This window comes from Vitis riparia, chromosome 19 (assembly GCF_004353265.1).
Source record: "Vitis riparia cultivar Riparia Gloire de Montpellier isolate 1030 chromosome 19, EGFV_Vit.rip_1.0, whole genome shotgun sequence".
Taxonomy (NCBI): Eukaryota; Viridiplantae; Streptophyta; class Magnoliopsida; order Vitales; family Vitaceae; genus Vitis; species Vitis riparia.
The window spans coordinates 7847589-7968923 of record NC_048449.1 but is presented as its reverse complement, the minus strand read 5'-3'; the positions used below and the strand labels follow the sequence as shown (position 1 = coordinate 7968923).

General features: G+C 31.7%; 15 protein-coding genes across 20 annotated transcripts; 8 read left to right on the top strand and 7 right to left on the bottom strand.

Annotated features, from left to right (window-relative positions):
* The first annotated feature begins 6951 nt into the window (after positions 1–6951).
* LOC117909199 (fimbrin-1-like) lies at positions 6952–13418 on the top strand. Its single transcript, XM_034823127.1, has 15 exons — positions 6952–7182; positions 7321–7639; positions 7804–7974; positions 8058–8296; positions 8393–8564; positions 8652–8690; positions 8895–8963; positions 9099–9215; positions 9784–9995; positions 10322–10477; positions 10835–11034; positions 11764–11921; positions 12013–12109; positions 12309–12400; positions 12756–13418. The coding sequence occupies exons 2-15, from the start codon at positions 7553–7555 to the stop codon at positions 13077–13079; spliced, it is 2133 nt and encodes a 710-aa protein (XP_034679018.1). The 5' UTR covers positions 6952–7182; positions 7321–7552; the 3' UTR covers positions 13080–13418.
* Positions 13419–14874: 1456 nt separating this feature from the next.
* LOC117908711 (protein ENHANCED DOWNY MILDEW 2) lies at positions 14875–31191 on the top strand. Of its 2 annotated transcripts, none has more exons than XM_034822393.1 (19): positions 14875–15012; positions 15960–16400; positions 16486–16582; positions 18963–19013; positions 19137–19285; positions 20145–20241; positions 20379–20477; positions 21050–21297; positions 21429–21518; positions 21604–22134; positions 22288–22435; positions 22541–22642; positions 24586–24678; positions 26173–26214; positions 28329–28439; positions 29220–29291; positions 29395–29513; positions 29587–29650; positions 29752–31191. In XM_034822393.1, the coding sequence occupies exons 2-19, from the start codon at positions 15991–15993 to the stop codon at positions 30553–30555; spliced, it is 3327 nt and encodes a 1108-aa protein (XP_034678284.1). In that variant the 5' UTR covers positions 14875–15012; positions 15960–15990; the 3' UTR covers positions 30556–31191. The 2 variants fall into 2 exon arrangements, with proteins under 2 accessions (XP_034678284.1, XP_034678283.1); XM_034822392.1 differs by having other exon boundaries at positions 19134–19285.
* A 118-nt stretch (positions 31192–31309) lies between these two features.
* Positions 31310–32690, top strand: LOC117908712 (probable long-chain-alcohol O-fatty-acyltransferase 5). The gene has a single exon (XM_034822395.1). It carries the CDS (start codon positions 31357–31359, stop codon positions 32491–32493), a length of 1137 nt encoding a protein of 378 aa, XP_034678286.1. The 5' UTR covers positions 31310–31356; the 3' UTR covers positions 32494–32690.
* A 1284-nt stretch (positions 32691–33974) lies between these two features.
* LOC117908655 (long-chain-alcohol O-fatty-acyltransferase-like) lies at positions 33975–35188 on the top strand. The gene has a single exon (XM_034822320.1). The coding sequence runs from the start codon at positions 34050–34052 to the stop codon at positions 35100–35102; it is 1053 nt and encodes a 350-aa protein (XP_034678211.1). The 5' UTR covers positions 33975–34049; the 3' UTR covers positions 35103–35188.
* A 1720-nt stretch (positions 35189–36908) lies between these two features.
* On the top strand, positions 36909–38198 carry LOC117908747 (probable long-chain-alcohol O-fatty-acyltransferase 5). The gene has a single exon (XM_034822448.1). The coding sequence runs from the start codon at positions 37029–37031 to the stop codon at positions 38121–38123; it is 1095 nt and encodes a 364-aa protein (XP_034678339.1). The 5' UTR covers positions 36909–37028; the 3' UTR covers positions 38124–38198.
* Positions 38199–51685: 13487 nt separating this feature from the next.
* LOC117908703 (probable long-chain-alcohol O-fatty-acyltransferase 5) lies at positions 51686–53206 on the top strand. The gene has a single exon (XM_034822386.1). It carries the CDS (start codon positions 51716–51718, stop codon positions 52745–52747), a length of 1032 nt encoding a protein of 343 aa, XP_034678277.1. The 5' UTR covers positions 51686–51715; the 3' UTR covers positions 52748–53206.
* Positions 53207–56244: 3038 nt separating this feature from the next.
* LOC117908444 (cold and drought-regulated protein CORA-like) lies at positions 56245–57377 on the bottom strand. The gene is made up of 2 exons (XM_034822021.1): positions 57232–57377; positions 56245–56698 (listed from the first exon to the last, which is right to left on the bottom strand). Exons 1-2 carry the CDS (start codon positions 57332–57334, stop codon positions 56427–56429), a joined length of 375 nt encoding a protein of 124 aa, XP_034677912.1. The 5' UTR covers positions 57335–57377; the 3' UTR covers positions 56245–56426.
* Positions 57378–62028: 4651 nt separating this feature from the next.
* LOC117909444 (glycine-rich protein DC7.1-like) lies at positions 62029–62845 on the bottom strand. 2 transcript variants are annotated; one of them, XM_034823486.1, is made up of 2 exons: positions 62662–62845; positions 62029–62411 (listed from the first exon to the last, which is right to left on the bottom strand). In XM_034823486.1, exons 1-2 carry the CDS (start codon positions 62765–62767, stop codon positions 62230–62232), a joined length of 288 nt encoding a protein of 95 aa, XP_034679377.1. In that variant the 5' UTR covers positions 62768–62845; the 3' UTR covers positions 62029–62229. The 2 variants fall into 2 exon arrangements, with proteins under 2 accessions (XP_034679377.1, XP_034679378.1); XM_034823487.1 differs by having other exon boundaries at positions 62029–62408.
* A 1655-nt stretch (positions 62846–64500) lies between these two features.
* Positions 64501–65338, bottom strand: LOC117908536 (urease accessory protein UreE-like). Its single transcript, XM_034822174.1, has 2 exons — positions 65138–65338; positions 64501–65029 (listed from the first exon to the last, which is right to left on the bottom strand). Exons 1-2 carry the CDS (start codon positions 65253–65255, stop codon positions 64848–64850), a joined length of 300 nt encoding a protein of 99 aa, XP_034678065.1. The 5' UTR covers positions 65256–65338; the 3' UTR covers positions 64501–64847.
* A 7912-nt stretch (positions 65339–73250) lies between these two features.
* LOC117908713 (metal tolerance protein 1-like) lies at positions 73251–74014 on the bottom strand. Of its 2 annotated transcripts, none has more exons than XM_034822397.1 (2): positions 73818–74014; positions 73251–73711 (listed from the first exon to the last, which is right to left on the bottom strand). In XM_034822397.1, exons 1-2 carry the CDS (start codon positions 73921–73923, stop codon positions 73539–73541), a joined length of 279 nt encoding a protein of 92 aa, XP_034678288.1. In that variant the 5' UTR covers positions 73924–74014; the 3' UTR covers positions 73251–73538. The 2 variants fall into 2 exon arrangements, with proteins under 2 accessions (XP_034678288.1, XP_034678287.1); XM_034822396.1 differs by having other exon boundaries at positions 73267–73714; positions 73818–74012.
* Positions 74015–91255: 17241 nt separating this feature from the next.
* Positions 91256–91916, bottom strand: LOC117909648 (glycine-rich protein DC7.1-like). Its single transcript, XM_034823740.1, has 2 exons — positions 91754–91916; positions 91256–91640 (listed from the first exon to the last, which is right to left on the bottom strand). Exons 1-2 carry the CDS (start codon positions 91857–91859, stop codon positions 91468–91470), a joined length of 279 nt encoding a protein of 92 aa, XP_034679631.1. The 5' UTR covers positions 91860–91916; the 3' UTR covers positions 91256–91467.
* Positions 91917–97951: 6035 nt separating this feature from the next.
* Positions 97952–99946, top strand: LOC117908604 (V-type proton ATPase subunit e1). The gene is made up of 4 exons (XM_034822257.1): positions 97952–98034; positions 98192–98358; positions 99284–99331; positions 99637–99946. Exons 2-4 carry the CDS (start codon positions 98261–98263, stop codon positions 99701–99703), a joined length of 213 nt encoding a protein of 70 aa, XP_034678148.1. The 5' UTR covers positions 97952–98034; positions 98192–98260; the 3' UTR covers positions 99704–99946.
* Positions 99947–101313: 1367 nt separating this feature from the next.
* On the top strand, positions 101314–105817 carry LOC117908904 (cell division protein FtsZ homolog 1, chloroplastic). Its single transcript, XM_034822735.1, has 6 exons — positions 101314–101699; positions 102084–102183; positions 102417–102646; positions 104054–104221; positions 104778–105011; positions 105409–105817. The coding sequence occupies exons 1-6, from the start codon at positions 101433–101435 to the stop codon at positions 105676–105678; spliced, it is 1269 nt and encodes a 422-aa protein (XP_034678626.1). The 5' UTR covers positions 101314–101432; the 3' UTR covers positions 105679–105817.
* Positions 105818–105951: 134 nt separating this feature from the next.
* LOC117908903 (transcription initiation factor TFIID subunit 6-like) lies at positions 105952–113044 on the bottom strand. Of its 3 annotated transcripts, none has more exons than XM_034822732.1 (13): positions 112968–113044; positions 112587–112800; positions 111891–111977; positions 111109–111210; positions 110911–111019; positions 110428–110531; positions 110206–110343; positions 109998–110093; positions 109560–109684; positions 107714–107846; positions 107116–107241; positions 106908–107019; positions 105952–106433 (listed from the first exon to the last, which is right to left on the bottom strand). In XM_034822732.1, exons 2-13 carry the CDS (start codon positions 112710–112712, stop codon positions 106048–106050), a joined length of 1644 nt encoding a protein of 547 aa, XP_034678623.1. In that variant the 5' UTR covers positions 112713–112800; positions 112968–113044; the 3' UTR covers positions 105952–106047. The 3 variants fall into 3 exon arrangements, with proteins under 3 accessions (XP_034678623.1, XP_034678625.1, XP_034678622.1); XM_034822734.1 differs by having other exon boundaries at positions 112587–112792; positions 112968–113043; XM_034822731.1 differs by having other exon boundaries at positions 112587–112803; positions 112968–113039.
* A 2109-nt stretch (positions 113045–115153) lies between these two features.
* On the bottom strand, positions 115154–119765 carry LOC117908417 (syntaxin-52-like). Its single transcript, XM_034821997.1, has 6 exons — positions 119560–119765; positions 117499–117717; positions 116191–116396; positions 115983–116083; positions 115808–115852; positions 115154–115523 (listed from the first exon to the last, which is right to left on the bottom strand). The coding sequence occupies exons 2-6, from the start codon at positions 117711–117713 to the stop codon at positions 115392–115394; spliced, it is 699 nt and encodes a 232-aa protein (XP_034677888.1). The 5' UTR covers positions 117714–117717; positions 119560–119765; the 3' UTR covers positions 115154–115391.
* Positions 119766–121335: the final 1570 nt, after the last annotated feature.

Below are 121335 nucleotides of genomic sequence, written 5' to 3'. Positions count from 1 at the left end.
TGCCTCAGGCCCACACTTTGCATGGCCGCTTTCGGGCCTGCAATTCCAACCACCGCACCTTTTATTTATTTGTTTGTTCATTTATGTATTTTATTTATCATTCATTCGTATTTTGGTTTTTGAACATCATTTCCAAAATTTCAATTTTCGCATTTATTTATTTAATCATTATTATTTTCGTTATTATTATTATTATTATTCTATCTATTTATTTGTTTATTTTTTTTAAAAAAAAATCATCTTTAAATGATTCTTCAAAATTCCTATTTCCAAATTTAAAATCTCGATTTCCAAAATTCCAATTTTCACATTTATTTATTTAATAATGATTATTTTAGTTATTATTATTATTATTATTCCATATTTATTTATTTCTTTCTTTTAAAAATTCAAATCATTAAAGTTCGATTTTTCAAAATTCCGTCTTCCAAATTTAATTTCCAATCTCAAAATTCCACTATTCATGTTCATTTATTTAATTAATATTTTCGTTACTATTATTATTATTCCATTTATTTATTTATTTTAAAAGTTTCATCTTTAAACAATTTTTCAAATAAATTCCACATTCAATTGATTTCCAAAATTTCAATCCTTAAATTTAAATCCCAAGACTCCAATTTTCAAATAATTTTCAAAACTCCAATTTTCAAATAGATTTTAAAAATCAAGTTTTCTCTCGAATAGTTTTAATTCCACTCTGATTTTCAAATAATCTTTCGTTTTTTTTAATTTTTTTTTAAGTATAAATGAATCTTTCATAATTTCAAAATAATGAAATTTGTGATATTAATTCATGCAAAATAAATTGGGTTTTTGGTGGGGAGACCCAACATCAAATAAATTTCCAGCAAAATAAAAATGAATTTGAATGAAATGTCATGTGTGCTATTGGTGGTTCTTTATTTTGTTTGGTGACATGAGTGACATATTTTATGTTAATTACTATGCACTGACCCCATTTTTTGATAGCGCACAGTGGTTAGTTGCCTAGGTACGTACCCACTCGCACTCTAGTCATCCTTTATGCATGTTTTAATTTTCATATGTGCGATCATACTGATTATCATTGATCTTCTTATCAATTGTCATGATTGCTTCATTTTATTAGTAGAGACCTGACTTTAGGGACTTAGAGGGGTGATACGGTCTTTACCGTACCTTCTCGATAAATAACCTGACCCCCGAGCCCGATCCAGTTTCTCATGAACCACCTTTTTCAAAATAAGGAATCACACTTAGGGTTTTCTTTCTTATTTTGTTTACACTTTTTAAAAATAAAACAAAAATAAGTGGCGACTCCAAGTCATTTTCTAATAAATAAAATCATTTTTCAAATAAAATCGAGTTTTGTCATTGAGTGGAAATGCATTGAGCCGAAATGCGGGATCCACACATATATTGGTATAGCTTAGATCTACACAAGGAAGCAATTTCACTCCCCCAATGCGAATGTAATGTTAATCCTTAGAAGCAAATGCAAATCTCACTCCTTGATTATTAATATTAAAGTGAAAGTTGACATAACAAAATAAACGACACAATATCAGTAGAAGTGAATTAATATTGAGAATTGTTATGGGTGTGATAAGAAAGGGTGTTGGTACATACCTATCATATGTTCAAATATTTATTCAACTTTTACCATATATTATTAAAGGTTAAAATGAAATAGATGAAAATGAATTTATATAATAGTAGTATATTTGATCTGACTTTGATAGATATTGATTTCTTTGAATGTCTTAGTGAAAAAACTAACTATTTAATAAATGACGATTTTAAGTGGGCTAAATGTGCTTAAATGGGCCTAGGTGATTCTAAATGGACCAAATGTGCCTAAATAGGCCTGAATGATCTTAAATGGATCGGAGATTACTAAATAAATGGATTAGGGTGATCCTAAATGGGTTGGATGTGCCTAAATGGACCTAAGTGAGCTTAGGTGGACCTAGGGTGGTACCTAAGTGATCTAAGGGGATTAGAAAAATGTCTAAGTAACCTAGGGGAATCAGAAGGGTGCCTAAAAAAAAAGTGTACCTAGATATGCCAAAATAAGCTCTCTTAAAGGTGCATCGAAATGAGTTATCCTAAAAAAATAATAAAAAGGAAAATCCTAAATCTAACTTTGGGTGGCAAATGGTCACAATGAGGGGCTAGATAAATCCCCAACCGAAGTCTCCAAGATGGCTCAAAAAAAGTAATTTGTATGAGTAGTAATGAGCCACTAAGGATTGCTAAGGAGTATTGAAAGAACACCTAATAAGGCATGCGCTAAATAGACAAAATGGAAGGTTTACATTGGGATTTAGTACCTTTACCACCTAGTAAGAGTACAATTGGATTTCATTGGGTCTATAAAATCAAAACTAAGTTTTATGGTTTGATTAAGTGGTACAAAGCTCGATTAGATGCTAATGGATTATCTCAATAATATGGTATGGATTATGAGGATTTTTTATTTTTATTTTTGTTACAAAGATGACTACTATGCTATTCTTATTGCAATTGCCTTTGTTCATGAGTGGCATATATCTCATATGGATGTTAAAAATATCTTCTTAAATGGATATCTTCAAGAAGAAGTCTTTACATGGTGTCTCCTCCTAGTGTTTCTTATAACCATGGAAAAGTTTGTAGGTTCAAGAAAGTTTTATATGGTTTCAAACAAGTATCTTGTGCTTCATTTATGAAGTTCTATTATATACTTACTTTTCTTGGCTTTTGCCCTAAACATCATGATTCTGCACTCTTTCTAAAATGCACCACTACTAGTTGTATTCTACTTTCTATATATGTTTATGACATAGTTATTATAGGTGATGATGTTGATGAGATTTTGAAATCAAACTTGGCTTCTCGTTTTGAAATGAAGGATTTAAACTCTCTAATTACTTTTTAGGTATTAAGGTAGCTTGTTCTTTGAAATATTATCTTTTCCGACAATTTAAGTACGCAGTTAACATTCTTGATTATGCTGACTTAGTGATACTAAGACTGTTAATAATCCTCTTGAAGTTAATGTTTGTATTCTTCTTCTCATGGTATCCCTTTCCTAGACCCTACTTTATATCATATTGTTGGCAACTTGGTATATCTCACATTACATACCCGAACATTGCTTATATTGTTCACATTGTTATATAGCTTGTTACTTTTAATTCTTACAGTTCATTAGGTTATTGTTTTTCATATTTTGGGGTGTCTCTAAGGCACTTTATTTCAAAGTATTTTACTTTTGAATATTTCCTCTTTTATGTGCATATATTGATGTAAATTGGTCCAATGATCCTAAAATTGCAAGTCTACCACTAGATTTTATATATACATATTTTTAGGATTTTCTTATTTTTTGGAACAACAAGAAAAGATTATCATTTCTCGATCTTTCACAGAAGCTAAGTATTATGCTACAACATCTACCACATTGAAATAGTTTTGTCACACTAGTTACTTGTAGATATAGGCGTTTGGCTTTCTTGTCTTACTTCCATGTATTGTGACAATAAAAACATTATTTAGATTGCACATAACACTCTTACTTTGACTTTTGTTTCTTCTTCTCCGGATATTGAAGACTTATTTACCAAGTAGCACTCGCTTTTGTGTTTTCCATTTTCGCTTAACAAACTCTCGATGCTTCTTATAGTTGCATCATCTGTGAGAAAATATTAAGAGTTATTTATTTATTAGTCTTTTTCGAACTAAGGGTAAATTAATCTTTTATTATAAATCTATTTGAACTCTATTTTGTACATATTTTTTATCAAGCAACCACAATAAGAACCCTAAAATGTGAAAGGAAAATATTTTAATATTTTTCAAAAATAATTCAAAAAATATTTTGACCCAAGTTTTTAGAAATGTATTCACATATGTTTCTTAATTTTGATTTTTTTATTTATTTCTTATTGGAGAAATCTAAAAGACATTGCTTATTTTTGCCATAAGTGATCTGATTCCCTGCCAAAAACAGCCATGCTCCATGCTCTGGCAGTGTTATTGTGCAACTAATTTCATTATAAAATTGAATGAACTTATCAACTATGTCTTTTTCCAAGACTGTTCTTCTTTATGGTGCCTGCACTGGGTGGTGGTGGTGGTGGTTTCATTCATTGGTTTCACCTACATTTAAAGTTACATCAACTTAGAAAATATTTCTTGATATCCCTATTAATGATAATTATTTTAATTTATTTTAATTCAATTCTAAAAACATTCTAGATATTCATTCAGTCACCTCCTTTTGGTGAGATGATAAAATTTCTAGTGCATGTTTCTACTTACTTTCCATAAAATATTGTTAATATTTTTAGAAAATAATTTTAAATATAAAAAACATAAAAAAAAAAAAGAGTTGTTTGACAAAATTCAAAAACAAAATTTTATAAATCGAAAAATTAAGTTGATTTATCAAACACTCACATAGTCTAATTTTTTTTTTTCTTAAGAAGTGTTTGGTAAAGTTTAGCCCTTATCACTTAATAACTTAAATTGACTTTAAATTAAATTATACCTTAATTATTAACTTAAAATTATTACTTAATTTTTGTTTTAAGTATTAAGGTTGTTCGATAAAATTAACTTAAAATTTATTTTTAATCATCAAATTAACATATTTATCCTCATACATTACAATTAGGGGAAATAAGATTGAATAACAAAAGAGATCATAAAGGTAAGTAAAACAAATAAAAATATAGATTTAAGAATAAATTAATTATTTTATTTATTATTTATTACTTAAAATCATTTCTTATTTTAAATCATATTATTAAATTATTTTACTTAATAACTTAAATTAAATTATCAAGTCTCAATTTACCAAACACCACATGCTCTAAACATTTTTTTTTTTTTCTTGACCATAATAATGAGCTTCTATTCCTAAAAAGAATCCTTTCCTAATAAGCCATAGGAGAGAGAGAGAGAGAAACAAACAGACAAACTTTAGAGTGGATGCTGTCGTATGCTTCGAAGACCATGATACAAATCATCCAATGTGGAGGAATGAAAGTGGGAGTGGGCGGGCGGTGGGCCGGTTGGGCGGTGGTTGTGAGGCAGAGTGATGGGCAAATGACTTCTGAAATTGCATTTACAATTCGCAGAAGGTTTTAATACGAGAGTTGAACATTTGAATTCCAGGCCTGTATATATCTGCACGTTGTCATCATTTCACTTCTGCTGAGAGTACTTTTTAGGGGAAGAGTAAATTCCCATCATTAATTGATTCATCTTTTGCATTAAATATAAAAGCTTTAATTTTATTATTCACCCTTTAATGATACATAATTTCTTTGGCTAAATGGGGATAAAATTGGAAATGATTACCACAACGGTCATGGAATTGGTTTGTAGAAGGGGCAAAATTGGAATGAATATTCAATATTACTAGTTTTTTTTTCTAATATTCTAATTAAAGCATTTTTTATTATTTATCATTTCAAATTCTTCCTATTTTTTATGTTTAGAAAGAAAAAATAGTAATAAATGGTATATAAATTATTTGAATGCTTACCAAAAAAAGTATGAATTTACTTTATATTCTTAAAAATCATTTTTTTTAATTATAAAATCTAAGGTAATAAAAATTTTGATATCTCGATTTTTTTAAAGATTGTTTTCTAAACTTGTTTGCTCATGATTTAAAAATGATTTTATATTTTTACTGTTTTTAAAAATTTATAACATTATTTGATTCACGATTTTCTAAAAACTATTAAAAAAAAAAAAAAGAAGTGAAATGAGAACAATTTTTAAAAAACAAGTAGGAGTTGTTTTTATCGATTATTAAAACAAAAAATTTCTTAAATTTGTTTTTAAGTTAAAATAATAAAAAATAATTTTTAAAAACAAATTTTAGAAAATATGACCAAACGAATCTTAAAATATCATTTTTTTAATTTTTAAAAACAAAAATTAGTAATATATATAGTCTATTTAACCATGTTTTCTGAGGCTTGTTTTTAAAAATTATTTTTATTCTTTAACTTAAAAATATTTTTTTATAAACTTTTGTTTTTAAAAATTGATAAAAACAACTCTTTAAAAATTATTTTATATTTCATTTTATTTTTAAAAATTGTTTCCAAATAACCATAAGCAAACACTATTAGAAATTTATAAAAATAATTTTCTACTTTTAAAAATAAAAAACTATTTTTAAACCAAACGGTCAAACATGCTCTTAATATTTGGATATAAACAAAAAAAAAAGTATTTTAATATTATATATATATATATATATATATATATATATATATATATATATAAGATAAAAATATAAAATTTTTAGAAGAATTACCTATAAAGTTAAAAATAAAACACTCTTAATCTATGTCGGGTTTTAATTAGACATCATCTTAGTGTTGCTTCTTTAAAATGATAACTTCTCATTTTAATTTTAGTTTCTTATTGGAGTGAAAATTAAAAGGCGTATGGTTGCAAGGTTCGGATGAATTCATGAAAAATATTTTAAGGATAAATCCATGAAAATATTAAGATAAAAGCAATTCAACTTATTATTGAGGGAAGTCAAATCCGTTCCGCCAGAACATCAGGAGCTACAATTTCAAACCACATAATTGACACATCAAAGCTTAACAATTAAGAAAATGGCATGGAAACTTTTGGACTCCAACTAATATTATTATAATAATAATAATAAATGTTATTATTATTATTAAATGAACCAAATTTAATAATTTTGGACATGATTCAAACTTTCATTTGAGTCATACAATGGTGATATGGGATTCTTGGTGGGCCTATAAAGAGCTGCCACGTCATCATCGAATGACTGGTATGCAAAGATTGAGGTGTAAGCCCAAGATTTAGTGAGGTGGTGGGAAGGGGGAGCGAGTTCATGGATTTATTGTACTCTTGGGAGTAGGGGTGTGACAGTCAGATGGCTCCTAATGACAGTTCTATCGAGGCTGGCTGCTCTCTCTCTCTCATGGTCTTTGCGGTTCCGTAGGCCAAACCGTTTTCTCACTTTGCTCTTCGGCGAAGGCAAAATTGATCTCTTTCTCTCTCTATAATTCCATCTTTTTCTCTCTCTAAAATCTTTCTCTTTCTCTCTCTTTTCTCCCTCGCAATTTCCAGTACTGTTGAATATCTGAACAACAGTCAAATCTAGGAGCCAACCCAGTCCATTTCAAGGCAAATCTCCGATTTTTTGAGGTTCGTGCTCGTGGGTTTTCTTCGATTCCACGTCTTTTTATCCGGGTCTCTTTTGTTTTTTTGTGTCGTTGATGAAACACTGGCACATAATGTGTTTTTTCCTGCATTTTCTCACGTTTTCTTGCGTGTATCAATCAGGGATTAAGCGAAATTTTAGAGGGATTGGAGATTCGTGCAAGGGAGACAGTCGCTGTTAGTGTACTTGTCGTTTCTTCTCAGTGTGTGGATCTGAGTTTGAGGTTTTGATTATCTTGTATCGGTTTTTGACTCCTGCGTTTGGAGATTCTTGTTGGGTCTGGGTCGATTTTGCTTAGTTTGTGGAGGAAATTTAGGGGGTGATTGGGTTTCTCTCCACTTGACTGCGGCGAAGATGTCTAGCTTTGTGGGTGTTCTTGTTTCTGATCAATGGCTTCAAAGCCAGTTCACACAGGTGGAACTTCGAAGCCTGAAATCCAAGGTAACCATGCTTCATCCTTCCCTCATTTACTGAATTTTTTGAATTATGGTGTTTTTATCGAATTTTGTTATTAATTATGATTTGTGGTAGTTATGTGATGGATTTTGTGACTTCTCTAAGTTCTCTTAATGTGCGAATTGCTTTCTTTTCTTTGTGGGTTTTAGTTTATGGCGGTAAGGAATCAAAACGGCAAAGTTACAGTAGGAGATTTGCCAGCTCTAATGGTAAAATTGAAGGCATTCAGTGATATGTTTAAAGAGGAGGAGATTAGAGGAATCTTGGGTGAGTCAGGTGCAGACATGAATGATGAGGTCGATTTTGAAGCCTTTCTTAGGGTGAGCCACTATGACTCATTTTGCATTCGTATTAGGATTAGAGGAATAGTAGTACAATGCTGATCAATTGTGAGGAATGGCAGGCATATCTGAATTTGCAAGGTCGGGGAACAGAAAAATTGGGTGGTACGAATCACTCTTCATCATTCCTCAAGGCCACCACAACCACCCTTCTTCACACTATTATTGAATCAGAGAAGGCATCTTATGTGGCCCATATCAACAGCTATCTTGGGGATGACCCATTTCTGAAGCAATATCTTCCTTTAGATCCATCCACAAATGACCTGTTTGATCTTGTAAAAGATGGAGTTCTTTTATGGTACTTAAGCATGGTCTGCTTGATAATACTCTACTTTGTTATGTCAATGAATATGCTGTGGCTTATAAAGAACATATGTCTTGTGGCTTGATGCAGTAAGCTTATCAACGTTGCAGTGCCAGGGACAATAGATGAACGAGCTATTAACACCAAACGGGTACTAAATCCATGGGAGAGGAATGAAAACCATACCCTTTGCCTCAACTCTGCAAAGGCCATTGGCTGCACGGTGGTGAACATTGGGACACAGGACTTGATTGAAGGAAGAGTAAGTTGTGCTGATTTAGCTATCCATAGGATTATATTGATCTCTTTGGTGTCCCAGAGATTTTATTTTAGTCTGTTCATATTGCAGCCTCATCTACTACTTGGATTAATTTCTCAAATTATAAAGGTTGGTACCCAAACTTTGCCCATGTTTTCTTAGCTTTTTATGTTAAGGACTGAAATAGGACAGAATGAAGTATTCATATTTTGAATATAGAGAAATAGAGATGGGCATATAATGATTATATTCTATGTATAATGTGTTCAATTTTTTTGTACTCATGTTTACCATCAAAACATATTAACTTCTTACAAACTGTGCCAACTTCAGATCCAACTGTTAGCAGATCTTAATCTTAAGAAGACGCCTCAACTTGTGGAATTGGTGGATGATGGCAATGTAATGAAATGTCAATCCCTCAAGCTTTTGTCTTATATTTTTCTGAAATAAAATTGATTGCAAAATGCTAGTTTTTCAAGCTTGTTCTGATTAAGCAATAGAGAATACAACTTTACAGATTATCAAATGTTGCAGGATGTTGAGGAGCTTATGGGCTTAGCCCCTGAGAAGGTTTTATTGAAATGGATGAATTTCCACCTTAAGAAAGCTGGCTACAAGAAGCCCATTACAAATTTTTCTTCTGATTTGAAGGTATGGCTACTCCTATTGTTTTCCAGTAGCGACTTCTATCTATTTTTCCATTGGGATGGGGTGGAGAGTGGAGTAAAAGTTTCACCATATGATACCTAATCCTAGCTGAAATCATGTGTAAAGAGTTTGTAGTAAAGAAATATTTTTGAAGTTGAAATACCTTACATATCTAGAAGGTTTATGTAATTATGGGTAAAAGGTTTTAAAAGTTCATATTTGGTCTCCAGATCAGAATATGGCAATGAGAGTGGGAACTGCAGCATCCTTATAGCAAACATTCTCAGAGAATATAATCACCTTGCTACAGAATGTTACAAGTTCCCCTTGTGCCTCTTATCAATGGTTAACCTTTTTTATTAGTAACTACAACGATTATGAAATTGTTAAATCACAGCAGCATAATTGCTTTCCTGTGAAGTGCTATCTATTTACTTTAGTCATCAACCTGTTTTTTGTCCTTTATTTTGTTTTGTTTTGTGTTTTTTTTTTTTCACTTTTTGTTTTCTTTTGGAATGCTTCAAAATCTATTGCTTTCTCTTTATGATGCCATATGCTCATAAACATGCAGGATGGAGAGGCTTATGCTTACCTGCTTAATGTTCTTGCACCAGAACACTGCAGTCCAGCAACCTTGGACGCAAAGGATCCCACTCATAGGGCAAAGCTGGTACTTGATCATGCAGAGAGAATGGACTGCAAACGATACTTGAGTCCAAAGGACATTGTTGAAGGCTCACCAAATTTAAATCTTGCATTTGTTGCTCAAATATTCCATCAAAGGTGGGAAATGAATAGTGTCAGCTTATTGACATTTTGAGACTTCGTAGAAATCCCTTTTTGTTCTTCCTTTTCTATTTGGCTGGTAGTGTCATAGCAGCTACTGGAATTAGCTGTGAGCATATAGTATAAGTTAGTACAGAATCTTATTGATTAGCCTTCTTCCTTATCTGATTACAGAAATGACTGGCTTCCAGAAGTCAAGTATCTTATCTTTATTTGCTGTTTTGAAGTCTTGCTTGAGAATTTTAGAACACTAACTTGCCATTTTAGTGGTTTAATTATATGCATAACAGCATAAGATGAAAGAATGTTGATCTCTCTTGCAGGAGTGGGCTGTCTGCGGACTGTAAAAATATTTCCTTTGCAGAGATGATGACAGATGATGTGCTAATATCTAGAGAAGAAAGATGCTTTAGGCTGTGGATCAACAGTCTTGGAATTGTTACTTATGTCAATAATTTGTTTGAGGATGTGAGAAATGGGTGAGTGTTTCTGTTGGTAATCAATAGTATCCCTTGTGGTCAAATTCTTTGGATATTCTATGAAATTCCTAAGTAGTTTTAAAAAATATGCTGATTGATTGTTTATCCTGAATAATTCCATGACCTCTTAATGTCTTTCCATAACTTGAATAGCTTTTCCCCTACTCAAATGCATTCTGCAATTTTTTCCCCATATTTTTTCTTGTAAATTTGTCATTACCACAATTTCACACTTCCCAGTTATTTTCCAAATTGTGAAATAATTTTTGAATTGGAAAGCAGAAACAATTTTATGGAACTTGATATTTTGCAAGCTTTTCCCTAGCTTGCTTGATCCATAGTTTCTCATGTATGCAGATGGATACTCTTGGAAGTGCTTGACAAGGTTTCTCCAGGATCTGTTAACTGGAAGCGTGCATCAAAACCTCCCATTAAGATGCCATTCAGAAAAGTAGAGAACTGCAATCAAGTCATAGGGATAGGGAAGCAATTGAAATTTTCCCTTGTGAATGTAGCTGGAGAAGATATTGTACAGGGAAATAAGAAGCTCATACTTGGTAATGTGCTCCCTCTCAAGTTGTATCTGTGTCTAGAATCAAGGATTTTTTATCATGCATCTGGCATCATTCATCATTATGCTAGACAGTGTTATGCATTTATCAATTTGTCTCCATTTTAAAGATTCTACCTGATTAAATTTACTATTTATATAATCATCCTGTTACAAACATGTTATTAATGTCTCTTAATAAACTCTAACTTGATCCCTTGTGAATTGTTTTGATTAACTTTGAACTTCAAAGAGAAAATTGCTTTTGGATATTATTTTGATTGGTCCCTCAATGTTACATATGATGTACATACAACAATCTATACATACCTTTCTTGTTTATTAGGTCATGTGTAATGTAAGATAAAACAACCCTTATATGGAGACGCATTGCATAAAGTAAATAATAATGCATAACTAAATAATCTAAATATACAAGATGGAGGCTGAGACACACAGCATGGCAGTTCCATGTTAATAAATTTTCCTGTTCTGGGTTATTTTTTAGATGTTGATTTTTCACCATTTCATAAAATTTGTCAGTGGATATTGAAAATTATCGTGGTAACTGTGTCATTTTGAACTCCTGAAAAAGTGTTCTGTTACTTCAATACTTTGTCTTTTCTTTTCTTCACCTGACTCTGGCTGATATGGCTTCAGTCATTAGCTGAAAACTAGCAGACTTGTTGCAAAAAGAAGTGATCCAGAGAGCTCAACTTGTTTACATTTGTTTCAGCTTTCCTATGGCAGTTGATGAGATATAATATGCTCCAGCTCCTAAAGAACTTGAGATTCCACTCCCAAGGGAAAGAGATGACTGATGCTGATATCCTGAAATGGGCAAATAACAAAGTGAAGCGCACAGGCAGAACTTCTCAAATGGAGAGTTTCAAGGTTAAAAAATCTCATACATTTCTTCAATGAATCATGCTATCTTAAACCAGGCTTCATCAACCTCATTATGTTCTCTCAAACTACTTTTCAGGATAAGAACCTGTCCAATGGAATATTCTTCCTTGATCTTCTCAGTGCTGTGGAGCCAAGGGTTGTCAATTGGAACCTGGTTACTAAGGGTGAAAGTGGTATGGTTTTTTTCTTTCTTTCTATGGAATATTTTCTGAAAGTTCAAGCCTTCTTTTGGTTGGACAAGAAAACAGGGACTCCAACCGTCTTCATTGGATGAATTTAAATGCCTGTTGTGTTTCATTTATATGCAACAATATTATAATGAACCCATTTTTAGATTAAATGATTTCAGTTTTTCTGTTATTGAAATAATAGAGGAAGAGAAGAAGTTGAATGCTACTTACATAATCAGTGTTGCGAGGAAACTTGGGTGTTCTATTTTCTTGTTGCCTGAGGACATCATGGAGGTAAGGATGCATCTGTAATATGTTGATTTGTTTGTTTTTTTATTTACTTCTGTACAGATACAAAGATTTATTCTAAGTTGTTATCATTTTCTCTTTATCCTTGTGACTTCAACGAGTTGCTTCCATTCACAAGAATAAAATTGTTCGACTCTGTCCATAAAAATAAGGAATTTATTCGAATTTGGACACGATTTTATTATTTCTCTAGTTCTAAATTCAGATTCATGGAAATACACACCAGCAACTCCATCACTCAACTAACTCCAGGGATTCAATTTTCTTTCTGTATACATATGTGTACAAATTGGAAAAACACGACATCTTGATCTAATATGTTTTCTCATGTTTATAACAGGTAAATCAGAAGATGATCCTCACTCTAACAGCGAGTATCATGTACTGGAGTCTGCAGCAACCAGTTGAAGAGCTGGAGACATCTTCATCCCCTGCTGATGCAGCCACTACTGCCAGCACTACTAGCACTACTCCTGATGCATCCCCATCAGCATCTGTGAATGGCGAGGATGAAAGCTCCCTGAGTGGTGAAATCTCGAACTTGATCATTGATGATGCAGCTTCTGATACCACAGTTTCCTCACAGGTTGAAAACGAGGCTCCTGATACCACTACCACAGTTTCCTCTCATATTGTAAACGACAACACCCCTATAGGCGATTGAAGTTTGAATATAAAGTGCTTTTGTGTGAATGGTGCAACTACATTTTCAGCCAAGTGGGTTATATCCCAAAGTTTTCCACCTTACAAACCGAAACAAAACCACAGCGATTATAGAAAAGTATGCTCATTTTCGGATAATACATACATACATACCCTGTACAATCTGTTACTTTATTTTCCTCTCCCCTCCCTCCCCCTTTCACCCTCTTTTGTAGGTAGGCTCTGGAGTTTTGCATGTATTCTTTGCACAATAATTACATTGTTGATGTTGAATAATATGATTCTGCAGATGGAAATTTTGAATAATGGAAGGGAAGAAAGGCTGTTTTTTTTTTCTTCAGATGATGTCTGCTTAGTCCTTGAACTCTTAAACTCGAAAGGACATGATTTGTGGGAATAACATGCTTCTCTGCCCAGCTAAATGGTTGTTTTCTTTGTGATTTGAAGGTGGAGTAAGGGGGGAAGCTCAACCCATATGTGAATGAAGTTTATTCCTATATGCTTGGAATATAGATGAATGAGTTAGATTCATGAACTTGAGTTGGTTGGTTGGATTGAGTTCCATCTAAAAGTAAGTAATTAATTTTATACATATTTAACAAAAAATTAACTACTAGTTAAATGCACATTAAATCAATCTAATATCAACATTTAACTATGAATTGACTACAAATTTTTAAACCCAATTACGAAGCTACTAAAATGTAAAAATTATATTAAAATTAACTATTAATATAATGTTTATTGTACTAAATCTTTTATTGTTTTTATCACCACAAACTAGAAAAAGATAATAAAAAGTGTGAAAATTGAATTTGCTTTTAGTATGAACTAAGATACAACGGGTGCACATCTTATGATTATATATAAATAAATAAAATTATTATTATATTTTAAAATTATAAATTTTATTGTAACAACCTGTATCTAATTATATAGATATTGTTGACTCTAAACCTAAATGAGTTCTCACCACATTAAAATGCAAGGAACCCATACTTATATAATGCTCTTTTATACGATGTGAAATATCATAAACATTTTCTCATATAAAATACAACGTCCTTATTATGTTTCATAAGATTACGAGACATTAGGATAACACTTTCCCATATAAAATACAATGTCCTTATTATGTTTCATAAGATTACGAGACATCAGGATAGAGATCGGTTTTCATACCATTCATAACAACTTGCTTCAAATTATAAATATATATATATATATATATATATATATATATATATATATATATATATATATATATATATATATATAATCGTGAATGTTCGGGTCGGCTTATGCGCATCTCGACTAATCCCATGGGGCCCTGCAGTTAATGACCGGGTAAACCTCCAATGACTTGGTGACCATTGAGAAGCAAATCCAATACTAGACCAACTGAGATACTTCTTAGGATTACTTCAAATTATATAAATATTATTCCCTCTAAACCCAAATAAGTACTCACACACAAAGAAACTATATTTATATTATATCAAAACTTTTTTCGTCCAAGATTGGGATATCACATCTATAAATTAGAAAATATATATAACATTTTAGTATTTAATGCACCTAAATCCCTAAAACATCTTTTCCAAAATTCGCACATACCTTTTAGGACACTGTTATAGAATATTGATTTATTTTTTTTATGGAAAGTTTCTAAAAATAAAAAAAAGGGCCCAAAATGAAGAAGAAAAAGAAAGAAAAAAGAAAAAGAAAAGAAAAGGGAGTGTTTCCCAAATATATAAAACCGACTTAGGAACATAATTTATAAAAGGGAGTGTTTGCACAAAACTCTAGTGCTTGTATTCTGGTGACCGAATAGAAGGCGGTAAGGGGGAGGAGATCCTTCTGCCTCTTTTTTTTTCTCTTCTTAGGGCGCGGTGAGGAAGCGATTGCTGCTGGGTTGTTTGTATTCTGATAAGGTAAACCCTTTTCCGGCGATGAGTCGCTGTTTGGTTTCTGAGAAAAGGAGAGAATGTTGAGAGAGAACAATGGGTGTTTCTGCTGGGTTGCCGAGAAAATAGAGGAAAATAAGGGAAATTTATTTATTTTTTTAATCACATCTAAATTCCACCCAACCGAGCGTTTTACAATTGTTTGGCTTCGTCTGAGGAGAATTTTGGTACATGGGAAATCAATATAGCTTTAAAAAGAGGATTTTGAAGATTTCATTTGTTTTTGTTTGTTTTCCTGCGTTTTCTCAACAACCAAACGGAAGGAAAAATGGGATATTCGTCCAGAATAGCAATGAGGAGACTGGGATTTGTGAATCACGTTTTCTTTTTATTTTTGGGTGTGCTTTCTCATCAATCAAACGGGCTGTTACGCTGATACTCTCGGTCATTGAAACCCTAGAAAGTCAATGTGGCATCTAAATTTCTTATATATATATATATATATATATATATATATATATATATATATATATTATTTTTTTGCATGGTATGTGAAGTTGTAATTTGTGACTGCCTTGTAAGTACCAGAACCATAATCCTCTGTTTAGTTGCTGTGAAAATTGAGGTAGAATATGCTTGAAGTTGGAGCAAAGATTTCTGCTTTTTTGGGTCCCTAAATTTGAAAATTTTTAGGATTCAAAATATCAATTTCTTATATTCCATGATATTGAACAAATGGAAGAAAAACTATCAGCCTTCCAAAAATAATGACATATTAAGTGTCTTAGGATTTTATGAAATCAAGTTGTTTTAATTTTCTATTTCCGTTTGCCGATTTTCATATCATGGTTTCTTTTGACCAAAAAGACATTAAGGCAAATCTGGACCAATTTGATTTACGCTGAAAGATGGAATTGCATTCATTGTCTCTTCACTCTCATATTTTTTTATTCTCTGTCCATGTGTTCTGTTAGGCTGTGAGGTGAGCTTGTGAATTGAAGAGAAATGGCATCTTCAGATGATGAGGGTGAGACTCTGCCAGGGTCTGTCTCAAATTACCATTTTGTAGATGACAAAGGTGAACCCATATCATTTTCGGTTCTGCCTATTCAATGGAGCAAGGGTGACAACCTGGATAGCAAGAAGGAACCTATTTTCTTGGATGGTAATGCTGACAATGGGCTACAGAAGATTTATAAGCAGGTCATTGCATGGAAGTTTGATCTTTCCGATCTGAATCCTGAAATATCAGTGCTCTCCAAGGAAAATAACTGGATCAAGCTTCAAAAGCCAAGGAAGAGCTTTGAGGATATTATCAGGTCTATCTTGATAACTGTGTGGTGTCTTCATTCTATGAAGAAAAATCCTGAAACATCTGGGAAATCATTATGGGATCACTTGTCTAGAGTTTTCAGGTAATCATATTAGGTTTTCAATCCTTTCATCTTTCAGTTTATTTTTTGTAGGTGCAATTGTTGACATTTGTTGTGCACCTTTCAGCTTGTACGATGTCAGACCTTCTGAGAATGATTTGGTGGATCATACCACTTTAATCGGTGAAGCTGTTAAAAGGGATGAGGGCTTAGCAAAATCCAAGGTTTGTTCTTCATTATTGTTTAAAACATTGCAACAAGATATTATTGTTCATATTGTGCACATTAGATGATTAATTATGTTTTTTGATCTTTGTGTCTTTCTTTCATTGGCACTATTTTACCTACAAAATGGGTGACAATTGTGACTTGAAAAATGGTGTTTCACTTGTTTACTAGATGTCTAATTGCTTCTTTTATGTAGAACCATTTACAAGTATAAAAAAGTGACACAAAGGTGTCACTTTTTCTTCATGCCATTTTAGTAAATTTGATACTACTAGATTTATATATGTGCTGGTAGGTTTATTAGTGCCCAATCTATTTTGACCTGATTCAACATTGGCAAACATCTCATCTGTCTTGGCACAAGCAAATACATTGGTTATAATTAAAGTCGGTTCCAGATTTTGTTTTGGCTCATCTTGTTATTGGGATTTGGCAATTGTAATAAAAGATTTTCTCTGAAACTTTTTGTTATGAAAAAGGTTAAGTTGGAAGATCAAGGTCTTTGACAGGTGCATAGTTCCCTAAGGAACAAGGTGCAAAGATCTCTTGGGGCCTTAGGACAACCCAAGGCACACACTTGAGTGAAGTGAGGCACGGCCTAGTGTGCATGTGAGATTCTATAAAATACTTTTATATTTGGACATGCAAACATCTGTCTTACTCTTATGTATCACCAAATATGTTCAATTTAGAAGAAAAAGGGCCAAATTGACCGCACTGTTCCATGACCTTGAAAAAAAGAAAATAGATGTGGCGTGCCTATGCAACAAGGCGCCTACCTTGGTAGGCAAGGCACTAGAAGTGGTGAGTTTTAACAAGTATTTGGATGTGCAAGAAGAGTTTAAAAATTTAAGAATCTTTACAATCATAGTTGAAGGAGATGTTGCCAATAATGAGTCCTGAAAATTTATCTTTCGGTGCCATTTTTCTGAACCTTCTGATGACCAAGGAGGAAAATATCGGTAATCACGGATATATCGTTACTTCGATTTTATGGATATATCGGCGGATATTTTGGAAAAAAATATCGGTAGACTCAAAATTGTTAAAAACTCATGGAAATGTAAGGAAAACCTCATAATAATATAATTAGAAGTATAATAGACATTTTAAAGTTGTTTTATTGAAAAAATTGATATACATATGATATAATTTACGATATTAGATGTAATTATATTATGTCGATCTATAAGAAATGTTAATTTTGTAATTGTTCTCATTATAAAGTTACATAAAATACTTCATTTTATTAAATATCAATAATTTGTACACATTACATTGCAATGTCCCTTTAGTACCAAAATGAGGATCGATGTGGTTCAATGGGATTGATAGATGAAGGAACCCCGTCTTGCTGTTGGAGACAATATTGGTCCCAACTCAATAAGCCTCGATTATATTGGTTAAAAATTCTAACATGTTATGCATATATATATATACATTGATTATTAAATTACATCAAATATTATTCAATAATAATATTGTGATATTTGATTATAATATGTTTAATTTTAAAGTATATTTAATATTAAAATTATGATATATTTAATTTAATTGTATTAAATGATAATAAATGTATAATTTTTTAATATTTAATTAATAATATATTAATGATATTAAAAACTTATTGCTACTTAATTAAATGAAAATTTTTTATTTACTTATAAAATAATTATAATTAATTCGTAATTTAAAGGATTGTTTTAATATTTTGTGTATATGAACACTTTTAATATATATATGTATGGTGCCGGATTATAAACAAACTGCAATGTTGCCTGGATGGTCGCTAGGTGTCCTCCCCAACCTTTAGGTCGGGGGTTCAAGTCCTGTGAGAAGCGAAATGGAGGGATTTTGGGCATCAGCAGAACATTTTTAGCTGGTTTGACCCGTGTTGACCTCCGATATTTCTGTGGCAAATGTCGTGTCGACATGTACCGATACACTGAAATATTGGCGATATTTTGGCGAAATATCCCGATATTTTATTCCCTGCTGATGACTACAAACAGAGAACAGCTTTAAAACATTACCACAGTGGCTATTATGAAACCGTAGCACTCATGGGGATGTATCCATCAAGTTTTAAAAAGAAAAGATAACATAAAAGCCTTGGGCATTCTGTTTTGCATTTATTTGAATACAACTTGTCTGATTCAATGTAACATTCATTATGTGTGCTTCTTGCTGCACCTTGTTTTGTAGTTGTTTTTGCTTGGTTTACTTCGTGTTTGTTGTAAATAACAGTTACCTGCAAGTTGAGTTTCATTTGAAATACGGTTGTTCTTTGTTCAAGATCATATCTAGGAATTAGTGTATCAAGAATTTATATTTTCTTTTGCACTTTGTGATCTTGACAATTTATTTGTTGATCAGTTTTTGCTTACATTTCTTGAGGAGAAGCCCAGGAAGAGGAAATCTTTTGAGGTTTGACTCTCGTGCTTTTCTGTTTTTGCCCACTTGTCCTCTTAAAACTTTGATCTTTAACTTGATTATTCCTTTTTGTGCAAGTTTTTCTTTATTGAGCAAGTGCACTTGTTGGTTTAGCAGGATGTTCCAACTACATCTAAGCCTGGGTTTATAGTTGATTATATGGATGAAGATGGAATAAGTGAAACCGGAGAAGTTGGTTCTGATGAAGAGGAGGACCTGTTTGATTCTGTGTGTTCGATGTGTGATAATGGTGGTGATCTTTTGTGGTATGCATTATTTATTTATTACAGTTGTACTTACATTTTTTGATAAGATGTTCCTTTTGTACTTGAGAACTTCTATTACATCTCCATGACCTCATCTTGTATTGCATAAAATTTAGTGTCCTTGGAAGATTCCCTGGTAATTTAAGGTTTAATTCATCATCGTCATTATGGTTGTTTCTAGTCTGGTTGAGTTTGCTGTTTCTTTTATTGTTATTGTTGTTGTTATAACTATTGATGCATAGTGACAACATGTGCTGACATTGTCAGGCTCATTTTTATTTTATTTTTATATTTTTACTTTTTGGTATAAACTATTATAAAAGAGTTGAGTGATTCTTGGTTTTTGTCATCATCATGCAGCAGATGTAGCTCTGTTATATCTGCAGAATAAAATTGAATGCTATACAAGGCCCTAACATACTCCCTTGATGGAGAAAACAAATTTCATGTAAAAATGAAATATATAAACAAAATGTACACTCTCATTAGTTTGTTTGGAAGTATAAGGGTTGTTTGACTGGGGACATAATGATTAGATTCTTATATTCTGATGCACTAAAACCATTAGATCCATTTGTTTTTGTGTGTCCTTGTGGAAAATATTGTCTAATTTTCAAAAGATTTGTCATGAAATGCCTTAGTTCTACATGGCAGCTTTAATCTTCCAAGAAGGTTGTTTGCTTCCTACTTTTATATATTTGTCTAATCTTTCTCCCTCCAAGTAATATGGTGCACCGCTTTTATATCTTTTAAACTATTACCTAGCTTTAGACAGATCTTATCATGGTTTTGTATTTGATTAACTGAGCATCATTTTGATAACTACATTTTAAAATCTATGTTATTGTTTATGATGCAGCTGCGAAGGGAGATGTATGAGGTCATTTCATGCAACTAAAGAAGCTGGAGAGGAATCACTCTGTGCTACACTTGGAATGTCTGTGGCTCAAGTAGAAGTATGCTATTTTTTTCATATTTATTATTATTACTTTCTGGTGTGCACGTGGATATGTGCTCCTGGGGCATTTTTTGATTTTGAGTTTTTCTTCTTGTTTCTTTTTTCGTACTTTCATTTTATTTTACTACATGGCAGGCCATGCAGAATTTTTATTGTAAAAACTGTAAATACAAGCAGCACCAGTGTTTCTCTTGTGGGAAGCTTGGCTCTTCTGACAAATCTTCAGGCGCTGAGGTATAAAGCTGCTATAAAACATTGAATGGATGGAATTTTGGTTTGTTGATTTTATATTATTTTTCTGTTTGATGACTTAATTAGAACATTGACAGCTGAGGTTTTTGTAGCTCCCTGTGATTCTGTCAGATTTACAAAGTATTTTTGGGATAACTTAGCTATAAAAGCTTCAAATAATTTTTTTGCCTTTCTTTTGGTGTGTTCCAAACTTTGAACACACCCTTTGCCCCCTCAGACGCTAGTCATTACTTGGTATTTCAGTTAAAAGATTACCACTTCCATAAATCCTCTGCATTAATTTTTAACACATCTGATGTCCTATTATGTTTGCCATCACAAGTTTTTTATTTTCTTCACATAGTTGCATCGGAATTGACCCGTTTGTCTCTTGTATCGGATTATTGTAGTCGTAATTGATTACTGCGGTTAGAATATAGGTTAACTGATTGGGAATTAGTTTGCCATTTCAAAGATTCCCAAGGATTGTTTCTTCCAGTTTTTCTCCATGAATATACTATCTATGTGGATCTTAACTTCAGTGGCTCATATTTTCTTCACCAATTGCTTTTTAGGTCTTTCTCTGTGCTAATGCAACCTGTGGACGATTTTATCATCCACAATGCGTTGCAAAACTGCTTCACCGGGAGGATGAAGCTGCAGCAGAAGAGCTTCAGAAAAATATTTATGCAGGGGAATTATTTGCTTGCCCTATTCATAGATGCCATGTCTGTAAACAAGGAGAAGATAAAAAGGATCTGGAGTTGCAGTTTGCTATATGTAGACGTTGTCCCAAGTCATATCATAGGAAATGCCTGCCTAGGTACTGCCTGATTGTTTCTATGATTCATATTTTATCTTTCAATATTGTTATAAAATATTATGATTTTTTTTACTTAATTAGTAGTGTATGGGTAATGTATGGATGGTTGATGCTCAAGTTATTTTTATCAGGAAAATTTCTTTTGAAGACTTGGATGAAGAAGGAATCATACAGAGGGCTTGGGATGGCCTATTGCCCAACCGTATTTTAATATATTGCTTGTGAGCATTTAATGTGATAAGCTTTTTTTCTTCTCTATATTTTCTATAGCAACTCGTGACATTTATCATCAATTACTTTGACCAGAAAACATGAGATTGATGAACTACTTGGGACCCCTATAAGAGATCACATAAAATTCCCTAATGATGAAGAAAAAATGGAAAAACGAAGATCGGAGTTGTTCTCAAGCAGAAAGGACTTGGACAAGGTTGTGTCAAAGAAGAGAAGTCTGGTCTCAGAAGACTCCCCACGTGAAAGAATGGCTGTCAAGGCAACGAAACGGGTTGAGAAGTCGTCTTCTACTGTGAAAGATGGTGATTCTACCAAAAAAAGTGAGAAAAGATCATCTGGACCAGATCCTTCAAAGAGACTCAAAGTAACCGGTTTCTCCAAAAAATCATTGGATGACAATGTAAAATCCATTTCAAAGAAAGTGGATAAGTCATCCATGGCTGATGAAAACAAGACATCCTTGGGAGAACAGTTATATGCCCTAATCAAGAATAGGTCTGAGCCTAGGAAGGAGGATACACCTAATAGTGAACTGGAACAAAAGGTTGTCACAAAGATAACGAGCAGTTCATTGCCTTCATTAGATCGGGATTCAGAGAATAGGTTATACACTTCTCTTTGCATTACTAGATAATTGCATCATTATTTTCTAAAATTTCATCAGATTTATACTAATTGCATTCGGTTGGGATTGGAATTTTTTTGGTACATAATTCGAATCATCTCATATTCTGGAAGTGACATCCTGTAATGCAGAATATTGGCCATAATTAAGGAGTCCAAGTCTTTAATAACTTTGGAAGATGTCATGAAAAAGCACAAAGTGCCATCTACCCATGCATACTCGTCAAAAAATACAGTTGACAGGACTATTACACAGGGAAAGGTGGAGGGCTCTATTGAGGTATGTCTTGATAGTTTTGAAGTGTAAATCAAAGCTTTGAACCATGGTGTCATTTTACTGAAAAAGAATTTTCTCTTGATGCTTTTACTTTATCTTTTATTGCAGGCTCTTCGAGCAGCTTTAAAGAAGCTAGAAGGAGGGGGCAGTATTGAAGATGCAAAAGCTGTTTGTGAGCCAGAGGTTTTGAACCAGATAGTTAAGTGGAAGGTGGTTGCCAGCTCTGGATCCTATTTTTTGTTACTAGCTGTATTTAAAATTTATTTATTATCCCATTTCAGCATGCTGTTCTTTGCCTTTGGTACAAGAGCTTAGTAATATTGGGCTTCCACTCCACCTGTCACCTCGATAGGATTTTTATTTTATTTTATTTGAATCTAGGAGAAATTTTTTCCTTTGACGATGCTATAATTGGAAAATAAGGATATTTACCATCTTTAGTGTATAAAATCATTGTTTTAAAAACCGAACCAAACTAGTTGGTCCAACCATCAGCCTGTGGTCCTTTAGGTTCATTTTACCTTTTCAGCCTGACTTGATTGAAATTGGTGTTGAACTGGCTGACTCAGCCTGGTTTTCCATCCAAATCTGGCTCCTTTTCATTTTTATGGAATGCATGCAGGAGGTTGGGCTTGATATATGGATTTTCATTTCCAATTACTCCTACAAATTTTTATTTTCCTCAATGACCATTGTGCCAACATTACTGTTTGATATATACATGGTCAAGACCAATATACAACTTTTGAAAATTAAAATACTCTTATTGTTTTGTAAGATGATAAATGTAAAAATAATATAATGATGGTAGAATAACGAAATATATGATTGTTGAAGTAGAGTTAAATAATAAAATTTTATTTCATTTTTAGATAGATTTTCTTAACATTTAAATGTTGTAATTATATATTTATGATGTCATGTTGACATTGCGGTTCAACTGCAGTTGAACCATTGGTCTGACCAATAAACTGTGACCAAGTGACTTCTCCAGTTCAGTGATTCTTCCGTTTTGAAAGCATTGTATAATAGTCGATGTAAAGCACATTTTTCTCCCGAAACAGCAAAAAAAGAACTGCTTTGGATTTTTCATCCTTTTCGTGATTTTGAGTCAGTGATAAAAGTTGATGTAGTGCACATTTTTGTGTATCTTGCATGATGATAGTTGACGTAGCACACATCTTTGTGCACTTGCATGTGCATGGTGGCTCATCTCATCCCTTCTAGCTTTCTTGTCAAATTCTATATGCTTATAAAAAGTGTTTTAAAGGAATTTTTTTTTTATGATGCTATGATTTTAATTAAGGACAGGAATTAGGTGGAATTTTGACTGGCCAACTTAAAGCTAGTGGACTTCACATTACTCAAGGACCAGGTGCCATTAAAACACTAGTTTAGGCATTGCTGATGATAATTGCCTTAGGTCTCTTTCTACATGGGGTTCATCCAGTGGTGTTTGTGCATTGCTAAACATACCCTTCAATTCATGTGTAGGGCTTGAATCTACTGTTCATGTGTAGGGCTTGTGAGATGTTCCCTTCTGTGTGTCTAAGAAAAAGGATGGAATAATCATTTTAGCTTATTCAATGATTAGAGCCTAAACGATAATTAAAAGTTGCAAGCAACAAAATCAGAGAAAAAGAAAAAGAAAAAATGGAAAAAAAGAAAGAAGAGGAGAGCAGAAAAAGAAAAAGAGGTAAGAATTGGCTTCTTAAGTTGAAGTTGGGCATGTCATTTTCAGAAACCTAGGTTGGCTCTGTAATTTGGTTGTTGAGGTTACTTGAATAAGGAAAAGAGATGTTTTTGTATCCACTTTCTTCTTTTGGGTCTATATACAACAAGTTCATGTGTCACAGTTTTCTGCTTTCATTTCCATGTAGCTCCTGTTGTTATGTCTGTTGCTTCCTTTTCCTTTTTATTGTTTTAACTCTCAAGTATTTTGGAGATGGTTATTTTATTGGGAGTAAACGCTAAACTAACAAGACAGGCTTAACTCATGACCTTGTAATATGAGGTCTCTTGGAAGCCCCTCAATACCATTTGGGTTGCAATGCCCATGGTGATTTGCATCTATTTTCTTGACTTATGATATTTGATATGTGAAAACAACTTTGTAATCTTGTGTCATGAGCTTGTTATTCGTATTTCTGCAGAACAAGCTTAAAGTTTATCTTGCACCTTTTCTCCATGGCATGCGGTATACTTCTTTTGGTCGCCACTTCACAAAAGTGGACAAGCTTAAAGAGGTAAACAGTGTCTCTTTATGGTCATGGAAGCTTCCACTTGTTGACTAGCTTTATCATTTTCTGCATTTTCTTATACTATTTTTATCCTAACATCTGTAGTGAGAAAAACAATATTTTTTATTAATATATTTAATTTATAGTGATTTCATTTTTCCTGTAATCTTCTTCCTTTAAAATACATATTGTTAGTTCAACTCATTTTTATGCCCAATCAACACTGTATCTTGTTGGAATTTCATGCATCACCCAAGGCACCTGTTTATTTTCTCAAAAGTGATTTTTCTACACAGAGGACTTGGTAGTTAGGATATGCAGTTAGCAAATGCAGTGAATTGCTTCACATTGTCCTACCTCACCTCCACTCAATGGAGGGTGAATTATACTTATCTGCTCAGGTTTTGATACACAGAGCTACCTACACTTGTGTTCCTAAAATTACAGTAACCTTCCTCAGGTTATTTTATCAACTGCAGTGATGGAAAACCATGTCAGGTGAAAGCAACAATCGTTTATCACTTTCACTTTTCTGATATGAAGCAAAAAGGGTTCTTCTTAAGTACATTCGTGTCCAATACTACCTTATTAAAATGTTCCTTCCCCATGCGATGATGGAGGCTCCCTGGCTATCATTTGATGTGGCGGTATGCTATTTGTCATTGTAGCCTATGGAGTTAGTGTGGAGGAGCTATCAGCAGTCAGCACAACCTCTTATTCTGTCATATAATGTTTCAAATGCTCGTGGGCATTGGTCATTCAAATAATAACATCCAGATTAAGATTTGCTGCATCTAAAAACTCTCCATTTATGCGCCTTGCAAGTTTAAAAGCTTAGCTTAAGAACTAATTAGTAATGCTATTGTTCTGGTAAAAAAATTGAAGTGAAATCTAACGATGACAGCTATTTTTTTTTTTTTTTTTGATCAGAAATGATGTAAGCTATTTCAATTTCTTATTTTTTTTCCTCCACTAAACATTCCATTCGAACTTTTGTTTGAAAAAGTTGGTAGGAATTTGTAATTTGCTGGTTACCACTGAGTTGTGGCTCAGTTTGTAACTGGAGGCTCCCAAGTAACCTCATGTTAGAGGTTGGGAATTCGGGCCCATTGGAGTTGTCTTTTTCTATGGAACTGTAGTATAATCTGATCAGTTTTGAAAAGAATTAGTTCAATTTTGTGTGAGATAAGTATAATTTTCAATTCTCAAATTAATAGTTTCTAATGGTTAGAACTGGAGACTTCTGATAATACTTGTGTTCTTAACTTTCAAGGTTGCTTCTGTGAGCATTTTGGTACTTTGATCTTTGACTAGTGACTTTGATTCAACAAGAGCTCATATTTGAATAGAGAATCTTCCTCTAGTTATATTATGTTCTCATTACATTTTCTTCTTCCCCCATTATTGGATTTGGACTTTCTACCTTATATAAAAATTGAGTACAAATTTCCACTTATATCAAAATTTGGTGATCCTAAAAGAATGATTTCCAATGTGCAGATTGTTGAGAAGCTCCATTATTATGTAAAAAATGGTGACACAGTAAGTACTTTTACTCCTTACATGATTTGCATTTCATTTGTTTTGGTTATCGGGCTTGGCTTGAGCTTGGCAGAAGTTTGAGGCACTTTGCTCAAGCTTACATTTTTTTTTAAGTAAGCTTGAGTTTAGCTCAACTTGGCTCATTGAAAGATGAGTTAAAGTTCAAACTCAAGTAAAAGTTTAAAACTAGAAAATTAGCCCTTTTTGAAGGCTAAAAAATGATTTGAGCATTTGATTCCTTAATTAAAAAAAAATGGAAAATCTCTACTACTAAAGCATCATCATGTTTTATTTATTATCTGGCCTTTTGGTGCCCTTGTATACGTTCTATGTGTTTCAGTGTGCCCTTTTGCTAGACGCTTGTAATATATTTCTTTGCTTGCTTATTGAAAAATATATTTGATTTATTATCATGTTTTCTTTTGTATGGTTGATGTAATTAATAATATTTACACATTATAAATTTGTTAAATATTTAAATTAAGAATATGATATTTACACATTATATGGTAAAATCTCTATAGAATAATAATCTGGGGACTGAGAAAAATTATTATCTTAATGGGGTTATTGATTTATTGATAAAAAATAATTTATTAATTTGTTGATACATAGATATTTATTAATACAGAGCGAGCATTATGTTTTTATTACAACACTTATACATGTATGACTTATAAATTAAAAACACTAAAATGTAGTCAAAATTTAATACATAGAAGCCTAAGAGACTACTAAAATACTAGGTAGTACATGCATTGCAAAAAATTAAGGATGAGGTTGAGTTCGGTTTAGGTATGAAGAAAAGACAGACAACTTTAGATCCATATTTTGAGAGAGAGTTGAATTGAGACAATGGAAGTTGAAAAAGGTTACTTAATATTGTATTATGAATTTTTGTTTGCTATTTTTATATGTTTTTCATTAATTATTAATTTATATTTCCTTGGGCCCTTAAGAATTTCTAAAAAAATTATTATCTTATGCATGTAACGAAGTTCTTAATTTAGTACACTAAATCGAGTTGGGGCCACAAAATTTTATTAGTTTATTAAACATTTATTTATTGAGATTTTGCTATATATATATATGTATATATATATAAATGTATGTATGTATATTGTTAGACAACCAATTTAACTAAAAACTTAAGCTTGTTAGATTTGGGTCCACAATGTATATTGTGTGCTCTAATACCCTCCCTCATGTGTAGTCTTATTTAGGCTTATTATACACATGGACTTAATAAATTGGGGAAATAAAGGACTTGTTTGGGAACGTTTTTGAAAACAGTTTTTAACAGCAATTTTAAAAATAACTATTCTCCCAAAATAAAAGTTTGGTTGGGAACTTGGAACGTTCTTTACGTATTTTCTATGTTTTCAAATATTTTTTTAAAAATAACTTTTATTTTCAGTCATTCTTTGTATATATACAATTATTTTTAAAACAGCCTCTAGAAAACTTAAATATGTTCTCAAAAGACACTCTGTTTTTAGAACTATTCTCAGAAACTTGTTATAGGAACAATTGACAACCAAACATGTTTTCCTATTTTTTGTTCTCAAAAACAAAAAACTATTCTTTAGAACAGTCCCCAAACATAGCCAAGGTGGCCTCTTTTTGGGCTTTAATAAATTGAGGAAATAAACATGCAATAAGGTTCAGATGCATGATAGGTCAAATGAGGCTCTAATACCATGTTAGACAACTGATTTTTCTAAAAGAAACTTATAAGGTTTATGTCCACAATGTATATAGTATGCTCTAACAAATAGTACTATTTTGTTAAATATTATATTAATTTGAAAAAAAAAATGTTAAAAACATATACTAAATTAATTGAATAAAATATAAATGTATGAACATTATGCGAGTTACTCGTGACCTTTTTGAACTGAGCTTGTTAACACTTGAGTTCAGCTAATTAAACTGGCTTAATTATTATTTGAGATTGGCTTTTTTTTCTTTCCCCCCCCTTTTGGGTTGCATTTGAACAAGCTAAGGATGAGCCAACCTCAAGCTGAATTCGAATGGTTTGAGCCTCTTTAGAGCCCTACCTCTATTATGATTTCTCAATGTGGGTACTGGATTATGAATTTTCTCTTAAACAGATAGTCGACTTTTGCTGCGGTGCTAATGATTTCAGTTGCCTGATGAAACAAAAGCTTGAGGAGATGGGGAAGAAGTGCTCATACAAAAATTATGATGTTATTCAACCCAAGGTGATCTTTGCTTTTAGTTCTTAGATCATTGCTCTGATTACATGAGTTTCACCCAATTTTTCTATGATGTGCTCCATCCTATATTTCTTTTATTTACTATGACCTGTAGACATGGACATAGTGTTGCATCTAGCCATGGATATTGTTTTGGCACTTGACTTGAAACTCTCCAAGATCTGGACATTCAACAATTGCTTTTGTTATATAAAAGCTTAGTCTTTTTAATGATCTTGACCTGCATCAAGTAAGGGTTTAGGAAAATTGAGCAGCTAAAAGTTGAACATGTTAAAAACTTGAATGTTCTTTGATTAGTGGGGTTGAATTGAGAATAGCTGACCTAATAGTCAAGTGTTACATTCTGTTTGTAGTAAACCTGCAACCTTGATGTTTTTACATAAAAGATTTTGTTCCTCGGAAGTGACATCCTCTCCAGTATGGTCCAGTGACCCATGTCTTAAAGAATGTGATATTTAATTTGTCTTTGATTATTCCCTAATTTGAACTTTAAGGGATGAAATGTAGACAAAAGGGCAGTTGGTGTTTGTCTTTTTCCCTGGTCTATTCCATTATCATGTGTTAAGTTTTTTGGTGCTAAGTTGTTGCAGTGAGCTTTATTGTTGTGATTGTAAATTCAGTGCTTGCATATATCTAACTCTAAAATGGAGTTTTGTTACAGTGATTATTAAATTCATTACTCGCTTATGTTAGTCTAGTTCGGTGCCACCTCATCTGTATGTGTGTGTATTATTTATATTTATCTCTTTCGGTACTTCTGCGCAGAATGATTTTAACTTTGAGAAGAGGGATTGGATGAGTGTTAAACAGAAGGAATTACCTACAGGGTCACAATTGGTGAGAAATAAAAGCTTGTATTCATTAAAGAGTATGGTGTTTGGATTTCTCTATCCTATTGGCAATTGCTTCAACATTTCTTTGTTCTTGCTGCTTGTTGTAGATCATGGGGCTAAATCCTCCCTTTGGAGTTAAAGCGTCTCTGGCAAACATGTTTATTAATAAAGCTCTTCAGTTTAAACCAAAACTCCTTATTCTTATTGTTCCCCCAGAAACGGAAAGGTAGTGGCTTTCAATTATTCCTGAATCCCTCTCTTTTCCTCCCTCCCTTTCTGATGTGTTCTATCTTCACCAGGCTAGATAAAAAGAGACCACCATATGATCTGATCTGGGAGGATGATAATGAACTCTCAGGCAAGGTATACTAAGTTCACAATTTCTTTATAGCTGAAGTTGAACTATATTCATCAAAATACAAATATGTTTTGGTGGTTGATGCTGGCGTATTCTTCTCTTTCAGTCGTTTTATTTGCCTGGATCTGTTGATGTAAATGACAAACAAATCGAGCAATGGAATGTGAACCCACCATTACTCTACCTTTGGAGCCGGCAAGATTGGACTGCTAAACACAGGGCCATTGCTCAAAAGTGTGGCCATGTTTCCAGGCGACGCAGAGTGTCACATTTGGAAAAAATTCAGAATGAAGAGCCAGTCCTTGATCATCCAATGGAGGATCAGACTCATTCTGGTCATGTCTCCATGATGCCGGATGAGCATTCAGTGGAAAATCATGAACTTGAACACGAAGAAAGAAGAGAAATTGTGACTGCAGGTCGTGTAGAAAGTTCTCCTCACAGTGGTGTTGACAGAGAAGACCATGGGAAGAAGCTTCTCAATGAGAACTCAAAACAGAGGCATGGTAAAGGGAAGCATGAAAAAAGAACAGAGAATATATCAGATGACAAACAGATAATGACACCTGTGAGTGAGACGTGCAAGGGAACTTCTTGCACTTCCTCACCTCGTGCAAGTGATGCCAGGTCCACAGTGGACATTCACCAACCTGAAGCCCTCAGAAGTCCTCACTTGTGGAGGTTGGCGAGGAAGTTTATCCACATTTCCAGCCTGGTGTTCCTGATTCAAGTTTACAGAGAACAGGATATGGTGGGTCTCATGCTAGCATTCCAGAGGACATGGCAAGGAGGTACAGGCTGGACAGTGAAGAACCTTTTTCTAGTACGATCCACAGATGGTCAACTGGTGTTAGTCCTGGCCTTGATTATGGAATTAGGAACTCAGAGGAACCATTTACCAGTTACATGAGAGGCAGCATTGACAACCTTGGTTATAGGCATAGCATCCGAGACAGAGATGAGTATGGAAGGAATGCAGATATACGATCACAAGTTCAATCTTATGGGCTACATGATCCCATTGGTATGTCTCAGAGGAGCAACTATTTAGCTGGTCAGGATCCCCGGTTTGGCCAAATGGGTTCATTTCCATCTACTTATGGGCATCCAGGTTCAGGAGCGGAGTCATCTTACAGTAGGATGAACACATCAGCAATGCAGCGATATGCACCTCAACTCGATGAATTAAACCACACAAGGATGAATTCTTTTGGATATGAACGGCCCATGCCAATTAGAAATAACATCTATGATCCTCTTGCACCCCCCCGACCTGGATTCCAAGCTGATTCAATGGGCTTTGCTCCGGGCCTTCATCACCCATTTTCAAAGCAAAACTCATCTGGTTGGCTCAATGAGTAGATAGGCCACCATATTTCTTTTAAAGATTCCGTTTTTTGACCATTAATGTTGTAGGATGTTGAAAGGTATGCTCTACTGTTTGATGCTGGTTAGAGCTTTGGATTCCTGTTATATGTAGCTGTGCAGAGTGGTACTATGACACTATCCTTAAGTTATAGAATTTAAAAATGCTTCTTATCTATAAGTTTAGGCATCATTTTAATTTGTGTGAGAGAGAAGTGTTGGGGGGTTTAAAATTTTCTGGAGGGTCCTCTTCATGATCATTTTTCTAGGGCCTCTCTACTGTCTTAACCGAGTCTATTACATAAAATGCTTGCGTGAGTGACTTCTTACAGGTGGATTGTGTTTTATGCAACATAAAGCCATCAAAGAAGAGACGGGCGGCAGAGACATGGATGGTGAGATAAAAAGCTTGATGAAGGTATGGATCTCAGCTATCAGCTCTATCTGTTATTGTTATTTCTTTGTAGTCCGCCTCCCGGTAGGTCTTTTCAGGCTCCTCTTTCTTCTTCCCATGTTTTACCTCTTCATCATCCTCCCCTTGAACCTCTCCTCCGCCCATCTTGTTGGCACCACAGCCTTTTATCTTGCTTGGCTTGCCAACTTCAAGTTTATCCTCTTCTCCTTCGGCCATGGCCCTTTATCATTCCCATCACACCCCCCAAAATCTCTCATCCGCTTCATTTCTATCGCTTGTCTTCCTATTAAGATCAAGACTGTCCCATCTCCAAAATCGCATTCAGTGTCTGAAAACAGCAAGGACCCCTTATCAGAAATTGTGATGAAATTGCCTAGGCCACTTCTATTGGCTATAAAAGCATTGCTTTTAGCTATCCTGATTATGATCTACGACTATAAACGCCATCTGCATCCAAACGTGGTCTTATTTCTCTACTGCTGCCACATGTACCTGGCCTTAGAAATTGTTCAAGCCATGGCCGCAATCCCAGCCCGTGCCATACCAGGCTTTGAGCTGGAGCCACAATTCAATGAACCCTATCTGACCACCTCTCTGCAAGACTTCTGGGGTCGTAGGTGGAACCTCTCGGTCACCAACATTCTACGGCCGACTGTATACGACCCAGTGAGAAGTATTTGTACGCGTATATTAGGGAAGAAATGGGCCCCGGTGCCAGGAGTGCTTGCGGCATTTTTGGTGTCGGGTCTCATGCATGAGTCTTTGTACTACTATATAACGCGTGTGAGCCCCACGTGGGAGGTCACCGGCTTCTTTGTTCTGCAAGGCTTGTGTACCGTCTCCGAGGTAGCGGTGAAGAAGGCATTGGGTGGTAGGTGGCGGCTGCATCGGGCAGTTTCCGGGCCGCTGACGATTGGATTTGTGTGTGTGACGGCTGCCTGGCTGTTCTTCCCACAACTGTTGAGGAATCACATAGATGAGAGGGCCATAAGGGAGTACTCAATTTTGGTTGATTTTGTGAAGCAGAAATTCTTAACACTTCCACCACCTTTCATGGGTCATCCCTGACCCTTCTGCTTTTCTCTTATGCAGATAATAATCATCTCTGGGCCAACTTTTCTTTCACATGCCTTTGTTTTCCTTTGTTTTTGCCATATGATACGTTGGTCAACTTTCTTTTTTGTCGCATTTTTCAATGTCATGTGGCCGCCCAACTCGCATTATTTTTGTAATAAATAGATTTAATGAATTTTTTTTCCCCATCATGTGAAAGCGAATCTTGGGATTGACGAGGCAGTGGAAAGCCAAATTCTAATTATGGCCTCCACACATATCTGGCGATTAGGTTCCAGTGCCCATTAATTACTTTGAAGAACGTGATTCTTTTTTAAATATGATTTATAGGGATTTTGATTCACTAATTTGAAAAAATATAAAATATAAAATAAAAAATTTTATAAATCAGTTTTATTCTTATCTATTTAAAAATATTTTAAAATATATACACTTTTTTTAAATATCATTTTACTTGATAATATTAAATAAAATTATCAAAAAATTAATTTATTATTTTAATTTGATAAAAGTATTTTATAAATCAATATATTACAAATTTTTTCTTATATAATATTATATATAAATCATTTTGAAAAAAATTCATTAAGATGCTCAAGTCATAAATACTAATTTTTTAATTTTTTAATTAAAAATGATTTTATATAGTGTATTATATTATATCCTTAATAAAATTGAATAAAAATATTCCTACAAAGTTAAATACAATTAAAATAAAAAAATAAAAAAATTAAATATAATTAAGACCAAAAAATTTTAAAAAAATAAAATATTGACTTTTATTATATTTCCAACTCTTTTTTTATATCTATATTTTTTATTAGTGTCATTTAGCCAAAAGTTAATGTTATATTTTTATATTTTTAACTTTAAAATTTTAATTATATTTTTAATTTTTAAAATTTCTTATTTTAATAGGTTATCATGGTAAAAGAAATTGTCAATTGCTATTATTAAACAAGTAAAAGATCACTTTAGAAGAAAAATATATTTGACTTATGAAAATATATATATATTTTAAAATATTTTTAAATAAATGAATATAAAATTAATTTATAAAAATTGAAGTTTTTTTTCTATATTTTTTAAAATTAGTGAATCAAAAGTTCAAAACCCATTTTTTCCATTTATATTTATTCACTTATAATAAATTTATTATTATTATATTAGTTTAAATTTTTATAGAAGAGATGCTAGTTTTATAATTTATTATAAATAAAAATACAACAACCATTCTTTCAATACTGGTAAATTATTTTTTCAATTCTGGATATTTATCTAATTTTTCTAATAAAATATTTATTTTAATAAATAAGCCCACCTAACTTGACTTGTCCATTACATGAATTTTCCTTTTCGATCTGTGACCATTGATATTAAATGACGCCTTAAATGACTTTGGTGAATGATTAAGGGGAGGAAAATATAGAATAAATTTATTAGAAAAAAGCAAAAAAAGAAGAAGAAGAAGAAGAAGCAGCTCGAATGCCTTGTGAGCTGTGATAATTCAAATCGCTGAACGGTCTGCGCTTTCGAAGAAAGGCTCAAAGATGGAGAACAGTGAGATGAAAAGCTTCGGCTATGTATGGATCTTAGCCATAGCATCTTTCTGCTACTGCTACTTCATCTCAGCCTCCATCCCCAAAGGCCTCTTCAGACTCCTCTCTCTCCTCCCCATCATCTTCCTCTTCACCACCCTCCCTCTCCACCTCTCCGCCTTCCACCTCTGCGGCCTCACCGCCTTCTTGCTTGTTTGGCTCGCCAACTTCAAACTTCTCCTCTTCTCCTTCGGCCGTGGCCCCCTTTCACCACCACAGCCCCTCCTCCACTTTATCTGCACTGCCTCCCTCCCTATCAAAATCAACCAAAACCCACATCCCAATTCCTACAAAATTACAAGTCCATATTCCAAAACCGGCCAGAAAGTCGCCTTTCTCATCAAAGCGTTGGCTTTAGCTGTATTGTTGAAGGTCTACAAGTACAGACAATTTTTGCATCCAAACGTCATCTTAGCTCTCTACTGTTGCCACGTGTACCTCGCCGCTGAACTTATCCTGGCCCTGGCTGCAGCCCCGGCTCGAGCCATCGGCCTGGAGCTCGAGCCACAGTTCAATGAACCCTACCTCGCAACTTCTCTACAAGATTTCTGGGGGCGTAGGTGGAACCTCATGGTAAGCAGTATCCTGCGCCCCACCATATACTTTCCCATCCGTCGTTTTACGGCGAGTAGACTTGGGCCCAGGTGCTCACATCTCCTGGCAATGCTCGCGGCCTTTACAGTCTCGGGCCTCATGCACGAGGTAATTTACTACTACCTCACGCGAGTGACTCCCACGTGGGAAGTCACGTGGTTCTTCGTGCTACAGGGGGTGTGCACCGCCGCGGAGGTGGCGGCCAAGAAGGCGGCAGCAGGAAGGTGGCAGTTTCCCCCGGCGGTCACCAGGCCGTTGACGGTTGTGTTCGTGGCCGTCACCGGTTTTTGGCTGTTCTTCCCGCAGCTGTTAAGGAACCACGTGGATGTTAAGACCATTGGGGAGTACTCAATTTTGATTGATTTTGTCAAGGAGAAAACGCTACTGCCACTGTCCTTGTATTTGCAATGATATATTATTTGATGACTATGTCTTACAGATAGGCAGGCATGACCTGTCATTTTATTAGTATATTTTTGGTGGATGGAGGCTTTCAATGTGGCATGTGAATCTGACATTGCACCTTCTTCTAATGGTATCGGGCGAGGGTTTCCATGCCCAACATGTGACTGGGAGCCCTTCACTCCAAAATTCCAAACTTCATAATTACGTTATGCTCTGGGAAGTGGAAAATACTTTATATTAAAATTTGATTTTGTGAAAGGTCGTACCAGATACCATTCCATATTCTAAGTACAAATTTTGTTAGCATTTTAAAAGTAAAACATAATCAGTAACAGATGCTTCTAACATAAATATTTTTTTTTATATTTTTGTATGTAGCATTATTGTTAAAACAAAAATTTGAGCTATGGTATTTGTAAAGTTATTTAGGGAATATTTGATGTCTGAAAGTGGAAAAATAAAATATTAAGGATGTTATTTTAATATTTGAATGACATGTAAAATGAGTATATGAGATATAAAAAACATGAAAGAAGGAAAGTTAGGGCTTGTTTGGTAGTTATTTTAGAGAATAGTTTTTTCTTGTGTTTTAAAACAAAAAAGCATGGAAATACGCTCGATAATTAAGAAGAACAGAGAATAGAAAATATGGTGTTTTCAAATAATATCTTTTAATTGTTTTACGTTGTTTTTACTTACTTTTTGATGGTTATTTTTAAAAATAATTAAATAAATATGTAGAATGATTAAAAATAAAACACTAAATACATAAATTATTTTTAAAACTTATTAAAAATATTTTAAATTTTTAAATAGACTTTTATTCTACAAAATATTATATAACAATTTTTAAAAATTGTTTTTTAAAACAATTTTTCAAGATTATTTTCAAATATAATTATAAGCCGGTCCTAGGTTTTTTTAGGCAATTGTTTTTTAAAACAATTTTTTTTCTTCAGAAAAAAAGGAAAAAAGAGGAAAACATTTTTAAGAATAAAACAAAAGGAAATTTTCTATTTTTAAGAAAAAGAAATATAACATTTTCAAAAAAATATATTTCAATTGTTTCAATTATTTTTTGAGAATTGATTTAAAAAATAATTATCCAAATAGGAAGAAAGATAAAAATAAAAGATTATAGATAAAAGTTCTTTTAAAATATATTTAAAAATAGAGAAAATATGTTGAATACATTTCAAATTCTCAAATAAATTTTTATTTCATAAAACATTATAAAATGGTTTTAAAAAACTCTTCTTAAAAACTATTTTCTTTACTAAAAATATAATTTTTAATGATATCTATTTAGAAATTTGAAATATTTTTAATATGTTTTCTATATTTTAAAATATGTTTTAAAAATAACTTTTGTTTTATTTAATTATTTTTTATATTTTTATAATTATTTTGTAAAACAAAAAAATTAAAAGATATTTTCTAAAAATGTCATATGGTCTATTTTTAAAAATAAAAAATTATTTTCTATTTTCTATTAATCTAACTTTTTTTTTAACGATAAAAAAATTATTTTCAAATAAGTTATCAATTGGAATTTATATCTTTTCATCATTATTCACTCCTTTCAACAATTTATTTAAGTGAATAATGTAACTCATATAATCTAAATTTTCAAATATATAATCTAATATATTATAAAATAATAATAATAATCATAACAATAATAATAATAATATTTATTTCCATCGATGAGACAGAATCCAACAAAAATGAAAACGTCTTTCCATTTCAAGAGTAATTTAATTATGCGGATAGAATGTTCACTCGTCACAGATTTTTCCATGGAGAAGAAAAGGCAGAGACGCCATTCTAGACTCTTTCATGGCTTCCCAAATCTAACCCACTTTCCTAACTAGAAAAAAAGCATATCTATTTATATATGGTCGAACATCACCAGTAGAAAGGTTGAGAAAAATGGGGGGTGAGATCAAGGGTTTGATCAAGGTCTGTCTCTCTGTTCTTGCGTCTCTCTGCTACTCCTACTTCATCGTCTCCAAGATACCCAAAGGCAAGTTCAGACTGCTTTCTCTTCTCCCAATCTTCTCCCTTTTCGTCGCTCTCCCTCTCTTCCTCTCTACTGCCATTCTCTCCGGCATCACTGCTTTCTTCATCACCTGGCTAGCCACCTTCAGACTCGCTCTCTTCTCCTTCGATTTAGGTCCTCTCTCCACTGGCTCACCAAAGTCTCTTCTCGTCTTCATCGCCACTGCTTGTCTCCCCATCAAAATCAAGCCAAATAAGCAACATCCGTCTCGCCAAGACCCCCATAAACCCCCAAGATTACCCCTTAATTTTGCAGTCAAAGTCTTGGCTTTTGGGGTTTTCATCGGATTTTATCAGTATAAAGAACTAGTACACCCCAAAATTTTCTTGGGTCTGCTTTGTTGCCAAGTTTTTCTGTTCCTCGAGGTTCTTTTCAGTCTCTGCAGCGCTCTGGTGCGATGCACGATGGGGCTGGAGGTGGAGCAGCCGTCTGATGAACCGTACTTGTCGACCTCGCTGCAGGACTTCTGGGGACGGAGGTGGAACCTCATGGTAACGAATCTGCTGCGTCACACAGTATACAAGCCCGTGAAGTCGGCAGCCGAGACAGTGATGAGCGAGCGCTGGTCGCCGCTCCCGGCGGTGGTGGCAACGTTTTTGGTGTCCGGTTTGATGCACGAGTTGCTGTTCTACTACGTCAATCGTGTGAGCCCGTCGTGGGAGATGACGTCCTTCTTTGTTCTGCATGGAGTGTGCTTGGTGGTAGAGGTTGGCGTTAAGTCAGTGTTCTCCGGCCGGTGGCGGCTGCACTGGGCGGCGTCAGTGCCGCTCACCGTGGGCTTCGTGGTGGCTACCAGCTTCTGGCTGTTTTTCCCACCGCTGATCAGAGCCGGTGCTGATATGAGAGTCATGGAAGAAGTAAAAGTCTTGTTGGAGCCTATGAGGGAAAAGATCCCACTACTCCCACTACTCAACTCAACAAGGGAGCAGCTTCTCTTATTTGATCTTTCTGGCAGACACAAGTGATGGATTCATACAACAATGTTATAATTTTTCATATTTAGGTGCAGTGTGGGAAGATTAACCAGTCAATTTCAATTATTTGGGCTCATACATGAATTAAAGAATTCGAAGGCTGGGTGTTGGGTGTTGTTTGAACTACAAATCAAGGAATTAATCCAAAAGCTCAATGATCAAAATACAACTCTAATGAATGCTAAAATACCAAAGACAATGATAACAGCGAAGCACCATGCGACGTCTTTTTCCATGGACAACATTCATAATGATCCATTTTGCATTTGCATCGCACGATAGCAAATACCTAGTAATGGTACGTACAACAAATACTTCGTAATCTGCCGGCCGCTAGTCACTACATGCCTTGATGCCAGCTATGGTTTCATTCTCTATTGTCTCACCGGCGACGCCTTGTCCGGTTTTGCCATGGCGCATCCCACGGGAACCTCTTAATTTTGTTTTATTGTTTTTGGAGTTACTTATTAATTTATTTTGTTTTAAAAAAAAAAACTATTTGATTTAAAAAAATGAAAAAACAGATTTGCAGAACACCCCACTAAATCCGAAGGTTTATGTTTGGTTCTATGAAATTTGAGGAAAAATACGAAAGAAAAAGTAAAAAGTAGATTTAAAGTGAATAAATTATTTTTTATCCTTCGTCAAACTTATTAAACATATTTAATTTTTTTTATATAAAAATGAAATACTTTTTAAGTTTTTTACTAACATTAATTACATTTAACTTTCTTACGTGTTTTTCATGGTAGAATTAAACATGCGATCTTTTTAACATTTTTCTTAGTACTTTCTAAGAATTAAACATAACCCAAATGAATCCGGTGTTGACTAAATTGACAAAACTTTGATATTTTATTAATTAATAAATACATCAATGAAAATAATGCAACAAGACATGATGAATGCTATTCTAGGACAAGAAATGTGAAGCATATGAATGAATTGTATAAATGAGACTTAAGATATACTCATCCAAGGAATAGGTATTTTCAAAAATACATTTGAGGAATGATAATGAAAATGAGGAATTGAAAAGCAAATGAAAGGCTTACAAATGGCAAAAAGAGGAAATAGGCAAGGAATTGCTTAAATTGATAGCATATATAGGTTGGTATTAGAATTTTCAATTTCAAATTGAGCCAAACCAATAACAATGCAGGGGCAAAAAATATCAAAATTTTCTAATATTTTCAATTTCTTTGTTTTGGTCTATGAATATTCTCTAGTAAGTCACTATAATAAAGTACAATTGACGAACAATAGATGCTTATATTGTCTATTTGACCTATTATGAACATATTTGATCAATTGAATGCAAACTTGTTAGTTGATGTCAATATGAATTTGTACTTGAGTGAAAAATAAGATTGAGAAGAAGATGGTCAATTCTAGGCTAATTGCAATCTAATTGGTGATTGAAAATGTGATAAATTAACAGTGGTTTTATCTTAAAGACTGAAACTCTCCTTAATTAGATCTAAAAATGTAATTGAAAGATAATCTAATTCATATGAACTATGTGGCAAAGTACATCAATCTTTAGAAGCTTTCATTCTAATTTTATCTTTTTTGTCTTGTACTGCGATATGTCTTTGTTTTTGCTCATTTTTGAACTATTTAGAGAAATATTCCTTTCTCAACATCTTCTTTCTCTCATTTGCTTCTTCTTGAAATTTATCTTGGTATCAGAGCGCCCTTTATTTGATTTGAATGGCCACCATCGGAAATGTTTTTGAGAAATCTTCCTTTGCTAATCCTATAAGTATTTTTATGCTCAAATTTCCTAAATACTAGGGTAAGATAATCCCCAAAATTAGCTCATTGGAGCTTAAGCTTTTCTCTTGTTCAAACCTCTTTTCCATCTCAAAATTAACCACTTACTATTAAGTGTGATAAACACAACTACATTGTTAGTCTTAGGGTTTCCCTAATCAAGTTTTGATGATTGCAAAACAAGGGTAAGTTCACTAACGTTTTATATTAAGTAAAGTTTTTAAGTTTTAATGCAAAATTCTAAAGAAATTAAGCTTAAACAACTATGAAAAAAAAGCATCAATGGCATGAAGATTTGAATCTCTTGAAGGGTTAAGGTGTTCTAGGAAATTTCTAAAATGGTATTCTATGGTGCACTTAGGTCCAAAACTTTTTTCATACACTTCAAAGCTAATTTCTTCATCCATATTTAAGTTTAAAAATGATGTTTTATTATGAAATTAGATGAATCTTTGTTTTAATTCATAACCTTGAGCCAAAATCTTTGAAATTGTCTTAAAAAGTTTTTAAAAGGGCTTATACAAGTTGTTGGAAGGTTGGAACTTCAAATTGAAAGTTTTGTGTCATTTTAGGTGCAATCGGTTGAAGGTGAATTGAATCAGTCGAATCAGTTGAGGAATTGACTCAACTTATTGGGCTTGATTGATCAAGGACTAATTGAGGGTACATATATTTCTTTTTTCTTTTCCAATAGCTAGTGTGATACTGGTTGAGGTTTTGGCTCTTTCAATCTTAGTTTGGTCAAGGGTTGGTTGAACCTCAAAATGCCTTAATGGCTAGTCAATCGATCAAACTAGAACTTAACTGATCAAGGGTACTTTTGTGTTTTTGGGTGTCCAAGCTTGTTGATATAAATTGAAGAGCCTTATTGCATTTATTGAGTAGAGAATATCGTCATTATTGAATTGAAAGACATCTACTTAGTTTTAAAGCTTTTCTCTGAAAATGCATTGAATTCTAACTTGCATATTCTTGAGTGCACCTTAAAATCTATTATAGTTTTTCTCTTGTAATGTGAACAATATTTGCCTTAGGATTAGAAGCATTAAAACCTTTATTACTTATTAATTTTGAGTGAAGAAACTTCAAGTTGGTAGAACACTTGAAGGAATTGTAGTACCTATTGAAGTCGGTGAATCCAATTGTAAAACTTGAAGGCTTGTACTAGAAGCCTTGATAGTGAACCCTTACTCAGATAAGAACTTGAGGAGAATGGATGTAGATGAATTATTGAACCACTATAAAAGGAGTTAGCACATTTTTTTTTCTCTCTATTTCTCTTATTTTGCTATTATATAGCTTGTCAATTACTTGTTCTTTACTTTTGGGTAAACATTTTGAAAAGTTTTTATCACCCAATTCACCTCCCTTCTTAGATGACTTTTTTAACCCAATTATTCATTTTTCACAATTGGTGTCAGAATTAGGCCTTATATATATATATATATTTAATTATATATATATATATATATATATATATATATATATATATTTAATTAACTATCTAAGAGGATATGATTAATTTTTTCAAATGATGTCATATAGAAGGGTTTATTTTTATTTTTATTAATCAACCTCCATTTGTTTTGAGAACCAATTATTCATATTGGAAAACTAGAATAACATGGTTCTTAAAATCCATTGATTATGATATTTTTTATATAATTCAAAATGGCCCCCATGTTTAACCAAAAATTGAGAATGAAGTAGTTATTCCAAAACCAAGCTAAGAATGAGATGAATTTGACAAAAAGAAAGCTAATTAAATGCAAAGACTATTTACTATTTACATTGTGCAATAGATGGAAATGAGTATAATCATGTATGCCGATGTAAATCTGCTAAGGATATTTAAAGACTACTTAAAATAACTCATAAAGGAACTAATCAAGTCAAAGAATCTAAAATTAATATTTTATGCATGGTTATGAGTTATTTTCTATGAAGGATAATGAATCTATCGTTGAGATGTTCATTGGGTTCACCGATATCATCAATGGACTTTCAAATATTAGGAAAGATTTACGGAGAATTAGTGAAAGTGATGAAAATTCTAAGATCTCTACTAAAGAAAGAGAAGGCCAAAGTCACCATTATTCAAGGAGCAAAGGATCTCTCAATGTTTCCTTTGGAGAAACTAATTGGATCCTTGATGACTCATGAAATTACCATAAAGAGTCATCAAAAAGTGGAAGACACAAAGAAGAAGAACATTACTCTCAAGGCCTCTATCATTGATGAAGAAGATGAAGCTAGTGAAGAAGATGGGGATCTTGCTCTCATTGTAAATAAGTTAAAAAAATTCATCAAATTTAAGAAGAAAAAAGAAAAGAAATTTCAACCAAAGAAAGAGTCTTAAAAAAAATGGTCTTAAAAAAAGACTCTTCAAATAGTGAAAACGAAAAAAAGAAAAAGAAAAAAAAAAAAAAGAATTGATATGCTATAACAGTACTAAAAAAACTCAAATATATCAAGTATGGTTACCCTCTCTACAAGAATGAAGCTAAGAAGGGAAAGAAGAAAGTTATGGTAGCTACTTAGAGTGATAATGAAGAAGACCCCATAGAAGAAGAAAATGAAAATGAAGTAGTCAACATATGCTTCATGGCTATAGATGAATAGGATGAGGTAATTTTTAACCCAAGTTGTGAGAATTTGCGAATAGATTTTGAAGAACTCTATGGTGATCTTGAAAAACTTAGGTTAAAAAATGTTTCTATTAAAAAGAAAGTCCTAAATCTTGAAGATGAACTTAAAGATGTGCAAAAAAGTTTTGAAAAGATTGAAACAAAAAATATTTATCTTAAAAAAAAATGAGATTAAAAAAAATGATTGGTTGACCCATTCTCTCTCAAACCTTTCTTGTGGACAAAAAACAAATTGAGATGATTCTTATTAGCCAAAAATATATTTTTGATAAAAAAAAAAAGTCAGGCTAAAAGTCAATCAAGAACAAAAAAATATTTCAAAAATTATTTTGTCAAAGAGGCATCTAGTACAAATTCATCTACTATTTGTAACTTTTGTGAAAGAAGAGGTTACATAAGTAGCACTTGCCTTCTTAGAAATATTTCTCAAAATGCTTCTACCTCTAAGCAAAAAAGTTTGGGTTGCAAAATCGAAGAACACTAACCCCCAACCCAAGAAGATATAAGTACCTAAATTATCTTGACTTGTTTTGTAGGATTCAAAGAAAGATAAATGGTTCTTGAATAGCAGATAATTCACATGACACTCAAATATACTTGATCATAGATCGTAACTGTACACATTCACGATTGGCCTCATGAATTGTCAATATTTTTAAATGATTTGAGAAAGTGACAACCATTTTTTGCTTAATCGATTTCCATGATATTACAACAAAGGACGAAAATATCCATTTATATTGGCAAAATCTCGCGTAACGACAGTCAATGACACAATATAAGCTATTGATATATCGAGTAGGAGAAATTTATTGACGATATATCGGTATTTGTCAATAAATTGGCAACATCATGAATTGTTCGTTGATTTTTAGGTGATATTTCACTGATTTATCGCCGACTATTTTCTTTTCTTTTTTTGATTCAAAAATTGTAAAATGGGCTCAACCTATAAGCTTATTACACAACGAAACTGGCAACTCTACACGCTTTGTGCTCTTGGGGGTGTCTCATGACTTCTCCGCTTAAATAGACATTTTTTGTCTCATCAATTATCGATTTGGGATTGCAAAGATTGAATTTTTAAAAGGCAAGCCAAAAATTAAAGGGTATTGGAGGCCAACGGACTTGATCATTTGACTTAACACTCATAAGCACCACTACTACGAACCAATCGACCAACCACGTTGTATATAACGAATTGAATTTTTTATATATATATATTTACATTATAAACTATATATATTATAAATTAATTAGAATAAAACTATTATAAATAAATTAATTTTGGTTATTATGTCTTTTATATAATAACTAAATACAAAATAAATATAAATTTATGAATAAAATTATCAAAAGTTTAAAATAAAAAATACTTATACAAATTATTATCATTTCTTTTATATCATTAAATACATCTAAATTAGATGAATATGCATAAAGTATGTTTTTAAGTTATAAACATTATTATTAAATATCATAACTTATATTATACATATATCAATTTTTTTTTTATAACAAAACAACCTTAATATTTCTATTATTAATTTTTATATCATTTTTTTTAAAACTTTTCACAATATTTCCATGAATTTTGATCAATTTTTTACTTATCGATATTTTATGTCAAAATATCCACTGGTATATTTTCGATATATTCGTAAAATCAAAGTACCGATATATCTGTAATTACTGATATTTTCATCATTGATTCCCGCAAGTAAATACATATCTCATATGAGATTGAGCTTTATAAAGATTTGAAAGATATCATGCATTTGTATACCCAATTAGTTGCAATGTTGATTCTCTTGAAGAATATAAGCCCATGTCACTTGTTCCACAAAAATATCACAATATATGTTTCCTAGTTGGGGTAGAACTATTTCTTGCTAGTAAATTAACAGAGAAGGTTCTACTTGGTTTAGTACAATTTGGAAGATATTTCAATGCACTAATTGCACTCAGATATAATACTTATAGGCTAGGTAATTTTTCATTTTCTTCTTTAAGGTGAAATTAGTCTTTGTTCACTTCAAATGAAAGACAACCATGAAGGAATTGAGTTGATGCAATTTGTCCATATAAAAACGCTTCAACACTTCCCTATATATGTTGACAAACTAACGCACCATTTGAACAATATTTCTCCATGCGTCAAGACAATATCTTGTTTTACCCAAATATTTCACTTAAAATTTTTTTTTTTATAAATAATTGGTTATTTTTTGAGCCTTTAGGAGTTCTTATAAGATTCAAATCATCTATATATACTACAATTATTGTAAGTATGATTTATGATTTCTTAATGAAAACATATGGATAAATTGAATTATTTACATATCATTCTTTTAACAAATACTAGCTCAAACAATTATGTCAAATGTGCCTAGAGTGCTTTAATCCATATAGAGACCATTGTAGTTTGATTGAGTACATGTTATGAGGTCTTGAGTTAGTTGCTTCATGCAATTTGAATCATTTAGGGATTTTCAATTATATCTTAGTATCTATAAATCCATATAAATAAAATATAACAACATCCATGAGACACATCTCATCCTTCAAAGACTATTAAACTTATCAAGTATTGAGATGTGATTACGTCCATTATATGAGAATATGTTTCCTTATAGTCTAAAGTCTTTGCGAGAAATCTTAAGAACAAGTCGTATATATCTCACGATTACATTATTCTCGTTACATTTTAGCATAAAGACCTATTTATATCCCATAGGCTTTATGTTTTTAGGTGTTTGAATTACAAGTTCAAATATCCATTAATTTGCTAATAAGTTTTGCTTTGTTTGGATTGCCTTTTTCCATTTTGGTCAATAATTTTTTTTTTCGACATTCATTCATAGTTTATGGTTTTTGATCTTCATCATTTCTTATGATGTACATAGCTTCTTGGAAAGCAAATATATTGTCAATGATAATATTACTACACCCTTTGTGTTTCTCTTGTATAACTCCTTTAGATCTCACTAGTTCTAGGTATCAATATTTCTTTAAGGGACCATTGCTCAATTTATGCATCTTCAGAGGCTACCCTTTTATCAAGTTGGGTCTCATAATTCATTTCTATTAACTTTTTCATATTTATAAGCTTTTCAAGAGTACCAAGTTTTTCATATGTTGTTTATTATGTGTTTTTTTAGGAACTATATCCTTTGGGCCAATAGCTCTACCATGCTTCAAGCATATCTTAAATTCACTTGACATTACATTCTCCAATTGTCCTATAAGGACATTAATACGGGTTGAGGTATATATTCACATCCGATATATGTGACTTCATCACTGTTTTTTTTTTTTTTTTTTTTTTTTTTTTTGTAAAGGCATTAGATAACTAATTTGCAAGTCTTTGAAAATGAATAATCCTTTGAACTTCTAGTTTACAGTGCCTTGTACAAGAATCAAGATGAGACAAAGATGATACATTCCACATATGTCTCTCTATTCTTCTGGAATTGACTTGTTGATTGGAGATAAAATATGTGCTTCAATAACACATATATGATATGATTTATGCAATATAAAAAAATTAAATTATCCAACTTAACTCCAATTGATGTTAAAACCCTAATTATAGATCTAACTTCTATTTTGAGCCTAATTCTAGGTTTACAAGATGAAAAAAATGATAAGTGTAAAAGTTATTATCAACCAAGAAAGTAAAAGAGGTTAACATGTATAATTGAGAGACACGAGACTTGTGAACCACGAAAAATCCAAGAAAAAGTTTGAAAAAAGTAACTCATAGGTATGAAATACTAGCAATGGATGTTATGGAGTAAGATAGAGGGCAAACAACCATAATAGAAGAGATTTGAAAAAAATACAATCAAGTTCATATGGAAATTTGGAACTCGAAATCTATTAACAACACATACTCTAACTTTAAAGTAAAATATGGAGCACTTTCCTAGGTTAATTTTGGGCAAACTATACATCATTGCGAAGCTAGGGAAGTTAGGAGTCCAAAACTTCAAATAGTGCATAAATCGAAGGTGAAACAAAGAAGTTATGGTCATTTGAAGACAACTACATAGAGTTGAAGAACCATTTCCAAATGATTTCGAAATTCAACTTGTGAATTTAAAATCCATTTCGAAATGACCCTAATTTTGAAATAACAAACTTTCACTTTGATGTTTCACTTCCTCCACCTCAGGAATTGCATCTTAGGCACTCATTTACCTTAAGTGGGCCTCACACGACTAGAAATCATGATTTTATTATTATTATTTAGTTATTTTTAGGTAATTATTTGTAAAATAAGTGGCCGATAGGAACATAACACGTGTGAGGTTTTTTTGGGGGAAACTACAAAAACTCAATTTTTAGGGTTTTTGGATTTTTTTAGGTTGGAGAGAAAAAGATGAAGTCAAGATCTTGGTTTGTTTATTTGTTTGTTTTTTCCCATTATTATTAATTAATATATTATTTTTTATTTATTTAATTTTCAAGAATGGTTCTATTTGCCCAAGGGTTCTCCTAATCGGGTTTTGATGATAACAAATCATGGTTAAGTGACTAAATAGTTTAATGTTTAAGAATCTGAGGTATAAACTCGAAAATTCATCAAATGACCAAATGGATACAAGATCGGGACGCTTGGAAGACTTGTGATCATAGAAAACTAATGTAAGATGAATGCATGAGTGCACTTAGGATTTTCATATGTTTCATGCATCTTAGAAAACTCGGTTTATTCTTTAAAACGTCGATTTCATTAAAACCCGAGTTTTTAACTAATTTACCTTAGGCAAAATGTTTCAAAATTAGCTTAATAATTTACTTAAAGACCTTGCCTAAGTGTTAGAAAAGAAAGGAATCAAAAAATAGGTTTTTCGGGGCTAAAAAGGCTCAACCGGTCGAGACTATGGCCAACCGGTTGAGGAACTGGTTGACCGGTTGATGTCGTCCGGTCGAGGACCGGTCGAGGGAGGTAAAAAAATCTTCTCTCTCTCAGTAGCCTTCTCTTCTTGGTCGAGGTGTTTCTCTTACCAGTGGAGGATCGGTTGAGGAACGGTCGAGGACCGGTTGAGGTCCGGTTGAGGCAACGGTAACCTGTCATGCATTAAATGCTCCAACGGCTAGTGAACCGGTCGACCTCTAGCTCGACCGGACGAGGTTACCTTTTGCTGTTTTTGATTCCCGAGCTTAGAAACCTATAAATTGAGAGCTCCACTTCATTTATTGATAAAAGAACACTTGCACTCAAAGCCTACCTACATGTTCTTGATCAAAAAGCTCTCATTTATTTCATTGTGCATTAAATCACCACTTGCATATCCTTTAGTGCACTCTTGTTTGTCATCCTATCTTTGTCTTGTATTTGAGTCATCTCTAAGCTAGGTTGAGTGATTATATCTTGTAACAATCTGAGTGTTAAAGCCTTCAAGAGGGTTGAATCTTGAAGAGGTTGTGTAAGAGCCCATTGTAGCCGGAATCCAAGTGTAAGAAGATTGGAAGCTTGGTTGAAGCTTCAAGTTAGTGGAACCCTCACTTGGTTAGGAGGTTAAGGAGAGTGGACGTAGGCAAGGAAGTGTCGAACCACTATAAACCTGAGTTTGAATTCTCTAAACTCTATCTCTTTACTTTGCTTATATTTTGTTTAAATTTGTTGTGATTGAAAAGATTAAAAAAACCCAATTCATCCCCCCCCCCTTTTGGGTGTTTTTTTTAACTAAATATAACCTTTGTTTTCTCAGGTTCTTTATCTTTTTTTAATGAATTGTCCTTGTGAAAACACACCCATGAGAGACTAAAGAGTTCTCTTGGAGTGTATAGCATGAAAACCTAGGATTAAGGCATATAGGAAAATAATGAAAAATTGAACTCAATAATTGAATGAATGATTGATTAAAGATATAAGGCTTAGTATTTTGGACAATAGAGAATAATAGTCACTTGTCTCCTTATAATAACAAGAAAACATTTCATCAAAATAACAATTCGCAAAGTGGGTAGTGAAAACATCACCTATTAAGGGTTTACGATAATAGATGAAAAATTAAAATCAACATATATACCAAGTCGATATTAAGGACCTAACTTAGAATGTTGTGATAGAGCAATGAGAACATTGATAGCATAACTGAAAAATGTAAATATGAAAATTTTGGTTGATAACCTAAAGTAAGATTTAAAGGTTAGAATTCACAATTAGCTATAAGACGAATCCGAATTAAAGTTGGAACATGGAGAATATCATGTCCCCAAGTAGACAAAGACAATTTTATTCTCAAGATTAATGGTTTAGTAATCAATTGCAAATGCTTAATAAGAGATTCAACTAATCCATTTTGAGTATGAGCAACATGATGCTCAACATCAATACAAACTAACATACAATAATTAAGGAATGTGTGAGAGGAGAATTCATCAACATTATCAAGATAAATTGTCTTAATAGAGTGATCAAGGAATTTTGTCTTAAGTCGAATTATTAAAACAAGTAACCTAGTGAAGGCAACATTCTAGTTAAAAGAAGACAAACATGAGATCAATGAATTGAGACATTATTTAAAACAATAAAAATAACAAAAGGGTTCACTAGGTGAATGAATAGGTCAACAAATGTCATTTTGAATGCATTTTAGAAAGGTTGGGGATTTAGATACAATCTTAGTAAATGATGGTTTAATAATTAATTTGCCTTATAAGGATATACCACAATTATAATCACTGGGCATCAGAATCTTTTGGTTCTTCAAAGGATGACTAAAAGAATTAACTTTAATGATACAATGCATCATATAGAATCCTAGATGACTAAGGCATTCATGTCAATGCATACAAGTTTTTGAGTCATAGAACTTTTGGTTCATGAGAACATATGATTTAATGGGTTTGATAGTTATTTGATATAACTTACATGAGTAAAAAGGAAGCTTTTCCAAGATATATTTTTTCTCATAAATAATTAAAGTAAAGAGAAGATATTCATTACTACCATTATTCATAGTTTTAATATGTTATCCATTTTAGTAAATATATTTGAAACTAAGAAGATTTCGATTGGATTTAGTAGAAGAAAGAGCATCATTGATGTAGAATTTAATTCCATAAGGTAAAATAATTATTGCTCTTCTAGAGTCTTGAATTATGTCGATAGGACTTGATATGTTATTAAAATTAGACTTAGTTAATGTTAGGTTGGAAAAATATTTTTTATAATGAAGAATTGTGTGTATTATAGTGTAATCTACGAGGCATGCATCCATAATGGATATCTTATAATTTATTAATGTAAGAGAGATCCATATATCTTCAAATATAAATAAAGAAAAAAATTTAGATTTAAAATGATCATATGTAAAAGTAAAATGTGAAATAAATTGTAAAAAATGTATACTATAGATAATATGTTCAAAAGATAATAACATAGTAAATCGACTAGCAAAGAACTAAATAGGAACATAACATTTAATCATAACACACATTTCCATCACTAATTATATATTCAATTTTCCATTGAGATTCTCAAAGAAGTGTGAAACATCTAGATAGGTTAAGTCCATTGTGCAATCACCACCATCAATGAAGTTCATTTCAACCTCTTTCCTTTTTGCTTTTATCAAGACTTAATAAATGTCAACCGAATGTTTTTAAGTATGATAGATACATGACCAATTTTTTTTCATACCACATCTATACCATTCATTCTCACAAATATGTTTGCTTGTGGTTCTATCATTTTTCGGGTTGTGTTTTTGAATTATTCCACTTGTTGTAGTTTGAATTGTTCTATTATGAGAATGACTATAATCATCATGGCACTAAGAATTGTGTCTACCATGATTGTGATTGTGATTGAAAATTTCATTATTTTGTTCAATGACATGAAATTAATTTATATTATTTAGTTTAAAAAATTATTTTGCTATTGTTACTATAAAAGTTCATTCGAGGCATGAAAAGTGGTAAATGTTTTTTCAAACGTATATTTTTTAATGACTTTCTCTTCACATAGCATTAATTGTGAGTTAATTTTGAATAAAATTGAGTTATAGTCACTAACTTGAAATCTTATAATTTCAAATACATCCGATCATAGCGTACTTTAGGAAAGATTAGAATCTTTTGGTGGACATATTATTCTTTTAGATTATTCTAAAAGATGAAATGATCTTTGATGGTAAGGTATTCACATTTTAATCCTTCATCAATGTGATGAAGGAATATTAAAGCTTCAACATTATTCCACGAGCAGATATCATTTTCTTCTTTAATATCATTTCCAAGATTAGGTGCATCTAGGTGAATTTTAGCATTCACAATCTAATATAAGTAGTTTTTGCCTTAAATATCGAGAGCAACAAATTCAAGTTTGGTAAGATTTGACATTATTTGAAAACTATATATGAAATAATTTAATTAGAATAATATTTCAATTTATTGAAATACAAAAATGAATAAATTATCTAGCAATATTTTACCAATTAAGTAATATTTATGGATAAAAATATAATGATTTAAGATTTTGCAATATCTTATTGCTATAACATTATTATAAATATATTAAAAATGCATTAATATTAAGTAATATTAACGAAATAGATTATTTTGTCATAATAAAAATAAGGAAATTTATATAACTGTGAAATATTCATTATATAGTCTTTGACTATATAATTTTGTTTTTATAACTAAAAATTATATAAGAGATTAAAAATTACATGAATAACTTCTAACTATGTTTAACTTTATAATTTCTCATATAACTTCTCGTTCTTGTAACGAGGATTTTACATATTTTATACATTATTTTTAAAACTTTTGGTTATGAATTTTATTTTATTTTGGATAAAAAAATTATTTTTTCTACATTATATTTGTAAAATGAAATAAAAAAAAAAATTGTAATTTTATTACATATCTTTTACATGAGAAAGAAGAGATTTTCTGACAAGAGGTTAAATCCGGAAAATATGGAAGGATTTTCATTTCAAGAATAAAGTTCTCCGACAGAGGGTATTCGAGGGTCAGAAAGGCGACTCCATAAAAGAGATGACAAGAAAGTAGAGGCCCAGACGCCATTGTCTACTCCCCCATTGGTGATCAACAGGCCCAACCTTCCATCCACACTCCAAAAGCATATATTGACACCATAAAAGGAAGATCTAACAGCAGAAAAATCTAGTGAAAATGGAAGGCGATATCAGGAGCTTGATCACGGTATGTCTCTCTGTTCTTGCATCTCTCTGCTACGCCTATTTCGTTGTCTCAAAAATCCCCAAAGGCAAGCTCAGACTCCTTTCTCTCCTCCCAATCTTTTCCATTTTTGTCACCCTTCCTTCCCTTTTCTCATCCATTCTTCTCTCCGGCTTCACCGCCTTGTTCATATCCTGGCTCGCTACTTTCAAACTAGCCCTCTTATCCTTTGATTTAGGCCCTCTCGTCACCGGCCGACCAAAGTCTCTCCCCATCTTCATCATCATTGCTTGTCTCCCCATCAAAATCAAGCAAAATCAGCAACACCCATATAAACCCCCGAAATTGCCTCTGAATTTTGCAGTCAAAATTTTGGGTTTTGGTCTTTTCATCGGGTTGTATGACTATAAAGAGCTAATACACCCCAATATCTTCTTGGGCGTGCTTTGTTGCCAAGTTTTTCTGTTTATAGAGATTGTTTTCAGTCTTTGCAACTCACTGGTGAAGTCCATGGCGGGGCTGGAGGTGGAGCAGCCGTCAGACGAGCCGTATTTGTCGACTTCCCTGCAAGACTTCTGGGGACGGAGGTGGAACCTCATGGTGACGAATCTGCTGCGCCAAACAGTATATAAGCCCATGAAATCTGCGGCGGAGAAGGTGGTCAGCAGACAGTTGTCGCCACTGCCGGCGGTGGTGGCGACGTTTGTGGTATCCGGTTTGGTGCACGAGTTGTTGTTCTACTACGTCATACGTGCGAGCCCTTCGTGGGAAATGACCTGCTTCTTTGTGCTGCATGGCCTGTGCTTGGTGGTGGAGATTGGTCTCAAGTCACTGTTTTCAGGCCGGTGGCGGCTGCATTGGGCTGTTTCGGCGCCGCTCACCGTGGGGTTCGTGGTGGTTACCAGCTTCTGGCTGTTTTTTCCGCCACTGATAAGAGCCGGGGTCATCGACCGAGTCGTTGGAGAAATTAAATTTTTTTTGAGCTTGTTAGGGAAAAGATACCCCCATTCAATGCAACAATGTTGAAAAATCTCTGATTTAGTTCTCCAAATGACATGAGATAGAGACTTTTATATCCTGAAAAATTATGTTGATGGCAAACCATGGATTAAAAATTGCATATTTTGGTGGGCCATGGATGGTTTATTGTATGGAATTTGTTTGATCAACAACAGAAATTAAGGTTACTCAGAATTTGCAGGCAGCAGTCAGTGGTCTTCTCTTCTATCGATTGGGCAGTTATTCAGGTTTATGAAGATGACAAACCATGGGCTAAATCAGTATTTCAGGGTGGTTGATCTTAGTGACAGGCTTATTGTTTGGTTTAGCCACAAGACAGGAGACAGTATGGTGGCAAATCTGGGTTGGTTTAGTTATGAGAGATGTAAGGCAGATAGAACATAGAATAAGGCTCTTAAATCTGAGAAAAACTACAGAGTTTTTAATATCATATTGAAGAATATGGTGCTATTAAAGGTGTGTTGATGTTCTGTTGGAGTTCATATTCTTTAGCTGTCAGGGTAGTTAAACTTCGTCATGAGCAGCAGCTCAGCATTAGTTGGCACTTCCTCTGGCTAAGCAGAGCCTCAAATGGGACACAGTTCATAAACAGAGAACCAAAACAGAGGGAACTTTGGAACTTCTGACCCATTGATATACCTAAAAGTATGGATTTATGCCAAACTAAGATAAACTAAACTTTATTTGCTTAACGGAAGATTATTAGCTCAATGAATGAGGGAGATGTTCAGAGAAACCGATTCTCCCTTTCGTGATCTCATCAATTAGTTTGCAATGCTAATTCACATGCTGTCTTGTTGTGTAAGTCCTGATTTTGTCTAACATGACCACACCATTACAGAAGTTAATCTAATGAATTTTCTTTAAGCCTCATGGCTTGCAAACTCCATTTAATGCAGTGGGGAAAGTTTGTTCAATGGAGTTAAGTTAATTCATAAAGTATGTGTTGATTATAAGCCGAAAAGCGGAAGTTGGGAGTACTAAAAACACTAATTGAGATACCAGATAGAAAAAGGAAGCATATTTTCAATAGCTTTTCTAACACACTTAGTGAAGACTTGTTTTATGTGTTTTGTCCCAACATGTTGGAAATCTTCAGGAAAAAAATGTATATACAAAGATGAAATACCCTTTCAAATTAGTTCAGAGCCCCTACCTGCAATGAGGGAAGACTCCTGAGTCCCAATCTTGGAACCATCCAAGAAATCCAGATGCAGCCAAATTATACTCCACCAATCACCACCTACAATGCAACTATAGCCACAAGAAGTTTCTGAATTTATCGTAATCCATACAATACGACCACCATTAATATCACATGGTAATGGCTTGTAATATAATGGTATATGACCACTTTTGTTCTTGTCTTTATACTGAAGGATGAAGCTCCAAATGATAAGACCAAAGATAGCAGCAAAGTAGAAGTTTCTGGGTAATTTTCAAGTTGTGGGGAAGTTTTTTCTCTCATGGTTCTGCCTAATTTCACTTTTGGTGAGAACTGACTTTCTGGGGATTCAGTTTTCTTAGATTGGATACTGGTGGATCATGCTGTATGTCAAAAATTATTCAGTTACTTCTTCAAATGAAATCAGCATCTTCCATCTAACAAAAAAGAGTTGTCTATTGAGTATGGAAGTGGTAGTTATATCACTATAAATGTTTTAGATCATAAAAGGGAAAGTTTATGGAATGAAGATGGAGTTTACAGCTGAAGAGGCATGCTGTAAAGCAAAATCAAAGACTACTAAAAAGGAAAATAAAAGCATAAGACCATAGCATTAACAAAGTTTTAAGGACAGGTACAACCTCAAATTAGCACTATGCCTCAAAGGCACATGCCCAATGTAACTAAGGATAACCAAATAAGCCAATAGGCACATGCTTTAAGGCTCACTCTTGGGAACTGACTTTGGCTCAACCTTTAAGTATACTTATTTGCTCCTTGTCCATTAAATAGAGTGAATTGAAATCCATTGAACAGTCATGACATATCATATAATAAAGTTAGTATACGAAAGTTATCATAATATAACATTTAAAGAGATGTTTAAAATGTAAAACATGTAATCATGGCCAGAATATATTTGTAGTCAATCCGTCAGCTATAATCAAACTTAATCCTTGTGCTACCCCACACTAGTGTAATCTTCAGGGTCGTACTGTCTTTGTATCACATTGCCGAAATGCTCATCCTTTGATAATTCATTTAAGAGTATAAGAATGCAAAACTCTATTGCCTTGGCCTCTACCACTTAGCTAGCATTAGAACTCACCACCCCACCTTATGGCTTCCCCCCTTGCTACACAAGTGACATAGAGTTTCAAACCATAACTGCATGAAGCACCCGTTATCAGCCTTGACCTCGAAAACCTCAAAGCCCCTTCCTCTAAAGAAAACAAGGCACTTCATAACAACAAACAAAAGGCCATGTGGAAAAATGTCTCAAGAGTAAGCAATTTTCTTTGGGAAATGAAGATTAAGAAGAGACTCAGAAGAAGATGATCAATTTGCTCGAGGAAATGGATGAGTGAGTGAATTATATATCTATATGCCCCTCTCTTGATATGTGGAAACAATTCACCATCATTTATTTTTCCTGTTTCCAAAGCCAAAAAGACACGTGAATCGTTTTTGAAGATGCAGTTCCCCAAGATCAATTGAAAAAACTACATAATTTTACTTTGAAAACTGGTTCAGCGAATCATATCCCTTAGTCATAGTCTTTCTTAGGTCCCTAAAATATTGAAGCCTCAAGATGATCCACAGAAGACTGTAGAGTCTATTTGATGGGTCTTCCCAGACTTTCCTGATTATCATGACCAAACCATTGGAATCCTGGGTCAAATTGGCTTTAGGCCAATAAAATATAACTTATAGACATCTTTGGAAATTATTATTTCCAGTATTAATTTTTTAATTTTTTAAAATTAATTTGAATCCATGTTTTATATAAAATGCCCTCTTAAAAAAAATTAAAAACCTAGTTTCCAAATGTATATTAAAGCTGATAGAGGAATTTCTAAATTTGTACTAAAAGCCACAATTTCTAGATGTGGTTTTAAACTGATTTCTTTAGGCTATGTTTGGTTCAAAGAAAATTTGAGGGAAAACACGAAAGAAAGAAAATAGAGAAGAAAAAAAAAGTGAAGGAAAATAAAAAATAAGTTTAAATTTAATAAATTATTTTTATATGTTGAGAACTTGAATAGGAACCAAGTAAAGAAAATCATTCAGCAACCTGCGCTTGGGCCGACTTCTTTTAATGGGATAAGTCTTTAAATGCCAACGTACCGACCATCTTTTCTTTTGTGCTAGTTTTTCACATGCTTGAAGATCTAGCTAGGCAAACTAATTCAACCATCTTCTTGAGGGGATATTGTGGCTGCTGCTCCTCACCACATGACTTATTTACATACAAATGTATATAAACAGCAGAACCTCAGACGTTATAGTAGTTGTGCAAATGCAGCAACTGGGGTGTTTTATCTAATTCTGACCAGCTTCGGTTTCCTTCTCCACTATTACAAGGGAAAATGGAGAGAAATTGACTGATTCTCTTTCCTTGATTGATTGTTGTACAGGGATAGAAAACAGAGGAGCTAAAGAGCTTTACCTCACAGAAGTTCACGCAAATGGAGCTGTAAAGCTCATCTAAAAAAACAAACACCTAACCAACTATAGGTATTAACAAAAATGAAAAATAATAAAAAGAAAATAGGCTAATATGCTAAAATCCACTTTCCCACCAGCACCATTGTGTCCGGGTATGCCTTCGTGTCCGTGTCCCCAATGGCCATGCCCGTGTCCATGTCGCCGGTGGCCGTGTCCATGTCCAAATCCCCAGTGGCCTTGTCCATGTCCAAATCCCCAGTGCTCGTGTCCATATCCAAATCCCCAGCGCCCGTGTCCATATCCATGCCCCCAGTTCTTAGCTTCTTCTACACTTCCTTCTGTCACTGGAAAGAGGAAAAAAAAAAAAAAGTTGAATCAGCCACAGTGCTTGATTCTGTTGAGAAGTGGCAAGGGAAATTCCAAGATTCTCATCTGTTATTCGCTGTGTGGTTATAGAGAAAGATTTTCTTCGTATTCACTGAACTATTACTTGATTTTTCTTAGCCAAGAAAATCTGAAACCTCAAATGTGTAGGGGAAAAGTTGTAACTAAACACTGATGAAACTAAACCTGTCACATAGGCAATTTAGAGAGAATATTCTTCGATACATATTCTCACAGGTTTCTTAAATCAAGAGCAAGTATATGTCCTCCGTGGCATGATGTGCAGGACTAGAGGCTCTTGATTTGGCAGAAAGCCTCAACTGGAATGCTTGCAAATATTGTGAGACACTAGGAAAAGTTGGTGAACATTTTACACACCATTCACTGGCATTGGGGTGTGCTGTGCTGATCAAGACTATGTGGGCGCATGCATGGTGGCAAAGATTCAAAGATGAAAGGCAAAAAGTAAGGTTTAAGAATGCGAGAAACTCACGGGTTTGAGCAGCCTCAGCTAGCTCTCTTCCTGAAACCTTAGAGAGGATGAGAAGAACAGCAAAGAGAAGGCCCTGGAGTAAAAAGGCCTTAGAGAAAGCCATTTTCTTAGGAGACTAAGGAGAGACTCAAAAGGACATTGTTGGATAGGGGATTTATGGGTGAGTGCAAGCATCGTGAAGACCCCCTGTGTATATATGCATAGAAAGAGAAGTTGAAAGATTGATTGTCTACATTCTGGTCCCATTGATTGATTTGTAATGTAAATGCCCCTTGCCTTCTATGAGTAAAACTCAACATTTTGTCTAAAGAGCCCATACCATTTATGCATAAACACCAAATATTTATCCCATGTATCTATGTTTGTAGGAAGCAATCTGTACAACCTTAAGAACAAGTTATCGTTATAAGTACTTTTTAAACCTTATTTTATAGCCTTTAAAGTTGAACCTTATGTATATATATTGGAGTTGAGACTGTCCAGAAAGCCCAGGATGCAGCAAAAAACTTATACTTCACAACCCACAATACGTTTACTGCCACAAAAGAGGTTCCATAATCACATGGTAATTGCTAGTAATATGTTGGTGTAGAACCACTTTTGCGGGCTTCTGTGGACTGTAGAATGAGGCTCCAAAGAATAAACCAAAAATAGCAGTAAAGCTTTTATTCACATGGTTTTGCAAGAAGTCACTTTTGTTGGGACTCTCACGTTCGTGGGATTCAATTTTCTTAGCTCTCTCAAAAACCTATTTCAAAAGTTCATAATGGAAGGCGAGAGAAAGAGAGAGAGTAAATCGGGGAAAAGGAAAAAAGTTTCAATTACTTGTTCTTTTGGAAGTACTATAATCATATTGGTGGGCATTTATTTCGATGTTGAGGAAGGTCGAACTATATATATATATATAGTTAGTTAGTTAGAATTTTGATAGTGGAACACTAAAAAGCCATATTATTTTGATTTTGTGTCTGCATATAAACTGTTTTCAAAAATATTTTTTTTTAAAAAATAAATGTTTAATAACTAAAAACTATTTTATATTTTCTATTTTAATTAAAAATATAAAATATGATATTTTAAAAAAATATCTTTTAATTATTTTTTTATTTTCGCTTCTTTTTTTAAGATTTATTTAAAAAAAATAATTATATAAATATATAGAATAATTAAAATATAAAGTATTAAATATAAAAATTATTTTTAAAACATATTTAAAATATTAAAAACAAGTTAAAAACATTTTAAATTTTCAAACAAACTTTTATTCTACAAAACTTTAAAAAACAGTTTTAAAAAAATTATTCTTAAATTTTTTTTTTCAAAACCGTTTTAGAAAACAATTACCAAACATAACTAATCTTGCATGCATTAATTCAAAATTCTCCTCAATATGACATTACTTTATACTATTGCAGTTCAAAAATATCATCATAATATCTTTGATTACAGAATTCCTTCAATGATCAGGAAATAGTATTGCATATATCCCAAATAATGGTATTGAGTAACCCATAGGAGATGGGTCTTGGCTGGGTTAATTTGAACTTAAATTATCCTTAACTTGCATTCATTTCAAAGGCTTAATTAGGTACTAGATTCTAATTCCTATATTATGGTTGCGTCCCTGCTCGCATCTCGTCCATTTATCCTTATTCATGTCGATACGTTAATGGATTGTTAAAGAAAAAGTAATTGAAGCACTCTATTGTGCCATTAATGTAACCTTATAACAAAGAGGTTAGAGAGAATTATTTTTCTTGCCAGCTGCATGACCAATAATGCCTTTTAGAGTATGATTAAATTCGATCCCACGTGAAGGATTGAGAACGGGTATGTGGGTCATGCATGGAATAGGTAAAGCACAGATAGGATTTATAGCAGTTTCCTCTCAATAAGAGTTACGTACACTTTACCATTGAGGTTTTCTTTATACTAAAGAGTCTGCAAGATGATCCCACAAATTACAATAATTGCCTCTACTCCTATTCATAAAATCAATTATCCTAATAATTTAGTATGTAATAGGAAAATTAGAATAAATTAATACATGTGTAACTACATAAAATATCACTTAAAAAATCACTAGAACCAAAAACAATTGTCCTAATAATTTATTATATAATACGAAAATTAGAATAAATTAATACATGCATAAAATTCTTAAAATATCACTTAAAAATTGACTAGAAGCATTTGATTCATCTATCTAACTACAAAAGTTGATCTACAATTACAAGAAAGCGTATGAAGGTACTAAAATTCTTTCATGACTAACTGAATTTGTATTCATTTGTTTGGTGGATACAGAGAGGGATTCAATAGCGGAGAAGGATTTGCCCACTTAAATTTGGTTGGGAGAAGCTATTTGTAAGCTTATTGATTATGAAGCTTCCAAGAAGTTGTTTTCTTTTATTTCTTCTGCTTTGGTGCAAAACAAAAATTGATTGACATGTGACTTCTCATTATTCTTGTGCTTACAATAGTCTTTCTATGTTTTTGAAATTTTTTTCAGATGTGGAGGTTTTTCTCAAACTATTTGAAGGTGGTTCTGCTTGGAGATGGAACTCTCTATCTCTCTCCTCACTTGAAGGAATTTAAAGGCTTTTTATAAGCTTCTTGCCTCATGGGTTTTCTGTCGTATAGTTTTAGAGACTTTCTAGAGACTCTTAGCTTTTGTAAAGATTTTTTAAGATGATTGTGGTATTCATTAAGTATTTTAATTAGATTAGGTAAGCGGACAACTTTAAGTTAGGTGATGATTAGGTAAATGTACAACTTCAAGTTAGGTGACAACAGAGTGGTGATTTGGAATTATATCCTTTTTATCATCTCCAATGTACAATACAATTAGACTTCAGAACATAATAGGTAACAAATAAAATTGGTATGTAAGAAAAAAATAAAATAAAAAATCTTATGTATCATTCCCCATAAATTTAAAAAAAAAAAAAAAAGGAAAATTCTTATAAATAATTAGAGATTTAAAAAAATAAAAAAATAACCCCAACTAATATAAATTTAATTTTGAATTTTTAAAATATAAAAAATAATTACATTTCAAATACTAAAAAAAAATGTTATAAATTTTAAATAAAAATAAAAATAAATTTATTTTATAGAATTAATTTCACTCTCTTAAGGTTTGAATTATACATAATCATCATTAATTTGAAAATTCATCAAATACATTTTGTAATCCTATTTATTTGTTAATTTCATTTGTTTGTATTTCCACTCAAAATAAAGAAGTTATTTACCGGAATGTTAGGTTTATAACGACTCAGTATATTTAATCCAAATATCAAAGAACTTATTATACTTAATCTAAATGAGTAAAATTAATCTTTACTTTGTTAAGTTAAATAAAATTAAAGAGAAAATATAATAACACCTTTATTTATTGTTTTCTTTTATTCTATTTTTATCATTTTTTTTTCTTATATACTAATCTTATCTGATTTTTTTTTGAATAATTTTTTTTTATCATTTTGTATTTTATATTTTGTTAAATAATTTTTTTCATGGTATATTCTCTTCCATCATTTGAAAATTTAAAAATTTTTCATTATAATTTGAACTTTGGACAATGATCAAATTCTTAATTGATACATCAATTCATTAAAGGTTTGGGTATTAAGAAATTTATCATGTTAGAGATATTTTTATATAATAGATCATTTCTGAGTTAAATATTTCAGCACTTTCAAATGATTTTATACTTATTTAGAAAAAAATCTCAAATTTTATTAAAAAATTATAAGAATTATTGAACAAGCTTTTAAATGATCTTTTTATGGAAATAAATTGAAAATTTTATAATCACTTTAAAATTCTTTTGATTTTTTTTTTTTTTACCAATATTTTTAGAAAGTTGCTGATTTAACTTCAATGATATTAGCATGTCATATTGTGGTTCAAAAATATTCTTCAGAATGATCTCTTTGATAACAAAATTCTTCGACCAATCATGTACATTGCATACGTCCCTCCTCACGTCACCAAGTCCTGAAGAGAATACCGCTGAGTGACCCAAGGGTGAGCGTGATGGCTCTTGGCTTTGAGCCCTAAGTTAAACCTCACATGCAACTCAGGGACTTGGGGCCCTACATTTCTACACGGGGATGTATCCTAAGTCCTATAGTATATATCATGCTTATGGTTGCGTCACCTCTCACGTCATTGTTCTTTCATTTGTCCTCATATCAAACAACCTCATAATTCTTTTTCAAACTTGATTCTCACTAACTTAATCTCTATTCAAGTATATATTTTCTTATATATACTTTGACAAGAGACCCTCACAAGCAGCAACATTTACTTTGATTATTTTGCATATATCATGTGCTGATATGCACTCTAATATATTGCACAAAGGGTTAGAAACAACATGAGAAAACACAGAGATAGATACAGCCCAGCTATGCTGAATCATCCACCCCATGTTGTTGTACTGTACCAATAAGGATGAACAATCTAACTGCGACCTTCTGGTTCATCTGCCATCTCCTCTCCAGCACCACCATGACCAGGTTGGCCATGGTGCCGGTATCCATGTCCATATCCACCATACTAATTGGCATCCTTCAGAGTTTCATGATTTAAAAATATTCCATTGAGATTACGCCAAGTACTTAGCTGCATGTGAAAGAGAATTAATCAACGTTTTCTCTCATATGTTTGAGTCACGTCAAGGAAGAAAATGGAGAAAAATTAGAGACGTGGCAAATTGGTTAATTTGAATCTCCATATTCTTTCTGCTTCATTAACTTTTTTTCTTGGTATTAAAAGCCAAAAACAGATGCAAAGGAGCCCTGAGAAAGTTCTCATTTCAGGCTAATAAACTAACATAATGATTCTATAATATTTTTGGCAAACCCATACATCCATCTTACTTAGGGACTCTAGTGGCAACCACTGATCACACATGCCTTATTGACACACTAACTTACGTAAACTACACAACCTTATTTGCACGGTGTATGCGTGCACATACAGCAGCTAGAAGTGCTTCTGCCTAATTCTCGCCTGCTTCACTTTCATTTTCCTCTGTCTCAGCAGCACCACCATGTCCGGGTTTGCCATGGTGTCCATGCCTGTGGCCATGACCATGACCATCTCCATGTCCCAGTGTCCATGCCCGTGTCCATGTCCCCAGTGTTTAGCTTCTTCCACACTCCCTTCTACCATTAGAAAGAGTAAAAAAAGGGCGTTATTAGTTAGTCACGGTATTGATTCTGCTAAGGAGTGGTGAGGAAATTCTCCAAGATATATCCATGGTTTAATTAAAATTAGAAAGGTACTTTGCTTATTTGTTAATCTATCAGTTAGAGCAAAAACACCATTGACTGGCATGTGCTATTGTGCAGCTCAAGAGAATGTGCATAGTAGCAAGTGATGCATACAAAGTGTCTAAAAGAGTGGGGAACTCACGTGTTTGAGCAGCCTCAGCTAGCTCTCTAGCTGACACCTCAGAGGAGAGGACAAGAACGACAGCACACAGAAGGCCAAGAAGGAGAAAAGCCTTGGAGTATGCCATTTTGTTGGGGGAACGAAGACTGAAAAAAACTCACAAGAAGATTGTTTGCTCAAGGGATGGATGAGTGAGTGCAGTGGGAGTAACCCGCATTTATAGATGGAAAAAAGGAGAGCTTCAGAGAGACTGATTGTCCATTTTCTGACGCGATTGAATGATTCCTAATGTGAATGGGTACACGTTCTCGTCTTGGTGTGTCAGAGTGAAGATTTTGTCTAACCATACCATTAAAGAAATCCTAGAGACGTGCCTTGTCGGTTTGTTTCAACCTGTTACTTTTGATGCCTCCTTCATATCATTAATCTACACCCAAATCACAAAATAGGTTAAAATTCATCAGTTTTAACTAATCTAACAAATAATAGTCTTGTGATTTGCAAGCTCCCCTCTTAGTGGGGTTGCAAAACTTGGAGGGTTTCAACCCAGCTGATAAACTCCAGACTATGGCTTTTAATGTTGAGAAAGGGATAAGGTGTTGGGAAAGAAGAAAAAGTACTCGGGAGTCCTCAAATAGAAGGATACCAGAGAAGGTGATTTTTGGATACAAGTGTAGAAAAGGAAATGTAGAAAAACTATACTCAGACAGCCCACAATGCTCCCATTTGATTAATTTCCCGCAATAGCAGCCACAAAAGAAGTTTCACAAATTCTTCTAAGCCATCAAAATTTGCCATCTGGACAATATGCTATTACATGGGGTAGTGGCCCGAAGACCATGTCGATGTAGGATAGGACCAGCTTAATTTGTTCTTCTCTGTAGAGTACTGCAAAATGAAGTGGGCAAGGATAAAGCTAAGTTGCCGTAATGCCATCTCTAATCCTAATTCTTTGGATCCACGTAGTTACCATTTTCAATACCTATTATAAAGATATCATCAATCAGGGAATTGCACATACATATTTTTAGTCTCCTATCACATATTAAACCGTCCAAATCTTTTATTTGGTAATTATCATATGTTAGTTTAACATTTCCTTTTCAGTGTTTACATATTACCATGTCAAGTTGCAGGCTTGGAGCTCAAAAATTTCATGCAAATTAATATCCAACCATGTCCTATGCATCGCATACGTCCCTGCTCACTTCACCAAGTCCCAAAAAATTGAGAGTGACCGACCCATAGCTGATAGGTGCTGGGGTTGAGCTTTAAAATTCAACTTCATATGCATGCAGTTTATGGGCTGGTGCCCTACATCTATTGGGCAGCATTCTTTATGACTCGACTTTACTCACGTGACAGATATAAAAATGATGATGTCCCCTCTCACGTCATCTTATATTTGTCCTTATGTCCACGAACTTTACGAGTGTTCTTCAAGCTTATCGCTAACTCTGTTGTGTTGCTCCTTTGGATGGATTCTCCCACGTATTTGATTTTGTACAATATGATGGTGAAAATACTATTTGTATTCATTTCCTTGTTATGTCTATTAGAACAAAGCTGTATCACTTTACTTGTTCATTTCTATCTACGTATTTCACTATATTAAACATAATTTAATCAATATTCAATTATGGGTAAACGCAAATCATATATGGCCAACTACTTTGTTTGATGGGATTAATATGGTCATACTTAATATTTAATGATTTAAGATCATTAATTTTAAATTAAATTCTATTATCTTAAAACTTATTATTTAATTATCAATTTAACTTAAAGCTTATTTTCAATGAGAAGTAAGAGCATATGGAACAATGAAATCCAGAACCCACAAATACCTGTAAAGAGGTCTGAACCCACAAATATTTAGTCTTCATTTAAAAAAGATCAATGGAGATACTTAATTATGCAGAGAAATCCTGTTTGATCTTTCTGCTTTTTACCTTACTTATTTTGCTTACTTTGCTTATAGAGACAAAGGACTTGGAAAAAGTTCTAATTTCAGGACAATAATTAAGTTGACATCTGCAAGTTTCACACTTGCTTTAACATCTTGTCAAAGCAACACAACCATCTTCCTAGAGGAACATTGGTGGCAACCACTGACAAGCACATGCCTTATTCACATACAAACTCACATAAACCACACAACCTACTTCCACCCATGGGCGTGCAAATACAGCAGCTACAAATGCTATCTAATTCTCGCCAGCTTCAGTTTCATTCTCCACAGACTCACCAGCACCACCATGGCCGTGATGTCCATGCCCATGCCCATGCCCATGCCCATGGCCGTGGCCGTGCCCATGTTCATGTCCCCAGTGGCCATGCTCGTGTTCATGTCCATGGCCATGCCCATGTCCCCAGTGCTTAGCGTCTTCCACACTCCCTTCTGTCATTAGCACAAAAAAAAAATGGATTAGTTGAATTAGTCACAGTACATCAGCTCTAAATTGATATAACAAGTGTGTAAAAAAAAGTGGGAAACCCACACTCCCTTGGGTATGTGCAGCCTCGGCTAGCTCTCTGGCCGACACCTCAGAGGAGAGGATAAGGACAACAGCGAATAGAAGACCCAGAAGGAGAAACGTCTTGGAGTAAGCCATTGCTTTAGGGAAATGAAAACTGGGAAGCAATGAGAGACTCAAAAGAAGCTTGTTTGCTGGAGGGATGGATGAGTGAAGTGTGAGTAACCCCTATTTATAGATGGAGAAAAAGGAGCCTTCGAGGAATATTGATTGCCCATTTGCTGATCTGATTGAATGATTTGTAATGTGAATGCAACTTGGCTCTGTCTGTCCTGGTGCTTGAGAGTCAATATAAAGTGACCATACGTGCCATTAAAGAAGTTGGAGGGACGTGGCATGTCGGTTTGAATCTGGGTTTCCATGCTTCCTCGGGCATAATTATCGATAATCAATCTATACCCAATTCACAAAACAGTTCACATGTCATTTCATGAGTTTCCCATGAAGAATTATCTGTAAAAAATGATTATTAAATTTACTAAATTATTAATTAAGCCTTATGATTAAAAAAGAGATCTTTGGTCATGAATACTTCTGGGATTGAGTCAGTGACACGTAAAGTAATATTTGTGATATCCACATATTATGATTTAAGAGAAGGAAAGTGTCTAAACTCGTGGAAAGATATAATATTGCTCTTTAACAAAAGCATGTGTCGATAAAGCACTTTTTCTAGCTGTGCTCACCGCCCTTTTGCTTCCAATGTCTAACCTTTCTGCTTTGCAAATAATTTAACTTGACATGAATCCTTAGGCTCTGCTCCTCCCCTCATGACCCAAGACTCTTTAGAGTCCAAATCTTGGGACTGTCCAAAGAATCCAGAGTCAGAAAAATTCTACTTCACTACCGACATTGGGATAAAAAGGAAAAATAGCAATAAAGGTAACGCCTTAGATTGATTTTGCTTGTGAAAGCTTTTTCTCACGTGCTTTTGCCGGATTTGGTCAGCTTTTAGTTATCCCTAAAAATTAATTATTTTTACAGTAAAATTAAGGTGTTTTATGATAAAGTGTTTTAATTAATAATTCAAAATATAAGGATTATGTTGAGAATCTTCGTATTATATATAATAAGTATATAGTGTTATATTTAAGTTTCTAAACATGATTTTATTCATGAAAATAATTCTCAAAATTAATTTTAATTTCTTGATTTGGAAGTCTGTAGGGTACACTAATTGTATAAAAAAAATAAAAAAAATAAAAAACTGAAAAAAGGTAAAAGATAAAAACTAAAAAATAAATAAATAATTAAGAGAAGAAAAGAAAAAAGGAAAAGTTTGTATATGTAAATGTACAAATGAACATAATTAAGGTATAATAATATAACCATGTCCCGTACATCGCATACGTCCCTCCTCGCGTCACCAAATTCGAAAAAGGACAGCATTGACAGTGAGACCAATAGGTTACAGGCCATGGGCTGGAGCTTAAAATTCAAAATTAATTCTTCTTCACATGAAGTTGAAGGGGTGGGTAACCTATAATCTTGTGCTTCACACACGTGGTTTCACTGGGATGATTGATTACGTCCCGTCTTATGTCACTTATTTTGTCTTGTATCCACCAACCTTAATTTATTTGGATAGATTCCTCCACGAGCAACATGCATATGCATAATTTTAAGAAATATTATTATGGAACAAATGTTTTATAATAAGATTTTATTATGAGATTTTGTTATAAAAATATATTTATTCACGTAGATTTGAGAGTTTTAATAATGTAATTACTTCTTTAAATATAATGAATTGATTTCCTCTCTACCATAATATCGACACATTATCAAACCATATAATTACTTTCTCATTTATTATTTTTTTTTTCTTGGTATTATCAAAATTAAACATTAATGTTAATTTCTTATTAACTTCTTTTGATGTTACTACAAATTTATTTAATATTGATTATTGTAGCCCCGAGGTTTGGAACTCCATGAAAGATTCTTTGGTTATCCAAAAGTTTTTTTAGAATTATTAGTACTAAAATTTTTAAGGTTACACCAAATACCCTTTATTCCTTAAGGTTTATATTTAATTCCTAAAAAGTACTAAGAAAAGAAAAAGAAGTAATAAGTAAAATTATTTTCTTGTATTTGATTGTACTATAAAAAAAAGCATGAAAGAAAATGAAATATAATTAAAATAAGTCAAAAACTTAAATATTTTCAAATTATTTAATCTTTTAAATGAGGAGTTAAACTAAGTTAAATAAATTTAAAGTAGTAAATAAAATTAATTTATTAACTTTAAATCTATATTTTATTTTTCTTCATTTTTTTTACTTTTTTTTTTTTCTATTTGTACATTTTCTCTTAAAATTTTCAATAATCAAACATAGGTGAAAGGTCCAACAATAGATAAATTACCTATAATTAAGTATCTATCATTTAAATCACCTTTTTTTTTTTTCCCTTTTTGTCGTAACTCTATATCTATAAAAATAAATAAATAAATAAAAAGATCAAATGAACAATATGATTAATTTATCTACTTATTCTCTGTTCTTTACTCTTATGAATCAAATGTGAACGCCATCATCTTCCTACTTTACGGCTTCAAACCACTCAACATGCAACCTGCCAAAATGACACTTATTATTAAGTCCTATTTGGGAGAGCTTTTCAAAAGCTAAAGCCAGCATTTAAAGGACTGACCTAACTTGGATAAAACTCTTAACTAATTTTTATTTAACTATTTTTTTAAACATAAAAATAATACAATATTAATTAGTTTAGCAATAGCTAAATGTCATCCCAAACAAGGCTTAAACCCTCCTTAACTATAACTTTAATTTTAGAATTTTTTTAATAAGTTTAACATATTGAAAATATTAATTCCACCTAAAGTAAAATCAAAAGAATTTTAGGAATTTGGAAATTTTCAAGTTTATTATTTATTTATTTATTTTTAATGTTATTTATAAGTCTTATTTTAATTATGAATTAGACTTATAACATAAATATGATTAATTTATTATAAATATAGATTGGTTAATAAGTTCAATAAAATAAAATATTTTTTGAGTAAAAATTATTATCACAACTGTGTACGTCTCAACATATGGTGTCACGATTAGAAAATTCTATAAGGGTCGGAATATCAAAGTTATGACACAAGAAAAATATGCAAAATATTAAGAAATTGTAAATTTTGTAGTAAAATCATAACAATAAATAATAACTCAATTCAAGGGCAACTCTCAAAATTTATGGACAAGTATTTTGACAAATTGGTACATTTAGATATTGATATTGTTTAAATTTTAAGATTTATGGAATCTATTGAATAAAGACTACAACAAAGAAATTGATTTGAAAAAATTGAGGCATTATGAAAGAAACGAAAAGATTTATTAAAAGACTCTAGAAAATTATATTAAAAAAAATATAGAAAGTGTGCTACGCAATATTTGAAATAACTAAAGGAGAGATGGGATTATGGAAAGTAATGAGTGGGTGGATCTGATGAAGTTGTCAACATTAATAGATGAATTTGAATTTAAAGACTCATCGTAGACGACAAATCAAAATGATTAAGCACCATCACCAACATTTGTCTCCTATAGGGTTGATAAGACCACATGAATTTATGACAACCGATCACTTTCTCTCATCACTCTAACCATCTCATCAAATAGTGAATTACTGACAAAATAATTTCATGGTCTTTATAGATATTAGGAATGTGATTGATCAAAGAAATAAAGATAATTACAATTTGAACAACTTGGCTTGCTTAAGACTTTTACATGTTGAAATTCAAAAAATATTATAAAAAAAAAAATGAAAAGAAAATTTAAGATTTTTTATTATGAATTCCTTTCAAAATAGATATAACATTATTACAATTTAAATAGGTCTAATAAAATAAAATAAAGACTAATTTACTCTTATTTTAAAAAATAATAATAATTTTAATATAATAACTAAATAAATAAATATAGTAACTAAATATATAATTATAATATAATAACTAAATATATTAAAAACGTCTGGCATGCCTCACAAACTCAAAATGCAACTACAAAAAGTATTGAAAGTTTTTAACCAAAAATAAAAAAATGTGAAAATAAGTATGACTTGGTATACAACTTTACAATCATACTATTGAAAAAATCTCTTAGCAAACAATCGAGCTTTGTACCGTTTAATTGAAGTGTCAAATATCAATATTTGCATGGATATTATTTGTATCATTCACAAAAAAAGACCAATGTGAATAAGCTCAAACACAAAGACATCATGAGACTCAATAGAAATAGAAAAGGCATATGTTCAAAGAAAAAGTACAATAAGACAAAACTAAAACCATAAGGGAAAAAAAAGGAAGAAAAAAAAAAGACACAAAACTAAACCATCAAAGAAAGAAAAATAGAAGTCAACATAAAACTTATCAAGGAATGAGAAATCAATAAATAGAGATAGAAGAAGACATAAAACCATAGAAAAATGAGAAATAAAAGAAAAAAAGATTAACAAAATTTGGATTCATTTCCAAAAGACAAAGCCAAAGAGAATTTGAATTCATATATAACAAATAGAGACAAATATAATTTGAATTCATATCCAACAACATATAAAAAAGAAAGATAGACAGAATTTTGGATTCATATCCAACAAATAGAATTTGGATTATATCAAACAAATGAATACGAAATCAAATATTAGGATCAAATACAAAAAGAATGATGTAAACACCCATTATGATATTTCACGATCAAACAGATACGAAAACAATGTATGATATTAAACTCTTTTTCATGAAATTACAAATCAAAAGTCTCATTAAAGATGTGAAGAGGTGGCTCGAACTCATGGCCTCCTGTCAAACTAGGTTTTAATACCACATTAAAATCTAAAAAAGATTCAAAGAGAAAAGAAAAGAAAATTTAATATTTTTTATTATCAATTCTCTTTAAAATAAATATAAGACAATTACAATTTAAATAAGTCTAATAAAAGAAAATAAAGACTAATTTATCATTATTTCTAAAAAGAAAGAAAATAATTGTAGTATAATAATTAAATAATAAATATATAATTATAATATAGTAACTAAATATATTAATAACTTCTAATATTAACATGCAATTACATAAACATTCGTAATCTTCCTATTTATGACAACAAATTTTGTTTAAGAGAACAAATTAATGATATATAAATATATGATATTGCCTAAGAAATGTACCAAAAATTTTGGCTTAAAAATTGAGACATAAACCATCCGAAGGCATTCAAACTTTATTTATAATTTGTAAAAAATTAAAATAAAATAAACACTTTTTGAGACTAAGAAAACTTAAGAAAAATTACTATCATAGAAAATTAGACAAGAATCAAAACCATCTATATGGCGATCCAAAACGATGCAACAACCACTTTCTACGAGTGGATTTTTACACAAATCGAACAATATGAATTTTCTGTCCTCTTTAGTGACTGAAGACTCTTTTGTGAGTCCAAAGGGACTGTCCAGAGGGACTGTCCAGAAAGTCCAGGAGCAGCAAAGCTATACTTCCACCATCCATGACTCCTCAATGTGTTTCCTGCAGTAACTTGGGGCCTTTTTAACCTGTACAGCTATTTTAAAAAATAATTCTTAAAAAACGGTACTTTAAAAAATAATTCTTAAAATATGGTACTTTGAAAAATAATTCCAAATCTACGATATTTTTTTGCCACTTTGAAAGGTGTTTCTTGAAGAGATACCTTATATATTTTTCATATCAACCATAAATGTTAAAAAAAAAAATTGAATTACACTAAAGGTATCTCTTAAAGAGACACATTTCATAATTCCATAAAATTGAATATATATTAAAGGTATTTCTTCAAAAAACATTTTTTCATAATTTTTTTATTAGTCATACACGTTAAAAAAATTGAATTTATATTAAAGAAATATCATTTCCACAATACCATAAAATGAAATTAATACTAAAGGTGTCTCTAGAAGAGACATCTTTGATAATTTTCATATCAGTTACACAGCGAAAAAAAATTGAATTTACATTGAAGGAATCTATACAATTCCACAAAATTGAATTTATACTAAATGTGTCTTTTGAAGAAACAATTTCCACAATTTTTATATTAGTCACCTATTAAAAATATTAAATTTATACTAAAAGTGTCTCTTCAATTATTTAACATTTCAATATAAATTTAATTTTATGAAATTGTGGAATGTGTCTTTTAAAAATACACTTTTAGTATAAATTCAATTATTTCAATGGATGACTGATGCAAGAATTATTGAAAATGTCTCTTCAAGAGACACCTTTAATATAAATTTAATTTTATAAAATTGTAAAAAATATGTCTTAAGAAGACATCTTTAATATAAATTCAATTTTTTATTATACAACTGATATGAAATATATTTAGATACAAAACCATCCACAAAGTCTTCCAACTCAAGAAAAAGACAAACAATCTTACAATTTCCCATAAAATTTAAGTGCATGAGTTCTTGGAAGAACTCTTCTAGTAGGCATATATTAAGAAAAACAAAAATTATTCTAGTAATTTTACTACAAAAAATACAATTAAGTATTTGAATTTTAGAAATATTTAAAAAGATCTCATATTTTAAATTTAAAAACAATTTGAAAAGATTTTTCATTTGAAATTCTTTCTAAATTAATTTTATTCCTAAATTTTATAAGATTATTCTATTAAAGGAGTGTAAATCATAAAAATAAAAATAAAAAAATACATAAAATTCTAAATCAAGATTACAAAATAAAATTATCAATTTAATTTAAATACCCTAATCTACTAAAAAAATATTATAATAGAACAAGAAATGTCAATATTTTTTATCATAACAACCATGGTTTTGAAAATCAGATTTCGTCTATCGGTTTAATCGATTAAATCCTCGATCAGTCATGGTTCTAGTCCAATTAGACGACTAAACCGTTACAACCATTAGACCGGGATCAAAACGCGTGAACCAGCAATTGTACCACCCAAACCAGTGGACCGACCGGTTTTTGGAGAACCGAAGGATCTTTTCCTTTTCTATAAACCCATCATTTTTCCAACTTTATCTCAAGATTTGGGTCCATGCAACCCACCTTCATCATTTTGCAGCTTTGTTTCATTCCCAAGACTCCTACGTCAGCCACTTAAAATTCGAGCTGGGCATATAAAATGAAACCAGCGACCACTTACCTAATTGTGTTTTTAACCCAAGTCAGTTGTTAAATATATTTGCATATTATTTTTTTAATAATTAAATAAAATTTTGAAATAAATAAAAATATTCATATAGTAAAATATGCTTAATAATTTTTAAATGATAGAATGACATAACATATCAAATAAAATTTGATTTCATCTGAGGATATATCTTCTTAATATTAAATCATAAATACTACATACATATAATAGTAAACTTAGAAATATTAGCATATATATCATGATTTAATCTATTAATATTACATATGCAAGTATAGAATTTTTTTAAGTTTAATTCATATAAAAAATAAAATATTGTTAAAATTTTTAATTATAGATATTTTTATTTTTTATAATTATTTTTAATTATATACAAATATAAATTATATATTTATAACATTATCAATTCGACTACGATTCCAAAATCGGTTCGACTAGTGAACCATTGATCAATAACTTTTTCAGTTCAATGACTGATCCGATTCTAAAAATATTGATACTAGCTATATTTATTTTAAAGGAAGTTATAAGATTATTGAATTCTAAGGTGCATGAGAGAGGTAGTTTCCAAATGAAAATTCGGGTGTGTGGTTTTTTTCAATAAATGGAGATTTTGGAAACCAATTTATTCCATGGGAGTACTCACTTTCAAGCATTATATTTGGAAGAACAGGGTGAAAAGGGGTGGGTTCATATTGGTCATGAAGTTGCACCATTTATTGGAGTGGAATCAAGGAGATTTAAATTAAAAAAAAAAAATTCCTTAAAAAATGAAAAAATAAAATAAATAAACAGTACTGATGTTCAAAGTTGAAATTACTAATATTATATTGGTGCAAATGTAAAAGCCATCAATGAGAATTGAAGGGCATGCTACCATAGTAAAAAAAAAAAAATTCCCTTTCAAATCCAAATTCCGGGCAATTCCAAGTAAATAATGCAACGTAAAAAGGGTAGGACCCCCAGACAACATTCATCATACTTTATTTAGCACATAAAAAACATAGAGAAATAAAAGATACAAGCCCCGACCTACATATTTAACAACTGCAGCAATGCTGGTCTAAGGGAGTACCCCTTAGCCCACATGCCTTATTGACATATACGCTTTCATAATCTTACATAAAACGCACCCTAATCATGCGTGGCCCACATAATTAAGGATTGATTACTCTAATTCTGAGCCCCCTCAGTCTCGTCTTCCACATCCTCACCGGCGCCACCATGACCAGGTTTCCCATGCCCATGTCCTTTTCCGTGCCCATGTCCTTTTCCGTGCCCGTGCCCGTGCCCGTGTCCGTGTCCGTGTCCATACCCATCGTGCTTCTCCTCTTCCACGCTGACCACTTCTGCCATAATTTAAGAAAACAAAATTATCTCTATGTATATGAACATATAATATAACTTGCCATTATTTCTACTGAAAAAGTAGTTGAAAGAAATTTAACTTACGAGTTTCGGCTGTTTCAGCTAGCTCCCGACCTGAAACCTCAGAGGACAGGATGAGAACAACAGCAAAGAGAAGGCCAACGAGAAGGAAAGTCTTGGAGTAAGCCATCTTTCCTACACAAAAGCAAAGGAGGTGAAAGACTCTACTGATCAAGGAAACTCTCAAAGATGTTTCTCTGCTGGATGGATTGCAAGGGCAATACGAACTCGGTATTTATAGACTTTCGTGTGAGTGAGTGTGAGTGCAAGAGGCTGCATACGTAGTTGGGATGTTCACGTAGCTTCGCTTTCCCATTCAATATATTGTTTCATATGATTAAGATAGAAATCCCAGGGACGTGGCAAATAGGCTAACTTGAACAGCCATTATCTGTAATGGAGAAATTAAATCAGAGGAACCAATTTGTGGAGATACTTGTTTCTCAGTGGCACTGCGAAGGATAATAGACTGAAAACTTTTCATGAAAGAAGTCGCAGGAAGCACGCATGTGTTATGTTTTTCTTGATAGGCAAAGGGACCCACGTATTAAGTTACCGTCTTTAGCACCATCACTGTCTTGTGAACATAGCATGGATTTGAGCTAGGTTCATTAAGTTACTTCTTCGTGACATAAAGATGATGATTTCCGATTTCAGGCCAACAAATTAACATCTGCCCGATCCCCACATGCCCTATAATGTTGGCCAGATTCTATGTAAGATAAGGACATGTTTGGTACGCATAGTGAAGAATGAGAATGGAAATGAATATTTTGTTTTACTACTATTCCTTATTGATAGGAATGAATTTGGTAATTTTAATTTTTATGTTTGCATGCATATAAGAATATAAGATTGGAATGATAATTTGTTAATTTGTATATCTAACTTAAAATGAAAATAGGAATGAAAATGAAAATAAAAAAAGAATTATTAATAATATTTGTATATCTAACTTAAAATAATTCTTTATTTTTATTTTTATTTATAAAAAAATCTCACGTTCTACATTGTTTGAAGTAATTTTTTATTTTCATTTGAAAAAATTCTTAGGAATTTGTTTTTTTTTTCTAAATAATAAAAACTTATTTGGGTGCATGATTTTAAAAAAAAAAATTGCTTTTAAAAATTTATATCACTATTTGATTGTTATTTTTTAAAAACAATTTTTAAAAATAAAATAAAATAGAGAATTATTCATTCGATTTTTCACTAGAAAAAATGAATTTCAAATCGACTTTGTATTGAATTTATTAATAAGTTTTATAATTTCAAAAATTATTTAAAACTCAAAAATATATATAAAATGACTATAAAAAATAATATACATAATTAATACTATAAATTCTTTAATAAATTTTGTAATTTTAAGAATAATTTGAATTTTAAAAAATTGATTAATTAATTATAGATAAATAAAATAATTTAGAATGTCATCTTCACAATTGGGTTATAAATATATGCATATAATAAAAAATTTGGCTCATTTATACCTTAAAAAAATAAATTTTATTTTTTTATATTAATTTAAAATAGAATAGTATTAGAAATTATTAATTTTGAATAACTATTCTTTATTTTTAACAAAATAAATCAATTAATGTTAATATCTATATATTTATAATATTTATAAAAATATATATATAATTTCTGATTTTATTATTTTATTAATATTCATATTTATTAAAAACTATTTATTTTTTAATTTATTTTTATTTTTATTTTTTAATAAGACATGAATTAAATTTAGTTTACATTATATTATCTTAATTTTTTTTAAAAAAAAATTACAAAATAAAACTAAAAATTTCTTTTCAAAAACAACATATTCAAAAAAATGTTTAGTTTTTAAATTTTTAAAAAGTATTTTTAAAAATAACTTACATTAAGAAATCAAAATACCTCTAGTTGGAGAGAATTGAAATCCTACTTATAAGTGAGATTTTATTTCCATTTGAATCACTTTTTTATTCATTCCCATCATAATTTAAATTATTCAAACATGGGAATTAAAGATAAAAATAATTGGATGCTCATCCTCACTCTTCATTTCCACATGTCAAAGACATGTCATCCATAGTCCTGACCTATTCATAGCATCTAGCAGCTTGAGCTCATGACGCTGAATCTATTGAATATGCAGATGTATAACGTCATCACCGTCTTAAGAGTTTTTAACAAAAAAAATATATAAAAAAAATTGGTTTTACCTTGCACTTACTTTCCACCACCTACATCCTCGGGACACAATACCTCGAGTACTCTACTGAATTCATCTCAATCTCTGAGAGGATGTAGGTCCCTTCAACAAGCCATAATTATTTAAAAAAAAAAAAAAACCTTTTAAAGCTTTCAAAAATGGTAGGACAAGTTATATGACGTTTTCCTAATGATAACATCCAACCCTAAAGCACATTTAGATAAGGTATGTATAAGCTCAAAAGCCTAGAGGGTCGAACACAAAATTTGAAAAAAAATTAAATCTCAACTTTTTAAAAATTAATTAAAATATTCTAACTTAATTTCAAAACTTTCCATCTAACTCTAACTTATAAAAAAATTTGTCTTTACTTAAATCTTTTCAAATTTACATATAACCATCTGATTAATTAAACGACAGCCTCAAATCTTCAATAAAGAGTAAATCATCGTCTACAAATGTCACTATTTAAAAAAAAATCATATTTCATAATGAAAAGAAACAAAATTATCAACCAAAAAAACAAAGCAAATGTCCTAGCACTATTAATTCAATTCATCCAAACACCCATATCTTTTCCTACTTGAGAAAATGACAAGACCTAATATTTGTACTCAATCATAAGATGTATTTGCAACTCTCGTAGTTTTATACATTAATGTTATCCGGGAGCAAGTCAATAATAAACAAGAAAATAAAATAAATGAAAAAAAAAAAAAACTACACTTTAACACAAGATTTAATGACTCAATAATGTATCTACATTCACAAGAAAGAAAAGAAAAGAAATTAATTGATTTGCATTTAATTTGAAAAACGCTTTTCTAATTTTTAATTTTTCAAAACAATTTTCACTTTCTATTTTTTATTTTCTTAAAAAATACATTTTGTTTAAGAAAAATGAAATCTGTTTTTAAAAAATAAAATTTGCAAAAAAAAATTTTGATTTTAAGTTTTTATTAAAAATTGTGAAATTAAATATAATTAAAATTTTATATAATTATGATTATTTTTTATCTTATGTGTTATAACATATATACTATAAAGTCACGCTTTCATTGTATTTGTTCATTATTCTTTTTTATTTTCTTTACTATATTTTTAAAAAAAATAATAATAAATATTCTAATAATCTTCTGACTAATCAATTAAAATGAATTAGTTTATATTCAAAAAATATATCAACTTATATGTAATCTCTAATCCAAAAAATAAACCAAATATTTATACATTACTTATTATTTCATGTTTTATTTATATTAATATTTTTATATATACAATATTTATTTTTATTTTTTTATATTATGATCAATCCCATAAGGTCTTTTTTATTTTTATTTTCTTTGTTTTGAATATTTTTGAAAATTGTTTTCACCTTTCTTAATAAAATTTTGAAAATAACAAATTGATGTTTTCATTTTTTTTTTTCCATTTTCTGAATTTAGATTTCTAGAAAACAAAAACCGGTTGTGGACCCCGCATTTCGGCTCATGCGTTTCCCACTCAATGGCGAGCTCGATTTTAATTTGAAAGATTGATTTGTTGATTAAAAATGACTTGGAGTCGCCACTTATTTTTGTTTTATTTTTAAAAGGAAAAACAAAATAAGAAAAAAAAAACCCTAAGTGTGACTCCTGAAGAAAAAAAACGGGTCTGTGAAAAACCGAGTCTAGATCCGGGGGTCAGGTTACTCATTGGGAAGGTACGGTGGTGAGCCGTAGCACCCCTCTAAGCCCGCATATGTACGACCTCTACTAAACGAATTGAGGAAATTGTGGCAATTAATTAATTAATTATGGATACCAAGAAAAATAATCAATATACAAATCATGGTGAAAATCAATATGCACAAAAACGATGATGAAATTTAATTACAAGAATACTCAAAATAAATAATAAGAGGATTATGCAAAATAATTTATTGAATTAAATAAATAAAAGATATTTAAAAAAGGTTTTGAAGAAGTTTCAAATGATTCTATTAAAAATGATTTTGAATTAGTGATTTCCATTTATTCACTTAAAAAAAGGATTAATTTATTTTTTTCAATTTCAGTTGTGTTCAATTTTCAAAAAAAAACTATTTACACAGATTGTATCAAAAGAATTTATTACAAAATTTCAATTTGGGTGCAAAAATTATTTTTACTTACTTTTACTAGAAGATAATGAATGTTTACAATTTTATTTACAAAAGTATCTTGATTCATTTTCATTTAAATAAATAAATAAACAAAAATACAAAAAAAATTAAATCTCTATTTCTCAAAATACTTTTAATCTCATTTTAATTAAGGACAAGGAATTTATTTAAAAGAATATTTTTGGACAATTTTATTAAAAATTAATTTTTGGGACAACTTTAATTACAAAACAATTTTTGAACAATTTTTATTAAGCAAATAAATTTTTGGACAATGTTATTAAAAACAATTTTTCAAATTCTATTAAAAACAATTCTTTTGGATTTTTCTAAATTTTTATAAATAACAATAAAAAAACTTTCTTATATTAAAAATAATATTTTAAAATTATTGTTTTATCAAAACACATTTACTGAATTCTTCTTCTCACTTAAACAAAATTTATAGTTTGTTCGATGTTTAATTCTGTACACAGTCAATAAATATATACAAATAAATATTTACAAGAACTAATAAAAATAAAACCAAATAAAAGTGAGAAATAAAATATGTGTCAAAATAAACTTACCACAAGTTCCACGTGTCATCAATTCGTACTCAGCCAACAAGATTGCAGAGTGGATCCATGCAAAAAACAAGAATGACACAGATGTAAATATCCAGAGATGTATAAAATCTCAAACAAATATTCAAACCCAAATTCCAATTTCAAATTAATCCCATAAATTTCATCAATTAAAATGAGCCCAAATTACTATAGGTCTTAACCTAGAACATCCAAATTAATAACAAAAAAAATACAAACACAATCAACCAAACCTAAGATTAGATAAATTAAAATAAATTCTACTAGACCTAAATTTAATACTCCCTAATTTAAGTCTAGTTCAATATACTCCACAATTGTCCCATGCCCAAATTAAACAATTCAAATTGGCTAAGTCCATATAAAAAAAATACATAGTCAAGAGAAATAATATGCCAAGCCCAATACAATAAGCTCAAACAAATAACAATTTAACAATAGGCCCGAGTCCAAATAAACAATATGCAATTGATATAATCCAAATATCCTCAAATTAATTACCAAATACAATATACCCACAAACCCAAATTAACAAATTTCAAATTAATTCACTAACAATAAATTAAATCGAATTACGTATTGATCTACCAACAACAAATTAACCCAAAATTTTATGTTAATTCAACAATCCAAATTTCACAAACAACAATTACCATTAAAATAAAATTAAATAACAACAATAATAATAACCATAACAATAACAATAACAATGAAAATGACAATAATAATAATAATGATAATAATGATAATAATAATAATAATAATAAAAACGTGTGTGATGGGGGAGTGAGTGGATGAGAGAAATGAGAAGATGGAAAAATAAAAAGAGAAAAAAAGGAAAATAGAGAATGGGAGAGCCGGCTCTGTGGATCTTTTGAGAAGGGAAGCAATAAAAAAAATGAAGAAATAAAAATGAAAAAAAAATGAAGCAGGGGGAGCTACTGTCGTGTGGGAGAGAGAAGGAAAAGGTGGAAAAAGAAGAATAGAGAGAGAGACGGCCGTGGGAGTGAGGAAAGGAGGAAGAAGATGGAGATAATGGAGGAAAAAAAATGGGGGCGGAATGGGGGGCTCGACCTCGGGAATAGTGGGGGAAAACCTGAAAATGGAGGGCCAAAAAAAAGAAATGAGGGGGAAGGGAGGAGCTCCATCCAGGGGCCGGCCGTGGGAAGAATCGGAAGAGTGGGAGCCCTCAGTGGGAGAAAAAGTGGGGGGAAAAGATTGGGAATTGGGGGGAAAACCAAATGGGGGGCAAAATGGGGAGAAAAATAAAAATGGGAAGTAAGGAAAGTGGGGTGGGGGGGGGGGGGGGGGGGGGGGGGCGGGCCATGTGGGAAGAGTGGGAAGAGAGAGAAGAAGAGGGTGGGGTGGTTGGGGAGTAGGAAAGAGAGAGGAGAGAGGAGAGAGAAAATAAAAATAAAAATAAAATAGATATAATAATAATAATAATAACAAATAAAATTAATAAGTAAAAATAAGATTTAAAATAATAATAATAAAATAATAAAAATAATAATAATGATAATTTACAAAATAATGAAAGGGTGAGTGGGTCTAAAATAACACATGTAATTGTGATTTAAAATTGGACTTAAAATTAATATAAAAATAAAATTGTGACAAATTTTGAGGTCCACACTGGTAAAACATTGTCTAAACATTTTTTAAAACCTACCTTTTGTTTTCTTTGAAAATAAAAACAGAAATTCGTTGAAACAAACCACCTTACTCTTTCCATTTTTTATATTTGATTTTTCGAGTGTTTTATTATTCCAAAAAAAAATAATTTTTTAGTCTTTCCTAGGAATTGAGGAGATAAGTGACCCAACTATATCAATATCATTACCACCCACCTTATTTGGTGAAAAAACGGAAAAGAGAAACTAAGCAAATTAAGGAGATGTCATATCATAAATTGAGAGGTGAGAAAGAAAAAAAGTCAAGTACAGTCCAAATGTACGTCGACCTTCAAAAGTTTATTTGATGGATCAAATCTGATTGGTCTCATATGAAATTTGAGGATAATATTCTATTTTATTTGGGGAATATGGCTACAAAGCTCAATTTCAAAAGTAACGATTCGTAGTTTTTGGTAGGGTGATTTATCCCAAAAAAATTTATTTAATATATTTTTAAGAAAAAAAGTTATAAATATTATGCCATGAAATAAATATGTTTATACTTGTAATAATATCCACGGGTGATTTGGTATATGAGTGTTATTTAAATTATATTTTTATTGATGTTGATAAAATAGTGCTAGAGGAAAATGAAATGATCATTGATTCATGAGAATTTTAAAAAAAAATGTGTATTGAATTTTTAAATTATTGGAGTCTATTTAAAAAATAAAAATATGTTTTAAAAATAATAGTTTCATATTATATATTGCATTTGTATCATAGTGGTGTGAATATAATGAGAAAAGATTGTGTAAAATGGAAAGAAAAAAAAATGAGAGGTAAAAAAGAAATGTCACATGAGAGGATAAATTAAGAAAAGAGCAAGATCACAAGTATGAAAAGCACAACAATAGACCCGAGAAAAGTCTGAATTGAGAGTATATTTGAATACATACACATATTATTAGGTGAAAGCCCAAGAAAAATGGTTCATTGGGTGTATTCACGTCCATTTGTATTTTTTTATTAATTACCAAGATATATATATGCTACATATTCGGGTTAAAATAAAATATCTTATTAATATTTTCATGTATTTTTAGTCTTCGATTATTACTTGTTAACCCTGTTGGGTGTACATTAGATGTGTATTAATTTGGGGAATTTGGATATATGTAATTTAATTATACTTTGATGGGTTGAAAATAAACTATGAGAACATTTGATTTAGAAATGGTTGTATAGACTTTGATAATTATTTGAAATTGAATATTATTAGCACTTAAGAGGTAACATGAAAAAATTCATTTAATTGAACTTTTAATTTATAAAGACCATTAAAATTAAATTGTGATTTATTTGAATATTAAAAAAAAAAAAAAAAGCCAAGGTATACAAGTTGACTATCAGCTTGGATAGGAGTACGATAACAACGGAGTGAGATTTTTCGGGTACAAGCCCTACAAGTCTTCTATGGCTACAGGCCCTCGTCCCACCTTATTGGTTTGGAATTAAAATAAATAAGTTATGAACAACTTTGGGTCTCTTTTTTTTTAAACGCACGGCAAGTTTAAGATTTCCATTTTTTTTTTTAAATGCGGGATAAGTTCAGATTTTACCTTGTCCCATCTCATCTCACCCTAATTATATGTAAAATTAATTTTAAAAAATAATTTAATTTAAATTTTTTATTTCCCCATTTTTAATACATATAAAATAATAAAAATAATTAATTTGCAATAAAATAAGTTATAAAAATTATAATATTTTAATTACTTATAAAATATATTTATTTAATTAAAATTTTTTAAATTTATTTAAAAAAAAAAAAGACTTTAATCAAGATGAGGTGAAACGAACATGGTAAATTCATATACCCACCCCACTCTATTTTTCTTTTTCTTTTTTTACTAGCATAAGGATGAGAATTATTTTAAATAAGTAGGATGGGATTGAAATTTTCTATATTATGTCACCTATTATTTTTAACTTCTTAATCAATAATAATTTAACTAGGTTCTTTCCAAAATTTGTTCTCCAAATTCCATTAATTTATTGTTATTATTTTTAAACTAAATTTCTCAAAAATATATTGTTTTTCTATTTATTGCATTAAACCATTATTATTATTAATATTTCCTTTGTTAGCTTAAAACTAAATATTATTATTTTTATTCATTTTCAAATTCAATGCATAACCAATCCATTACCCTCTTATCTTCATTACACGCAAAAAGCCCTAAAAATAAAAGAAAGTCTCATGTTTCTTCTCATTATTTATTATTATAATATATTTATATATACAATATTTTCCGATGCCTAACTCAACACCTTGGCAACACACGTGTCCTCTAATTTTTTTTTATTTTATTTTTTTAATCCCACGACATTCTACAAAGCCACCTACACGCCTCTCATTATATTTATTTATTTATTTTATTATTTTTTTCACATGGTACATATATCTACACATTTTCTTTTTCTTTTCTTTTCTTTTTTCCAATCTAAAGCCTCCACAAACAATTTATTTATTTATTTTTTAAATTTAAAATTTCTTTTCTTCCATTGATTTTTTATTCATTTTTTTTCTACACAATTGAAATTTTCTAAATTTTCATATTATCATCATAAATTAATCCACATTCATAAATTTTCAATCTTTTGATCTAAAAATTAATTTAACAAACTATAATCTAGATTGAGATCTTCCAAAACAATATTTAAAGTGTTTAAAACTAACTAACAAATATAAAATATTAATTTAAGGAATAAAATCTTACATGGAAAATTGATATTCAACCCTAAATCTAAGTTCTTTGATATTTTTTATCTTCATGTAAAAGGGTTATAAAAAAATCTAATTTATACGTAGGGATTTTAAATAAGAAAATACATTTTTACCCTTATTAAATTATTTATTTATTTATTTATTTTTAAAATTACAATTTTACTCTTGGGTTTAGGGCATTACATATACTTCTTAGAGTTAGAGTTATTCAATTGATTACATAATAAGTGAGATCTATAACTCAATGATTATATAAGTAATCTTGATAGATAATAATACTACCTTATTATATTACAAATATCAGTTCATGAGCAGTCTACATACAGTGGATAGTAAGTCACGAACCTGAGTTTTGTCTCGTTATTATTTACATAGAGTACTAAAGTGCAGTTGATTCTCTTTAATAGAATAATGAATCAACTTCATCTTTAGATTTTGAGGAAATCAATATTCTTATTGGTCCCAACAATCCCCACTCTAAGCTCATATATCATGGTGGTACGGTTTATGAGGTTTGGATTGACTCTCAATTCACTTTTATGCATAAAAGCATTTTGATAATTATGCAAGGTTGCATAGGGGATAGCAAACAAGTTCTCTAAAATATGTGAATTGACTAATTAAATAGACATATATAGTTAATTAATCAATTAGGACCCGTTTTAGACTAAATTAAATTACTTAAGCTTTGGTAGGCTCAAGTCACTTAAGCCTAATAAAGAAACCCTATAAATACCCCTTAGGGGCTAGGGTTTTCATCACTTTGGAAAATAGTCGTCTTCTACCTCTAAAGATAAATAGCCTAGGATCCCTCCCTCCCAAAGCCTACACTTTGGAGTGTCAAGATCGTAATTCGAGTCATCGAGAGGAAAATCTTGGGTGTACAAGACCTTCGAACTATTCAGGCTTCAACTTCATTGAGCGAAATTGATTTGAAAATGTTTAAATTAAAGGTAAAGTTTTCTGATGACTTTTCTCTAAATCTTAGAATGTTAAAATTTTATTTTTTGCATCCATTACATAGGATCTAAAGGCCTAGAGTAGTTTACATGCACCTATATGATCCAAGGTACGAGAACAGAAAGATCTAGGGTCTCGATAATAAAAACCTATTTGGTCGTGTGATTTAAAAACAAAATTGTTTTTAAAAATTTATATCACTATTTGGTTGTTGTTCTTTAAAAACAATTTTTAAAAGCAAAGTAAAAAAGAGAACTGTTCTTCTGATTTTTTTTCTTTCCTAACAATGAATTTCAAACTAAGTGAGACTTCGTATTGAATTTATTAATAAATTTATATATATATATATATATATATATGTGTGTGTGTGTGTGTGTGTGTGTGTTAAATTCTTTAATAAATCTTATCACTTTTAAGAATAATTTGAAATTTAAAAAATTAATTAATTATAGACCAAATAAAATAATTCACAATATCATCTTCATAATTAAGTAATAAATGCATACATATAATGAAAATTTTAGCTCGTTTATAACTTAAAATTTTAAATTTTGTTTGTTTTTATATTTATTTAAAATAGAATACTATTAGCAATTATGAATTTTGAATAATTATTCTTTATTTTTAACAAAATAAATTAATTATGCTTTTATAAGATGTTAATATCCATATTTTTATAATATTTATAAAATCATATAAATAGTATTGGAAATTATTAATTTTGAATTATTATTATTATTTATTTTTAACAAAATAAATCAATTAATGTTAATACCTATATATTTATAACATTTATAAAAATATGTAATTATGATTTTATTATATTATTAATATTCATATTTTATTAAAAAAATTATTTTGAATTTATTTGTAATTATAAATTATTTGTATTTTTTTAATAAAATGTGAATTATATTTATAGTGTGTTTAACAATGTTTCTATTAAGAAATGTTTTTAGTGAAAGCATTTTCTTTAAAAATGTTTTTAGGATAATCATCTATCAAGTGTTTATCTAAAAAAACATTATAAGTAATTTTTCGACCCATTTGGTAATGATTCCAAGAGACACTTTTAACTTTTTTAACACTATAAAATTTTTATTTTTCAAGTATTAAAAAAGATAAAAAAAAAATATTTCATAAAATCACTGTGAAACACACTCTTCAAATTTTTAAAAGTGTTTCCTAAAATTTATCATACACCTACTTTTTTTTTTCAAAAACACATTTTAGGATTAAAAAAAAAAGGGCTTCCTAGAGTCATTGTCAAAAAGACCCTTAATTTATATTATATAAATTGAATCTACAATTTGTATGTTTTACAAAATCAAAATAAAAATTAATTTTAAAAATAACTTATCTAAAAATATCTTTAATTTTTTAATTTTTGAAAAGTAATTTTAAAAATAAGTTATACTATAGAATTAAAATACCCCTATATGGACCCCGTATTTTCACGTGCATTCCCACTCGATGGGATGACTAGCTTTTTTATTTGTTTAGTGAAAAATTGATTTTTAGAAAAAGAGTTGAATTCGCCACTTATTTTAATTTTTTTTAAATGGAAAAACAAAATTAAAAAAAAAAAACCCCTAAGTGTGACTCTGAAGGAAAAACAGGTATGTAGAAAACCAAAGTCGAGTTCGGATGTCAGATTACTTATTGGGAAGGTACAGTGGTAAGCCGTAACACTCCTCTAAGCCCGTATACATACGGCCTCTACTAAACTAATCAAGAGAATTGTGGCAATTAATTAATTAATTATGGATACCAAGAAAAATAATCAATGTACAAGTCATGATAAAAATCAATATACACAAAAATAATGATGAAATCTAATTATAAGAATATATGAAATGAATAACAAGAGAATTGTGCAAAAATGATTTATTGAGCTAAAAAAATGGTATTAAAAAAATGGTTTTCAAGAAATTTCAAAAGATTTTATAAAAAATGATTTCAATTTATTTATTTACAAAAAAGAAATTTCAATTTATTTTCAATTAATGATTTGATTCAATTTCATTTGTATTTAATTTTCAAAAAAGTTATTAGTACTTATTGTATCAAAAAAAATTATTACAAAATTTTAATTTGGCAACAAAAATTGTTTTACTTGCTTTTTTTAGAAAATAATGAATTTTTACAATTTTATTTACAAAATTATTTTGATTCTTTTTCATTTAAAAAAATGATTTTTACAAATTATTTAAAATGACATAACTTTATTTGCAAAAGAAATTTTAATTAAACCTAAAAACAAATATTTAAATCCTCTATTTCTGAAAAACACTTTTAATCCCATTTTAATTAAGGAAAAATGATTCATTTAAAAAAATATTTTTAGACAATTTTATTAAAAATTAATTTTTGGGACAACTTTATTTACAAAACAATTTTTGGACAATTTTTTTAAACAAACAAATTTTTGGACAATATTATTAAAAACAATTCTTTTAGATTTTTCTAAATGCATTTTTCTAAATTTTTATAAGTAATAAAAAAACTTTCTTTTATTAAAAATAATATTTTAAAATTATTGTTTTATCAAAACACATTTACTAAATTATTCCTTCTATTTAAACAAAATTTTCAATTTGTTCAATGTTCAATTCTGTACACACTTAATAAATATATTAGAACGAATATTTACAAGAACTAATAAAAATAAAATCAAATAAAAGTGAGAAATAAAATATGTACCCAACTAAACTTACAACAAGCTCCACGTGCCATCAATTCGTACTCAACCAACAAGATTGCAGAGTGGGCTCATGCAAAAACAAAAATAGTACAAATATAAATATTTAGAAATAAATAAACTTCACAATATATATTCAAGCCCAAATTTAAATTTCAAGTTAATCCAATAAATCTCACCAATTAAAAATGGACTCAAATTGATAAATAACCCAACAAAAATATTTAATATATCATAGATCCTAATTTTAAATTTCCAAATTAACAACCAAAATATTAACTCTTAACCAAACTCAAACTAGGATAAATTAAAATAAATCTCATTAGGCCTCAATTTAATATTTCATAATTCAACCCCAATTTAATATGCAAACTTATATCCACAACCAAAATCAACCTAATTTATGTTATTCCTAATTTACAATCAAAATCAAACACAATTTAATAAGTAAATAATTAAATAAATTAAACAAACTCAAAACACCCAAACCGCTACTGCATTAATCAAACAATAATAAATATAATGGTAATAATAATAATAATAATAAAAACAAAACAAAATTAAAATTAAATTTTTAACTAATGTTGGCGGTGGGGGAAAGAAAGAAAATGGGAGGAAAGTGGGAGATGATTGGCGGCCGGGAGTGGCCCATTGGAAAATGCATCTGCATCACACCGCCGGCAATGGTGATGGAGATTGCTAAAAATGGGAAGTGATGTGGAGAAGAAAATGAAGAGAGAGAAAAAAACTAATAATAATAAAATGAAGAAAGATTGGGTGGAGTTGTGTGGGAGGAAGAGCAAGCTGAGATGAAGCAAAAAAATGGAGGAAAATAAATGGCCCAACTGGTGTGTGGGTCGTGTGGCGAGTGGCAATGTGTGTGGGAGTTAGGAAGAGAAATAAAGATGAAAGAGAGGAGATGGGGCGTGTCTGACAGGGAATGGGAGTCGTGGAGTGTGGGGAGTGGGGAGTGTTAGGAAGTGTCTCAAATTCCTAATTAGTATAAATTCCTTTTTGTAAAGAATATTATATATAATATTTCTAGGTTGATATATTATTGTAATATTAGACTTCCTTATAGAATAAGGAAGGTTGTTGGAAATATCTTTATAAATATTCTAGGTCATGAGGGGAAAAAGTCATGAGATGGAGATGAGCCTGTAGAGACTATACAAGGTGGATAGAAATGTGAGGAAGAACGGGAGGTACCCGGTGGAGCGAGATGACTCGTAGTAAGGTATGGATACAAGGAGTGGGGAAACATGGGATGTTTCGGGAACCCAATAGTTGTATATGGTTCTGTCCTCTATAATATTATCTATTGTATAGTGGAATCATTATCTCTCATCCGTGGACGTAGGCATGATTGGTCGAACCACGTTAAAACCTCGTGTATCGTATGCGTGATTGTTTTATCTTTGTGTTCTTGAACTAACATTGTGGGCATCAAAGCTTTCGCTGGCACTACAACTGGTATCAGAGCCTAGGGTTAGGTTTGAGTGGGAGCAATGGCAGAGGAAACAGGAAAGGCGTCTGGAATAGAAAAGTTTGATGGCACTACAGGGAGTTGCAGAGAGGAAGGAAAAAAATGGAGAAAATATGGGTGTCGGCCACTTGGGAATCCCAAAAAAAAATGGGGGGAGGGAAATAGAAATGTCATGGAAAGAGAAAGAAGCGGGAAGAATAGAGAGGAAAAAAAAGTGGGGGAAGCCGGTTGTCTTCGGAAATGGGGGAAAAATCTAAAAAAGAAAGAGGGAGAAAGCAGAAGGGCAAAATGGGAAGAGATGAGAGAAGGGGGTAGCCGATGACTATGGTCTTTTGGGGGCAGAGCAAAAAAAAAAACTGAAGAAGAACCCACGGAAGAAAAAAAAATGGGAGGGAAGAAGAATAATAAAATAAAGAAAAAAAGCTAGCTAGGGGCATGACAGTGGCATTAGGGGTACGGGAGGAGAGAGAAAGAACGGGTGGGGTAAGTAGGTGGAGGAGAAAAAGGAAGAGAGAGGAAAAAGAAAATAAAATAAATAAATAAAATATAATAATAATAATAAAATAATATAATATAATATATAAAATAATAATAAAAACTAAAAACTAAAGGATGAGTGGGGTATATGTAATCGGGATTTAAAATCTGATGATAAAATTTAACTCAAAATTAATATAAAAATAAAAGTCTCGACAAATTTTGGCTTGTACACCCTAATTAAAAAGAATTAAAATTTCAGAAAAAAAATTTATCCTATCAAATTTCTCACCTTGCCATTGGGTAATTGTTAATGACTTACTGATGGAGGACCACTTTTACTTGATCTTCTCTTCGTACTGTAGAATGAGGCTCCATAGGATTAACTCAAAGATAGCAACAATTCAAAAAGAAAAAGAAAAACATTGCCTAATTACCCACTTCAGATGAAAGTGAATGTCCAAATCTCGGTGTGAATAATCTGGTACTTAGAAATATAAATTCTTTTATATGGATTTCCTTCTAAGAAAAATGCTGTGCTGTGTTTCTCATATCATTTTAAAGTTCCAAAAAAATCATGAACCTTCCCTTAATGACACAGTTGGAAACTGGAAACAGCCAACTATGTCTTATACAGTTCATGTATACGTACGTCACTCCACACGTCACCAAGTCCAAAACACAACACTATTATGTCAATTGAGAGTGCCACATGGGTGACAGGTGTTGGATTTGAGCTTAAAATTCAACTCCATATGCATGGGCAAAGTTCCCTACATTCTAATTTCTATGACTTCTAATTTCTACTCACTACTCACATGATATCTCTTGAATGATTACGTCCCATCTAACGTCATTCTCATATCTGTCCTCATGTCCACCGACCTCTCAATTCTCTTCAAATTTATCTTAGATAACAAAGGACACCCTCGCATGCCAGCACTTAACCATTTTCAAATCTTTTTTTTTTTTTATATACATTAATTCCATTTATTTATGTCTTTAAATTTTTATCACCTCCATTTTTATTCACATTCAATAATCAAAATCTCACCATACATATTTAATGATTTAATGATTTAGATACAACTTGTACCATCGGACCAACATAGAACCAAATTAGAGTTAATAATTATTTTTTCAACAGTAAAAATATAAATACAATCATTATATATCATTTCAAAGGTAATTATTTCATAATATAAATAGTCGATCATTTTCAATGACCAAATCTTTATGCTCTAACATGCACTAAAATTACAATAAATAATAATCATAAGATATAAACACCGTTACAAGACGCCTCCATTATAAAAGGACATCGAAAGTTAAAAATAAATAAAGATATACACTCTAAACCCATACAAAATATTTGCCTTAAAAATTCTCTGGCTAACTTAATCATTGAAGAAGGATGCCCAAAACAACCATCCAACGACTACTTTTTTACAAGATCATCCAATCAAGTGGAGAAAACTACCCAAATCGAGTAATCGTTCATTGTGCACCAACAATAATTATATTTGGTATACTTATAAAAATGGGAATATAAGTAACTCTTGGAGTAAGTGTTGGATAGGAAGTATTATTGTTATATTAAATTGCATAAGTATTTTTTTTTTTATACTACATCTGGTTTCTTAAATAGAGGACTGAGAATGCATATCCTATTTGTATTTCATTTTCTCCCGAGCTACAATTTCAATGAATTTATATAAATAACCCACAAAATAGGATTGATTGCAATAATCTTCAACTTAAAATATCTCAAAGAAAACTAAGAACTCTCAATAAAAGGCTTTACCATGCAAATTCTTTTTATACCTATATAATTGGTTATTATACTTTTTACCTTCATTTTTTTCTCAATTCAAAAAAAAAAAATTCTTTCTTTTCAAATCCAAATACTAGTAATTCCAAATAAAAATTAATCTCATTTATACTTTTAAGGTTGAGTGTAAATACACTAAAGTTATGTTTGGTGCCGAAAAGTATAAAGAAGAAAAAAAAGGGTAAAAAATGATTTTCTCATTATTATTCTATAAAATATTACAAAGAAAATTAAATATAATTAAAATTAGTTAAAACCTTATATATTTTCAAATTATTTAATCTTTATATTGATGAATTAAAATAAATGTAAAATAACAAATAAAAATAATTTATCATCTTTAACTCTATTTTTTATTTTCCTTCACGTTTTATTTCCTTTTACTTTTCCTCTCTATTTTCTTTTATTTATAATTTCTCTCAAATTTTCCGAAAACCAAACATAGCCTAAGTTGTTGCTGGTTTTAAATTTCGCCCATCATGATTTACTTTTTAGATAAATTTTAGGTTTTTAGATAAATTTTAGGTAAAGATTTTAGGTGGGTATGTTGAAAGGGATTAAATATTGTGAGGGTATAACCTAATATAATTTGAAACCAATGATCGTAAGTATATTTACACAAAATCATATCTCAACAAAATTACTCCGAAGTAAATAATATATCCCAAGAAAAAAAAAAGGGTAGATCACCCGACTGCATTCATCATACTCCATTTTAGCACATGAAAAAGCATTATATTAAGCATAGAAGCTACAACACAGCCATGCTGGTCTCAGAGAGTACCCCTAAGCCCACATGCCTTATTGACATACACGTTTTCATAAACTTACATAAAACACACCCTAATCATGCGTAGCCCACATAATTAAGGATTGATTACACTAATTCTGAGTCCCCTCTTCCACAGCCTCACCAGCACCACCATGACCAGGTGGATGGCCAGGTCCCCCATGACCAGGTTTCCCATGCCCATGTCCTTTTTGGTACCCATGTCCTTTTCCGTGGCCGTACCCGTGTCCATACCCACCGTACTTCGCATCCTCCACGCTCACTTCTGCCATAATTTAAGAAAACGAAATTTATTACTTTAAATAAGTTAATCAAGCATCTCTATATGAACACATAACATGCCATTAATTTACATCTACTAAAAGAAATTTAACTTACGAGTTTGGGATGTTTCAGCTAGATCCCGAGCTGAAACCTCAGAGGACAGGATGAGAACAACAGCAAAGAGAAGGCCAACGAGAAGGAAAGTCTTGGAGTAAGCCATTTTTCTCACACGAAGTAACTCTCAAAGATATTGTTTCTCTGCTGGATGGATTGGAAGGGCAATACGCACTCGGTATTTATAGACTTTAGTGCGAGTGTAAGTGAGTGCGAGAGGCTGCGTAGTTGGGAAGTTCATGGAGCTAACTTTGCCACGCCAGTCAATATTTTGTCTCATATGATTAATGATAAAGATAGAAATCCCCGGGACGTGGCAAATAGGCTAACTTTTTATCTGTAATGGACAAATTAAATCAGAGGAAACAATTAGTGGAGATATACTTGTTTCTCAGTGGCACTGCAAAGAATTTAGATTGAGAACTTTTGATCAAAGAAGTCACAGAAGGGGAACCACGTGCTATGTTTTTCTTGATAAGAAAAAGGGACCCACGTATTCGGAGATCCGTCACTGTCTCAAGGAACATATATATCAGGGATTTGGGTTATGTTCATCAAGTTACTTCTTGTTAACGTAAAGCTAAAGATTTACGATTTCAGGCCTATAGATTAACATCTGTCAGTTCCCCACATACTCCAAAATGTCGGCAGGACATAACTTTGGATAAGATTGCATATTAACTCAAAATTTTGGCATAAAATCCTAAATGTGGAGTGCAGACCCATGATGAGGGGGTGGAAGCTATGACCAGGAGAAGAGAGAAGAATTTCAGGATCGTGGTTTTGAGGTTCTCTATAGTCTATATGGTATCTCTAACGACACCATTCCTCTAAAATCTTCATTCTAAATTGAACCGACTTTACCCAACATGAATATCCCACGTTCCTACTTAATTACAATGATGTAATAATATTTAGGTTTTTAACGGTTTCTGCATACGTCCCTCCTCACGTCACTGAATCACAGAGAGGAAGATTGGGGTGTCCCACAGGACATGTATAGGACAAGCTTCGAATTTAAAGCTGACACTCGACTGCTCCGGTTGATTCCAATTTCTCAGTAGAATGGTTACGTCCCCTCCTGCGTCATCACTCTCCCGTCCCACTTCCTTGTGTACAATAAGTGACTACCGCATTAACTAGTTGGTAGAATGTGTACAATAAGTCAATAAGAAAGATGTAAAGCAGTATGAAATTAACCTGCACAGCTTGAGATGGTAAAGAGAATGGATTATATATTAAGAATGGACGTCATGTCTTACGTATAATGTGTTAGGTCTGGGAGTTACTTTACAGAGAGCCCACCGTTCATGACTACTCTTTTGTTTGCTTTCCTCTTTGTTCTTGACATTCACATGTGAACGCACTAAATGCCTTTTGTATTTTGTAGCTTCAATCCATGGAAATGATGGAATCAATGTTATGTATTTTATTTGATAATATAAACTTGCTCTCATCCATACAAGTTTCTTTTTTCACAATTACGTATGTTTTTAAACAAATTCATAAGTTTTGTTTATACTAAAATCTCATTTTAAAAAGATGATTTTACATTTTTGAAATAAAATACGAAAAAATATATATAAAAAAAATTGAAAATGATGATACCTATATATGAATCTTAATCAAGGATAGCGCTTAGAGATGCTGAATAGATGTCCATTAATTGAAGATAGTATTTTATAAATATTAACTACTTCTATGATATTTAGGTTGATTTGATATTTTTTCGGTCCTACCAACAAGCAATAATAGATGTATGAATGTTCTCCCAATAAGATAATCAATGTAATTTGTACAATAGATTATGTATTTTTATATTAGTAATTTTATTCCATTCATTCTCACTTAGAACTTCTTTAAATTATGTCTTACTTTTTGTTGAAAACTCAAGATCATTGTGTGATCAACCAAAATGATAAATTAAGTCTAAAAAGATCCATAAAATGTTAATTGGATTTATTTAGGCATGATGTGGATGGAAAGTTTTTAATTTGAGTGAAAATTTGTTTTAAAATTGTTTTTTAAAAAGGGGTGTTTAAGCATTGTGGAGAGCGCTCAAGTGTTGTTTGGAGCACTCCTAAGGGCGCCCAATTCCATAATTATATTTATTTCCATGGTTTAATTGATTTTATTTTAAAATTTCTAGTTTCAATCAACTCAATATTTGTATCCTATAAATATCATGCTAAAAAGGGTTTTTATTTCTTTATTCAAAATTGAAAAACCCAATCAGCCTTTGTGTCCTGAAATTCTTGAAACATTTATTTTTGCATTCGTTGGATTAAGAATGATAAATGCATCCTTTCAAGCGTTAAAGTAAAATCCACTAAGAGCACTCATGATGTTCGCAAACGTAAAGTTCAATATAAGAACAAGGGACTAAGACTCAAAGATAGCATTGTTTAGGTAAAATTGTGCTGTGTTTTTTCAAATAGTGGATTTATTATTAGAGGCATCTTGATCCTGTAATTTTTACATCTACATAGTTTTTAGAAGATTATGTAGGTGATTATTCCATGGTAAAAAAAAAATTATCTTTTGCATTGATGTTCTTTTTTCTATTTCCAACAGCAAAGAAGAAAGTTAGAAAATTAAAAATAATTAACTTAGGGCTAAAAAAAATTCTAACACTTATTCACCTTGTCCAAGTGTTCCCTAATCTAGATTTTTAAACTTTCATCATGAAAATGAGTAAACACTCTCTGCCCAAGATATACAAGGCATTTCAAATATTCAAAATGCATTCTCTCACTTCCATTAACATAAAATACATGTTAAAAAATATTTCATAGTATTTCAAAGATTAAATGAATCAATTTCAACTCATTTCCTAAATCAACCAACATATTAAATTAATGAAAATTTCACAAAAGGTGAGAAAAACAAATGAAAGTATGAGATAAAAGAAAAAAGACTATAACACCAAGATTTAACGTGGAAAACTTCCAAATAGATAAAAAAAACCATGAGCTACACGCGATCAAAACTATTCATCATGAAGAAAATTAACTAAATATTAGGATTTATCTAGTCCAAGCTATCAATCGTCTCCCAAACTACTTACCTAGTGCTTTCAAACTTTAGGTACTCACTTTCTTCTTCTAAAACATATTTAAAGCTCATAAAAGTTTGGTCTCAACCTTTTTTTTTTAATCTACATAAGAAGAAATTCGGGTTGTATTCCAAAGATAAAAAATATGAGAGTATAAATTAATAAAACCTAAACTAAATCAACCCATTTTAGAAACACTTTGGAAATAACAAAAGCTCGAGGGAGGATTTGAATTAATTGAGTTAAGAGAACACGATGAGAATTTTAACCCAAAATTAGCTTACAATATCTATTATCAATAAATCCTTTTTTGTAAAGATAGTTTTAGAAGTATCGTATTTTTATAATATTTATAAAATATTATTTATCAAGATATTTTTTTTAATAATATTTTTTAAATAAAAAAAAAACAATTGACACAAAGCCCTTTCATAAAGATTTTTTATTTTATTTTTAGTATTAAAAGTTCCCTAAAAAATTTCTTGAAAAGTATTTCACCAAAACAGACGAAATAATCCTCATATTTGAAAAAAATAACTTTTACGTACTAAAAAAATTACACATACAATCTTGTTTTGATATTTTTCTTCTTAAACTTTTTATCAAAAAAAAAAAAAAAAAAGATTGATGATTAAAAATTTGTTAAATTGTAATTTTCTCCAAAAGAGTTCACATTCCATATTTTGAAAAGATGAACATCATTTTTTCAAATTTGCATTTTCAATATCAATTTTAATTAATCAAATAAGTCATTTCTTAATTACCATGCTTCAACTACTTAAATCTTGAAGGGCTCATTGAGAAGGTTTCAAGAACTTGAGTTTATGTGCACTTCAACCAAATTCCCATATTTTTTATACTTGAGAAAATGACTAGGCTTAATAATTTTGTACTCAACTGTAAGATGTATTTACAAATCTTGTAATCTTATACATTTAAAAAAAAAGTTGCATTATTATTTAAAAATGTTATCTCAAAGCAAGTCAATTAAAATGAATTAGTTTATAATATAAAAATATATCAACTTATAAATAATTTTTAATCCAAAAAATAAACCAAATATGTGTGTATATATATATACACTTTTCTTAATAAAATCAAATTGATGTTTTCATTTGTTGGATTTTCTAAATTTAGATTTCTAGAAAATGAAAATGGAAAAAAATTGTCTAAACATATTTTAGGACCCAATTTTTGTTTTCTTTGAAATCTAAACAAATGACCTTATTCTTTCCCTTTTTATTTTGATTTTTCTCGTATTTGGTGATCCCAAAAAACAACAAAATATCCTTCTAGAATATACAAACTCAGAATTCAAAGATAATCATATATGGTGGGTGCCTTATTTGAAAATCAAATTGTCAACATTACTTTAAAAATAATAATAATAATAACACTACTCTTGAAAACAATTTTTTGATCGAGGTTAAGATTTGTGGAGGAAATTATATGTTGTTTTCTTGTCTATTTTGAAAAATGTAATTTTTTTGTTGGAATTTATATAGATGAATGGAAATTCAATTTATTTTTTTCTTGAGAAGATTGTTGTTTCTTATAGACACAACTGGTTTTAAAAGGATGTATTGTATTTAAAAGACACAATCTCTTTCGAATAATGTATTTGGTGTCTTATGACATAAACCTTCTAAAGATGTGTCTAGTATTTTAAAGACATGTCTCCTCTAAAAGTCATCATCAAATCCATAAACAAGGACCCATGACATTTTCATTCATCTTCTCTTCACTCTTTCACATTTTTTTGTCTTTCAAGTCTTCTTTGGTTTCAAGTTTCGACATTTTTCTTTTCTATCAAATATTTGGTATACAAAATAATACAAATTATGAAGTGATTCATTGTTTCTTGTGATTTGAAGTGCTACTATCACAAGAAAATGATTGTTATATCCTATAAGACGATTGTCAAAAAATCGTAAGCACCTAAATAGAACAAATTTGTCTTTAAGGACATAAAGTCAAACTCTAGTCTCAATCAATCTTATTTGTGAGTTCCAATTTTCTACTTACTTCACTTATTTGTATATTTATTATACACACTTATTATCCATACATTTTCAATCATTTGGATAACATATTCATCTAAACAAAAAATTATATTTTTTTTAATTTTCATGTTAAATTCTTTGTAAAGTTAATATTTTGAACAAAATTAGTTAACCTCTTATTAAACTAAGGTGGTGTTTGTTTTTTGGCTGAATAGAAAAAACCAAAATATTTGACTTTTTCTATTAAGCTAAAAGTAACTTGTTGACATCATCTAATATAGCTAAAATGAACTTGTTATCAATAGGTTTAATTTAGTTATGTTGGATGATGTCAATATGTTACTTTTAGCTGAATAGAAAAAGCCAAATATTTTGACTTTTTCTATTAAGCCAAAAAACAAACATCACCTAAGTGAGTGTTTGGTAAACCAACTAAATAATTTAAAGTGACTTAATAACTTAATTTAAGTTATTAAATAAATTAAGTGTGTTTGGTAAAATAACTTAATGATATGACTTAAAGTAAATAAAAAAAAACAATTTTAAGTAATGAGTAAAAATAATTAATTTATTATTAAATCCACATTTTCATTTTATCTTTTTACCCCATTTATCATAGTTATCTCCACTCTCTCTTTTGCTACTCTTCAACCTTTATTGTTACTCGACCTCCTTTGTTTTAGTTATAATTTACGAGGATAAATATGTCAATTTAATAATTTAGAATAAGTTTTAAGTTAATTTTATCAAATAACCTTAATACTTAAAAGTAAGAATTAAGTAATAAGTTTGAAGTCAATTTTAACTTAAAATCAACTTAAGTTATTAAGTATTAAGTTTTACCAAACACCCTAAAAATCAATCCAAATAAGGTCTTGCTAACGTGAAAAAAAAAAAACATGGCATATGGTAAAGCCACCCCAAACCTAAGCCCAACTCTGTTCCCAAGCCCACCAAAATTAAACTAGAGACTGCATATCTAAACGAGTTGGACCGAACTAGGACTGGCGCATAGGCGGGGTTAACCTTTGGCCCAAAAATTTTTGGTGGATTGGGACGGTTTGTTTCCCTATCAGATAAATTCAAGACCAATCCAATTAGTATTGGGCCTATTTGAGATTCCATTCAGCCCATGTCGTACTACAGATGGGATGAATATAGTAAGATACGGAGAGACCCCAAAACGACGCCGGAGAGAGCTTGGCAGATCGCCGGAGTTTGAGGTTCCACTTCTCTCTCACCCTCCGTAAAATCTAGGGAAAGAAAATAATGTGAAATTTTATTATTGCGATTTCTGTTGTTTTAAGATTCAATCAGTTTGTGACGAGAGTAGAATTTTAAGGATTTTCCGTGTAATTTTGCATTTGCATTTGAATTTAGGGTTTTTTGGACCTGAAATCGAGTTCAAACTAGGATTCCGTGATCCCCGGTTGGTGGGATCGGATCGAGATGGGGTTCTTTGTAACAACCCTAATTTTCATTGTTACTGGAATCATCGCATCTTTTTGTGCCAGAATCTGCTGCAACAAAGGGCCTTCTGCAAATTTGTATGCTTTCTCGCCATATATATAGCTGCCTGTGATACTTGAATTTCCTTGTTCTCATTGAATAATGTAAAATATGCTCTTTGATTCTCATAAGAATGTTAGGGAGTCCAGAAATGAATGAAACATTGTTGAACCGAAGTTGCCAAGATGAATGATTGTAAAGAAAATTGTGGATTAAGAAATGTATACACTAATGAGAAGTGAGAAATTGCAGTAGATTAGGATGGTTTGATTTTGACTCTACAGGCGGCTCAACTGGCAGGTCCCCTGCTCATGAACATATTGTTTGGTTTTCAGGCTTACCTGATACACTATCCTTGGAGAGGAATCATGTATCAATTGTTTTCCTTGGTCCTGGAAACCGGGGCTACTTGATTTGCCTCTTGTAAAAGACAAGAATGTCATTTTTTTCAGGATAGATAATGGGATTGGGATGGCTTGTTCATGTACAACATAAATCCAGACTGCTTAAGTATGAGGGATATAGCTTTGTAGGTGAAAAGACAGAAAGGATGAAGGCAAGTCCAATAGCCTTAGATTTGAGCAGATTGGCTAGCTAGCAGTTGATCTTTAAGTCTCCAATGGTTGTGATAATTTTAATGATGTGACATCTGTGAACTTATTGAAGTAGAAACCTTTTTTTTTTTTTCTTTTTTTGATAAATTATAGAAGTAGAAATCTTATAGATTTATGACCTTTTCTTTGAGAAAGAAACATAGTTATACAAATAAAATAAGCTAAAACTATAATTTATATGATGCTAGTTCTACAGCCATTCACCCGTGGATTTTCTTTGTAATATACAGAAAAACCTGCATGCATTTCTGGTCATGCTAGTTCTTCCTTAAACAGTTCAGTCATCATCTGTAAAAACATTCATCTTCTTATTGTTTCCAAAACAGCTGACTTGTATTTTGTGATGCAGATTGCACCTAACATTGGTTATTACAGCGACTGTTTGTTGTTGGATGATGTAAGTTCATGTTTGATTGATGTTTATTTTTCTTTCTCAGTAATAATTGGACTCTGGATTATGGAAGTTGATGTTAAAGATAAAGTTTAAATCACCTGCTAATGGATATTTAATTATATTTGTCAGTTTCAGCCTTAAAGCATTTCATTGTTGTCTCTCTGAGGGGTTTCTAGGTGCCCTATTTCTGGGACTGGATAGTTTTCTGAAACTAAATCAGAAATGATGAACAATGTTGTTGTGTTGATGTTCTTGCTTTCCTGCATTCTTACCATTGTAGTTACCGTATTCTGCTTTTGCATTGTTAGGTGGGCAATCGTTTATCTTGCGCAGATGAATCCGCTCATAGTCCCAATTCTTAGTGAAGGGGAGTGAAATGCTTTGTGAAAGAGCCAATGCAACCCTCTTGGTAAACCAATGTTATGGATTGTTGATTGCTCTCTGCTGAATATCTCATTGCAGGTCTCATGGATCAATCAGTAGTACCTTATCATGTTGGATTTGTATGTAATTATAATTGAAGCATAGGGCTTCGAATTGATTTCAAATTGTGCTTGATTTTTACTTGCAATGAGAATGATAAATCTAACCCTTATTCAATTTCAAAAAGGTACATTGGTCATTCTCAGACCCGATGGAAAATAGAGTACTTCAATGGCATCCGCTGACTGACAGTTTTGAACATGTTCTTGTTTGATATTGATTTATGTTGGCTCTGTAAATGGGGGGTTGGGGATGCAAAAACAAACACTACGAGGGTGTTAGGTAAATCGATTTAAATCAATTTAAGTACAATTTGCATTGGTGGGTGATGATTGTGTTTGTATCAAAGCCTAGGTATCCTATTACATAGGTCAATCCAAACCTGACAAAAATAATTACCGTGTCGAAAACATAAACTTAGATGTCACTTAATTATTAAATATATAACACGTTGCGTAACTTATTTAATTTATTTAGTAATTAGGTTCTCATATTTAATAATCAAAATGAGTTAAATATAAATTAAGTTATAATTAAATTAATCGATGGAAATATTAAATAGGATAATTTGGGTAAAATTCGTGTTAAGTTTTATTAAACTCCTACAGCATACGCAATTTATATTTATGAATGTGAAATCTTTTGAAGTTTTCCATACGAACTGGCAGGTTTTTGTATCAACCCGAAAGGCCATTTGGTCTTCCAGCAAATGCAGGCCAATGATAACCATTGGGTTGCTTTTTCATTTGATAAATAATACTTTACATTCCAACTTTTGTTTTTATTTATTTAAATTAGAGTTTTATTTTGTTTTAGCAAATAATTAATTATTTTAACTCAAGCAACTTAACATATCAATGATAACATTCAAGAGACCACACACTATACTTATCTTTTTCTAGTTTTTTTTGTTCTTTTTTTGGCAGCGGGGGAAGAGGGGGTATGAAAATAACGATTATTATATTAAAAAATAGTTAGTTATTTTTTAAATCCTCACGATCTCAAATAAAATACTACTTTTTTCCGCATATGACAATATTACGGTATCATAACAATCACTAAAGTAGATAATAAATGTTTGTAATTCATCAAACAAGTCATAAATATATCAAATTGAGATATAATGTCTATTATATTCGAGAATTATGAGGATCATCCTCCAATTGAATGTTACATAAAAATAGTGTTATAGTATCGTAAAATAAATATATAAATAAGAAAGTTAACATATGTTAATTGTTTTTTTTTTTAATTTTATAATCGATAAGATTTTAACGAGATAATAATCTTATCCTGTTAAGAATATTGGATTTTTTTCCTTTCATTAATATTTTATTATTTCCTTTTAGCAAAGTTTCCAATTTCTCTCTTCATTCTATCTTGAGTTTTCAAATATATATACATTCATTTTGGAGATAAAAAGTAAAATAAGAACAAAAGGTAGCTCAAGATTGGAATCTAAGGTTCGTTTTGAAGGAATGAAGGTGCACAAGGGTCCACCCAATCTTTTGCGTTTCTCCCAACCACCTTTATTTCTTAAACCCTAAAACCTCTCTCTCCCCCTCTCGCTCTCGCTCTAAGAAAAGAGGGGGCATCGGATATTTGGAGCCCGGTTTTTTCAATGGCCACTCTCCAGCTCACAAACCCCAATGAGTTCATCTCATCCTCCTCTTCCTCCATTTCTACTGGGTTCTCCCACAAGGCACTCTCTTCAGCTGCTCCTGGGAAGTGCCTTTCCTCTAAAAATACGCGGGGGAGTCTTTGGAAACGACGCCGTTTTGGTGTGTGCTGTTCGTTTGCGCCCATGGAATCGGCTAAGATTAAGGTTGTGGGTGTCGGTGGTGGGGGCAACAATGCCGTTAATCGGATGATTGGAAGCGGATTACAGGTGAAATTTGCTTCCATTTTCATGGTTTCAACTGAAATTTTGAATCATATTCTGTCCATATTTGGTGATTGCGTCTGTTATTCCGTGCCCGTTATAATGAAAAAAAATTGTCAATTGTTTGCGTTTCATTTTCTTGTTAGATTGTGAGTGAAACCCCCTTTCTAGAAATTGATGTTTTTACTGCAAGCCACTTTGTTATTTCCAACTCTTTGGGAGATTATGTCTAATGTGTTTAGGGTGCCAACGAAGGATTTAAGTTTTTTTGTTCGTTCTTTGATTGGAGTTAGGCTCTGGTGTTTTTTCTGTATGCTTGTTTGTGAAATTATTCCCTTCTTAGCTTCTACAGATTACTAATGTTAATGTTGCTTGCCGTTTGATATTCAGGGTGTTGATTTCTATGCAATAAATACAGATTCTCAAGCTCTATTACACTCTGCGGCTTCGAACCCTCTCCAAATTGGAGAACTTTTGACTCGTGGACTAGGTCTGGCACTCTCACTATGACCTTAGATGTTATCCATTTAAAGTATTAGAATATAGATTTGTATATTTGAGGGAGCACAACTCTTATAGCACTAGATTATTGTACCTGGGTCAGCTAGTATAACAATTCCCAAACTTTCATATGGGTGGTATAGCTGCTTTTGTTTTCTTATGTGTTGAGGACCTTGTGGTTGTATTGTATCCTTTGACTCAAACCACTTAATAGAGATGCAGGTACGGGTGGGAATCCACTTTTGGGGGAACAGGCTGCTGAGGAATCAAAGGAAGCCATTGCAAATTCTCTCAAGGGTTCAGATCTTGTGTTTATAACAGCAGGTATGGGTGGGGGCACAGGTTCTGGGGCTGCCCCAGTTGTTGCCCAAATATCTAAGGAAGCGGGTTATTTGACTGTTGGGGTGGTCACCTACCCTTTCAGCTTTGAAGGACGTAAAAGATCACTGCAGGCAGGTGCCATTTTGGTCTTTATTTGAAATCAAAGGAAAATGATTTTGTTGTTTGTCTGGTCTTACTTTATATGTAACAATTAACTTCCAAATGATAGGCATATCTAACAAATACTTATTGGGATAAAATCAAGAACAAAATGTTCTGTTTGTCTTGGTTAGGCAGTCCCATGCAAGTATTGGACTCCATGGCCATGCCTATTAGCCAGGTTTATGATATGTTTCAAAAGTAGATTATGATATTCTTTTTCTGTTTTTACTGAAAGAAACAAAATCTATGGAAAATTAAGGCACCTTTCTGAAAGTGCCTGATACCAGCCAAAAAACAAAAGACTTATCAGGGTGTATACTATCAGTAGGATTGGAAAGATGGTGATTGTAGAAGCATTTATAGTGGAGCAATTGACAGTGAAAGTGGCATTGATGCAGCTGGTGGAGTAACTAGTTCCACTGGCAGTGTCATGGTGGTGGGGGTGAAAACAGTGGAGTGGTGGGGATGGCATTGTGCATAGCTTCTAGTAACCCACAAGGTGGTGATATCATTTTCAATTTGGTGGTTATTTACATAGGTAGTGGTGGTATGATTTCCTAGCTTAGAAATAAAAGTGACCATCACATCATCCCCTTCAGATATTTTCGAGATTTTGAAACTTGTTGTTCTTTTGAATTCATGTTCTTTCGTTTCTGCATAATCATCTGTTTTTCCCCTGTTAGATAGAATTGGCCAAGATGAAAGAATTGCAAAATGTAGACAACCCTGTCTCAGTTGTGTGACTGCTATTTTTTATCTAACCATAGGTAGTGGTGGTATGATTTCCTAGTTTAGAAATAAAAGTGACCATCGCATCCCCTTCAGATATTTTCAAGATTTTGAAACTTGAAATTGTTAGAATGGGAAATTCAACATACCTTTGATCTTTGCCCCTGAAACCTATTATGCCTTTTCCCCCTTTTTTTTGGTTGTTCTTTTGAACTCATGTTCTTTCATTTCTGCATAATCATCTGTTTTTTTCCCCTGTTAGATACAATTGGCTGAGATGAAACATATGCAAAATATAGGCAACTCTGTCTCAGTTGTATGACTGCTATTTTTTTATCTAACCATTACCAATAGGTAGACCTGAAGTGAGTGAAAAATTAATAATACTTAACCCAAGTTAGTTGTACAATGAGAGACTATTCAATCATAGTTATCCCTTTGCCAATGATTTCTTCCCTCTATTTGGATCTTTTATCTCAAGTCTGCCTGAAGATCTGCCATGCACTTTTTTAAAATGATGATGCTCTGTTTATCAGCTTTATGTCCTCTAATTCCAAGTTTCAAGTTTATGATTTTGCAGCTGTATCAAATATGTCATACTATATTGAGTTCCAAACAGTCATGTGTTGTATTTGCTTTTGTTTTAGGCATTGGAGGCTATTGAAAAGTTGCAAAAGAATGTTGATACACTAATAGTAATTCCCAATGATCGCCTGCTGGATATTGCCGATGAACAGACACCTCTTCAGGATGCTTTCCTGCTTGCTGATGATGTTTTGCGCCAAGGGGTGCAAGGGATTTCAGACATAATTACAGTGAGTGATTTGTATAGGGCTACATTTGTCCTTGGGGAACTTGGTTTGCATTATCAGCTCGTACCCTAACATATCACCTGTTAGATAGTTTCAACCATATGTTGAACAAGCCAATTATCTAATAGTATTTTGGCATACTACCATATGTATCATGTGAAATTCTTCCCAAAATTATGCACAAAAAAATCCAAAATTACTCCAATATTTTTGGAAATCTCATTTCCTTCAGTTTTAACATTCTTTGCTTTTCACTAACTTTATAATCTGTTTCAACCTCTTTAATTTTTTGCTGAAAGCTAATTAGCTTCCCAACCATTTTACAAGGGCCATAGTGGATATAGGCCCTTGCTCTTGTTTGGATATGAATAAAACATAAGACTGGTGCAGGTCATGAGCATGATGTACCCACAGGATCCTGCAGCCACTCACATTTAATCCACAGTTGACATTATGTAGGCTGATTCATTATGATATTTTCCTGATTAATTTCCAATACTGAAGTTTATCTTTGCTGTTGATCCTATATAATTTAAAATAGCGTGTCCTTGTTTTGCAGATACCCGGGCTGGTAAATGTTGATTTTGCAGATGTAAAGGCAGTCATGAAGGACTCTGGAACTGCAATGCTTGGAGTGGGGGTTTCTTCCAGCAAAAACCGTGCAGAAGAAGCAGCCGAACAGGCAACTTTGGCTCCTCTAATTGGATCCTCTATCCAATCTGCTACAGGTGTTGTCTACAATATTACTGGGGGAAAGGACATAACCTTGCAAGAAGTTAATAGAGTGTCTCAGGTAGTTTGAATATCATGGAATTTTTGTTTCAGTTCCCTTCCCTCTTAAATTTGCTGGTAGAACAAGTTATGGAACAAGTACATTTTGCATAAAATCAGACATTTAACCTAGCCCATAAACAGAGTATTCATACAAGGCAATGCAAAATCAGGGTTTCACCTTTTAGGAGCTGAGAGGGACTGTTTGACTTTGTTTTCAAAGACTTGCCCTCTTTGTTTCATTTTTTCCTGCACAAACTATTTCCTTCTTCGAGGCATGACACTAAAAGTTTTTGTTGCATTATTTAACATCCATTTGATAGTGGCTTTTTTTGGCACCTATCATTTGAAATTGTCCTTTTGTGGGGTTGTGTTTTCTTGCATTTTCTTATGCTAATATTTGCTTATCCATGATTCAGGTTGTTACAAGTCTGGCCGATCCTTCAGCTAACATAATATTTGGAGCTGTTGTGGACGACCGCTACAATGGGGAGATTCATGTGACTATAATTGCAACAGGGTTCTCCCAGTCTTTCCAGAAGATACTTCTGACAGACCCCAAGGCAGCAAAGCTAGTGGACAGAGTAGCAGAGGGTCAAGAAAACAAAGGACTACCCATCCCCCTCAAATCCTCTAACTCACCTCCCCCTGTTCCATCTCGGTTGCCTTCTAGAAAGCTCTTCTTTTAACCTTTTCCCCCTTTTTCTCAAGTACCATGTGATCGTGTAATGATCTTGATGCTCATCTGCATTAGATGCCATTTCCTTTGTGGTTTGTAGCATTTGCTTCTCTTATTTGTCTTTTGTAGTATTCATGACTGGTTGCTTATCTATTATTCCCAAACAGAAGAAAATCGATGGACTTGCTGCACATAGTGGAACCTCAAATATTAACAATAGATTATCTAGTACCAATCTTTATAAAATTCATAAAGCAAAGATTGATTTTTTGAGACAAATGTAAATATATTCTAGTAAAGATGATATGCTAGTGCACAACTTCCCATTTTAAACTAAAGACCTGTCAAAACAACTCTATTGATATTGATTCTCAATTAATTACAAGAACAAGGACGACTCAGGTGAGGGAGTGAAGCAAAACATGCTTTCACCAAAATATTCAAACAATGACGCCGACAATTGCCCAGCATTGACATCCTTCCAAGCCTGAGCAAGAACAGCTGATGCTTTTAGAGCTCGAGTACCGACCTCTCTTCTGCCTCCTGATATGTTCTCACTAGCTAACTGCTGGGACATTGATGACAGACCAACATCAGAACTTCCTACAGCAGTTGAATTAGAAAATCCTCCTGTTAACCCTTGCTTGTCAACTGACAGGGAGTTAATTGGCATAACGCCCATTGAGCCATCTGTTGCTAATTTCTTGAGCGGTGGCTGTTGCATTAAGTTATCTGTGCTTGCTTTGCGTTTGCCTGGATTGATTTCTAAAGAATTGGAGCAACCCATGAGAAGAAAGAAATTAGATTTAAATAACAGTATCTAGTGAAACAATTGCTTATTGGGCATGTATCACCATTGGGTTCTTGGGTGAAATGTTGGCCTATTAAAACATGTGAAACTACTACAAACAACTGTTATCATAAATTATTCTCCATTGAAGTTGCCTCCAATGACACCCTAAGAGTTGGCCTAACATCATCAAACCACACACCACAACCACCAGACAAAAAAAAACATTTCCCCCCATCTAGGCACACGCTTCTTTTTTCCCTCTTTTTTATGCATTTTTTTAAGCCTTTTATACAGTATTTGAACCTGACACTAGAAACTGTTATGCTGGCAGCTAGAAGTCATTCCTCAAAGCTTCTTCTAAATACAGTTCATTCACTTATAAACTAAGTGCCATGCATGTAGTTATGGATGCAGATCCCAATTAAGCAAGTAACAAAAAGTCATACTTGGTTTTGTAGGCAAGATTTTTTTATTGCTCTTCAAGATGACCCGTGTTGGTGGAGACAGCAAATTGGGGAATGTCTTCAGCTGATCATACATGCATATACCTGCAGCACACTGGGAGGTATGTGGACATGTTAGCTCCACTGATGGGCACCATCTCAGTGGCTTCCTTTCAAATTAAACCAACTAGAGATTTAGAAACAAACTCACCAGTAAGGCTCCATATACACGCCAGGCTTCATGTCTCTTCATCCCATTCTTTTGCTTCTCAAGCTGCATTTCTGGCTCAAGAAGTCGCAAGTATGGCTCAAGATTAGGCAGTATAAGCAAGCGAACCTACCCAAAAAAAAATCATCATAAATTGGGAAAAACTAACAAAGAGAGATTCTAAGAATGAATTAAAAAAAAAAAAAAAGAATGACAAAAAAGTCGCATACAAACTCAGTGAATGGAAGCTAAATGGTACTTGGGTGATAAGAGTTATAGTGTGGCTGTGGAAAAATGTCAAAGAGGTTAAATTTGAGGAAAATGTAGGGGTTGTCGTGAAAGCTCAAAACTAGAGCATCTGCAGTGAAAATAAAAGTTCTTGGGACATAAGGACTTCAATTTCCATTTTTTTTTTAATTTCTCCTTGGATCTAGCAGAAATTTAGTGCTAGAAATATCCTTCTTGTGAGTAAATGGGCTTTTAGAAGTTATCCTTAATATCTTTAATACAAAAACTGAAGTTTTTTAAAAATAAAAAACAGCCACTTTATCCAGCTGTAACATTCCTCCTTTGATGCTATAAGCAAGAGAACAGATGATACCACACTGGGTCCAAATGCTGCCAACCCCTGAATTGCCCCATAATGTTGAGGCAATGCTTTTGTTGGGTCCAAGAAAGCATGGAGCAGAGTCCTTGTCACACGTGGCTGGAGGTTATGATAAGCATGCCCGTATCTGCAAAAGTTTAGTTGATAAGATATTTGTGTAGTGTCCGTAAGATGAGAAGAAAAAAATGGAGATTCAGTATCTTTTTAATCTGTACATGTGACCTGCTTGTGCAGGGCATCTGAATTTAGTCAAGGGCAAAACAGGCAACCCTTATGATCCAATTATGTGCATGCATAACATAAGGACAAATAAATTTAGCACATAATCCATGCTATTCTTTATGCCCATCAAAGCGTCCATTTAGTGTATAGCAAGTGGATGTGGGTGTACACATGCAGCCCATGTTCATAGGGAAAAAAAAAAAAAAAATCAAATGAGAAAGGGGATTATGTAAGTAAAAAAAAAAAGGCAAATAACTCAGAAAGTAAAGCTTTTTAATCAGAAGCTTTAAAGCACACCATACTGAAAATTTTTAATACTAGTTTAACAACATATTTATCTAATTTTCCACATATTATTGCTTGCAAAGATTTTTTTTTTAATAAAATTTCACGAGATGTAAACAATTTTTTTCTAAGGTCATTATCTGCCATTAATTTGGAGGCAACGCAACATTAAAATGCTAGTATCCATCTAGATGCTTTACTTTTTCTTAATAGGCCGTCTAGATAGCCTTTTAGTTGTCAAATGTGTTAGTGCATCAGGTTGCTTAGTTTAAGTTGACAATTTTGTTCTATTTACCCTACCTTAAGCCTTAAGACTTTTCTAGGATACTATTTCTTACTCTCCATTGAAGACTCAAGGTTGCTGCATGATCAACCCCAATGCCACAAGTATAGAAATATTCGCGAAAGGCCAATTTGATTAAAATAGGCATAAAGTGGACTTTAGATTTTAATTGAGCTAAAATGGTTTTTTAATTAATTAATTAAAAAACCAGTCAAGTTCTCAAGCACTCAAACCTAGCGCTTAAGCATTCAAAGTAAATTTTTCCTAATTCAGAATTGTGATATGTTTTAATTCTTTTCGTCTTCTAAAAATTGGTCTTTGAAAACTTTAGGATCTTGTCCACTAGGGCTTCATCTCTATCAATACTATGCCTAAAATTCTTTTTGAATGTTGATGCAAAATTCAAAAGAATATTATTAGCCTTTCCAACATCCCAATACTCTCAAATTTGTGTGATTTTCATTCTTAGGTTCATGAGAGGATTTGCGCCCTCTCAAGTGTTGAGGTAGTCCACTAGGACCATGTGTGGTGCTGTGTCATGGACGTGAAGACAAGTGTAGGTACTGGGGAGTAAATCTTATGGATAACATCTGCCAGGTAAATCTATGTACTTTTCTTTTGATAGTGGATTTGTGTTCTACGGTTTTTAACCCCGTGGTTTTTACATCTACAAAGTCTCTGGGAGGCTTTGTGGGTAATTTTCCATGTAAACTTTTATCTCCTTATGCCATTAAATTTCTCTACTTCAACTCTAATTTTTTTTAAGGGAAATTTTAAAAAGAGAAATTTTAAAAATAAAAATTTGGGCTAAAAAGTAAGAACTATCTGTTCACCCTCCCTCTAGGTATTCCATAAGCAAAATCTAAACTCTCAAGATGGATATCATAAATACCAAAGAGCAAAACATTGTCTAGACAAAACAATGATTTGACTTGATTGAGAATTCTAGTCAATTTGATTTTCCACTTACTTCAACAGGAAAGATTTCATTCAGTTGGGATGATTACGATATCATCTGTGCATTAAATAAAACAGAAAGGAGATCCCCACCTCTTGCATATTGAAGCAACCAGGTTAGCTGTGAAGCTTCTAAGCTCCCAGTGGTTGTCAGAGAATCTACTCCCCAACCTTTTTGCAACAAGGCAAGTAATAATAGATGGCATCAATTGGTGTAGCTGAAGAAATAAACACCCCATTAGATAGAAAAAAGTATCATGACATAAAAGTAAATCAATGTAGGCCTTCTCAAAAGCCAGTAGCATTAAGTTACACTGCCAGCACCAAGAAACTCGGAGGCATTAGAGCCCAAGAGGTTCCAACAATGCAGCATTATAACATTGAGCTTTCACATATCCAAATAGATCCCTTTTGATTTTTTTTGTACATGCTTTTGTTTGCACAAGGAGACAGTAGTATGGTACAGGCAAATAAACAGTGGCCCGACAATTAATGTACACATTTATACCCAATCAAATAAACTGAACTTACATAAGGTTCTATGTGTATTTGCTGGTTTTGGAGAAGGCTACGGGCAACACGCATCAAAGCAAACAGGATAGAGAAATCATTCAAATTCCGTGTGACCTGAAATTATGGGGAAAAAAAAAAATTAAGGTCAGTATGAGCAATAAAAAGTTATTTAACCCCAAAATATTTCAGCAGTTCTCAAAATCCAAGATATGCCCTCAAGACTTACCTCATCAGCAATGAAATATGTAAAATAAGGAACTAAAGGATGAATTCCTGAGTCTGTTGCCAAGCTCACTAATGCTTCTTTAAATAGGATAGAATCAGATCTACTCAGGGTAAGCTCTTTGATTTTGTCAAAGTAAAGCTGCAAAGGCAACAACGTAATGTATTTGGCATGAAATGTTCCATGAAAACTAAAATCATTTACATATCATCATGTAAACTATACCTGAAGCTCCCTTGAAAGTACATGCTTAACAGGTAATTTGGTGTCCACAGGAAGCCCATCCTCTTTGTATTCAGATTTTTTGTTGTCAGAAGGCACAGCAAGTGCTACAATAAAAATATAAAAACGATTTAATAGATCGGTAATAGGAAAATGAATCTTCAAATCAAAGGTGATTAGCCTAGATTAATTAAAACCAAGTCATGATAATTTTGATATGGAAATTAGATTAAAGTGCCAATCCATGTGGCAATCAGAAAGAGACACGGTTGACTAGAACACTTCCCAATTAGGATTAACAAAATAAACAAGCAGAGCAGATTGTGGAGGATTTAGAAAGGTTTTAATAGAGCATCTGAATTATCTAAGTTCAGCATATGCAGGCACCAATATGATAGGAACAAGGAGTTCTACAATCAAAACCAAAATTAAAACAGTAAGGCCCTCTTTCCAATCATCATACTGCATCTAAGTTTAGAGAAAGACCTTCAATTGGAGCATTTTCAGGAATTGCAGGTTGCACTCCTTCAATAGCTAGCCAGTGAGTGATAACTCCAGTATCTAGAGGTGTTTTTGGTAAGGGTGCTTCAATCAACTGCATGCACCAGCCAATATATGGGAACATCAGGAAGTAACTCAGCAAATACAGTTAAAGGCAATTTTACATCATCAGTAGTTTCTTACGTCTTTAAATTCCACATCCTTGTCATCAACATAGAACAAATCTTTATGTCCAGCAGCTTTTTTAAACTGCCTAGGACCTCCAGAGGTGAAGCCATAAAGCGGCTGAAACATTAAGAGCACACATACATAAGTAGGCAGAAATTCTGAAGGTAAATTAAAAATGAACTACATAAAACTTATGTGGTGTTTGGATATACTTCCTGTTTTTTATTTTTAAAAGTAGAAATTCCCATAAAAAAATATAAAAACTGTTATACAAAAAGCAGAAATTTACCTTATGCTCTTAAACACTCTTTTCAAAATTTTAACAATTAAAAGCAAAAATTTTCCACTTCCTTAAATTTAAAAAATTTAAAAAGTGCTTTCAAAATACATAAGACATGTATCTACTTTTTGTATAAGACTTCCTATTTTAAAAAATAAAAAATAAAAAAAGAAATGCACTCAAACATACACTTAATAAAACAATTCCATGACACTTGCAGATGCATATGCACAAACAAGTGAACAACAACATTAGATAAGAAGCACAAGTGTGTGCATATAAAACCTGCCAAGAGAATCTTTTCAAGGAAACTAATTGTATTCATTCAGCATTAGTAGTAGAAAAAAATTACATTTGTACAAAAAAAACACATCTATAATCTTCCTCAAAATAACTAACTTGATTCCAAAGAAAGAACACAAGGAGAGAGCGAAACTAAAGCCTGAAAGACACTCTTGTCATAATAATCGTACATCAGAATTTATCCATAAAAAGAACTAATTTATAGTTGATTTACCTCCACATTTCTTAGCTTGAGTGCACTATCCACATCGTCTACTGTCAAGATAGTTCTCTTTGAGTGGCGCATGCATTTGATTGCCTCCTGTAATTGTGGTATGCAAAAACTTATTGTTTCCTTTAAAAGAACACTTCAACCATTTGACAAAGAATATTTGCACATAGGGATAAGAAAGTATAAAAAACGGTCCCTTTATGCTTATTTCAGTGTTTATGAAAGGAAGTAACTGAAATCTTTGGAAGGGTTGGAGCTATACGAGTTAGAGCCAAAAGATTTGTTCCTTAACTCTTGATTAGCAAGTTGGATAGATTTTTGGGGTTGTGAGAACCTAATTAGCCGTCCACCGGTTTGCTAACAAACTTTTCCCTCATAATGAACATCCAAACCAGAGGAAAAAAAAGGAAAAGGAAAACAAAAAGAACAAACCAAAATGCCCCTCGTCTTAATACATTACTCCAAACATCTTGCACCTAAAACGAATACTAAATTAGGCGGTAAGGGACTGTTTGAATAAAGAGAATCCTGCATCATGATAAAATTATTCACATTCATCAGCTGATGCACTTACTCCACGATACCAAACCAAATTTGAACCAAGCTAGGGCTAATTCCTGCATTTATGCAAATTGGGTGACACAAACAACTGCAAATTGAGTAAAAATTTGAGAGTAAGCGCACAAATTGTGTGGCTACCTGCATGATTTCGCGCACCCGGTACTCAACATCGGTTGCAAGGGCCGGAGCAACATCGGGCGAGAAATTTGAAATTCCTATACTTTGTGCAATGACCTCAATTGTCTCTTTGGGCACTATGTTCATCTTTCAATTTTCAACTATATTTCATCAATATCTTGCAGTTCAAGCTTCAAAATATACTTCTGAGTAATTTGCAGTAATCTCTGAAACCCTACTGCAAATTAGCATTTCAACAAATAAAAAAAAAAAAATATATATATATATATATATATATATATCAAATAAAAGGAAATTTATGGGTCAATTTGAAATTATCAAGAACTACAGGTCTAATGTGAGATTAAACGATCAATAAATAATTTCAAGGAATGCTACTACCTCGCAGAAGGTGAATTCAGAGATGTTCGCGCCCGCGGAGGAGAGGAAGATGGTAATGACTAATGGAGAGATGAAACGCAACGTTTTTAGGAGTGCGGGACAAAACGATGCGTTTTGACGTGATCCTACTTCCTACCGAAACGGTGAGACTGCAACGACGCGTTTTGACGTACGGTACAAATGGTGTTTTTTCATGATATACTCCCAAGCATGGATTGAAATTTTTCAATTTTTATCGCCTATATATCGGATATTGAACAGCTCGAAACGATTTTGAGTACCAATTATCGAACGGGAGGAATATCGAAAAAATCACCGAAATATTGATGATATATTGATTTGGAACCGATAAATCAACGATAAAATCGTAAGTTGATGCACAGAGCAACCTAAGGAGAGCGTCAAAAAATCGTCTAAAAATTGCCCATTTTTAAAAAATCAGCCGATAAATCATGATAAATCAACGATTTTTTCTGCCACTTTTTTTTTAATTTTAAAAATTCCCATATTTAAAATTTTGATGATCCAATGACCCAAATTTCATCTGTGTTTTTATATTGTCATTTTATTTTATATTATCCTTTTATTTTTAACATTTTGCATATTTATCTCATTAATCCTATTTTTAAAAAATTATTATCACTTCACTCTTTAATTTTTTTTTTATATTTATCCTTTCAATTTTATTTAATTTCAAATGCTTTTATTTTAAAATATTAAAAATATAATTTTACCCAAATAATATAAAATTTTAAGAAAGTTCTAATATTTTATAATTAAAATTAATTTGATAAGATAAATTATTAATAATTTTAATTATTTAAATAAATTAATGTTAATAGAAAAAAATTAGCACATATTTTTAATAAAATTTTAGAAATTAAATCTCAAATAAAATATTTTATATAAATTAATTTAATTTTTTATTTAAAATGTAATAAAACATGTTTTAATAAAAGTATTTTAAAAAAATTTTAATAAATATTGTCTTCAACAAGATGGGCTAAATGTCATATGTATTATATTTAAGTATAAATTGGTTTTATTCAATAAAATCAAATATTTTTTAATTCAATTATAACTTTATACACTTTCAAAATTCATATTTATTATTCTTAAAATTCAAGTATATAGATATTTGTCTGCCGATGTTTTTCTTCTTGATCATATCTATGTCAATTACACTTACAAAATAATTTTAAAATGTGTATTATTGCTTATTTTATAATTTTTTGAAGTTTTTCCAAGCATTCTTGTGAATTTTAAATAATTTTCACTCCACCAATATTTTCGATATATTTGTAAAATCGATATATCCTTAATTACCAATATTTTCATCTTTGCTCCCAATACAAGAGTTTTGGCTCAAAATATGATATTTGAAAAAAAAAAATAAAAAATAAAGTAAACTTGTTTCAAAAATAATGTTCAATCTGGTGTGTCTGTACCATATAGACCTCCATGTCATAAAATCTTAGTTGGTGACAACAGTTTTGTTTTTCTAAAATGATCAAAACTATAGTTACCAACCACGACTTTAACTTTTTAAGTTTAAAACCGACTTTGAATTATTCTAAAAATGAACAAAGCAGTAATCACCAACTTTAATTCTTTTAAATAAAAATATTATATTATTTTGATTTTATATTTATCAACCATTCATATTTTAATAAATATAAAATCAAAATAATATAATATTTTTATTTAAAAAAATTAAAGTTGGTGACTATGGCTTTGACAATTTTTAAAATAATTCAAAGTCGTAATCACCAACTACGGTTTTAAACTTAAAGTTAAAACAATAATTACGATTTTAAACTTAAAATTAAAGTTTAAATCATGATCAGTGACTATAACCATTATTTTGAAAACAAGTTTACTTTATGATTTTTTTTTTTTCAAATGTCCTATTTTGGGTCAAAACTCCCCCATATGGTGCGTTTTAAAGATGTTCTCATTTCCGGAATAAAATTCTATTTAAAAAATCAAATATGAAAGTTAGTTTTCTTGCTTATACTACATATTTATTACCTTTTTTTTTTGGAGAAAAGCTCTTTAAGAACTGTTTTCTGTCATAAGTTTATCCAATGTGTTTTTTGAGTTTAGAAAACTATTTTTTGTTCTAAAGAAAACCGTTTTCATTCCAAACATGAAGTCAATCACTTTCAATAGGTTAAAAGCTTCCATGGTTGTAAACTTGTCATTGTATAGGGACAGAGATGCGAATTGATCACTGCTTAGAAAAGGAGGCATCCATGATGCTACATAATTCGAGGATTACAAAGTTGATCAGTAAACACCAAGCCATACCATGGCATGATCAAAGCACAAGAAAATCAGGAAAGCCAAACAATGAGACTAACAAAACCCAATTTTGATCCAACACACGCAGGGGAAAGACGGGTTTTCTCCAGAATGTTTGTATCACAAGTATTTAACCAGCAACCATATCGCGACGATCAGAATCACGATGCCAACAACTGATAAGAGCAGGCACAGGCAGGAGCAGCCACCCTTGGTGCGCTTGTTCAAAATTGCCAGATTCTTCTGCACTCGCTGTTTCACAATAAAAGAAAAACCAAGATCAAAATTAATCTGGCTGGGATAGAAGCTTTGTTAAGTTCCATAGTAATAGAAGATTCACTTTCAGGTAAAAAGATCAAAGCTGATGCTCATGAGATGCATTGCCTAAAGTGGAAGGTCCATCTCATTGATGATGTTCTATGAAACAAGTCCTGTGAAAATAGACTACAGTAAATGCTTCCCCTAAAGCTGAGGGTTTATGGTATTGATGATATACTATGCAAACAAGTCAACTAACAGCTCATTAAGAGTTTAACCTTTAGACGAGAGTCTGTAATATCCACACGTTGGTCCAAGTTATCCTGCAAAATGGGAGAGCCAAGAAGAGCAAAGTTTAAGATTGCAGTGCATTTCATTTTGTTAATATTTTTCCAGATGAGGATGCTTAAATACGAAAAGAGGCAAGTAATACTGAATCAAATCAAAACATACAATAAGTCTAGTATGTAGGTCAAGCTCTTCGTTGACTGCCAATGCAATATGTTTTGTACTATATACCGTCTCTTCCAATTTCTCAAGGCCCTCATCTTGTTCTGCTTCACAGACATATGAGCACGTAAATATCCATATTGGGAACAAACAGTAAATAATAAAGTGAACAAAGTAAGAGTGTTATTCTGAACAAGGTATAGTGACTTGCCTTTCATAATTTGCCGCTGAAGGCCCACAAGGCCATAGTTGTCCAAACCTGTTGTTCTGTTCATGGCATCAGCAGGCTTTATCTCTGGCCCAAGCAAGCTGTCTCTGTTTGCAAAGTTTGACATGTTCAATGTTGATGCCATCTGGTTTGCTTTTGATTTCAAATTTGCAACCATGTCTTTGCGTCGATTCATCTCTTTCTCAGTTCTGTGAAGTACAGAAGGCAGAACCAACAAACTTCAGGTAATTATAAGAATCACACCACCCAAAAATTAGTATCTAATGCTCCCATAGAACAGCATGCCATACTTTCAAGACAGTCATTTCAACAAACAAACAATTCCTCATCTCATCCTTTTTCCCATCTAGATCTTGTATCAATACATTCTTTACTATTTCAAACACTGGATTTAAATGCATCACTTCCACCTACCACTCCTTCAGTTATTTTCCTCAAACATGGCTGCAACAAATGGTACTAGCTGTAATAACCATAGGTTCTCATAATCTTATTTTATATGTATATATTTCTTTCTTTCTTCCATTTTTTGAGTTAAGAATTTTATCATTGCTTTACTCAAATGATTTAGGGTGTTGCTGAGTATTGATATGCCACATCAAGTATTGAGTATTTATCAGGCAAACCTTAAAGCAACCATATCAGCAGTATGTGAAAGTACAACATGACACCAGAAACAATTTGTCTAAAACAAGCTTTTACACCACTTTTAGTCCCTATGGAAGCCTTTTGATCACCTTGCCTCACATTCCTCCCATCCACCATGATATCAGCCCTTTCTTGCACAGGATAAAGCCTTTTTTATTACACATTTTTCAACAAGAAAATACTAAACTAATAGCAAGATATCCACGTGAGGCAAAATACTTATTTTGCCAAGCCAAGCCCAGTCTACTCATCAAATTTAAAACAACAAGAATTGAAAAAATCTCGTAAAAAAACATCAGTTTCATTTTAGGAACCTCGGCATCTTAATTACCACTGAAAGTACACCTAAATTAACATCAGCAAGAAGAAGTTAACATTCAACCTACATCACAGCATAAAGGAATACAAATTCCAATACATCATGACTCACAATAGAGGCAAAATAACTTTCACATAACAATATAGACAAAACAGCAGTGCAATCATATTGAAAAGTTGGGGAAATCATTCAAATATTATTTTCATGTCAGGTAGAATAAGTTGGAAATTTGAGTACATTAAATTTAATACATCTTTAATCTAAGTCACTGAAATACTAAGTCCCTTATCAATACACAGGTGCAATACAATTAAAAGACTTACAAGGGCTGCTTTCCAGGAAGCTTTGACAAAAGGGACTGTAAGCTGTCAAGTCTAGTCCCTAATATTGTTATCTTTCTTCGGATCGCAGATGCATGACGTTGGGCATCAACTCCCGGTGCAGAAAATGAAATCCTTTCAGAAATCATTCCATTGATATCATCAGCAAGTTTAACTGCATCATTATATTCTTTCATCCACGAGTCTGAAGAAGCCATTGGTCTGAAAGATGCAAAACAGAATATCACATGGCTTATCCAATTGGAAGTTGATGGCATACTATCTATCAAGTTACATGCCGATGCTACCAATCTCATTTGGCTATTCTACCTTTTACAGAAACATAGCCTACCATCCCTTCTACCATGGTTTATATAGTCAATGAATGAATACCTATCCATAACAAACTAGTAAATGAAAAACCATCCTTAAAAAGCCGCTAAACAGAAAACCCTCAGTAACAAGATCGTACATGAAAAACCGTCCATACCCAAGCCAATCATTCCAAATCATCCCTAATCACTCAGTCTTCTCCCATTGCTGATCTCACCTTCAACTAAAAAATAAACTCTCATTCCTAGTCGATAATCTACTGGAACTAGCACTTGTTTTCATTGAGTAAATATCATCAGATATCAATCAACTCCAACTCAAAAACAATCAATCATTCCTTTACAATTACCTATCACAACAGGCATTTGTTTTCCAAGAATAAAAACATCAGATATTCAGTTATGCTCTCCTCCACAGTTAACAACTCCAGCATTTACCCGAACCCTATCAACCCCATTAACCTAGCCTAATGAAAAAAGAAAGAAAGAACCAATCATCATTCCCTTTTGGTGTTTTACCAGTAGTCACACAATCATACAAATCATGAAAAATGATTGAACCCAATAAAAACCAGGTGGATTTTATAGCATAATTGTGTATATTCTACATAAATATCAAAACTAAACCTCAACATTCAGGGTCTGTTCTACAACCTTTTCGAAAACAGTAACCATCCTAAAAAACAGTATCTCTTTCGAAAACACTAAACCTAAACAATTATTTTTAGGAATAAAATTTTGCTTGAGAACTCAAATATGAAAAACAGTTTTCTTGACTGATTCTCAACGAAAATACTGTATACTTTCATGCAATGCAAATGTTCCCAAAGTACTCTCAATATTTTCCTTGCTCAAAATACATTACAAAAAACAACTAAAAATATCTGAAATTTGTTTTCAAAAACAACTAACTTTTAGAGAGAGAAAAAATTCAAAAACTATTTTCAATAAAAAATATGTCAAAAATTTGTTTTCTAAATTAGAAAACTGTTTTCAAATAGCAAGAACAGTTTCCAAACAGACCCTCGATCTCTCTTTCTTTCACTGTATAGCATCAAACTCGAACAAGCTGACAATATTGCCAAAAAAAGATAAAAGAAAAAAAAAAAAAAGGCAAAAACCATTACTCCCTCGTTATTGTATCATCAGTCATCATGCAATCGTAAATATAACGAAAATGATCAAAAGCCAACAATCACAATCCTCGCGCACCCAAATGGATTTCATTAGACAAACACAATCTGCATAGACAGAAAGTCAAACAAACCCCATAATCCAACTTCTCTGCCTTTTTGTATGTAATCTCATGTGCGAATTGATTTCATTGTCTAACCATAATGCAAAAAGAGGAAAGGAAAAAAGAATTACTCCCCTTTACATTTTTATTAGTAGTTATCATACAATCACATAATTACCAAAACCAAATGATGGAAGCCCGACAACGACAACTCTGTATACCCCCTTCATGATCACAATCCTCGAAACCTCAGATGGATTTCATCACACAGACACCCAATCGATATAATTAACAAATCAAAACAAACCCAAAATTCAACCCTTTTTTTCCTTTTATCCAATCTCATCTAAACTCAAATTCAGCTGATTATGTAACGAAATCGCAAATTTTTACCCAAAACCCACCAAAATTCAGCCATGATCCACCAAAAATAACACAAAAATAATCCTCAAAAAGCACAATTGAGATGAACTAAGAATTTAGAGAATGATTTACCTGTAACGAAAAGAAGCAGAACGTGGAGAAGAGTCGAGAAGGAATGAGATTGGGGGGGCTTTAGATTGAGTGGAGGAATACGATAGAGAACGAGTGGGGAGAGGGCGGGCGCCACCATGAACCGGCAGAGTTTGTCCCACGCAGATGTCGTTTTGGTCAGCCCTTTCAATCTCCTTTCGGAAATGATATCCTCCCTTTGATAGCACCAGGTGGAAATAATAAATGGGTCGCTGCTTTATCAATAAATCTTTCCACTACTTTCCCATTTACTCTCATCAATGGTTTATTTCATTAGGCCTTGGGACCCACTAAATTATTTTCCCCACTTTTGATCTGGATTAAAATTTTAAAAAAAATTAAAAAAAAAGGTCATTTTTCCATTTATTTTTTAATTTTTTTGATAAAGTTCTTTATTGTTTTTTGAGAGTTCCGTCTACGTTCATTGGGCTGACAACTCAATAATAATATTAAAACAATTAATTAAAATTTTGTTATTTTAATTATTTAAGGAAGAACATGTATTATTTTATTTGAGGAAAACAATGTATCATTCTACTTCTTCGAAACACGAATTTCCATTCAAACACTTCTACAGACGTTTGAAAAGTTCTTCGAATAGACTAACATCGTATTTGAACGTGCTTTTTGTGAAAAATGTTTTTTTAAGTAATATTCAATACAATTTTAAAGATTCTTTTTTTATATATATATATAATTTAATTTATTTATATTTTAAAAATACACATACCCTTTTCTTCGACCTGAAAAGTAAAAGTTTATTTAAACTCTTTTGATAGTAATTTTAAAAAGTAATTTTAATTTAAAATATATATTTTTTAAATTAAATATTTTATAATTTTAAGAAATGTTTTTAAAAATTATTTATATTATTTTTTAAAAAAACATTTGGCAAGTGATTTTTTAAAAAATATATTCAAATAAAATATTTTTATTAAAAACACTTAGAATACAAATACTGTAAAACGCATTAAAAGTCCGTTTAATAATGATTCTATAAAACACTTTTAATATTTTTAATACTTAAAAATTTTCATCATTTAAGTGTTAAAAATATTAGAAATATTTTCTAAAATCAATCTAAAACGCACTCTAATAATAATTTTAAGACTAAAAACGTTATTAAAAAAATTAAGTATATGACAAATTTTAAAAAATCACTTATAACATTAGAAAATTACTTATAGTGTTTTTTATTAAGATAAATGATTCGTCTAAAAATACTTTAAAAAAATTATCATGTCCTCTGAAAACATAATTTTAATTTATTAAAAACCTTTTAAATTAAAATCATTCTTAACTTGAAAATGATATTTTATACCAAAAATAAAATAAATAGTACATTAAAAGTAATTATTTTTGTTGTAACTTTTATTATTATCAACATATAAAACTAAACTTTTAACTTTATTTTAAAATCCTTTCAACTTTCATAAGTAAATATTTTTTTTTTAAACTTTTTTACTTTCTTTTTAATTATCGGTTAGCAATTTTGAAAGGGTTCTAAAGATATTTGACAAATTATTTAAAATGACTGAAATTGATTTTCAAATCATTCACCAAATTCTTTCAAAATCACTTTTTATTATATAACATGTTACAAAAAAAAAAAAAACATTTTTATAGGTAGATGTGACATGATATTTTAAAAATAATTTTAAATAAATTATTAATAATAAAAATATTATAAATTAAAAATACTTTAATCAAAATAACTTTCAAACCCATGTTTATTCGAATTCCACACGTTCAAAAATT

What these genes read in the sequence shown, in the direction of transcription:
- LOC117909199 (XM_034823127.1), top strand. Translation starts at nt 7,553, where the DNA reads ATGTCTAGCTTTGTGGGTGTTCTTGTTTCTGATCAATGGCTTCAAAGC. An exon ending in TTCGAAGCCTGAAATCCAAG is followed by an intron (nt 7,640 to 7,803) that starts GTAACCATGCTT and finishes TGTGGGTTTTAG; the next exon opens with TTTATGGCGGTAAGGAATCA. An exon ending in ATTTTGAAGCCTTTCTTAGG is followed by an intron (nt 7,975 to 8,057) that starts GTGAGCCACTAT and finishes GAGGAATGGCAG; the next exon opens with GCATATCTGAATTTGCAAGG.
- LOC117908711 (XM_034822392.1), top strand. Translation starts at nt 15,991, where the DNA reads ATGGCATCTTCAGATGATGAGGGTGAGACTCTGCCAGGGTCTGTCTCA. An exon ending in AGGGCTTAGCAAAATCCAAG is followed by an intron (nt 16,583 to 18,962) that starts GTTTGTTCTTCA and finishes TTTGTTGATCAG; the next exon opens with TTTTTGCTTACATTTCTTGA. An exon ending in AGGTGGAGGGCTCTATTGAG is followed by an intron (nt 22,436 to 22,540) that starts GTATGTCTTGAT and finishes CTTTTATTGCAG; the next exon opens with GCTCTTCGAGCAGCTTTAAA.
- LOC117908712 (XM_034822395.1), top strand. Translation starts at nt 31,357, where the DNA reads ATGCAACATAAAGCCATCAAAGAAGAGACGGGCGGCAGAGACATGGAT.
- LOC117908655 (XM_034822320.1), top strand. Translation starts at nt 34,050, where the DNA reads ATGGAGAACAGTGAGATGAAAAGCTTCGGCTATGTATGGATCTTAGCC.
- LOC117908747 (XM_034822448.1), top strand. Translation starts at nt 37,029, where the DNA reads ATGGGGGGTGAGATCAAGGGTTTGATCAAGGTCTGTCTCTCTGTTCTT.
- LOC117908703 (XM_034822386.1), top strand. Translation starts at nt 51,716, where the DNA reads ATGGAAGGCGATATCAGGAGCTTGATCACGGTATGTCTCTCTGTTCTT.
- LOC117908444 (XM_034822021.1), bottom strand. Translation starts at nt 57,334, where the DNA reads ATGGCTTTCTCTAAGGCCTTTTTACTCCAGGGCCTTCTCTTTGCTGTT. An exon ending in AGCTGAGGCTGCTCAAACCC is followed by an intron (nt 56,699 to 57,231) that starts GTGAGTTTCTCG and finishes TCCTCTTTCCAG; the next exon opens with TGACAGAAGGAAGTGTAGAA.
- LOC117909444 (XM_034823486.1), bottom strand. Translation starts at nt 62,767, where the DNA reads ATGGCATACTCCAAGGCTTTTCTCCTTCTTGGCCTTCTGTGTGCTGTC. An exon ending in AGCTGAGGCTGCTCAAACAC is followed by an intron (nt 62,412 to 62,661) that starts GTGAGTTCCCCA and finishes TTCTAATGGTAG; the next exon opens with AAGGGAGTGTGGAAGAAGCT.
- LOC117908536 (XM_034822174.1), bottom strand. Translation starts at nt 65,255, where the DNA reads ATGGCTTACTCCAAGACGTTTCTCCTTCTGGGTCTTCTATTCGCTGTT. An exon ending in ACATACCCAAGGGAGTGTGG is followed by an intron (nt 65,030 to 65,137) that starts GTTTCCCACTTT and finishes AAGGGAGTGTGG; the next exon opens with AAGACGCTAAGCACTGGGGA.
- LOC117908713 (XM_034822396.1), bottom strand. Translation starts at nt 73,923, where the DNA reads ATGGCTTACTCCAAGACTTTCCTTCTCGTTGGCCTTCTCTTTGCTGTT. An exon ending in AGCTGAAACAGCCGAAACTC is followed by an intron (nt 73,715 to 73,817) that starts GTAAGTTAAATT and finishes AAATTATGGCAG; the next exon opens with AAGTGGTCAGCGTGGAAGAG.
- LOC117909648 (XM_034823740.1), bottom strand. Translation starts at nt 91,859, where the DNA reads ATGGCTTACTCCAAGACTTTCCTTCTCGTTGGCCTTCTCTTTGCTGTT. An exon ending in AGCTGAAACATCCCAAACTC is followed by an intron (nt 91,641 to 91,753) that starts GTAAGTTAAATT and finishes AAATTATGGCAG; the next exon opens with AAGTGAGCGTGGAGGATGCG.
- LOC117908604 (XM_034822257.1), top strand. Translation starts at nt 98,261, where the DNA reads ATGGGGTTCTTTGTAACAACCCTAATTTTCATTGTTACTGGAATCATC. An exon ending in AAAGGGCCTTCTGCAAATTT is followed by an intron (nt 98,359 to 99,283) that starts GTATGCTTTCTC and finishes TTTGTGATGCAG; the next exon opens with ATTGCACCTAACATTGGTTA. An exon ending in ACTGTTTGTTGTTGGATGAT is followed by an intron (nt 99,332 to 99,636) that starts GTAAGTTCATGT and finishes TTGCATTGTTAG; the next exon opens with GTGGGCAATCGTTTATCTTG.
- LOC117908904 (XM_034822735.1), top strand. Translation starts at nt 101,433, where the DNA reads ATGGCCACTCTCCAGCTCACAAACCCCAATGAGTTCATCTCATCCTCC. An exon ending in ACTTTTGACTCGTGGACTAG is followed by an intron (nt 102,184 to 102,416) that starts GTCTGGCACTCT and finishes ATAGAGATGCAG; the next exon opens with GTACGGGTGGGAATCCACTT. An exon ending in GGATTTCAGACATAATTACA is followed by an intron (nt 104,222 to 104,777) that starts GTGAGTGATTTG and finishes CTTGTTTTGCAG; the next exon opens with ATACCCGGGCTGGTAAATGT.
- LOC117908903 (XM_034822732.1), bottom strand. Translation starts at nt 112,712, where the DNA reads ATGAACATAGTGCCCAAAGAGACAATTGAGGTCATTGCACAAAGTATA. An exon ending in TCAAGCTAAGAAATGTGGAG is followed by an intron (nt 111,211 to 111,890) that starts GTAAATCAACTA and finishes TTAATGTTTCAG; the next exon opens with CCGCTTTATGGCTTCACCTC. An exon ending in AATCTTGCCTACAAAACCAA is followed by an intron (nt 106,434 to 106,907) that starts GTATGACTTTTT and finishes CCAATTCTTTAG; the next exon opens with AAATCAATCCAGGCAAACGC.
- LOC117908417 (XM_034821997.1), bottom strand. Translation starts at nt 117,713, where the DNA reads ATGGCTTCTTCAGACTCGTGGATGAAAGAATATAATGATGCAGTTAAA. An exon ending in CTTCCTGGAAAGCAGCCCTT is followed by an intron (nt 116,397 to 117,498) that starts GTAAGTCTTTTA and finishes TGTACTTCACAG; the next exon opens with AACTGAGAAAGAGATGAATC. An exon ending in TCAGCGGCAAATTATGAAAG is followed by an intron (nt 116,084 to 116,190) that starts GCAAGTCACTAT and finishes TCTGTGAAGCAG; the next exon opens with AACAAGATGAGGGCCTTGAG.